General features: G+C 46.1%; 3 protein-coding genes and 1 long non-coding RNA gene across 6 annotated transcripts; all 4 read right to left on the reverse strand.

The window, feature by feature from the left end:
* Positions 1 to 26074: 26074 nt before the first annotated feature.
* Positions 26075 to 41004, reverse strand: LOC142557041 (uncharacterized). The gene is made up of 3 exons (XR_012822705.1): positions 40973 to 41004; positions 33340 to 33516; positions 26075 to 26261 (listed from the first exon to the last, which is right to left on the reverse strand). It is a non-coding gene; the product is annotated as an uncharacterized LOC142557041 (long non-coding RNA).
* Positions 41005 to 42159: 1155 nt separating this feature from the next.
* LOC142557036 (putative serine carboxypeptidase CPVL) lies at positions 42160 to 84120 on the reverse strand. 3 transcript variants are annotated; one of them, XM_075668583.1, is made up of 4 exons: positions 83978 to 84120; positions 54373 to 54559; positions 49090 to 49417; positions 42160 to 46851 (listed from the first exon to the last, which is right to left on the reverse strand). In XM_075668583.1, the coding sequence occupies exons 1-4, from the start codon at positions 84109 to 84111 to the stop codon at positions 46010 to 46012; spliced, it is 1491 nt and encodes a 496-aa protein (XP_075524698.1). In that variant the 5' UTR covers positions 84112 to 84120; the 3' UTR covers positions 42160 to 46009. The 3 variants fall into 3 exon arrangements, with proteins under 3 accessions (XP_075524698.1, XP_075524697.1, XP_075524699.1); XM_075668582.1 differs by having other exon boundaries at positions 54373 to 54562; XM_075668584.1 differs by lacking the exon at positions 54373 to 54559.
* Positions 84121 to 87857: 3737 nt separating this feature from the next.
* LOC142558079 (putative serine carboxypeptidase CPVL) lies at positions 87858 to 97176 on the reverse strand. The gene is made up of 4 exons (XM_075670239.1): positions 96642 to 97176; positions 93889 to 94090; positions 91769 to 92096; positions 87858 to 88801 (listed from the first exon to the last, which is right to left on the reverse strand). Exons 1-4 carry the CDS (start codon positions 96878 to 96880, stop codon positions 87942 to 87944), a joined length of 1629 nt encoding a protein of 542 aa, XP_075526354.1. The 5' UTR covers positions 96881 to 97176; the 3' UTR covers positions 87858 to 87941.
* Positions 97177 to 117887: 20711 nt separating this feature from the next.
* Positions 117888 to 128767, reverse strand: LOC142557038 (putative serine carboxypeptidase CPVL). The gene is made up of 4 exons (XM_075668585.1): positions 128604 to 128767; positions 124648 to 124843; positions 122337 to 122664; positions 117888 to 118863 (listed from the first exon to the last, which is right to left on the reverse strand). The coding sequence occupies exons 1-4, from the start codon at positions 128708 to 128710 to the stop codon at positions 118007 to 118009; spliced, it is 1488 nt and encodes a 495-aa protein (XP_075524700.1). The 5' UTR covers positions 128711 to 128767; the 3' UTR covers positions 117888 to 118006.
* Positions 128768 to 144179: the final 15412 nt, after the last annotated feature.

Genomic DNA, 144179 nt, shown 5'->3' on the forward strand with positions numbered 1-144179 from the left:
GGTTTTAGTAAATGCTCTCCCGCAAGCACATACAAGTGCAACAGTAATAACCTGTGGAGTGACTAGGATAATACGTGCAGACACCGGTATTAGGCTCGTAAAAATGAAAATAAAGATAACGACTCCATCGAAAATGAGAACTGACCAAACTCTTAACCAGAAACCTAATCAAATATGCAACTTTGTAGACTAGCAGAACAGGCAAGATAACGGTTTCTTACAGCTGAACCACAACCATACCAGCATGCACTTGGACCCACTGTAAATTGCACCGACACAACTGACGCGCAATCGCGACACCTTTCTAGATCATTTGCGAAAACTATAATCAGGCCTCATCGTCATATTACCTGCGTAATAAATGGGCTCTGTCTAAGAGCCCAAGAAAGCTGTGGCTGTCCAACACGACGAAATAATAGTGCCCCTCCGAATATTGCATGCACTCTCTGAAGCTCTAGCACCGATATTCTGTTATACCTGCACACTGGCGTTTCTGCAGGCAGGAGTTTTCCTGTACGCGTCAACAAGCCGAGAGCGTGCTAAGCAAAACAATGCACGCCAGTGTTCATGCTCGGCGAGAAAAAGCGAGCCCTGATTGGCTTGTGCTGTCTCTGTGTGCCTCAGTGGCACTTGATGGGCGGCTGGACGAAGATCAGATGGCTAAAGCGTTTGGCGTGAATGGTCGGGGCTCGATGTTTGTTTTCTCCCATGCCATTGTTGCACGTGATGAATCCCGCGCACGCACGTTCGCATATAAGCGTGAGTAGCCCTGCGTATCTTGGCCACAGTCGCACATCCGTTATACATACGTCCAGCGCTTCCGCGTCGCTGGTGCTCTTGCTTCGGAACCTTGATCCATTTGAGGCTATGATTGTTTTAGACGCAACCATCATTAAACGCGCGATTTATTGATCGTACACCGCGCTCAAGACTGATACACCACCTGCTCGCACATCAAGGCAACCGTCTTCGCAGGCCTGTCAACAATCGTCAATAGCGTGACGTCTGATTCGCGCTGGTAAAATCAATCAACAATATCTTACCCAATTAGCCCCTTCAACAGTACATCCGACAACAACGTCAAAGAGACCAGCTTCTAAGCTGTTGAGTTGGGGCCTCGCGCATCTATCTTTGTCCAGCCTCTAATCCCCTCCGTACTGCAGCAAGCTACTGCACCAGGCGTGAAAGCCGGTGGCTGTCGCATGGCAATGCTGTATCTGTCGCGCATTGTGGACGCGCGCTAAACACAGTGCCGAGCGTGGCGAGAGTTCCTTGATTCTGCATAAACAGTTCTCGCCACCCGCTCGTCACGTCAGTTCCAAGAGCTGTGAAAACGCTCTTTCAGATTCCCCACGCTACACTCACTGCTCTGTATTTCTTTGCCCTTAACGTCCTCCGACAAGCCGCGCGACTCACCTGCACGCGACGGTGGATTGACACGACGGGGCGTATCGCCGATTCACTCCGCAGACAACCACGTCATGAATTAGCTGCAACGAATCGCCCGCTATAGCAGTTCGGCTGCGTCGTTATTGCGTGTTGCCTGATTCGGCGGATCTCAGTCACGTCACGCTCGTCAGTCTGCTGACGAAGCAATCCGTCCCGTGGTGCGAATACCGCTTCAGGTGCCTGCTATTCATCGCTGGCTGTAAATATTCGATCGAGATGACCCTCACGACGGGGATTCCACCATGAGTCTGGGGGATCGTGACACACCTCAGAACACAGCAAAATTATCCTTCCTAGGATCAGAAGAATTCACCTTTTATTTTAATAGCAGAACGATCTTTGATTTAATACGGTCTACTATTTTTCTCCAAAAACAAGCGATTCTGCGTTTCACCGCTATTTCGATTGGAAAATCGGAATTGGCGACCAGCTAAAGCTGACCCTATAGCAGGAGTATCTACAAAATATAATTAGTTTGCTAGCAAAAAAAAAAAAGAATTCATACAAATATAACAACTCAAAGCGAAGCCTCACGGCCCCTTACTACCCCCCCCCCCTTCACTAAAATATAATGAGCAAGAAGCGTACTCAATTACAAAATACAGACTTCTACAGTGCAACTGAAAATACGTTATCTGTGATTAACCGATGGAGGTCATCAGGTGGTTCCGTCGGTTGCTAGTATGAAATAAAGGAATTGGAAAACAAATTAGCGCGACCAAACGAATCGCCTACACTGGTCTGGTGATAAAGCTGAGATGAGTTGTTTGAGCTATAGATCGTTAGCACTTTTTTGGGGGGCGAAGAAAGTAGTAATTCGTAGGAATATTTCTGCGAAATCAACTTATCTCTTGATTTCGACTTTACGAGTCGTAAATGGCTACCGAACCCTCTGAATGCCATCAATAATTGCGATTCCGCTGCATAATACTAACCGGGCTCACGTGGGCCCATCCGAAATCCGCTACATTCCGGAAAATAGAGTTGGTGATTTTAGTACCTTATTCTTGCAGTTAGTTGACCTCCAGTGCATGCAATATAAGCCTATTAAAGACACCTACAAAAGCAAGAAATTCCGGCGATAGGAAGCGACGGAAACATGTACCCGTACGGTGGATGCAATAGAAATTCGTTAGAGTGAGATAGTCGCTGAAGCAATGGAATCAGCAGTCATATGTGCAAAGGCAGTACTTCGAAATGCGTGACTGATTTCATAGTTTCAGACCACTTTAATGCCTTTATAAACAGGAGTATTTTGATGCCTTTCCGTCTCAAGAAGTTAAGGGTAAATGTTAGTTCTCTTGAGGCAAGAAAGTTATCGTATATCGTACACAATAGGACCGGCCAGAAAAATCAATATTCCGAAATATGCGTCCCCTATGGTGGCCACAAACTGAGGTTTCAATAAGGCCTCCGCCACTTACGGTTCTTTGATGTATCTGCATTGCAGAGCATATTGCAGAGCAGCAAGGTCCATGGTAACCAGTTTGCCATCACATTTGTGCATTTTCAGCGCGTAGACCGTGATAAAGATAACTAGCCATTTGTACAGCTTCATTTTACGTGTACATCGAGACACGGAGAGCATACAGAAGTGCACTAGGCAGGCGGTATGCAAAACCACCTCGTAGAATTCGCTTCAGGACTTAAACGTCATTGCACGTGTGGCTTGAAAACTAGGGCGCTGTAAACGAAAATGAATTGTGTGGCACCGCATATTTGACAAAGAAAACGGTGACACTTCTCTGAGGTTGAAGAAATAATCGCATCCCAATGTTTAGTTGAAACTGCCGCTACAAAGGTCGCGCATGCTACGAAGTGACACACCATATTGTTATCGCTTTGCGAATCTTGTTTAGATGGCATGGGTGCTAGGAATGTAGCATGCTTTCGAGTAGAGTAGTGACACCTGGGGTAACAAAAAATAAAGAAGGAACCTACGCAGGAGTGCGAATACAGCAGTGGTACCATAATAAGGAATACATAAATTATATCTATATAGATAAAATAGGTTGCGTTACTAAAAACTGCTCGGTCTCCGAAGTAGTCTCAAAATACTGTTCCACGAGCACATTTACTATTAGTCGTTGATGATATATTGTTGTCTGAAAATATACTGAAAAAATAAACTAGAAACATTAAAAACCTAGGAATATTAAAAGAAAAACACTCACTAGCTTCTTTCGATTGCAGACAGCATCGCCAATCAGGGAAATACACCCTATATGGCTTCGAAATTTCATGCGTTTCATCATGTAAATACCTCGGCATAACCTATTAAAATACCCAAGCTTGACCATATCATGTCATTAACGTAGCCAATGCCGCGAATCGAATGCTCGGCTTTCTCCGCCGGAACTTAAGACTCGCTTCCCCATTAGTAAAACTATTAGATTGCATTACATGTGTCCACCCTAAGTAAGACAATGTATGCTCTGTCTGGAATCCTGATCAACATAACCTATCTAATACACTTGAATCAGTTCAAAACCGTGCAGCCCGCTTTTTTTACTCCGAATTTTCTTATCAAGTAAGTGTCTGTGAACTAAAAACCCGTGCCGGTCTCACCAATCTAGAATCGCTACGTCATACCTCCAGACTGTCTCTTTTTCACATATTCTATCATGTACCATTTCAAATTTCAGCTGTATTACCAGCTAATCGCCATTGCAGCCCCACTAACTATAGAAGAGCCGTGTATCCTCCCCCTGGCGCAGACTACCTCCCATCTAGGCTCACTTCTTTTGTGAAAAGAGCAAGGGACTGCAACGGTCTTTCTGCCAACGCCACGCACCTCTTCGACCCACATCACCTCAGTGCTGTTCACGAGTCATTGTTCTGTTAAACCCAGCCAATCCCTCATGTAATCCACCATCTCTGGGGCATTTGAGGTACAGTAAATGAAGTAAAATAAATGAAATGAAATCGAATGAAATATGTTTAAATATACTGATGTTGGTATGCTTGATGACACAGCAATCTCTCCCCTTCTTTCTCCGTAGTGTTTTTGGTGTTTCGCTTTATACTTTACAAAACAGAACTCTCATCAAATGTTTAAGAATACTGCAGAATAAATAACGCAAGTGTCATTTTGCGTCCTTGTTGCTCATCAAAAAGCCAAACAGATACACATCTGCAAAAACAGCAGCACTGATGCTTGCTCTTTCTGATGCAGTGGTTCCTGCAGGAATCATAATACTTCACAACAATATATAAGCGAAATGAAGAAATACAAACACCAAAAGTAATCTGAGAAATTAGATAGTGCGCAACTCTATTTACATACCTTGCCAATTTTGGTGTTTGTGTTGTAGTGTCGTGCTCCCCTGATAATTCATTAATGCCTATTCGTGGCACTCAAGCTGAAGGTAATCCTCTGGGCAAAATCTTTGGGGAATGCTGCCTAAAGGGTATCGCGTGCCCTGTGTGATGCAAAAATGGTCGAAGTACAACGCGAGAATGTATCACACCCGTAATCACACTGTCAATCAAGAAGTTCGATTAATCGTACGCTGCCTTCAACGCCTTGTATAGTGCTTGATTTGCCGGCATTCGATGAAAACTGCCTCTCTTGCGCTTCCAAAAGCTGCATTGAAAATGATTTCTTTATTTTGTCGGGCTTTTCTAGTTAGGACGCACGAATTACATTTTCTTTAGTTCCGTGACAAAGTTCGCACCAGAAAAAGATGAAAAAATGAACGCCTCAAACAAATTAAGTTTACAAGCACAACAAGCTGGGCATACAACAAAGGAGTTGCTGTTAATTGACAATTATTTTCAAATATTAGGATTGTATTAAAATGTCGTTGTGTGTCGAGATGTCGTCCAGGTGATTCCAGTGAGATCCTCCAAATGTAGCCGAAGGAGTAACTTGAAGAATGCTATTGTAGATTCAGTGTAGCATTAATGGGGCAGGGTTGGGTGGGGGCTATGGAAAGAGGGGGTCGAAGTCTCATCAAAACAAACATGGTACAGGTTGCGGGAGAGGAGGGATCACAGTACGGGAAAACATGTCAGTGAGAAAATTTTATGCCCAACATGTATGTGCATGTGCAGATTTATGCATGTGTCAGATGTGCCAACGTAGGCCCCTAGACACTTTGGATTCACTAGTGGTGAATTCTCAGGCATTCTTCTATTCACCGTCCGTGCCCAGCACATCGACGAAATCCGAGAACTCCATCAGAATGCTCGAAAGGGCTCGAGACGAAACGAAGAAATTAAGGTGCTCTAAGTCTTGGGAGTGTCTGCAGTTACCTGTGGACCACTGCCAGCAAAAAGGAAACACCATGCTTTGGGCTTCATTAGATTTTGGAAACTAAGGACACAATGCACGAGAGCTAAACAGTACACAGAGAGCACAATTTTTGCTCGTAATATACACAAATGCCCTTCTCTCTATAACAATTGCGCACTTTTCACTTTACAGCCGCACTGTTCCGATTTTTTTTTTTCATTGGGGTGATCCTGCTTGGAGGTATTTATCGCAATTTCACTCGTATGGCATACGATCATTTGGCGCTATTGGTGCTATTGCTGGCACATACAATCCTGTAAGTCTTTGTTACTTGCGTTTGCATTTATTGTTCATTGCGGCGCTTGTAGTTTTTGGTACGCGTATTGCTCCGTATTCCCGCTCCCCTCTATAATGCTTCGGTAATTGAGGGCGGCGAAAATAAAATAAAAATAAATCCTAAGCACGAAAATTACTTCCTCTTTGAGGCAGCTTTGAAGAATCGATGAAGCTTGGCTTGGCGCGCAGACATGCGGAGCGAATGTTTATTCGCGAGCACGGTTTCTCGTACCGAAGCGTGCGCGATAAATTCTGTTAGCACATGTTACTTCTTAGCTCTGGAGCCAAACGGAAACTTTCCGCTCGACAGCCCGAGATGTACATTGAAGAGCTCGTGCTATAAACTCCACATGTATAGAAAGCAGGGACAACATGACAACGTCTCCCGCCCGAGTTATCCGCGCCATATACAATAGTGACAGCCGCGGAGCGCTTGTAAGATCTTTCATTGTTGCTGTATATCTGCTACATCGGCTCCAGCCGTCGCGCATATGCATTGTGCGCGAGAATCATAGGGAATAACGAACGCCATGGCACGCGAGAACGTCGAGCGTGCTTGTTACGTTTGCTCCTTGCCGCATATATAAACTACCTCCTGGATACGCTCCATAGATGTCTTACCCCATGCTCGTTTTATATTATGATAAAGAGTTTTGATTTCAGCCGGCCCGATGCTGTGATGTTGCACATCGGGCTGTAGGACATACACGAATCGTCTGCGCCTTTCGTTGCACACAGATGACGCGCTGTCGCGCCATGGAAATATCTGGCATATTGGGGAACTCCTTTTGTTTCACTCACTGCAAACGTACGAAGATCTCATAATTGTTAGCATGAAGACGCATCTTCGTTTTTGCCATAGTGGAGCGCTATGCACTGTTCCTTTTTGATCGGTTTTGCTGAGTATTATATATATATATATATATATATATATATATATATATATTTATTGTATCGTTACCTGTAGGGACACTTTCAGCTTCCGCAATAGAGGCCTCAAAACGGCCAACGATAAAGAACTCGCGTGTTGATACAAATAATTCTGAAGTCTACGCTATGAGGAAGGCCGTATAAATAGGTTGGTGATGTTCAGAATGTGCAACGTTTGCAGGACAATCAGAAGCAGTGTTTGCATGTTCAAAAGTAGGGGAAGTTGCAAAAAAATCTAGACTGCACGCATTGCCGTCGCACCCCTACGTCCCCAGCACGATATTTTTCCGACCGTTTCCAAAAACGCGGCATCTTTTCAGCGCGAGAACATTGTGTGGAAGTATAATTACGCTCGCAAATTCACAGACCTCTTCGTACGCCGTGCAGCGGTAGGGAAATGTACATTGTTCTTACCTGTACGTAAGCACTATGGGTGTACCAGGGCTGCTTCAGAGTGTCGGTGTCTTTATTTATGCAAGACTTTTACCGCACCATACCATATCCCGTCACCGTTTTTAATACATGCTTTGCGATAGCAGTCTCTTCTCACATAGAGATTTAAAAAAATAATAAATCATAATGAAAAGTAATGAAGTAACAATAACATCATTTCTAGTCACATAAGTAGACTAATACCACACTGAAACAAAAAGTCAACTCAGAAAGACACCTACACCAAGTACAGTCACATACGTGTACCAAAGTAAACACAAAGTGTAGTCACCTAACTCCACTAAAATCAGGGCACATAAGCAAGCACGGAATAGATTCATACGAGCGTACATAAAATCAGGCATTGAATTGGCCATAGTCGGGACAAGACACAAACAAACAAACATAGAATGCGCCTATCAGATTTAAATATTCTACTTAATAGTTTCCGAGAGTATTGCTCGCTCCTAAAGATCTTTGAAGGGCGAATAACGCGCGTCCTTGCAATGAGTATGTTGGCCAACGACCTAACATCTTCATCAGGCTTCAGCTTGATGAAGATGTTATGATGAAGGTGGGCTTGCGACATAATGCCGTTAAATCACTTGCTATGCGTTGTCTGTGTGCGTGGTGTCGTGGACATTTTACCAGAAAATGGTATACATATTTATCGGCGTCGCCACTACTGCATTCGAGACAATCAGCTCTTTAAATTTTATCTAGAAAGTGTTTTGTGTACATGGTACCGAGCCGCAGACTCTGAATGAGCGTTTCAAACGTTTTGGTTGTATCTAATGTGGATGGGATTTTAAATTGTAGAAATGGGTCAATATAAAATAAATCTGAAGATTTCGAGCTCTGATAAAACCACGTCGCCTTGAAACCACGTGCTCAGATCTGTCTTATGTACCGCAATTCGCCTTGCGTTAGAGGGAGACCATGTGTGGCGTTATTAACACGCGCTTGTCCAGCTGTCATGTTTGCTGCAATATTTCCAGGAGTATATTGCACTGGCCAGTTATCCACTGAATCATTAGTCTGCGATTTTCCTCACCTGGTTTTGTGAGTTCCTTTAGTGTCTCGTAAACTAACGCCATGTTTTGCGAATTGCTGATGTCACCATGAAGTGATGATAATGCTGCCTGCGAGTCACAAAGGATGACCTTTTGTTCCCCTTTTTTGCGTTGAATTTATGTATTGTAATAAAGGAAGTATTGCAAAAAGCTCTGCTGTTGGATCTGGACCTACAGCAGTCTTCGTCTTACAAGACACAAGCGCCATATTAGCTCAGTCATAGAGGATTCGCTGTCTAATTGTGCGTGCTGCACTTAAAACTTTTTAGAACTTTTTATTTTGCTATTTTAACTGAGCATTGAAACTCAGCACGAGTAATAGATACGGTTCTTGTAATTATAATTTGTGCAACATTTCTCAGCAATCACTAATTCTAAACTATCGTTGCCTACTGCCAGAGCATGTAATGGTTGTGTTTGAACAACAGGGCCCCTTAATGCACGAATAGTCATCCATACTCGTGGAACTGGTGTTTGGATGAGACAACGTATCGTTGTCTTGCGTCTCTGAAATTCGCGTCTCCGCATGACTGAGTGAATATGCTGCGAATTTATACACGCTTCTATATTTCTACCCCGGCGACAAGCTTTTCCTTCTCTTCTTGTTACAACTCTCAAATGCTCATATTCTGATGTGTACTCGTAAGGAATGAGCACTTGTTTCGTACACATTGCCATTGTTTCTTCTGTCGTTCTTATGCAGACGAATACCCCTACCACGACACTTGGATTTAAGGTGACCCTATCAGCTTTAACACAAGTGGCGTGGTAGGGGTGTGCGTCAGCAAAGAATTACTTATTTTTCCGATCTGCCGCCAACCAAAACCGCCCCAATAGTAATATAGATTTATTTGCTTTCTTGTAGGCTTGCGATTGTTCTCACCGCGCTCGTACATAAAGGTGTCAAGTTTAAGAAGGGTATAGGTGTCCCTGACATGACAGATAATGCCCTCACAAGAGCTCAAAACACGTGTGGGGATCGAGGTGCCTTCCCGCGCCTCGTCACCCAGCTCACGCGTTGTGCTTAGCTCGATCTCCGGGTGGACACGGCGGACATGGCTAAGCGCGCCGGAGCTGATTTCCTGCGCAAACCGTGCTTCTCCCTCCAAGGGTCGAATCACTGCGCGAGCAAGTGTCACTGGGACGAGCCCTGATTGGCCTCTCGAGTGTCGGCCCCCGGGCGCCCTTTCCACCCGAGCTCTCTTCAGCTGAACGCTTTATCGCCGCGGCAGATGCTCACAGGCCGGGAACGTCGTGGTTACATATGTGACCTTTGTTCCCGCGACTTCTCGTTCTCGCGCTTGGTGGGCCGCTTCCCAGTTAGCCCTAGCGCAGCGGGCGCGTGTACTCGATCGGTCTTGCTGTGAGGCTTTGACCGTAATTGCCGTGACTGTCACACTGCGCTGTATCTTGGGGGAATAAACCTGTACTTGTTAGCGATCAGACTCTAGAGCCTTCTCTGCGCCGTGTCGGAGGAGCGCCGTGCCCTTTCCTGACCGTCGCTCGTAGGGTGAGCCTTGTGCAAACCCATCGCCATACACGATTTTCTTAGATTCGTGTCATCGCTCACGAATGCGAGCTTCTTTTTTTTTTAAAGGCTGTCATATTTGCCCGTTAGACTTTAACATGAAATAGAGCTTTTTATACTTTCTTTTATGCCGCACACCCAAGTCTAAAACGATGCATTGTCTGAGATATTTGCAGCGCTGCGTAGCCTACCGCTAGATTGAGTGTGACGCTGAGAATGATGGAGGCTTCTTGGCTGGTGTAATGCAGTTTCACCGAATTCAAGGCAGTATAAGTTTAGTTGTAATATATTCTAGAATTAAAAGATACAAACTGCATTGAAAACTTACTTATCTGTAGCTACATCATTGATTATCTTAAATTAATACATAAATTTTCACATCTAGCGATGTCAGAAAAGTAATAGCCTATAATATAACGTCATATAAAGTTCGAATGCACGATTGAAGACTTACATTGTTTGCTGCTATCATTACGCGCCATTGTTTCCTTCTCAGTGTGCTTGCTCTTCCTATTTGATAGTCCTTTTCTTATTTTGGACCTTTAGCTGGACCACTGCATCCTCCGAGTTCTGATTGCCATGGCTACTGAGATGGTATTGAATGATGCTCGTAATCAATGCCTCTTGAGCGTTTCCTCGTCGTACCGATTTGTAAACAGTTTGAGGAATGCTTGGCTGCTTTGTCGTGTTGTCCACCAGGTGGGACTTTGAAAAGTCCTCTTTGGAGTAGTACCTCGTTTACAGGTTCTCCACAAGCTATATTTGCTTGGTGTCATTTGTAAAAGTAACCCTTCATTCTTTATCGATATTTATGTTCTCCATCTCAAGCGTAATGTTCGTGATGGTGTGTGACCTTATGAACAATGTTTAGTGCTTTGAGTGCATATAAAGAACGGAGTTTCCGAAATAGAGTAGGGGCAGAATTCATCCCAAAGCTGCAGTCTGAGAACAACTATTTTGATTAATGGCGCCTTCGAGGGACAATTCTGACAATTCTAACCCCCTGTAAAATCGGGGTAGAGAGACGTAAATGTCTTGAAGCCCTGCATAACTGCCTCTGTGACAGAGTTTGCTTCCGGATTATATATAGCTGGAAAACGCAGCTGAATGCAGGTGCTTTGGGGTGTCTGAAGGCTTAGACAATGTGGTGGAGACCTCGGGGAGAAAAGTTTGAGGAGCCATTCCACCCTGGGAGGGTGGTTGACCAGCGAAGCTGCTATTATAGTCTAAATTATGTTGGTATAGAGCATTGTTGATATATGTAACTCTTGGGGCGTACGGATCAGGCGTGATCGACCTTCCCTTAGCGAACGGTGAAGCGACATGGTACCAAATTTTTCCTTGGTCGCCTTATCAGGCGTGCACTACGTCACGCACAAAGTCATACATACACAGAGATACCGAAGAAAGGCTTTTAGGACGCCGCTCTAAAGAAGCAGGTGTTGTCGACGCAGCTGCGACGGAGCGCCGTTTAGACGCAGGTGGCCGTTAAACCGAGTCTCAACGCGAGCGACGATGTGCGGTGACCGGGGCGCAGTCCAAAGGAGTGCACGAAAGAAAACTTGTTTGTTGGCAATTTGCTATTGAGTATACTTCGTTGTTAATTAGCTGAATGGAACTGGGAAGAACTACAGTTTTATTCTAGGGGACAAACATGCGGATGTGCGTTTCCTTGCCGTAGAAGCCCACGTATTGACAGCAGGCGGAAATTCCATAATATTTACAACTTCACTGTGAACTAAGTAATTATGAAAAGCAAATGAAACTCGGAGTAATGTTAGAAGCGTTTTAGCGGCCAATTAACATATAAGTTGTTTCGGCTTAGTTTCGATAAAATGACAGTTACAGCCGTTTGCTGTAACCATCCTCCCTCCGTTGGTGCCCATTTATTGACAGCGGATGGGAACTCTGTGACGCAGTTTACAACTTCACTGTGAATTAATTTGACAAGTAAATGAAACTCGGCGTAACGATAGATTCGTATTAGCGGCCGATCTCAGTATAATTTTTTCCAGAAACCCTACATTAGATTGCGAGCTACAGAACATTCGCGAGAAAGTTGGCTTTGCTGCACGGCATTTTCTTTTTCCCACCATGAATTTACGGAGGGTAGCCATAGCCAGCATCGCTGTAAAACCTGAGCTCTCCACGACTATATTTAGGACTTGTAGGACACTTCCTAGCGTTCATTAACCACTACGCTATAAAGACAAGATGCCTGGCAGTTTTAGCTCGGAGACATTTCTTTTGTATGGTCCGAAGAATGCTAACCTTGCTATGCTGAGCTTATTAGAAGCATTTCATCTAACCCCATACTCACATTTCCCGACTCTATTTTGCCCTTACAATTGTATACGGACGCTTCCCACTATTGAATATGGCGCTAATTTTGCCATCCGGAAACACGGAAGCCCAGCAGAGGGCAACAAGTAACTGCTACTACTCCTACATGATTTCAAAATCCCAGATTAAATACAAAACTACAGAAAAAGCGTCTCTCACACTATTCATGCTCTAAGATATTTCAAGAGCTAGTGGAAAAGATACGCTTTTAAGCTCGACACTGTCATTTATTCCTTGACACGTTTGTCAACTAGTTCAGCCAAAGGAAAGATGGCGTGATAGAAGTTATAGAAGTCATCTTTGAAGTGCTGCGTCACCCAGGGGTAAAGCAAATGGATGCTGATTCGTTGTCAACACTTCACGCACCCTAAGCAATGAGCGCAGAAAGCGTCAATTTGGCGAAACTGAGGGAAAGAACATCCGACTGAGGCGTCAAGATTGACTGGACACAAACCTCAGACATGTTTTACAACCATGCTGCGTATATACATCATAATAATCCCGAGTCTGGAGGGCATGACGGTTTTTGGAGAACCTACCAAACACTGACACAAAGATTTACCTAGTGAAACTTGAAAACCAGTGTGCCTAGGTACATGAAAACTTGCCATGTTGCCAACTATGTAAGGCGATATTCAGACTAATATGAAACATTATCGTCTTATCGACCTGCTCAGACATTCCATTAGAAGCAATTCACTTTGACCTCGCTTAACTTGAAAAAGAAGGTGGAAGGAATGCGAAAGACCCAAGCATTTTTGTGCCTATGAACAGACGTACCAGATTTCTGGCTGCTAAGCCCGACAAGGAAGACATGCTTCATTTCGTTCTCGAAAGGGATATATTTTGGAAAGTAAAAGTTGTGGTAACTCACAATGGTCCAGGTTTTGGTAGCGCCAAGCTTTGTGCGTGGGCCCAGCAACGCGGCGTCGAAGTTCGTTTCCCGCACCGTACCATCCAGAAACCACTTGCAGAGAAGTTACAGGCCACTTTAAGGCGTTCTTGACTCTCTACCCTGACTTCCAAGGACGCTGAAAGCGTGCGCTAGAAGTCTTTTCATATCACAACCGTTCCTACAACGCCAGGATTAGGATGCATCCCGTATTTCGCATCTTTTTGAAGATATGTGCAGCTTGTAGGCGATAACGAACTAGGGATTATAGACAGCGTTAACCCTCCGGGAAACACCACTGTCTGCAGAGCAACGACGGTGATACCACGGTGCCATAAAAAAGATCTTTGATGAACGGCATCCGTATGAGATACCGGAAATAACTCCTGGAGACACGATTTTGGTCAAAAAAGGGCCTTGATTCAAGCACTCAGTCCTCTGGCCCATACCTTGTTACCAAAACGGTCTGGCAACAAGGGATCCTAAAAAATGTTTATTACGAAGGACCAAGGAGCTCGAAAGAAACTTCTATTCAAAACGTTATTCCGCACCATCGGCAGAAGTATGACGACAGAAGGCAGGGAGTATATCAGATTCCCCGGTCGGAAGCGGAGCAGACAAGGATGAAGAAGTGTGCCACGGCTGTGAAGAAAGAGAAGAATACAAAAGAGAGAGGTCGAGCATGGCGACTAAGTGATCTGAATAAATATTCGAAGGCTTTTAGATTTCGGGTACTTCCACACTAATAAACGAGTATTTCTAAATTGCTTTAGTGCCTTTCACCTCTTTCTTATTCCTGAAAGTCGCATTTACGTTTTGTCTGCTGCATAAAAGAACATTCACTTACCAACAGAGAAAAGTTCCAGGCATTTAACTAACTTGGTCTATAAAAACTAGTCGGAAATTCAGAATGGGTCGATAACATTTTATTATGAGCACTAACGCACGCCAGGGGCAGTTGTGTCATGTATGAGTTCGCGTTTTGCTATTTTTAAATAGTACTTGTTCAGCAAAACTGCTCACTGGTACCGCACTTATGGCGGGACCCGTTCATAGGCCCCATTGCAACGAAACTCAGAAAGCGACCGTACATATCGCTTACGGCCGCCGATTGATCGAGTGATATGTCATGACCGGCAAAAAGCACGGTGTTGTACATGACGGCCCCTGCCGTTTTCTCGTAACCCAGGAGTTTATTAGTCGGATTATTTGCCTCGTACCAAGGCCTTCGTACAGCTGTTTTGAACGCTGCTGACCCTCTCCATTCTAATTTCTCAAAGGAGCGTTCAATGTTTTTTGCCGGAAATAAGGCGTCGAGTTGTGCCGTGTAAAACAGGACGTGAAGCTTGTTGAGCACCTCTACTAATATGGTCGTCTTGTCCGTGAAGAAGTCTCCTACAGCCAGCGTCATTTCTACTTGAGACCGTGTGGCGTCGAGGATTCTGGAAGAGGCGATGTGAACCAGCCTCTTGAACTGCGTACTGTTTGCGTATTCCATGTATCTCTCAATCTCCCTCGCCACCAGTGGTCTCACAATGCTTCCTTGGTGCTCGAAGCCCGTTAGCTCCTCGAATAGGTTTTCTTCCGCAACCGAATGCATGTTGAGGATGGTTCCGCACAGTAATCCAGCAGCCGCAGTGAAATTCCCAGTGTCGACGAAGTCCTGTATTTTTTGTAATTGACGGGAATATCTAGTGCGACCTTGTTCATCCAACAAACCCGAACAATACAGGTAGTCGGTTGAATTGATGATTTCTAAAAGCGGGAAGACAAAGCCAGCGCCAAGCATCGCTCCTTTCAAGCGCAAAGGGAGCTCCTGCGGTTGCCGCGTCAGCATCTTGTGCGCCACTCCGATTGCTGACCTAGCTGTAAGAGAGATAAAAGAAGCTCATGTGAAACACAAATAATATGACAACTACCAAATGGACTAAATGTATTTGGACATTATCAAAAGGACCTATATTTGCGAGCATCCATTTTTGAATTTGACCGTATTACATATTAATACATCACAGTAGTCGCTGGCCAAAAAGGCAGTTTGCCCTCTGGCATAGAAGTACTGGCATGAATGAAGATCATTGGTCGCATGGTGCTTAACTTTTCCGCTAAGTGTTCACCTTCTTCCCCCTTTCTGCCCATTTTCCACTCACTCTGTGTGTGTGGTATAGTAAATCGGTCATTTGTCTGATGGACCTACGCCTTTAATTTTCTTGCCACTCTATTCCCCCTTTCCCTCACCCCCCGTGTGCGGTGGCAAGCAGTACGCTCGTCTGGTTGACCCCGGCCTTTCTTCTGCTTGTTTTCTCTCCCTCTCTCTCTCTTGGTGTATGTCTAGCAAAATGCAGATATCCCTTACCTGCAAACGCTTTAAAAGAATAGGCCCATAATTAGACGTGCCAAGAGACACCTTAAAACAAAAAGAACAAAGCACTGTTGTTTCCCGCCTACAGTCGGCGTGAAATGTTTGCGAACCACAGGAGAATCAATATAAGTTTATTATTTCTAGAGGCTTGGCAAGCTGCCAGGTACTTGGCTTACTTTCACACTGTATACAACATATGCTAACAACGCTATATGCGGTTCTACAGCCTGCGGTGAGAAACTTTTCGGTAATTCAACGTTTTTTTAGATCCCTCTGTCTAGAGCGTTCATGCCGACCGTATGTAATGGAGCCGCTGCTCGCTGTAAAACATTACCCAAAGATAGCAATGTTATCGAAAATCGAATAAGACGCCTTTGCCTATATGGCTAATGTGAAGATATGAAAACAGCGCAAAAAGGAAAGAATCGCTGACAGAAAGGTGGTTATTTTCGATTTTCTTTGTTTCGTGGTATGTTGGCTGTGTACAGAGTGACGCCGATAATGCTGTCATTAAAATGCCAATGAAAGATGCTGGTTGATGGCTGTGCATATTTTGTTTTTGCAATGAATTCGATAGCATGAAGACAGAACCAATCTTGCTTCCGTTTTTGCTATCTCCTTGATTCTAAACATAGTGCGACAAGAAAATATGCATTATTCCGTGATGCACCAGTTAACATTTGTTGGTTAGTAAAGCGCTTCACCTCTACAAGTTTCCTTTAACGATGTTTTCTCATGTCATTCATGAATACGGATCAGCTTGCCCAATTTTCTCCGCGTCTCAACTCCGCCCATTTCAGGAGTTGCATAAGAAACAGTTTTGGGCTGATGGTTTTTTTGTACTCAAAATTTGGCCCATTTATGGAATGCAACTTTTTCTTTTCCTCAGATGCTGCGCCTGAATGCGTCTGCCGAACGTAGATCATTTACGAGGCCGGTCAGGACGCAAAGAATATTTTATATCTCTTATTGATGCGAAAACATCAAACGACCCATTGACCGAAAAAGCCGGCGTCTGTCGCCTGCAGCAGCGAAACGGCAGGCAAATTTGAATTGGCTGCGACGCCACGTCATGAGCGCGCCTCGACATAGCAGAATGGACGCAAGGAAACGTCCTCTGCTAAAGCCCTTTAAACTTCGTAAAGTAGTGACACTCTCCTCCTCCGCCTTCTCACCTCCACGTTTCTCCTCTCTTTCACGCTCCCTCCTCGACCATGGCGCCGCCTACTGTGCTCGAGCGTACTAATGGCGCCAACATGCGCTCCTCGCCACTCCGTAGACGCTTCTCGAGCAAAAATGGCGCTGATGCACGGCGCGAGGGCCCATGTGATGCTATTAGGCCAATAGCGACGCGGCGTCAGCCTCGGCCAGAGCGCGCGAGGAGGAGGCGGCATTCTTGAAAGCGTGGCACTACTTTACGAAGTTTAAGGGACTTTATCTGCTGCCAGTTTAGCACTCCAGCTGTTGGGTGAGGGGGGAGGACATCACCGTGACGACACGCCACATAACCCTCGCTTTCGGAAGCCAGCGCGCAGTCCCTATCACTAGCACTCATCACTGGGCTTAGCTGCTGCGCGCACCTTAGGGCCTTGGTGACCGCGCTGCTTCTTCCTCGGTATCTCGTCGCACAGGACTTCCATGGCATTAGGCGTTGGCACCCCAGGCTGCTGGTGAGTGCTGATGGCTCGGGCAGCACCATACCGCTACGGCGCATTACTCGCAGCGCAAAACTCGACTGACCGCTCAGCGGCGTTCAATTGGACAATAATGCTTTCGCATTCACAAGTCATTAGGGCTAAGGTGTCCGCGATTTTTTTTTCTGACGAGCTGCTATGTCATGTGCCGTATACCAACATGGAGCTGTCAATACCATATATTTCTTAACATGGAATAATAAGCGCATGCATATACAGCTTGTTTTACCTCCGTAGGACTCTCCAGCGACAAAGAACTGTCTGTTCTTGTACTCCGGAAAAATTTGGAGGAACCGCCTGAGGAAACTGATGACTTGCACGGATGATTGTTCCAGTGTGGCGGCGTAGCGTTTTGTTTTGTCGAAGCTGTATCCCGATCCAGCAGGCTGGTCCAAGTAGATGATGTTGAAGTTAGATATCAGACTGTGATTTCTACGGTACAATGTTCCCCTTTCGTTAATTCCCAGGGGACCGTTTTCCAGGAATTGGCCGAACAGCGCAGACTGACCGGGGCTGCCTTGCAGCCACAGCAAAAGAGGCTTCTTGTCAGGATTGGTCTGCAGGAAACATGAAAAAACAGCAGAGTTCAGCAATTCAGCGATTTCTTCGAAACTGAAGTTATATATAGTGACAGCGGCATTCTAAAGGCGAAACCGCCATCTTCTTCGTTTGCACACATGTTACGAAAATAATGGCGCTCGCGTATTACGCGGGAATGGCGCAGAATTCCGTGGTTATAGACTGGTTAGGAGAGGAGGGGGAGGGGTGCGGTTTAAGAAGGTAGGAATTGAGAGTAAGCATGCTTGGGCGGTCATAGTAGTGCGCGATCTTTTCACGATGGTTTCAGCCGCGATGAGTTGTTTTGAAGGCTTCGACTGGATGTTATATGTTTTGGATGCTATAACTTCTACAACGGATACCTCGAATGCTGCACCACCTTGAAAATCCGCGTAAAATAAGAAACTTTTCTTTTTCTCGGCACTTGCAGGAGTACCTTAGAGGGCACTTGGCCACTTCGAGCCATTTGATCACTGCTCTGTTAAAGAAGCTGCGGTTATAATGCGGACTCCGTTGACAATATAACTTGCGAAGGCACTGCATTATTTACGGCGCTAGTACGTTCTGTGCACGATCAATGCGAATCAAAATTACTTTCAAGACACATATCCGGTGTTTCATTAATAACGTAAGTGGTGAACCCATTGTAAAGCGTGATCACATATGCGTGGAGCATGACGCAAGCAAATGCAATCATTTAACGAAATAAGGTTTCAACGTGCCTAGGAATATATTGTGAACATAATTTGTAGACGATGTTATCGCGTAAGTATAAGCTAGCTTGGTTTTAGTCATATGAGACCTATTCAGTATTTCATACTACTACAAAATACAATAATAATTCACTAATTTAAAATGGTAATGCAACCTTTTGAGCCGCCGAAATGCACTTCTTCGTTAAGACGGTATGTTAAACCGCAATGCAAATAGAACAAATCCTATTCGCTGCTCTTCGCTAAGTGGCAAGGTGTATTCCCCTTTCATAGACGCCATGCGCACTACCTTAATTGTTATTGATGACACACTTTCAGTTCACCATCCTTCTTATGCCTCTAATTTTCCGGTTACTTTTTCTTTTCTTCCCGCTTACCTGTTTCCAAGTGTAGATGAGAAACAAGTGCAAACTGGTTAAGTTCCCCACACTTCTGTCGCAGCGAAGCTGGTTATGCGACTAGAAGCTCTTAAAAACATTACATGCCAGTTTTCATAGTTTCCTGGAACAAACTACAAATCACGAAGTTTCTGTTTTCAGCAGATGTGGAGGAATTTTCGGGGTGATATGCAGGTTTGTTCTGAAGTGTGCGTGTCAGTTATGGGTTAAATGAAGATTGTTAAATTCTCATTTTCGCTTTATGTAAGGGCATTTTATGAAGCGCTTAAAAGACCACTCAGTTTTCCCGCTGCGAAATCAAGAAACCCAGAGGTATTATATCTAGAAGAAATGGCGCCACTTGATGGCTAACGTGTGCACCAAAAATTTGAAGCCTGTAGCTTGAGTGATTGTTTCAATATATTTACTCAATTATCGTCTTTCTCTAGTCTTTATGCGCGACATGTAGTTGGTTTTGCGCAGCTTCCTAGGCGCGGGGTTTACGTTTCGTGAAAGGAGGAATCATGATTTGAGTAACGAGCGACAAATGTTCAACCTACGTAGGATAATTACAGCTTTTGCGGAGAGTTACCTATTCAAGCGTTCCGCATCCGCCGTGGGAGCCAAGTGGCTGTGGTGTCGCGCTACTGAGCCCGAGGGTCCGGGATCGAATCCCTGCCTCGCGGCGGCTGCATTTCGATGGGGGCGAAATGTAAAAACGCCGCGTGCCGTGCAAGGGTGCTCGTTGGAGAACCCTAACTGGTCAAAATCATTCTGGAGGCCCTCACTGCCGCGTGTATCGTTATCTGTTCGAGGTTTTCATACGCAAGTCCCCCCTCCCTCAATTTAATTTTCATTAAATTAAGCGTTTCCAGAGGGTCGTACTGCCTTTAACCGCAACGTTTCACAAAGTCCTAAAATAACTGTAAGCGCGCCGAATTTTGATTCGTTGAAAATAGGGGGGAATGCCAGGGGTAACATGGGGCGGAACTGTCACGTTGCTCCCATAAATACAGGTGTTGCAAATAATCAGTGAACCCTTGTTCTTTCCCACCTATTATGCGTGATAAAGCAGGTTCATGGTTGGTTTCTCCAGTGCTCCTCGGAGAAATGAAGTGGGAACCTGTCTATTTTCGCAGAAGAAAAGAGGCACGTTATGGGCAATTGTTTATGCTAAGTTGAAAGTCATCATCATCATCATCATCATCATCATCATCATCATCATATTTTACGTCCACTGCAGTGGATTTATACGTACTGCATTTGCGATTAATGACGTGTTCAAGTGCTCGTAACGTTATAACGTGTGTCGCGATCAGCGCCAATTAGAACCCGCTGCCGTGGCCCAATAACAAGTGCCACCAAAATCGCATTTAGCAAATATGAGGGCTACGATATGACAAATTTGTGCGCGAAATTAAACGTATGTGAGCCAGAAAAATCCTTTGTAAAATGTTGTTTCAGAAATCGATTGGGACAACGTCTCTCTCCGCCCCCGCACCCCAAACTAAACAGGCCGCAGGCGCTAACGCTACGGTTGCTACAAACACATACCTATCCCAACCCCACCACCTTACAAGTTTACACATCATCTACCCGGACGTCTACCCCGGCGATGCGTGCCAATCGTGCGGAGTCACGGTGACACTTGCACACGTTCTCTGGGACTGCAGGCACTGTCCGCCCGACTCTACGTCCGAGAAGTGGGAGAAGACCATACGAAGCCCGCTACTACAAGACCAGCAATGGGCCGTCAAGCGGGCTCGCTCATCGGCCGCCAGGTACTCCCTGTCGGTCCCTGCGTGGGAGACGCCCACAGCGCGCTGACGTGCGTCCTGCAGGACCTTTATTAAAATTTGACCAATCCAATTGCTCGAGAGGGTTATATGGCCACTTAGTGCTTCTTGTCGCCCATGCCTTGTCGACCAGCCTCTGAAAATGTGGCAAACTAGCCCCCGCAGTTCGTGAGGCAAGAACTGCGCTGCCGAAATGCTCAAGTCCTCGAACTTTGCCGTCGAATATTGTCGAAATTTTTGTAGAAGGCACCCGTGCATATGCTCTTGTGGACACCGGTGCTGCCGTTTCTGTTATAGACGCCACTCTTTGCCGCAAGCTTCGGAAGGTGACCACGCCTCTTGAGATGATGCCCTTACGTACAGCGAATGGAGACCCTGTTCGGCCTATAGTTGCCTGCACTGCTCGACTTATTATCGCTAAAGAGCGCTACATTGTTGAGTTTATCCTCCTTTCATCCTGCTCGCATGACATCATACTTGGCTGGGACTTTCTATCGTATACCCACGCCATTATTGATTGTGCCAGATCTGAACTTGAGCTCTTCCCAGTGTGTGACCAGCCCTACAACCCCGCTCATCAAGCCGCACACAAACTAGTCGTAACAGAAGACAGAAATTCCGCCGACAGCAGCTGCTTTGCTCCGCGTGTTCTGCAACAGCATATGTGATGAAGCTGCATTCTTTGAACCATCACGCCTCCTTCGAAGTAGGAAGCCACTTCTTCTGCCTTATTCGACCCTCTCTATTTCGAATGGAACAAGCGCTCTCTGCCTCACAAATCCCTTCCGTATCCCATCAAACTGCTTAAAGATGAATCCCTTGGATGCATGCGACCCATATATATACTGGCCAAATTTTTTTTCGTGCGGCAAGATTCAGCTCAACGCGACCTCGACGTCGTGAGTGCTCTTAATCCTTCTGATATACCAGCTGCCGACCTATTCGATTCGTCGATCGCAGGCGGAGTGTCACCATTTGAACGCTCTGCTTTTCTCCAGCTGCTCTACCAGTTCCGCGACTCTTTCGATGTTGTCCAACGTGCCCTTGGCCGAACTTCAACCATTGTTCACTACATCGACACCGGCTCCAACTCGCCAGTGCGACAACCCCTTTCCCGTGTCTCCACCGCGGAACGTCAAGTTATTACCGACCAAGTTGACGACATGCTTAAACGCGACGTTATTCGCCCTTCACAAAGTCCGTGGGCATCACCTGTGGTTCTCGTTAAAAAGAAGGATGGATCAATTCGCTTCTGCGTGGATCACCGGCGCCTAAACAAGGTCACTCGAAAAGACGTGTACACGTTACCCAGAATTGACGATGCCCTTGATTGCCTACAAGGTGTCGAGTTTTTTCATCGTTAGATTTGCGTTCCGGGTATTGGCAGGTGCCTTTAGCAGAGGCCTACCGTTCAAAGACAGCCTTCGTCACGCCTGACAGTCTATATGAATTCAATGTGATGCCCTTCGGCCTCTGCAATGTGCCTGCCACCTTCGAACGCATGATGGACTCGGTTCTGCGGGGTTTGAAGTGGCACATGAGTCTCTGCTACCTCGACGACATTGTTGTCTTTGCGCCAGATTTGGGAACCCATCTGGAATGCCTCAACCATGTCCTGACGTGTCTGAAGACCGCTCAGCTACAACTAGATCTCAAGAAGTGCCGCTTTGCTACGCGAAAACTTATAAATTTCGGTCACATCGTATCAAAGGACGGTGTGCTTCCGGACCCGGCTAAGCTACGTGCCGTGACCGACTTCCCCAAACCGACGGCTCTAAAGCAGTTACGAAGCTTCATAGGGTTATGCTCCTACTTTCGTCGGTTTGTGCGTAACTTCGCCTCTATAATTTCGCCTTTGACCCAACGTTTGAGCAGTGCCTCCAATCTTTCGTCATGGTCTTCTGAGTGTGAACAAGCTTTCTCCACCCTTCGCCGTATCCAGACTTCACCACCTATACTGCGCCACAGTGATCCTACGGCCGCAACTGAGGTGCACACAGACGCCAGTGGTGTCGACCTCGGTGCTGTTCTCGCACAACGAAAGCCTGGGTTCGCAGATTATGTCGTTGCATACGCCAGCAGAACGCTCACCAAGGCTAAGTCAAACTAACGCGTCACCGAGAAAGAATGCTTGGCAATAGTCTGTGCGCTTGCCAAGTTCCGCCCTTACTTATATGGACGTACGTTTGATGTAGTTACGGACCCTCATGCATTATGTTGGCTATCTTCATTGAAGGATCCGTCAGGTCGCCTTGCCCGCTGGGCTCTTCGACTTCAACAGTTTCACATCCGCGTTATATATCGTTCCGGACGCAAGCATGCCGATGCTGATGCACTGTCGCGGTCACCACTATCCACCGAAACTGCGTCCATATCCACTATAGACCACCCATTGTCAGCTCTTGACGTCGCCACCGTCTCCTCTGCACAGCGCCATGATCCCTGGATCGCTTCGCTTTTTGACGTTTTATTCGAGGCACCCACCCTTTCGACCACTCGAACACTGCGACGCCAAGCTTCGCACTTCAGCATCCGTGATGGCCTCTTGTACCGGCGCAACCACTCTCCAGATGGTAGGAAGTGGCTCCTAGTTATCCCCAGAACACTGTGCTCTACAATATGCGCGTCCTTTCACTCCGTCCCGCAGTGTGCTCACGGCGGTGTCTTCAAGACCTATGAACGCTTACGCAAAAGGTACTACTGGCGCGGAATGTTTCGCTTTGTCCGCAAGTTCATTCGCGGCTGCCACGAGTGTCAGCGACGAAAAAAACCACCGCATTCTGCCGCAGGTTCATTACAGCCCCTTCCATGCCCAGATCGCCCATTCGACCGCCATGGGATTGACGTTTATGGACTTTTACTTTTGACCACGGCGGGAAACCGATGGGTAATCATTGCTGTCGACCACCTTACATGATACGCCGAAACCACTGCTCTCCCCACGGCGACAGCAGATGACGTCGCCTCTTTCATCCTCAGGCGTTTTGTGCTTCGACACGGTCCTCCTCGCGAACTCCTCAGTGACCGTGGCCGCGTATTTCTCTCTGATGCAATCCAAGCACTTCTACACCAGTGCAACATTGTAGATCGTACGTGTACTGCCTACCACCCTCAGACGAATGGTCTCACTGAGGGGTTTGATCGGACACTGGGTGACATGCTTGCGACACATGTTGCATCTGATCAGTCAAACTGGGACCTGGTTCTTCCATTTGCGACATATGCGTACAACAGCGCTACGCAAGTCACAACCGGGTATTCCCCCTTTTTCCATCTGTACAGTCGCCAGCCGACGCATAGTATCGACACGTTGCTGCCATACGCACCAGATGCCTCAGAGTGCACGCCCGTGTCGGAACTCGCCCGTTGCGCTGAAGATTGCTGACAACTAGCCAAGCGCTTTACTACAGCTGAGCAACAACGCCAGAAAAACGCTCGCGATGATGACCGCTGTCCTGCCGCAACATTCGCTCCTGGAGCACTTGTGTGTCTGCTTGTACCACCCTGCGCCCCTGGCTTGTCGTCCAAACTACTCCTAAATTATCATGGTCCCTACCGCGTCGTCGAGCGTACTTCGCCCGTAAACTACGTCATTGAACCTCTTACGCTGCACGGCGACCGTCGTTGACGTGGACCTGATGTTGTTTACGCAGACCGCCTCAAGTTGTACTTCGACCCTCTTGTCCCCACCTGTTAGATCGCCAGGATGGCTCCACCTTTCTCGACGGGGGCAATTGTAATGAAGAAAGTAAGATAATGACATCCCGATCTTCATCAAGAGCGGAGGGCACGAGATCGGCGCTCGAACACCACCATCTTGTGCTCCCGACCTACTGTTCCGAGCTACCGCCTGTTTGTTGGACTCGTCCAATAAACCTCCTTACACTTCGTTTTTGAGTGTTTCGAGGGTACCCTGCGGTGCACAAAGTTCATACTTGGCGAAAATAAGAGGCACGTTATAGGCTGCGGGACCATAGGCGAAATGCATTATTTCGGTGGTGATTGCGACCTGTGCAATAAATTATGTATTTACCCTATCGGAAGATCATAAATACCCAGTACCATAAACCTGTTTGTTGCCACAAGGATCATATAGGAACAAACAGCGTTATGGAACAAGAGATATAGGATTTTCCTACCGAGTGGGGCGCTCCCCAGCGTATTCATTTTAGTTTTACGAGTGGCGAGAAATTAAACGCGCAGACCTGGCATAACTACGAATACCACTAAGATCAAGTTTAGCGATAACAGGGTTAAGTTTACGGCAAATCGTTGGGCATAGTCACACGCATGTGTATTAAACTATGCATTTTCAAGAAAAAATTAAGCATTCCGAAATGTCATATTGCAGTTATTCTCAATGTTTCTCAGAGTTCTGAAACATGCACTGTACAGCACAGCAAGGTCAAATTCAATGATCGCACGAGAACCTTGAAGTTTATTATGTTGCGGGAATATGACGGTCCTGGTTTAATTAAAAGTTTGGCAAATAATTGCTGAATCCTCTTTCTTGTCTATTTTGATTCCACTTTCTATTTTTCTTTCACTATCGTTGTGGAAAAGCTGAATGTGTGCGGCTGAATGCCTGCTTTTGTGAAACTTGCGCCGTTTTGTGAACCATTCGCCCGTTCGAAAGTCAAAGGACCGTTCTCATTCTGATTAACGACTCAGCGCGAACAGTGTTGTACAAGCTTTGATCTATGTGAGCACCACCAAGTGCTCGTCAACGTACGATTGTGCATATGTAAATTGCTGACAGACTTGATCAGTGCGGTAATGTTTGACGATTGTGCGTCGTTCTTCACACTATTGACACTATTGCAGTCTTTCTATTGTTGCTTGGATTTCTGGGCACAAGATCCCCAAATTAAAGTTTTAAGTTTAATTTTTACCGCACAAGTACAGTGATGTATACACAGAGGTCGGGATGGCAGCAGAAAAGCTGCATAACGGCAGCTTGGCTCGCCCCACCTCCGTGGTAATAATTTAATTTCCATTCTGCGCTAACCTATCTAGTAGTGTTGGATCTGCGTCCCGCTATTCACTGGTGCATTCCACCTTCCGGGTAAAGTCATTGCAATCCGTTCGACGTGTGAGCTCATTCAGGCTGAATGAATCCATTCCTTGCATGGTTCAAAAGTGCTTATTTTTAAATGTTCATTAGCATGTTTCGTGCTAGACATACATCGCGCACAGCATGCTCATCCATTTCATCAGTAACGTTGAGAATTGGCTGTCCGTGTCGTAATGCAACCTCTACAGAAGCTTCACGCGACCGACACTTCTTATCTCGCGTCAACAAAAGCTTCAGAATATAAAGCTGAAACAAAACAAAGGGTTACGCTTGCCTCTGACTTGATGAGTAGGAAAAACAAGTATGCCCGATTCTTCTGGTCACTGACAGGTATGAATCCAGAGTGCGCTTCCAGCTTATCGCACGGTGGCGGCAAATTTACGAGGCTGGCACTTCTCATTTTCTTGCGTATCAGCTCCGGTATCTGGTCACTCTTGGCTGAACGTACGGAACTGTTGGAACCAGAACTGTAAAAAGACACAATAAACAAAAAAATAACCGCTCAAGCATTCCGTACAGATGGTTAACCAGTGAAGCTGAAACATGTGGCCCCGCTGTTTATCACTCGGTTAATCCCAACGGTTCATTAAGTGACGACTTGGTAGGCTGCTGGATCCTCCGTACGCAGTTGGTGCCTGCGCACGGCTGCACGAGTCTCTTCTTGCGCATGGGCTGCAGCATCGGCATGGCGTAGGCGAGCTCGTTCCCGGTTCTGCTCACAGCATTGCTGATCGGAAGCTGCTTGCTCCTTAGGAGTACGTATGATGCGTGGCCCACCCATTTTAGAACCGGAGAGGAGCTGCTGCTCGCGTGCTCAGCTGAGAGGGTTGCTCTCCGTCTGCTACTGGCGCAGCTAATCGAACACCACCTAGATAGCACAAGCCTTTTTCACTCCGATCCATGACGTCGTTTCCTGGCCTGACTGCCATAGAAGTTAATGGAGATGCTCCCGAATAGGCAACAGTGATTTTGACATCACTGCTTTCATCCCGCCAGCCTTGTCAACGAAAACTGCTGGTATGTCGCACCGTGGTACACAAAAGGACTGCATGGAGAAAGTAGAAAATGGAATGTTTATTGTTCGCTCCGCAACGGCTATATATAGGAGGTCTGTGACGTACACGTCACGTGTCTAAAGTCCCGGATGGTGTCCTGGGTTGCCAGCTGAAGACACAGCATCATCTTTCCCCTACAGATCGAGGTGCACAGGAGCTCTGCGTTGTCGTGCTGACCTTCTGAATGATGTCTCTGGGTTTGGAGCTTGGACCATCGGCATAGCATCCGGGTCAAACTCTGGCGGCTCCTAACTTTGTGCAACCCCGCCGGACGGTCCCAGCACAACGTTGTCTCTCGGGTTTTTATGTCTTTATCTTGTTCCCTTGGTCGACCACCCAATGGTTCTGCTGGAGCTTCTCGTCTTCGTACTTGCTCACAATATCTACGTTGAATCTCCTGCTATGCATCTACTCTGACCATTCTCGCTCCCTGTTTTCTCACCTTGGCAGGTATCCATCTCGATCTCGTCCAGCTTCGTGTCCACACTCGCCGACACTGTGGTCATTTTCTGTGTACTCGTATTATGCGCCTTTGTATCGGTTGCTTGCATGTTTGGTGCGATCCAGTCGACCTTCGTCCTTACTTGGCACCCCAGTAGCAACATTGCTGGAGACTTTCCTCCTTTTCCTGGAGTCCGACGGTAAGTACAGAAGAATCTGACCAGCCGTGTCTGTAGTTTCGCCTGGGCTGTTTTCTTGAGTCCTTCTTTGACTGTGCGAACCACCATTTCCGCCACGCCATAGGACTGTGGATGATATGGAACCGTGGTGAGATGATGTATGCGATTCTGGTGCACGAAGTCCCGCAAGAAAGTACTTGTAAACTGTGGCCCATTGTCGGTTACTATGGTTTTGGGAAGACCGAACCTACGAATGATAACTCATAGAGCGTCCACCGTGGTTTCTGACTTGCCTGTCTTCATAGGAGCGCTTGCATTCACTTGATGCATCTACTGCGATTAATATCATGTGCCTCTTCAGTGGTCAGGCGAAATCTAGATGCAGGCGGCTCCACCTTTCACTAGTGACTGGCCGTGGTACGGGCGTGTGCCGTGAAGGCATTGATGCGACTTCCATACATACCGAACATGCGCGATTTCTGCGTCCACATTTGGGAACCAAAATAGCGACCTGGCGGTCTTCTTCATAGCAGCCATCCCTGAGTGACTCTCGTGTAACACATTCAAGATTTGTCTGATGGCAGCTGCGGTTATCACAATATGGTGTCCCCAGAAAATCTACTCCGGCATAAGCGTCAGTTCCCGTCTTCTGTTGAAGCAGGATTGGTTTTGCTCTTGTTACACCGCTAAGACGTCCGCCAAACCTTTAACTATCCACTGTCTGACTTGCTGCAATGTTGCGTCAGACTCGGTCAGCTGTACTAGTTCCCGTGCTGTTATGGCTTCGTTTGCTAAGGATTCAGTGTATAGCACATACTCGGGTGTTTCTTCAAGACACTTGGCGTGTTCGCTGGTCAGAAGCGGCAGCCGACTCATGGCATCAGCATTGGTGTTGTCCACACCCTTTCGGTACTCTAAGATAAACTCATAATTGTCCAGCAGGAGGGCCCATCTTTGTATCCTGGCTGCTCCCATGGGCGGAATGACTTTGTTCGGATTGAAGAGACCCATCAGCGGTTTATGATCAGACACCAAGACAAACTTCTTTCCGTACAAATAGCCTTTAAACTGGGTCACCCAAAAAGCCAGTGCCAAAGCTTTCTTTTCCAGCTGCGAATAGTTTCGTTCTGCTTGGTTAAGTGTCCTGGAGTGGAATCTTATGGGGTAGTCGATTCCATTTATTCGACGGGAGAGAACTGCACCCTTTCCTACTGCTGATGCATCACATTCCAAACCCTATTGTTTTTTCGGGTCGAAGTGAGCTAAAAACCTTGAAGTCTGGATGACTGCTTTTACGTGCTTGAAGGCCGTCTCTTGTTTCTTCTGCCATTTCCATGTGGCTGCCTCTTAAAAAGGTCATACAATGAAGCCAAGTGTGTAGACAGATTAGACAAAAACTCGGCATAATAATTAATTAATCCGAGGAATGCCTTAAGTTCGGTCACCGATGTAGGTGTAGGGGCCCATATGACGGCTGCTATGCTGTCGTCTTAGGACTTGAGGCCAGAAGCATTCGCGCGGTGACCCAGAAAAGTGGCTTCCCTTTGGCGGAATTTACATTTGTTGCGATTCAGCCTAAATTCATTCTCTCGTATCCGTTGAAGCACTTGCCGCAACAGTGTGATGTGGTTTTCTTCTCCGCTACGATTATGTCATCGAGCTAAACTTGGACACATAGGAGATCACTGAAGAGCAAGTCCATGCGTCTTTGAAAGATGGCTGGCGCTGAACTTACTCCAAATGTAAGTCTGTTGAAGCAGAATAAACGCTTCGGTTTGTTCAGCACTGTTAATTCCTTATTCTTGTCATCCAACGGTAGTTGATTGTAGACGTTTGTCAAGTCGAGGGTGGTGAATACTTCGCCGCCGTTTAATCGTACGAAAATGTCTTCTACCCGTGGCAAGGGATATTGTTCCGTATCTCTAGCGGCGTCCACAGTCCGACAGAAATCTCCACAAACTCGGATGGATCCATCGAGTTTCACGACAGGAACTACAGGTGTTGCCATTCTGCTGCCGTTACAGGTGATAAAACACCGTTCGCCACCATCCGATCCAATGCCTCCGGAACCTTGTCTACCAAGGCATAAGGTAGGAAACGAGCTTTTCGGAAACGAGGTGTTGCTTGTGGCTTGAGTTGGAATTTCATTGGTTGGCAGATGAATATTCCAAGTCCCGAGGCAAATACATCCGTGAAGTCATCAAGTAAAATGTGTAGTGTTTTATCCGCTTCGTTCCGTAGTGCTTTCATCACCGGTACATGGTGGGGCCTCAGCATTGACATCCCACATTAGTTGAAGGTCTCCATGATGTCTCTGCCACACAGCGCCAGGCCAGGGGTGTCTGCGATCACAATAGCTCCGGCTACCGTCTGCCCATCACACGACGCAATCATGTGCCATGTGACCCACCACGGAAAGACCCCCCCCCCCCCTCAAAGAAAAACAGGAAAGTCGAATAATCGTAGTGGTTAACGGTGGCCAGTTGTGGCGGTGCAGCCGAAACATCTTTGCAGACACGACGCTAATGGCCGCCCTGCATCTACAAGCATACGAAGAGACAAACCATTCCAGGTAATTTCCTTAAAAACCGGCTCCACAGTGTGTCGGTTACTATCTTATGTGCCACTATTGTATGAAGTGATCCGCAGCCGGGTGACCGGTGTTCGGAATCTGCCAACATGGCGTAGGTACCGGGAGGCTTACCTCGCTTTCCAGAACGGCACACCCGGGCTAGATGTCCGCGCCGACAACATTTGCAACACACGCTGTTTTGGTGACAACATGGTTCTTCGTCATGAGTGACGCTTCCGCATCTGGAGCATCGTTGGACACGCTGCAGAGTTCGTCCTTCTCGAGAAGGCCTTGTTGTACAGGGAACCACCCCTGCTTCCAATGTCTGCATGTTTTTGGCGTGCTCACTGGCGTTCTGCGCGGAAATGGCGAAGCCTTCTGTCTCCGATAAAGTTAGGTTATGTCTTGTGAGTAAAAGCCGCCGAACGTGTTCATCGGGCACGCCGCAGACGATTACATCCCGTAACAGGCGCTGCTGAGCGATCCCAAAGTTGCACCGTTCGGCGAGCCGCCGAATCTCCGTGGTGAAGTATTGCACGTTCTCATCGAGTTGCTGTGCCCACCTTAAAAATGAGTAACTTGTGGAGATTTCACTGATTTCCAGTGCATAGTAGTCCTGCAAATATGCGATGACTTCTTTGTATGTAAGGGCATTGATTTGCGTTGGATGACATCTTCCCTGGATGACGCGTACTCCCGAGTCTGGTAATGAGCATATCAAGATGGCGTGTCGTTTCGATTGATCTGTTATCTCTTGCGCTTCCAGGTACGCCACAAGTCGGATATTGAAGGTTGTCCATGTGCCTTTGATGCCGTCGAACACAGACGGTTTTCGGAGATCCATTCTGCTCTGCGTAGTGAACCAGATGGGTTCATCGTCTTCCTCGTCGCCACTGATATGTCGCGCCCTGGTACACAAAAGGACTATATGGTGAACGTAGAAAATGGAACGTTAATTGTGCGCTCCGCACGGCTATATATGAGAGGTCCGTGACGTACACGTCACGTGGCTAGAGTCCCGGATAATGTTCCGGGTTGCCAGCTGAAGCACAGCAACAGCCAGGTAGTGTGATGTCATGGATCGGAGTAAACAGGCCTTGTTCTATCTAGGTGTTGTTGGCTAATCACACTATTGTTCTATTCGCGCATGGACATGGGCTTACGCCGGAGGAGTTGTCGGCGTACAGGCGACCGACAGACGCGCGGACGGACGGACGGACGGACGGACGGAAAGACGGACGGACGGCCGAATCGGCTAGCCATATACCGCTTCGCTGTAAAAAGTGCGTCACGTCTTTTGGCCACGTTTTTCAGTCTCCCTATGTATATCAACATGAAGGTTCAAGGTAATTTTTGACGCTTCGTAAATGCTACAACTCTTCTGTTCCAATCTGGAGAGTGACATATCCTCAGAGTGAGACTTCGGAGTTATTTCTTGCGTTCAGATATATAGCACAAACATGCCTTTTTAAACGGGTGTCTTTGTTTATTGCCAGATTTTGGAGGCCTTTGTTATAGAACCTATAACGTTCTTTGCAGCTGAAATAATGCTGTGTTTAATTCCTCAAAAAAAAATTCGCCATGAAACATTTTGCGGATCTCACGGGTTGTGCGAATCGGTTTAAGCGAAGCTTTCATTGGTGTTTGTGGTGAACGATTTTTGTGCTTAACGGTCATATACAAACAGAGACCACCCGACCCAGTAGACACACATTCACTGGGAACCACCTCGCTTAACCTCGCAGCGTTAGATCATGCACATTTCGCGCATGACGACGACGGTACAAAAATCCCTGTATGACGTCGGCTGAAAGACAATGATGGAATGGCGACAAGAGAAGGATGACACTGGAATCGCTGCAGCAAAAGGAACGCTATAATATCACCATGACGGCGTGTAGACGATGCAAAGGTGACAATGGCATCACGAAACTGCTATGACGACGACGGGATGACCACCATGAGAGGATGACACTGGAATGACGACAATGGTATGATGACGGCAACGTGAAGACAACGTGATATGGTCGCTAGAATGATGTCCATGGTATGGCGATGACGCATGACAAAGGTGGTGCGACGAAATAAATTGTGGAACTTGAATTAGAGTGGTGGCATAACGACAATATGACGACGATGCTGAAACAATCATAGTGCTATGACCACAACAGCATGATGACAATGGTATGACGATGGTGGAATTATGAAGATGGCATGAAGTGGCGATGCTGAAATTCTAATAATACTACCACAACTGTATTGTAATGGCATAACAATGCTGGACTGACGACGCCCGTGTGACGACAGTGGCATGACGTCAACGGCAATCACTGCGAAAAATTTGACATTAAAATGGTCACAGCGGCGTGACAATGATTGCATGACGACGACGATTTGATGACGACGGTATGGCAGCCACTGCATGAGGAGGTGGAGTGACGATGAAAGTTTTACGATGACGGCGGGACGACCAGTTGTCGATATTGGAGTGATCCGATGGTATGGCAACGACGGCATGACGCCGCGATGAAGGTAATGGCGGAACGGGAATGATGAAGATGACATACAGACAATAGGATGAAGAAACTAATGTGATTGCAATGGTATAACGACAACAACTGCAAGACGAAGTTGCAAGGGTGACAATGACGTAACGATGAATGCGAGACGACCATGTCATAACGACTCTGTAGTGACGACGATGGTATGGCAACAACAACCTGCCACCGATGTTCTTAAGTTTCAAACAAATAATGTTAAGAAATTTACATTTCGAGAAGCTATGCAAATTTTTGCCGCACATAATTGTTGTCTTTTTCTTACTTTGATCAATGTGCTATTCAATATGTATGGCCCTGGCCTGCTATCATAAATTGAAGCCACACTATTTTTGGGCACTTTCGTCGCAGGCGTAGCTAATATTCCTTGAGAATGCACTTCTTAAATACTGCAAGTGATGCTTTGTAAGTAGGGCAACATAGTCTGAGGTTAAGTATTAAGGTACAGAGCACATTACCACTTGTATCTAAAAAAATATTGTTCGCGAAGATGCGCTGACTAGATTTATTTATAAATCCCCTACGGAAAATATTTTCTTTCGCAGCCTGTGTTTACCACAGATAAACAAATGGCAATTGGTGTTAAATTAGAGTACTATTTTCAGAAGCTGAAGTAAGCAACCTAAGGAAGCTGCGCCGTGAAATAAATCATGTAGATAAAATAATATTACATTTATTGTGAAATATGCACAGTCCTTGCTCTACCGTTGCCTCTATTTTTCAAGTAGTTTGTTCCTTACTTTTTCTGGGGTGGTCCGCCTTGCACGCTGATTTCGCCATTGGAGATACACCGCGTCCAAGCTAGAGCCGAAGTCAAAAACAGTGCGGTGGCTCTGCACAATTTCATCGCTTCTTACATAGCCAATAAAAAAGCGCTAACGCAGCATTCAATATCCGGTATTTGCCTTTGTATAGACCTGGAAAGAGAGGGGCATCGTCCACTGCACACGTCACGTCATGAATTCTTAAAATCGAAACAACTTTGCTTAGTGCAAGAATGCGGTGTATTGTGCGCGACTGGGCAGATTCTTTTCTTGAGCCAAGGTGAAAACGATCCGCGGGAAAGCAGAACAACTTCTCGCACGAGCACTCGTGTATACAGACACGCCTTTCTGCTTTGCAAGGACAGCGCGACACAAAACGAAAGGCGGTAAGAAAGCAACGCAACAATGACAATTTTATCACCCTTTTTGCACCGTGCGGTGTTTGCAAGGTGTGAGCCTACCATAATGTCCAGTTTTCAGTTTTCTTAAGCCGTAGTTTCGAGCTTCTCCTTCAGATTGCGTTGAATGATACCTACCTGGTACGTGGTACGTAGTAGACTTGCTGAATGTCAATACTGTACCGGCACTGCAAAAGGCAGCATACGGTCCACGAGTGAACATATTTGTGTTACAGCGATAGCCACTGCGGGCTCACTCCGTTAATCATTTGAATGTCCAAATGATTAACAGGCAGGGCGGTGTTAGGATTACAACAGCGCACACACGACTGCTTGGTAGTGGAAGATTCCGTCTCTGTGCTGCTCCACCCTACACCGATGCATATTACTGTGCCTGTCCTGTCGCACGCTCGCTAAAATGATTGGCTGGTGGCACGATCTGTAGCTTATTCAAAAACCAGCTCGAGGCCAACGAATTCGCACGAAGTGGTAAGAAGCGAGAGGCGGCATAGTTGAAGAAATGCAAGAAAAAATTAGCGTCCAATTTTCGGGGACGCCGGGAAGCATGACGCTCGCAAGCAGAAAAGACTTGCGCTAGAGACACAACATTTCTTCTTGTTGAATTGATTGTTCGCGCTCTGCCGCCGTTTATTCCCGCCGATAGCTCGCAGGGACAGCGCAGCAGTTACTGCTCATGACATTACGCCAGTTTCGCTCCACTGCATTGCATAAAAGACGAAAAGGCTTGTTTCCCGAGTCCGAACAAAAGCAAGAAGCATTCAGATTTAAAGGACAATTCGTGCCCCAAAGTTTCCGCAGAAAGAGTCGCATACACTACATGCATCCTACTGTTCTGTTATGTATCTTTTTGTTAAAGAGCACAGAACAAACGAAGAGTTCAAAAATAAATACACGAGCTTTTGTCGCAGACAAAAATATAAAAGGAAAAGACTTCAAGCGTCATTGTAACAACTTGAGGCTTTTGGTAAAGTCCTTGCATTGTAACTTGTTGTGGCATAATTTTTTGTTCCTTTGTGAAATGGAGCACAGCATGTGCTGATCAGGTAGCGCTTGCGTCGGCGCGAGGGAAATGCGAGAGCTGGGCAAGAGTAAACTTATGTTTTGCGGAGTCAGCAGAGTGAAATTCCAAATTCACGGTGATTTATTTCAGCGAGAAATATCGCGCCGTGATAGTGGCTGGGCATTACTTGGGGCAATATTCGGTGCAGCCAGCAACAAGTATTCTATTGGGCAACATGTCTAGTGGCCCATGTCTGCTCGGCAGGACAGCTGCCAGCACATGCCTGTCGACAACTTCGGTCACTGGGTACGTGAAAAAGGTTAGATACAGTTATATCGCAAAGTGGGTACTGTATCCAAAGAATGGGAATCTCAATAAAATACGTTCATTTGACCTGAGGAAACTGGGGTTCCTGTTCTGCCGCGATGTAATGCTTAGCTTGGTGCGAAATTAATATTCTTCGAAGTCGTGCGGATGACTTGCCCTGTGCACATCCAACCAATAAATGAGGACCTTAACTGAGAAAGTGCAAAGGTAAATTGCAATATTAATATGCGGAATTCGATGTTAATGTTGAATAGCCTGGAAAGGAAGCAAGAATTCAGGATCGCCAGCCAGCTTCCAGAGTCTGTGACGGAGTAGGTTTACCTAAGTCAATTACACATGGGGCACCCTGGGCATGAGCAGGAAATTCACTGAAGCATAAATATCAGTTGAAGTGCACAGGGCAGGCATTACAATATCCTGACTTGGAGCTTACCAAGATAAATATTCACTGCATTCTACCGGTGCTCACATACGGGGTATAAACTTGGAATTTTACAAACAAGCTCGAGAAGATGTCAGGGGCAGTGTAAGGAGAGATGAAACGAAAAATGTTAGGCGTAACATTAAGACCCAAGAAGATAGTAGTGTGGATCAGAGAGCAAACGAGGATAGTCGATATTTTAGTTGACAGTAAGAGAAAAAAATGGGAGCTTGGCAGGCCATGTAATCTGAGGGCAGATAACCGGCGGGCCATTGGAGTTACAGAATGGCTACTGAGGGAAGGCAAGCGCAGTCGCGGACAGGAGGAAATTACGTGGGTTGATGAAATTAACAAATTTGCGTGCGCAAGTTGGAATTAGCTAGTACAAGACAGGGGATAAATGGAGATCACTTTGCCTTTGTCCTGCTGCGACCATGACAGAATAATGAAATTAGCATTATTAGCTTATTTCAACCTTGTGTCTGTCTGTCTCAGACTCAGACACCTCATGTATTCTCAGATAACATAAGGGGACAGGGTAGGCCCTATTCTTGCCATGCATTTTAGGCTATGTTCGTGACCCTTTTTCTCATGATCTGCTGGGGTTAGAACATTAACCTTGGTGGCATTGTAATCAGCAATGTTAGGTAGTGTTACTGAACCAGGTTAGCATTTTTTTAAAGATTAGTGTTTTGTTTTCTTTTTTTTTACTGGACCCACCAAATTTTAGAGCCAAAATCTGCAGTAAATAGCCTGTAAACAAAAATCCCCTGTAAGAATGTTTTTAATCCTGGTTCAGTAGACTGTCTGCAATGTTTGCTCAATATCTGGAAAATATTACCTCCCTAGCGCTTGTAGTTTCTGAAAAAAAGGGTCAAATGCAGCAAAAATTCGTGTTTTGAGATAATTGGCTTTGAAGTGGAAGAAAGAGCTTTATTGCAATATATGACTATAGAAACAAATTCTGGCGCATTTTTTCAATAGCCACCAGCCTGGTAGTCCCCTCCATCGCCAACACTTCTTTTCTGTGCTAGCTGCCTTGTTTTCCGGGCCTCCTTAGTGACCAGTCGTCTCTGTGACCAGTTTAGCCTTCTCTGCAAAGTACAGTCGCCGCCGGTCCGCTTCGCGCAACCACTGGACTGTGAACCGTCCTGCAGAAACTCAGAATGACCTCAAAATGTCGGCTTGAGCAATGCTGCAGCGCTCATTAAAAGTTAGCATAGCATCCATTGTCTCTATTTTCAGCGTCTTGAGGCCAAGAAAGACATTCTTCGGAGCGCGCTCCCATACAACGTTGTTGAACGCCTCATCGCGTTCTCAGTTTTTCCATGGAGACATTTCTGGAGAAGCTCATGCTTTGAGGCAGCTGAAACGCCGGCGTTCCGTTTCAAGCGTTCCGCCGAGCGCGAAAGCTTCGATGCAGACGGGCACGGGGTGGCCGCGGCGCCCACTCCTGGATTGTGTTGCAGACAATTGGCGTCAGATCGACTTATGCCGGTTTCCGTGGAAGAGACGTTTTTTAAAGCACTTCTTTGGCTTCGTCTCTGCATTACCACTAAATAACTAGCAAATTCGGTTGTCCGCGAAAATACACCGAAGCACGAGCAAAACAGCACGCGCTGCGAGTAATTCAGCTGCGTCGTAGGATTCATTTGGCTAAGTGAAATATGCTAGCTAGGTTTTCACTGTTGCCAGATGAGTGACAGCCATTCCGCTAAACGTGACCAAAAATAGGCGGTGAAAAAAATTTTTTTTTCAGTTTAGGAGAGGCATAGATACCGAGCATGTGTCAAAGGGGGCGTGGCTAGATGCTGCCTAGGTTTCGAAAAATGCTGATTTTGAGATAAATATTTCGCGTGCGCGCAAATGAAACACTGGGCCATGTTAAGGAAAGAATAGAGATTTTAAATTACACAAAAACAAAAAATCGATTATTCGGAAACTTTGCCTACCCTGTTCCCATAAGCGACTGGGTATGTGCCCGAGCAGACAACTTACATCATATTAGGTAACAAACGAATATAAAGAAATCTTCACTAATAATCGATTTCCCATTACGAAATTCCGCATACACTGCTACCTGAACGCTAATGACAATCACTTCGCTGATCATCCCCAACGCATGGGTTCTCAGTTTGTTTGCTGCGATAATTCTCCTATTCTCCTATATTCAGCACTGTATAGGTGAGATTGTGCCATCGGCAACCAAATTGCACTCGCAAAAACCGGAATTTTCATCAAAAGCGTTGCTAATCGTTCATTGTGAAATTTCTTTTCCACGCCGGCTACACGCCGATTTTATAGTTCCACTCGAACTACGTGTATTATTGAACACCGGTCAGTTCATTTAATGAAATTATACATAATTGTTCCAGGTTGCGCTATATTCGTGCATTGGGCAAAGACATGTGCGTCTCAATGCAAACCAGTCTCTTGCTAGCGTGTGCGGATAACGATGTGCCTTATGGCTCTCGCAATTAAATATTTTTTAGCACTCCCAGTGCTTAGCTTAAATAAATGTATGACACAAGGAATAAATGTAGGATCACAAGGAATATAATACATATGAAATGTAAAATTTCAAGGCAGAGGAAACTGAAGAATAAGACATCAAATCCCTGCTACTCTGAGAAAATTAGCAAATTGGCACACGGTTTGAGAGCAGTGAAAAAACAACCAAAACATACGTACATGAACGTCACACTTAGCAACTTCATCAAGACGGCTTCTCAAATATTTTGGAGATATTTTAACGCGAGCATGCATAAGCAAAGCAATTTGCCGCCTATGCATGCTTTACAAAGAGCAACGCAGTTCAATAACTTTTTAAAAACCGTTTTTACACAAGACAACGGAACTTCACCAGATTTAAACCATCAGCCGAGGAGAACCGGCGACATACTTGGTGATATAGGGATAACGGAATCAGGCATACTTTCACTACTGCTTAGCATCGACATTAAAAAATCTTGCGGCCAACATGGAATTCCAAATACTTTTCTCAAGAGATACGCAGAATGGGTCTCTAAATACCTCTTACTTATATTTAAAAAATCTCTAGAATCGTCTGAGGTGCCCAAAGACTGGAAAATAGCAAAGATTGTCCCGATTCTCAAATCAGGTGACGCAACAAGCCCATCAAATTATAGACCGATCTCGCTAACTTGCACATCTTGCAAAATTCTCGAACAGATCATACTAAAACACATCGTAACCTTTGCGGAAGATAATAACTTGCTTAGCAACAACCAACATGGTTTCAGAAAAGGACTGTCTACTGTTACGCAACTGACAGAAACTGTGCATGATCTCGCTCTAACAATTGATAACCGCGGGCAGACTGACATAATATTTTTGGATCTATCGAAGGCCTTCGACCGGGTATCCCATCCTAAACTCCTGGACAAACTACAACACATTCTCGGATCTGGCAGCATAATAAACTGAATAAAAGCTTACCTTACGGGTCGACAACAGTACGTAGGAATCGAAAGTCAGCAATCTGATTGGGTAGAGGTGTCATCCGGAGTACCACAAGGAAGAGTCTTAGCACTAATTCTTTTTTTGCTATACATCAATGACATGGCAGATAACATGAAATCAACGATGGGCATGTTTGCAGATGATTGCATTATATATAGGGAGATTAGGAAACATAATGATCAAGTAACACTGAATCACGAGCTTGCGCAAGTAGCAAATTGGTGTCAAGCATGGCAAATGAAGATTAATTTAGACAAGGCTGTTTTTATGAGAGTAAGCCGAAAGAGAACCCCACTAGAATTCACCTACACGATCGAACAGCAAAAACTAAAAATAGTCGATGATTATAAATATTTAGGCATTGTCCTATCATCTGATATGAAATGGGACAAACATGTGTCGCACATATCTTCTAAGGCATTTACAACACTTTGTTCACTTAAACGCTCTTTAAAATCTGCCTCACCAGACACTAAGATGCTAGCCTACACCTCATTCGTTCGTCCTATACTAGAATATGGTATTACCTGCTGGTTCCCCCATACCAAACAGTGCATAAAACGCCTAGAAGCAATACAGAGAAAAGCCATCAGATTCATTTATAATAGGTAAAACCGTAATGATTCTCCGACAGAACTCCTTGATAACGCTTTCCTCCCGACTATATACAAGCGTGCGAAATTCTTACGCCTCAAGTTTCTGTTCCACCTCCTTAACGGGGGCTACAGATTAAACAGTGGTGCATATCTTTCACTGAACAGCGAAACACTAGAACTAAACATCTTAAACATTTAATTGAATACAGTTTCCACACAGACACATCCAGGTATTCGTTCTTTCCCCAGACCATCAGAGACTAGAATTCATTGCCTAGTGATATTGTAATTGCTCACCTGACGATTTCCTTCCTATGCTGGAAAATTATGTCTATGAGTACGCATCTTGATTTACCAGTATCGCCTGCAGACACCGCATTCTGTCTCTAATTGGTTTGGATGTACTTTTTTGTTGTTTATCTTTTGCTTCTGTATTTCTGTTCATTAACCTTTAAGGGCTGACTCAGGAAGGTCACACATTTTTATTGTATTACTCAAATACGTCTTCTTGTTAACTACAATACTAACAAGTGTAAAGTTTGTCATTCTTATTTTGATGCAATGTATTTTCCCATGTCCTGCAACAGCCTGAAATGAATGAAATAAGATGAAATGAATGAAATAAGATGAAATGAATGAATGAAATAAATAAATAAACGACAGTTTCTGTTTAATGAGAAAGGAGTGACAACAGTATAACAATATATAGCAATATAGCACGAATCAGGCTAGCACTAGAGATGGGAATGGCCAAAAGAAAAATATTTGAAGAAAACTTTTGGAGTACCTGGAAATTTCGTCAAAATTTAAAACCCTCCCAAAACAACGTCAAGGTGAAAAAAAATTACAAGATACCAAAAAAGTTACAAGATGTAACTAAGCCAAAGGAGTCATAGTGATAAAGTATAACTTGTCCTTTGGTATTTCTATTACATTTCCGTGTGCTGAAGCACTTACACTTTGTTTGGACAAAATTATCGCTCTGGTGTCCCTTTGACTGCTGCAGTTGTACCGTTTCCCCTCAAGTGAATAATATGCATTGACAGTATGTTCATACTTTCTTTCTCTACATCATGCAGAATTTCTGACCGAATTTGCTCGTCGAAAGAAGGGCACCGGATTCTACACTAAAGGTAATACCCCTGCGCGCTTTGCATGTTTGCGAAAGCCGAACGCCACTGATCACCAACCACCGATAAGGAAAACGGGTGAAAGAGCCAAGGGAACGTATTATCTTCAGTTCTTCAACCTTTACGCCGTGAAAAATTTTAATGTCTTGCTATCGCTGTGAGTGCTTCGACCTGAGGGCGAGATAAAATGATTGCATCCAATTGCGATGAAAATATCAGTATTTATACATTACGCAGCAGGTTCCGTGAAACTCGAACTCCTGGCATTGTGTGCGGCAGTCTGCAGTGCACGGGTAAACGTATTCAAATTCGGAGCGCAAAAGGCGTCGCAGTATGGCAGGACAATTGCTCGCAGGTGCGTTCAAACTTTAGCAAGAGCTGTTTTGCCGACTCGATACCTCCCGCTGTTTTCTTATGTTTGTTTTCAGTGAAACGTGCAGGACAGTAGCGCAGAAGTAAATACATACGTTCTTATCATGTAGGGAAAGGAATTGTCAAAAGGCAGCATAACAATTCGAGTACTTTTTTCAGGAAGCACTCATGTGCACTGTACTCATTGTACTGTCGTTTTCGCAACTTTCTTGAACTAAAGCTCAGTACTTAAGGTCTACACTTCGCGGCAATGAGAGGAACAGTCGAAGGAAGGTGTTCGGGAAAAAATATTTTTCGATGCGTCAGCAAGATTGAAAGTGCGTTATTTTCTTAGCAAGCACGCGGCCACCGTGAACTTTTCGCAAGGAATTATCTGGTGCAATATACAAATGTACAGCTCGTGCTTTGATATGTTTAACAATGTAGGCTTGCTGTGGAACATAGAAAAAAAGACAAGGTTAATAATATTTGGGGTTTTACGTGCCAAAACCACTTTCTAATTATGAGGCACGCCGTAGTGGAGGACTCCGGAAATTTTGACCACCTGGGGTTCTTTAACCTGCACCTAAATCTAAGTACACGGGTGTTTTCGCATTTCGCCCCCATCGAAATACGGCCGCCGTGGCCGGGATTCGATCCCGCGACCTCGTGCTCAGTAGCCCAACACCATAGCCACTGAGCAACCACGGCGGGTAAAAATAACACAAGGTTAAATCATCGTTATTAAGGTGCGAAAGGATATACCTGGAGAAGGAAGTATTAATTAGGAACGGACAAATGAGGCGCCATTGCGAAGTGTATGATGTCAGGCAGGCGGTGACTGTACGGAGAAACGTACAGCGAACAAGCTGTATCAGATGGTATGGTCATGAGATTTCATTATCTTGTGCAATATACTAGTGTGCTTCGTATTTATCAGCAATGTTGAGTTGCTGTGAGCTATCGCACGAAAGTTGGTTGCAGAGTGCCATTTGCTGCAACTTCATGTTCGCCGAAACTCTTCCTAGGAGCCTGGAGCAGGAGCCAAAATTGAAGAAACTGAAATATCTCGCTTTGTAGAAAATATTTTTATTCTTGAGAACATTTGAAGCCCCCTATACTATTCCTTAGTTTCTGCACTGCACAGAGTTATAAGAAATACTGACACTCCTTTTAGTTAGAACAATATATATGCCGAAGGCCTTTCACTGTGTCTCTCCATTACATGTTGCGTAGGGATGTTAGGCTAGAACTGCTGAATATTATGATGTGATCCTAGGGCAAAGATTAGTGGTCACTTCACGGTAAATGCGAGAGCCAAGGAAACGCTGTAGCATTACGTCGCGCCTCATTGAGGTCCCGAAGCCGTGATGTTTCAGGGGATCACTCGCCACCCGTCATGCCCGTTCAAGGAGCGAAGTGCAGCTGATAGCGGTCTTGAGCATAACACCGTAAGTTTATATATATACATATATATATATATATATATATATATATATATATATATATGCATTATAATAAGCCAACAAGCAAAGGGATCAAGGAAGCACAGGATAACTACTTGCATCTACTAATTAAAGAAATTCTACATTATTGGAAATTAAAGTGGATGAAAAAACAACTGGTCGCAAGTGGGGAACGATCCCACGTCGTCGCATTACGAGTGCGATTCTTTTACCAACTGAGCTATTGCGATGCCATTTTCCCATCAACTTTCTAGGGAATTTATGTTTTATCTACTAGAACTAACCCTGGGAGCGTTAGCCAGCACCGCGACTCACAAACCTAGGTGGCGGGGGTGAAACATCCTTTCTGCGGCTTTCGTACAATCTAATGGACTTCGCCACAAGGTTAGAACGAGAACATACGTGGTGCCAAGGAGAGCCCCTGTTGTCCTGACGAAAATAAGTAACCTTGTGTAAAGCTTGGTCACAAAGTGGAGACTTCGTTCGCCTACTGTAGGCTACGTGAATTGTCTATACGAAACCTTTCAGCTTTATAGCCTAGTAAGTAGTCACACGATTCAGCACTTTTAATCTAACGCGACTGCGCAGGATGAATTGGAGAGATGTCATGAGGAATTTTCTCCATCTAGAATGTTTGAAATTAAAAGTTAGGGCGTTAGAAAAGCGACATTCCTTAGAGAATAAACACAGAAGCGCGGGAGAAGCAAGTACACAGGACTGGCTCTAACTTCCAACTGAGGTTTATTGAATAAACTTACGATAGAAAAGAAACAAAGACCACGCAACAAACAATAACCATTCCTTATATCCGCCTCATATCGCACAATTTGAGAGAAGTGGTTCTGAAGTGTAACTTTAATATCGTATTCTCAGCCCCGGGTAAGCTGTCAAAAATATGCTCCCCACCTCGAAAAGGAACCACATGCTGTGCGATAGGAGGCACATCTCTCGTTTCACTGAAGCCACCTTGAATATCTTGTATAGCGTCCACCTGAGTTGTGATAAAGTTTACCTAGGACAGACTGAGAGATGCTTCATGGATATGGCTAGAGAGCTCTCGATGAAGAACAACACGGGAGGACCCTCAACCGACAATTGCAAAAGCTAGGTGCGGGTGCATACGGGAATTGGCGCGCACTACATTGCTAAAGCGGTCACGTGACAGAACAGAGGGGCAAATTGTTCAAACATTTCGTATTCCGAAGTCGGGTGACAAGTGCATGAGCGCGCCTTCTTTAGCACTTGACGGCACAGAGGTTGTCTTCCTGGAAGAATAAGTGAAATGTTCCAATTTACTGACGCTGCAACTCGTTCTTTCAGCAATGTCATTGGTTTTCTATTGCTCATCTCTCGCGTATGTCCCTGTTTAATGGCACAGCGCATCATTCTTTAAGCATTGGTATTGTCTTTATTGATTATTGGTTCGTACAGTGTTTTTTTTTATGGTGTTGAGGTTTCATATACTTCGTAGTCGGGTCCCATTGGTTGGTTTATTTTCTCATTTTTTCTTGCGTTTTGTTCGGTTTACTCCTTCTGGGTTATGGTTTTCCTGCGTAGCATTTATTCCCTTTTTAAATTATTTTTAAGTCTTGTTTTTTTTCTAGATTTTTATTAGTTCGTGGGTCTGAGCATGGGCTTAACCTACGTTCCCGTTTCTTTAGAGGCAAGCTTGGTGCGGTCAGCAAATATCTATTGTCTCTAATCTCCTGTGTTAAACTGGTTCGCATCGCCCTGTCTTGATGCATGGTTATGATGTGGCTTTCTTGGGAGCTCATGGTGCCTTCGATATTTGGTGACATTATCATGAATGTGATACCCCATGGTGGTCTCGTGCTCTGCATATGAATATCATGTTTCTTCGGTAAACCTCAGTTGGAATTAAGTGCCAGTCATGTGTACTCATTTTGACCTTGTTTCTGTCGCGCGTCTGCTTTTTGTCCTCAGTTATGAATCAACTCGCACAACAAAATGTTCTACTAAGACATTTCTTAATCAATTCTTACACGAATGTTCGATAAAAACGGTCTCCGAAAGTTTAATCATATGTTAAATTTTCTTTCTTTTCCGAAACGCTAAATATAAAGTTTGGGTGGAGCCATTTGGTGAAAATTTAAGGCCGGTGTACATTTCTTTTGACATGCATGAAATAAAGTTCGCCACTGCGCCTCCGCACCACCTTTACGGACACTGTCAATCCTTTGGAAAAGTGGGCATAAAAGACAATAGGCCTCAAAGATTTCGAAAAATTAAAGCAAAGCGAGCGATCAAACAAAGTAAAGAAAAAATGAAACAGAAAACGGAAATTGAGTAGAAGAGGGAAACGGCACCCTGTTAAGTAAAAAAAAAGTGAAATTGTGAAATGAAAGTATTAAGCACGAATACTAAATGCCTTCTTAAAAGAGGCGAGAGCACGGAAAAAAAGATCGGACAGCTATAAATAATCTAAAGAAAAGGAGACTAGACAATAACGTTTAAATAAAAATTTAAACAAATTAATTAGTAAAGAGGGAGTTAGGCATAGGTTGGAAGGCAAAATAATCTTAAATATAGCTCCGTTATCTGGACATCCGAGACGGCAAAAATTATGCGCTGCTGTTAATATTGTTCCCATTAGCGTAACGTATAAATTGAAACGCTCCCTTTGAGGCATTCATTTCTGTTCTTTACGGTGTTTTACACCGGTGGATGACACATGACTTTGTATTTTAAGATTTCGGAAGAAATATTTTAGGCAGACAATAAATTTCATGCAACTTGTCAATTAATAGCAAATTGACCAGGACAAGGTGTTCTCAAAAGAAATTTTCAGATGCTTTTCGTACACACATCCCAGAAATATCACAGATACAGAACATCCAATGTAGTTTAATCAAAATTTTATTGTTGTTGTCTTCGTGTATTATGTGTAGAAGTCGCTCTCAACATCCCCTCAACTTCCTGCAAGCTGCAAATTTTCACTTTGATTACTTATGACGATCGCAAGATGGCCGCAAGGAAGGATAAAATGCCCTTCTTTCTTTCACAAACGAAGCAGTGGTACCCCTACCTGTGTGTCCATCTACACGAAGATGAATAGACTCGGAGGAATCTTAACACTTCGATGACGGACCTGACTGAAAGGCATATGCCGAAACGGGTGTGTAGAACTAGAAGGAAGGATATATTTGCAATGACTACGCCTGAAGAACAGCCGAGACACATCGCTGTTGCAGCAAATATTAAACCGAAAGGCTGATATTGTTTCGTCATGTTGCGAAAAGACGCGAAAGATGTGTTGGCAAGAAAATTGGTGCAAAGGTAAAAACATGCTTAGGATTTAATGTTTGGCCCATAAAAGCTAAGTTGTGTGATCATCGTGGAAAATATTTGTATTTGCCGTCGAAGACCACCTCTCAAGAAGCTGGTGTAGCATAACTTTAGTATTGTTGGTATTCAGGATGCTATAAATGCCGTTTAGCATGCAGGCATTTGGGTGGTAGTTGGGTAACGCTTATTATGATAAGCGAGAAACCGGCGGTACAAATCGGCTACAGCAAAGGAACGATCCAAAGAAACGTAGTGGCCCCCGAATAGCACATTGGCATACGTTAGTGCCCCTGCTCTTCTCTCGTAACCGAAAAGCTCCTGCGAAGTATCGTTCTCTCGGTGCCAAAACACACGTTCCGCGCGATTGAACATCTCAGAGCCACGCCAGTGAAGCTCTCTGAAGCACCTTTCCGTATTCATTTCGGGAAAAAGGGCGTCGAACTGCCCCGTATAAAAGAGGACACGCGTCCTATTCAGAACATACTCTACGGTATATTGATGGTCGTGGAGGGCATCACCCATAGCTAGTGCATTTACCACTTCAGATCTCCTGCTATCGAGAACTCTGGAGGTGCTGACATGAATTTTGTTCTTGAAGATGGAGCTGTTTGCGTAAATATAGTAAGCAGCAACTTCTTCGTTCCTCTCTGCCTTTGCGATGCTTCCGTGGTGCTTAAAGCCGGTGAGGTTTTGGAATAATGTCGGTCTGTCTCTGCTACCAATGTTCAAGACAGTGTGCATGATCAGTGCAGCAGCGGCGGTATAATTTTTTTCCGTTACAGAGGCATTGATCTCCTGCAATCGTGCAGCGAAGATGCCTCGGCCACGTTCGTCGAGCAATCCAGAATAATAGAGATAATCGGTGGAGTTGATTAAGTCCAAAAGTGGGAACAGGAATCCAGCTCCTAGCATCACTCCTCTCAGCCTCAGAGGAACCCGGGGCTTTTCAGCCATCAGCATTTTGCTGGACAATCCGATAGCGAACCTTGCTGCAAGGCAGAGAAAAAAATTAAGAAAGAATTAGTCACCAAACAAACTCAACCGTATGCAACGAGGTTCTACTAAGTAACAATGTTTGGCTTAGCAACGAACATATCTATTAATTGTGAGCTGTGTTCTCTACGATAACTGAGTAATAAGTAAGCTAATCAGATTCACATGTATATCTGTGAAGTCGTTTTTTGTACACGACCACTTTCTGTAATACAAGCCCTTAGCTTCCTAATGTTCATAGGTAAAAAATTAACGTCACCTATTTATTTTTGAATTTGTGTGAGAGAATCTCCTTAAAATATTACAGAGGTTTGTCACACAGCGCCTATACTGTCACTGGCTGCGCAATACTATTGCGATGCTGCCATAAGCTGTCATAAAAGTAACGAGAGAATATACACGCATTATCGAAGGCTAAACCCTTAGTTTTTTAACAGCTCCAGAAGCAAGCAGCTTTCTTAAGCATATCGGCTGCAGCTTTTCGAGTTCGAATGATACCTCTAGCTTTATCTCTGCATTCCTGCTAAGGCTCTTATTAAATACAATTTTGTAAGCATTTCTCCACGGATGGCGTGATAAAGACTATTGTTCTGAGTTTCGCTACTTGTACTCCCTATTGCATGTCGATGGCATTTAATTAAGCTCCAGCGTTTTATGTGAAAGCCGCGATATTATTATGAGGCACGCCGTAGCGGGGCACTCCGCAATGACTTATACCACGTGGGGTTCTCTAACGTGCACCCACTGCACAGTAAACCCGCGTTTTCAAACTTCGCCCACGTCGAAATGTGGTCGCCGTCTCGGGCATGTGATCCTGCACCATGTGGCTGAGCAGCACAACGTCTAAGCCACTACGCCACCAAGGCGAGTTCGTGGGATTCACCCGCCACTGCGAAGTTTTGGTCCCTCTTCAATGTTCTTTTTTTTTTCTGAACGCAACTAAATCAGTGAACGTCGCAAGATGTTCATGGAGGCTCTTTACATTGCGACGAAGAACGAATACGTTTGCTCTAGCCAACAGCGCTTTGCAACAAATCCAAACGAGATAAAAAAATATAGTTGAAAACGATCTTGTCAAGGAAAGATGAAAAATAATCCAAGGCAACAATATCTGAAGGGAACGCAGTTCTTCTCGATTCTAACATTATATTTATTTGTTTAGGCCAGACTTCGTGGATGTGTAACACTATCTTGGTTCGTACGTAAATATTTTTTTCTCAATATGATCCTTAATATTTGCTTTCTTACATCGCAGCAAATCTATATGCTCGCTTCTCATGCTCAGGTGCCGAGGAAAGCATACTAGGTCTGCATAATTAGCGCTTGTATTCTATTGCTATACGCGGTGGTCGCCTTTCGATAGGGGCAAAATGCAAATACGCCCGTGTGCCGTGTATAGCGGGTGCGTTAAAGATGCTCTGGTGGCTAGAAATTATCCGGAGTCCTTCACTACGGTGTGCCTCATAAACAAATCGTGGTTTTTGGGATGTAAAATCCCCGAATACAAATCAAATGTTTTATTTCTGTTCATTCTTGCGCTTTGTCAGTGGTCTGACAGCTGCACCACGTACGTTATGATCGAGATCGATTGACCCTGAGCGGTGAATGACAAGAAGGACATATATTCGAGCGAAATGAATCTTTACGTGATATCAGCCCTGGGCTTCTTACTGTAATGTAAGGATTCTTTTCGCGCGGTTCTATTTCCTCGTACTTGTCATTATTTTCTCACGGCCGGCCGATCCCGGTATAGCATGGGCGGAGCACCGCGTCTACCAGTGATTGATCACAGAAAGAACCAGTATCGGAATAGAATCGCTAAATTAGGCCCCCTGCCCTCTTTTTCAAATAGCAGTTGATTTGCTGCCGGCCTGCTAATCCTTACGGGTGAACTCACTTCACACAATACTATTCTCGTTTCTCGAAAGCTTCATGAAATATGTATGTTATCCCTAAATACTATCGCTCGAAATTATCGGTCCTAAATTGTTTCTGCCTGGGAGTAATGCTGTCCTCGGCAACATGCTGATAGTTGTTATTGCTACTCAGTTCCCTGGGGGCGTAAAGTTCCGTTTACTGCTGCTCGTTATATTGTGCCGCAGTTGATTGAAGTAGGAGTAGGCTAAATGAAGGATGTTTATAAAGTTTGTGCAAACTTTTTCCTTGCCCTACGACTGTTACCGAACCAGCGTATTTCTTTAATGTGAGTATGCATGCTGTGTATCACACGTTACCTCCGTAAGATTCCCCGGCAATGTAGAAGTCGCTTCGATTGTACTCTGGAAATATTCTCACAAACCGCCGCAGGAACCACATCATGTCTATTGACGTCTCATTAAGGCTGCGTCTATATTCTTTTTTGTCGTTGAAACTGTATCCAGTACCAGTGGGTTGGTCCAAGTAAACCACGTTGAAGTCACTCGTAATAGTATGGTTTCTGTAAAATAGGCCGCCACTTGAGCTTATTCCAAGAGGCCCATTTTCGAGAAACTGTCCAAACAGGGATGATTTTCCAGGACCACCTTGTAGCCACAAGAGAAGGGGTTTCTTGCCAGCATCTTCCTGCAGGAAAGACAATTCATCGATATTTGCAGCATTTACCGCGTTTAGAAATTAAAACACTTTATAAATAAGGTACGTACTGCAGCTTAAGGTATCACTGTAATGCAGAAATGAACTGTTAGATACGAAAGTGGGATAAAAGAACTGATATAAATTTAATCCATAGTACCGAAGAATGGGCTCTATTATAGCAAACTGACGCATGTATGTGGCCAAACTGCCTCATTTCCAAGTGATGATTGTGCAGCGAAACATAGCCCCCCTCCCCACCCCCCGTATTGCTTGAGCTGTCTTTTGTCTAAAACGAACGGTAACATAAGATTTTGTGCATTTGATTGAGAATTGCACCTTATAGTAACAATCGAATAACATTTCAAATCTTTCCCATGCACAAAAAGCTACCTTTCTTGCAGAGTGCTCTACTAACAGGGCCCAACTTGGCTGCAGTCGATTGTACGGACCCGCCGTGGTTGCTCAGTGGCTATGGTGTTGGGCTGCTGAGCACGAGATCGCGGGATCGAATCCCGGCCACGGCGGCCGCATTTCGATGGGGGCGAAATGCGAAAAGACCCGTGTGCTTAGATTAGGTGCACGTTAAAGAACCCCAGGTGGTCAAAATTTCCGGAGTCCTCCACTACGGCGTGCCTCATAATCAGAAAGTGGTTTTGGCACGTAAAACCCCAAATATTATTATCGATTGTACGAAGGGAAGCACGTATAGCTCGCGGTCGTCAGGATGTGTAGCCTATAGCCTCTGTTCACCCTAATCTCGCTTATCGAACTTCGCGCAAGCTGAATAACTTCGGCTTAGCGCGCGTGTACAGTGCTACTGACGCATCTAACTTATCCGCTCTTCCACTTACGTGCTATGCGTTTGTGGAATGACATTGCTGGTAATGTTGTATGGGGGCGAGACCACGCAAATTTTTGTGATAATCTTAAAAAAAAAATGTATAGTATTATTCTCCAAACGCTGAATTTTTTTTTTACATTTGCCACATTCGCCATGCTCCTTGCCTATGGTAGCGTTGCCTATATGTCTGGCTTTTCCCTTCCTTTTTTTAGGTGAAAGCTATCTTTTGTTATTTGTTTTTGTCCTGCGTAGGACTCTTTACTTTGAGTAATGAGTCGCACATTTGCTCGTTGCTGTGTTCTTTGCAATTTTAAGTGCCGTTGTTACTCCCTTGCTTCTTAAGTGTATGTCAAGTTCATGGGCTCAATCGCATCTTACTGCGCTGATCTTTGTTTTACTTTGTTAAGGTGTCAATCTATTTTGACCCTTATGTATTTATTTCGTGTTAATTATGGGGTTATTTACGTGCCAGAACCGCGATTTTATTATGAGGCGCGCCGTATCGAGGGACTCCGGATTAATTTTGTTCATCTGGGGTTCGTAACCGCGCACCTAAATTTAAGTGCACGGGTGTTTCTTCCTTTCGCCCCCATTAAATTCGGCCGCCATGGCCAGGATTCTATCCCGCTACCTCGTACTTGGCTGCCCAACAATATGTATTTACTGTACCGCCGCCCTTACACAATGCCTCACGAGGGCTCTGAAAGATACTTATAATTAAATAAATAAATAAATAAATAAATAAATAAATAAATAAATAAATAAATAAATTTCTTGGTGCTCTTGGCACCAGTAAAGCAAGAAAAGTAATGGACCGGTGCTTTTACCGACACTAGCGCACTTCCTTTCGAACACTGGAAGTGAAAAGAGTATCTCCGAGACGTATTGCAATCCATACTGTAACTACAATTTATCTGTTACTGAGTAACGTTTAATACACAAATAGGAAATCGGCAAATAATGCGAAACGTAACTCTTATGATTGGAGAAAATGTCACACATGGGACCTTGTGGACGCCCGCACCATTGCCTATTGGTTTTCTCGATGAAAAATTCCGGCCTCCGGAGCAGCTCATTATTTTTGTGCTGCTGCTGCTGCACGATTATGGATTCCGTGATTGCCAGAACTTGGCCGGCCGTAGCAGTGGGCCGGTTTGTGTGGCCCTCTCCAGGGCTAGAAAGAGAGCAACGTAAAGCCTGAAAGCCTTCGACAACTACAGCCGTCTATAGCCATCCTGGATGCATTAAAGACTGACTTATCCCGCGATCATCATCATCATCGTCAGCCTGGTTACGCCCACTGCAGGGCAAAGGCCTCTCCCATACTTATCCAACTACCCCGGTCATGTACTAATTGTGGCCATGTTGTCCCTGCAAACTTCTTAATCTCATCCGCCCACCTAACTTTCTGTCGCCTTCTGCTACGCTTCCCTTCCCTTGGAATCCAGTCTGTAACCCTTAATGACCATCGGTTATCTTCCCTCCTCATTACATGTCCTGCCCATGCCACATTTCTTTTTCTTGATTTAAACTAAGATATCATTGACTCGCGTTTGTTCCCTTACCCAATCTGCTCTTTTCTTATCCCGTAACGTTACACCTATCATTCTTCTTACCATAGCTCGTTGCGTCGTCCTCAATTTAGGTAGAACCCTTTTCGTAAGCCTCCAGGTTTCTGCCCCGTACGTCAGTACTGGTAAGACACAGCTGTTATATACTTTTCTCTTGAGGGATAATGGCAACCTGCTGTTCATGATCTGAGAGTGCCAACCAAACGCACCCCAGCCCATTCTTATTCTTCTGATTATTTCAGTCTCATGATACGGATCCGCAGTCACTACCTGTCCAAAGTAGATGTATTCCCTTACCACTTCCAGTGCTTCACTACCTATCGTAAACTGCTGTTCTCTTCCGTGACTGCTAAACATTACTTTAGTTTTCTGCAGATTAATTTTTAGACCCACCCTTCGGCTTTGCCTCTCCAGGTCAGTGAGCATGCATTGCAGTTGGTACCCTGAGTTACTAAGCAAGGCTCTCCATCTCTCAAGTGATCCAAACAGTACAACGAGTTCACGGCAATAATGACCTCAAGTCACCAACAGGGACCGATAAAAAAAAGCCACAGTTTCGCCAGAAAGCCGAAGCACGATTGCGATAGCAAATTAGCAGGCAGCCATATGAAGTAAGGATATAAATTTTATCGGCCGTATAAACTTGTAAACATTCGCTTTGTAAGTAAATCAAGAAGCACGGTGTCAGCGGTATGCTATGGGTGCGAGGGAAAGCATGAGAAGGTGAGCCGAGATGGATGGTGGCTTGATGCGCGCAGTCTTCCTGCGGGCATACTTTTGGATCGAGCTCTAGGGGGCGATAGTGCGTCTGCAACTCAAGCTCAGCCGTGGATTCGCATGACTACGTTGTTGTCCGCGTGACTGAGTATATATGCTGCCCCCGCGTCGCAACTTGGATGTAATCTGGGACATTACAATTCGGAAATTGCAATGTGTAATATAGAGCAATTAATTACTAAGTTAACTAGTGAGGTATTGCCAATTAACCGATCATATCTTTCCTGTTTGGGTGAAAGTAATGCCCACCTGATTTAATAATCTAACTGAAGGAGTATAATTAGGCTGTTTCGAAAAATTTTATTTCCACAAAAGACGATAACAAAACTTCGAGTCACAATGACGGCATAATTCAACGACACGATATTTCAACGATTTGAATTCAATAAGTCAGCGATATTTTAATTGAATGCTGAAATATGTAACATATTCTTCATTTTCTTTGATTTAGCCACAACGTAGGTACGCGTTCTTGGCCATTCGTTCAGAATGAGCAATCCCACTACCATTCCTACATAAAATCTGAACATTTCATGCCAGCTTACAGATACATCTAAAACACACTGATTTGTTAATATAATGGGTATTTATATTTTACGGTTTCTTTGATTTACTTTTTTATTTATACGTTTGGTATGGGCCACTAGAACGTGAAATCCTCCAGAATGGGTATGTCCTACTGGCGCATAAGGGGTACAGAATCCACAAATGTTGCTTATACGTGTCGTACTTTTCTGTGCATATGTATTTTATCACCATTCTTCCCTCCTCCGGCATCATGCATCACGTTCCTCCTTGTGACATCGCAGCATGCAGTCTTACATTTTGCATCTGCCTAAATTCGAGTTAGCATTTCAGTTTAGCTTTCGAATGATGCAGTGCATGAACATAAAAAAAATTCATGCCAATAAAGTTAACCACCACAACACAGATGACCAGTGCCAGCGGGTAGACTGGCTTGCGTCCAGCCTTCCTGGACTGACGGAGTTCTCTACCATACGACGAAAACAACCCTCTCCTAAGTAAAAGTTTATTCATCATCAAAAATAACGTTCCGACATTTGTGGTGGAGAAACAAGAATATTTCATACATTAGTCATTGCATTTATTTATAGTAAGCAAGACTGTGTGCAGTTAATTAATTTAATTAACCTCTTGGAATCTATGTGATCCCTTGTTTAACATAGATTTCCACGTGTGCATTGAACCAGCATGATATCTTGTTCAGTGCTTGAGGATGCCACTCAAAAGCCCGGTCACATCAGGCTCTGTCGTACTTCATGTTCAGTGAATACAGCGTAATTTTACGCACTCTGGCGATCAGCCATCATTTCAGTGAATGTTTCACAACACCATCACCAAAGAGGCGCCGGTGCGCACATTTAAGATGTGTGCTTGCTCTTAGAAAATAATTGGTGAAAAAAATATGATACACTAGGCCATAGTGCAATTTTTATTAATCAATAGGGCATAATTCGAATTGCTTCTCTGGTTTGCAAGTAGTCAGTACATATTGCTGGCTGCATTTCTATCGCCGCACAGACGTTTATGACACCTTTGTAAACTCGACAGTGAGATACATAGATATAATGTGAACGCATAAAATCCCTGTCACCGCGTTGTTTGTCTTCGCGGTTGCTGCATGCGCCTATTTGTGCCACAAATAATATTAAACGAATAATTAAAGCACCCACTTTTCATAAGAACGGCAGGATTTCCTGAAAATAATTTTTTATGATCAAAGGAGTACTTACTTGTGCTTTAATGTGCAAGAAAAACAAGAAAGAAGAGTTTCCACGTTCGTCGACATTAATGAATCCAGAATATGCTTCCACGTTAGAGGAGGGTGACGGGAAGCACACACGGCTTTTGTTCTTTTTTTCTAGCAGCTTTTCTGGAGACCTTAGGTCAAATCTTGAAAAAATCAGATCACCCGAGTCCCTGCTGAAAAAAAAAAGTTCGGAAGTGAATCTGTTGCCGATGTCAGACTTTTTTTTTCTGTGGCAGAACGTAGTCGCAACCTAGGCTGTAAGTCCGTAGAAGCTGAATCCCCATAGCAGTGCAAGCTGAATGCCAGTGTACTCCATAGTGGGTGAGCAACTGTCCTTAACTCGTGTCAAGTGACAGCCGGTACGAGTCTCTGTAATGCGACTGGGGTGCACGACTGCTTCATAAAAAAAGAGGTGGCGTTAGGAAATGCGACATCTCTAAATAAAATGGGTGACTCAAGTCACTGCCCGACGGAATTTCTCAGCGTAGCTCTAGAAATAGCACCAGTGAGGCCCTATAGAAAAAGCTTTGAGCTTACTTTTGCTTCTTCAATAAAGTGTATTGTCTCTCTTTCTGTACGAAGAACAATACTTATACGAGTATACATTCCCGTACCATAATTATGTTGTTCCGTACAAGCGATTTATATTTTTTTTAACTTTAGCACGAAAAACAACCAAGTGTCGACGCTAAATACGACAAAGTCGGAGTTCATGGAGGTCCAAATTAATGGATAATTAAAATACAAATTGCACTGCTTAATCAGAAAAATTTACAAGCAAGTAATTGGACTCTCCAACACCACCAGCAACAATAGACTACAACAGCTAGGTCTCCACAATACACTGGATGGGCTAATCGAGGCATAAAGAATAGCACCAATACGAACGCCTGTCCGAAACTGAAACAGGTAGACCAATGTTGCATCGCCCAGTTATAAAGTATCATACCCAACATGGCGTCAAAGTCGATATGCGCACAAACCTCAGAGACATGATAACCATCCCTCCAATACGCAAGAATATGCATCCTACCCACCATCAGCGTAGACGGGCAAGCAGAGCATGAAATATACAGAAGAAATTCGATAACAGCAAGGACACCACATTTGTAGACGCAGCTAGATACAGACACAAGCGCGCCTACGCAGCATTGATGATAAAATACGAGGGAAATTCCCGACGAGCGCTACAGCCAACACGCTACATGGAGAAACCGCAGAGGAAATAGCTATTGCGCTAGCCATAGCACAAACACAAGGGGGCATAATCATCAGTGATTCCCAGACGGCCATACAAAACTTCGCCAACGGTAGAATCTCCCCAGAGGCACTACGACTCATAAAATTAGCTAATAACCACTCATTAGCTAATAACCGATCTCGTCTCGACGCCCGCTCACACACTACGAGACGGTAGCAATGAGGTGGCGCACCGCATGGCTCGGGAGCTTACTGACCGAGCCTAGGTTAGCCCCGCCTCACCGACTAGCGATGAGAGGGAGTGGGAAGATCGAGTGACCAGATTTCACGAAATTACACGACACCATAGATTGCACAGGCGTACATTCGCGCCGCCGCGCCCGAATGTAAGAAGAACCAGTCTGTAGAATGGCGGCAGTTAAAGACCAAATCCTATCCGTGTCCAGCTAAAATGCACTTAATACACCCAGATTTACACACGACGGACAAGTGCACACATTGCGACACTAGAGTCACCCTGCAGCATATTCTATGGGAATGTCCGGCTGTAATACAGGATAACGTTGATGCAGCCTCAAAGGCCGACAGCCTCCGCGCCGGCTGGGAGTTTCCGTTGCTCAGCTCGGACCTGAGCACCAACTCTGGGCCGTCCTGCGAGCCGAGGAAGCCGCGAAGGGCCAGAAACCATTGGTCGAAACCTAGGCCGGGTCGAGGCCCACCACACCAAATCGCAGGGCACTGAATAAAGTTATTTGAATGAATCAAATGTTCATTAAATCGCTCTCTTCAGTCACTTTGTTGTTCACTCATTCCGTATCATAGTCGTATTTCAGGCGCAATTACGTCGACCTTGTTTTTTTTTATTTCTTTAGCGTCGACGCTTTGTTCAGCTTCTTTTTATCAAGACACCAGGTGGGCCGATCCCGGAGATGTAGCAGTCTAAAATAGGATGTGGTTCGTTTTCGTCCACATTGAAACTACTAATTACGCGCGTACCAGTAATTTCACCTAATATGGACTAATTATCGTGTTATGCGGGCACCGCGGAACCCGCCTTCTGTTCCTTGACGCGAGATACCATTGCCTCGCGAGAGCGCGGCTTCTCCATTTCCCAATAGTGTGCCGTTCGGCGGCGTTGCTTCAACACGTCTATATCTATGACCATGCACCCTTCACAGGGGTATAGTGCAATGTCGTTATTCTTTACTGTATTGGCAACAATCACGCCCCTGTCGTTATTTTACCTACTCTGCGACTGCAGCTCGCTTCTTGTCTCGTTGAGAGCCGCATTTTTATATAGGGAACTCCGTGCGAGTGTGCCCTCAGACCCAGACCCACTTCCAGCGGGCCTTCCCAGGTCGGGACAGGTGCTGTTGCATAGGCTCCGTTCCGGCTTCGTCCTCACACCGGATGTGCTGGAACGGTGGCGACAGTACCGGCCACGCCGGGAAAGACGCCCTCCATCTCCGTCTCCCAACTCCCTTCCATCGCAGGAACCCGGCCATCCCACAGCCTCCGCGGACCAAGAAGCGCTCCATACGCCACACAGGTGCCCTGACTGCGACATGGCTACGCGGCCATCCGCAGCCCATCTGTTTTGGGAGTGCCAGCGACACGCTCAACAGCGGGACCACCACCTGAGGGCGGTGCGAGTGTCGTCCTACGAGGAGTGGATTAGACCGGCAACTGGATCGATGGATTCTGACAGGGCCATTCTGGACTCGCTCTTGGCTTTCACCAAGGACGCGCAGCTCCTAGGACGGCTCTGAATACGCCTCCCCCCTCCTCTTCCTATTCCCCATTATAGGCCTTCGCGCCATCCTTTAATAAATACATTTTGTCATCATCATCATATCTCTTGCGACTCGCTACGGCCCTCTGGACGTGCAAACGGGCGTTTTTTTTGTGGATATGGTTTCACGATACAGGGATCACACATAGGCCAAACTCGTGTGAAGTAACCTAAGAAGACCTTGTCTTCCAAACGCGCGTGGAAATCCCACCAGACGGGGCACCTCCTCGACCAGGGACTCTGTCCCGGATCTCGCCTTTGTTAAAAACGCTGGCTCAGCCATGTGGTCGATTCTGCTCATAGACCTCGGTAGTGATCACTACATCACGGTCACCAGCTTACAAGTGGAGCAGACAAGAAAGAAGGCGTTCTCGGTGCCCGACTGGGACAAATTTCGTGAGATTCGCAAGGCCCGCGCCGCCCGTGGAGAAAAGCCGGAGAGTCTCGTCCAGTGGTGCGCACTAATTGTGCAAGATGTCTGCTCCACAACCAAAACCATAGAGACGGATCTACAGACAGACAAAATGGATAGCAGGCTAGCGCACCTTCTCGAGGCTAAGCAATCACTTCTCGAGAGGTGGAAAAGCCAACGCTTGAATCGCAAGCTCAGAAAAAAGATAGCCGAGATCAACAAGCAGATCGACGAGCACTGCCAAGCCCTGTCTAGGCAGCAATGGGACGACATTTGCAATTCAATCGACGGGCAGATGCGCACGGGAGGGAAGTGGAATCTTCTCAAACACTTTCTCGACGACTCCGGCATCAAGTCAAACCAGAGAAGTGTCCTCACTAAAGCGCTCCACGAAGCCAAGAAGTCGTCTTCGGAAAAGGACATGCTGCAGATGCTGGCTAAGCAGCACCTGCCGCTCAAAACTGTGGCCGATGAGGCGGCATACCCAGTATACAAAGGGACGCCGAACTCCGCGCTGGACGAACCTTTCAAAATCAGTGAAATCCGCCGCGCCCTACACGACCTCAACGGTAGGTCAGCACCCGGCCCGGATCACATTAACAACAAGGCTCTCAGAAACCTAGAGGACGCATCGATCGAGTTTCTTACAGATGAGATAAATCGGATTTGGGAGCAGGGAATAGTACCGGAAGAATGGAAGTTGGCGAAGGTCATACTAATCCCAAAGCCCGGTAAACCGCCGAGCCTGGACAACCTCCGGCCAATCTCACTGACGTCATGTGTAGGGAAGGTGGCCGAGCACGCCATCAATAACAGAATTGCCGAGTATATCGAGACCAACGACCTTTTCCCTCACAACATGATAGGTTTCAGGCCAGGCCTCTCCACCCAGGACGCCATGAAGCTTATCAAGATCCAAATCTTGGAACGCTGCACTCGGGACACGAGAGCCATCCTTGGTTTGGACCTGGAGAAGGCCTTTGATAACATCCGTCACGAGTTCGTTCTCGACGCCATCTCCAAACTCGACCTGGGCTCGTCCTTCCATGCCTTCGTCAGGTCTTTCTTGAACAAACAATGCGCCATCCTCAAGGCTGGAGATTTGGAATGATAAGGAGGGGGATCAAGAGCGCGCTCGGACTACCCAACTACACACGCACCGACCGACTCCTGCAGTTGGGTATTCATACTACCCTGGAAGAGATTGCAGATGCACAAGAAAGGGCACAGATTCTTGGGCTCTCGGGCACCAGGGCGGGCAGACGACTCCTAATTGAGATGGGCGTCCCCCCGGGTACTGTCGAAGATGCCTACCAGGGCCTTCCGAAAGAGCAGAAAGATAACATCATCATATCGCCCGCCCCGCGCAATATGCATCCCCAGCGCAACGTGGAAAGAAGGAAGGCCAGAGCGGTAGCGCTCCTACGCCGCGCAACCGAACTCCCTTGTGGCAGCTGCTTCGTTGACGCGGCCCAGTATGCAAACAGCAACAATTTCACGGTAGTTTCAATCAACCACAGAGGTTCGACCGTTAATGCCGCTTCAGTACGAAGCACGTCGTCGCATGCGGCCGAGCAAGTGGCCATTGCCTTGGCCCTCCTGGACGACGGACATGCCAATATCTTTAGCGACTCCAGGGCAGCCATCCGCGCCTTCAGCGTTGGCGCCGTGTGTAAGGAAGCCTGTCGCATCCTCGAAGGCAAAAGCATCGCCACCCACACTCTCACGTGGTTCCCCGCTCACATGGGATCCATCATGGGAGGCCCCACAAACCTCAACGAGCTGGCCCACTCCAAGGCGCGAGGTCTCGCTTTCCGCGACCATGGAGAACTCCAACGCCGGCCCGCAGTGGTGGAGAACAGAGATCAACCGACCACATTCAACGAAATTGCGCAGCACTTTTATCTCGGCAGGAGATAATTTCCCCTTCCACACAGGAAGTTAAATTGAGCGCAGGCATTGACCCTCAGATTATTGCAAACAGGTTCATATCCCAACCCGGATTTATTCCACAAAATTTATCCCGACACCTATGCCACTAGTTGCAGGCACTGCAATGACATCGCTAGCCTAGACCATATGCTCTGGCGTTGCCCCTCGTTACGAGGCACGGAACAAATCAATGTGGACAAGTGGCTCTCCGCTATCAAGAGCCCCGATGCCGGGGCGCAACTATGGGCTGTCCAGAGGGCCCACGATGCGGCGGTCGGGCAAGGCCTGACTGTCCCAACGTGGGAGCGGCCCGCAGCGCGCTGAGTCGCGTACCTCAGGACCTTATTAAAGTTTTGCATCCATCCATCCATATCGTAATGCAACATCGATTGGGAATCGCGTGAGGTAAATCACAAGATGTCGTTTCGGCATTATTATTAACAGGTTAAGCTATCATCTATTTTTATTACAATTATTTCAAATTATAATCACGTTCCATGATTAGCCTAGATGTAGTGAGCGCAAGGCAGATTAGAGTAGCGCGGCCGCTGGATAAAAAAAAATGGTGCGGCCTGCCGCATGCATCGGAAGCGGGGTGATCCGCCGTGGCGCCACCAGCCGAGGACTGTCGTTCGGGGAGTGGCTTCGAGAGGGCGCCAGGATCGCGCGAGGAACATTGTCGCTTGTGTAAGCCAAGTCCTATCCTCGACAGGTAGCGACCTTCGGCCCAGCCAGTTGGCCGCAAATGTAACAACGCCAATAACGTTCGCCCCAATTGCAGCCCGACTGACGCGGTAGGCTGCAACTTTTTTGATGCAGGAGCATCAAATGGGCAGTCGATGGGCAGAAGCCCATCGAGTGAAGAAGCCGGCGTCTGTTTCGAAAATTTCCATTGCCTGCTACGCCACGTCACGAGCGCGCCTAGGCGGAGCAGAGCGGGAGAAACGGAACACCTTATGCTGCAATAGCGTGCCAGCTGCTGCGCGAGGGGAGAGGGCATTGCCGAAACGTGTCTCTCTCACGCCCCCTGGCTTCTGCGCGCGCCTGCCGGCGGCCTTGGTGGCCGCTGCTGCTTCCTCAGTTTCTCGTCGCGCTGGACGTTGGATGCATTTGGCGTCGGCACTGCAGACTGCTGATGCCTCCTGGCTCGGGCACTACGTACCGCTATGGAGTCTTAAGCATCTACATCGTGCTTGACCGCAACCTCGGCAGTAGCGAAACCTGGTCGTCCAGGCCAGTACACCGTGGACGAAGTCAGGGAGCGCGTGAACGTAGCAAAACGAGCGAAAACCCAGATCCACGTCATTGCGATGCGCTCTGCTCTCACGCAAGGCGTGATGAGCTCGCGGAAGCAGGTGTTCCGTTTCGCCCGCTCTGCTTCGTCGAGGCTTGCACGTGCGGGCCGAGTTCTTCATCAGGCGCCGAATTCAGCCGTAGCAGCACGTGTGCATGCGCGCTGCCCCTGTGCTGGAATTCGATGCGCTTAATGTACGCGACACGCATTACGGTATAAATGTAGAAGCTGCAAGAAAAAAAAACGAAGAAAATAACCCGCACCAATTTTATCGTAAAACGCGGTAATCTGCCCGCATCGAAACCGGAAAACATTGCTCCCAGAGCAAAACTCGAAGAAGCGCTCAGCGGCGTTCACTTGGACAACTCATAAAACGTGTTTAGCTGTTCTCGGACACTATTTATTTTTTGTATCAAGCGGCCGCGAGAGTACATTATTTTCAGTTTTGATGGTACTGCTCGGCGTGGGCATCCACACTGTGTATGCTGCCGCCACCACTGTTGTCGCGCGCTCTGGCCCTTCACAGCGCATGCGCGGCGATGGCCAGAAGGCTTTTCAATACGCGGAGTGCGTTTGACTGCAAAAGTGTCCGAAGTTGACGCGCCCTTAACGCTACGCTCAATCGCCTCGGTGCCGGAGAGAACAGTATTCTCCCTTTCGCTGCTGGAACAGACGTAGTGCGCATGCGCACCATAAGCACGTGAGCGTTCCTGCTGAGCTGCTGTATGTATGCACTGCTCTGATCTAAACGGGCCGTAGACGTTAAGCTAACGCTATCTAATATTTACCTGGATGCTGACTAACGGCGACGCTTTCCCGTCGGTTCTATCCCCTATGCCATCCAGTTGCAACGCCTGCAACGTCACCGGCGACGCGCCTCATCACAGCAGCGTCGTGAGACGCCTGGTAGCCGCCGGGGCACTTGTTCTTGTTGTCTACAGTGGGCGACGTCCTAAGAATTGCAGAGAAGCGCCACCCACAAAAACGCATTGCACCTGCTCTCCAACGCTGAAAGAGAAGTGAACCATCTGGAGTCTGCCTACAGCTGAATGAATTTGGTCGGCTAATGTAAATTAGAAAATAAAAGCTAGTTTTTTGAAGCTACAATGTTGCCTCTGGCTGAGCACTGAGAACAGGATCACATAGAAAAGATACCTAGACGTTCAGGGTTTCATCTTCAAACCAGCAACACAAAGGCCGATCTTCATGGATAACGCGGTCGTTGCAAACACGTGAAACCGCTTCACGTCAGGTAGATAAGCGAATCCAATTAGCTGGCGCATCTATGCAAATTTTTTTGTTAGTCAGACAGTCTACAGGAATTACCTTGCGTGCTGCCTCGCGCCAACTCGCACCCGCGTGTCGTTAGAACATTGTCCACGTCCGAGAATCCTTTAATGCGAAAGCATTTTATGGCCCATTACGCGGAAACGCGTACGCGTAGTCCGCAAGGTAAGTGTACTTGGTAGCGAAGCTTCCAAAGAAGCCCGTACGTTCAAAACGTGACGGTTCATCGGTGGCTCATGCTGCTTAGCACCATCTTTGTGAGGAGGGAACACTTCGGAAGAGAAAAATATTGTGACGCCATATCCATTAGAAACAGAAGGGACGCCAATTTGTTCTAAAAAGCGCGGAACTTGTTTTGGTGGCCCACCATTAGACTTGATGGGCGTCTCTAGCTTTCAGTGCGGAAAGTGATGCAATAAAAGGTCAGCCGTATGGGTGTCTAAATCGTACCCCTGCGCGAACTATACTTTCCTTGAGTCAATGAGTGAGTGAAAACTTTATTGAAAATAAATAAAATAAGGCATCATGGTTGGGACCCCTATTTCAGGGGCTCACTGGCACAAGCGGCTTGCTGGGCTTAGTCCAGAAGAGCCAATTGACTCTCCCGACCCTCGTACGCAAGCCATGCCTCCCACTGCCTATTCCTCATTAGTAGATGTTGGTGCATTATGGGGCTGTCTATGTGCGCAGGCCTCCTGGGGCATTCCCATGCGATGTAGTTAAGTGTGGGTGTGTCTGTGGACCATGGTCGTCAGTGCACCTCGTGGGGTGTATTCTGTGGAGGTAGCGCAGGTTGGTACATGTATTCATCTCAATACGAAGCCATTCCCTCTCCTGTTGGCTGCTTAAATTGGAGTGAGGATGCCCAAAACGTCTTCGTTCCTGCCTTTGCTGCAGGCGGATGTCACAAGAATTGGGTGGAAGGTCGTCCCTTAGCCATGCCGTTGCTCGCACGTTTAATCCTCGAGCAATACGCTCTGCCCTCGCGTTTCCGATCACTCCCTCGCACGCCGTACACCATATAGTAGTGTGGTGCCCTTCTAGTTGATAACCTAAAATTTTTATTATTGATTGGGGTACCTTTCGATTTAGAAACAGGCGGCAAGCCATTTGTGAGTCGGATAATATGACAGCCGAATTGGTTTGGCACTCGGTGTCCTGAATGGCCAAGGTGGTGGCTGCAGCCTCTGCCACGCATGCCGATGTGGCTTTGAAGGATGCCGTTGTTATGTTGTTCTGACATGTAGAGACTATGGTTAAGGTGTTTGAACAGGTTCGACTGGCATCCGTATAATATACTCCCGGTCCCATGCCAAAATGTTTGTGAAGAGTCATTACCCTTGCTCTGCGTCGTCCGGGAAGGTACTTGAGGTACATGTTTTGGGGTATTCGGTCACCGCAATGTGCTTTCTGTAAAGGATTACGAAATCTTTCTGTGTGGGGTGCTGGTCCCATCGTAGGACGCGAAGCTCGTCGGCCGGCGCAGTCGCATGAAAACAGCTAAACAAGTATCTTGCGACCGTAACTCACTACTTTTGACTGAACAATTGAACAGGTTGAGAAAGATGAAACTAACCGTGCCATCAAATTCAAACAGACGTCGATAAGCAAAACAACACAACCTGTGAATGGGGCGTATTGTAACAGGTGAGCTTTAACACGGCGCCTTTCTGCACGCTTCCAGAGAGATGTATTGAATTGCAATAGCAGCGCCAACGCGTATAGTGGGCGCTGAAATAAGGTAATACTTGATAATGATGAAGTAAAATAGCGCTTTTCATTTCTTTCACGTTAGGCGCATTTATATTGAATAGAAATTTTATTTTCCTTGAGTTAATCTAACGGTGGCTAGTTTTAGTGAAAGAACGCCATTTCTTCCCCATGTTTGTTTCCTCCTCACATAGTCTTTCTTCAATCGCTGCTTCTATAACCACCCTTGCTGATGTCGGTGACAATTTGTTCTGAACGGCTTTTCGGCCAATGCTTCGCGACCCATTCGTGTCGACCTTGCAGTCACCATCAGCGAAAAATGGCGCCAAAATGACTGAGGGCGCAAACAGTAAGAGCTCCTCACAAAAGGCTCGGATTGACGACACAAATATTCCTCAGGGAAGTTCCTGTAAAGAAAGTAAATTAATGGGTTTGAAATAAATAGCGGGTAAATTTTTGTGTGGGTGTGAGATGAGCATGCATCCCCGACGCCACCGGGGCTTCACGATTCTCGTCGACTAAAGTAGTGTATAGTGCGCGTGTCATTGCGCATGTGACAGCACAGTCAATGTGGAAGAAGTGGTGCCACGTCAGGAGCATATAAAATGAGTGCGTAAAATAAAAGCATTAATGTACAATTGAACAGCGCTGAGCGGTCCTTAGAGTTATAAACTTCTCGCGGGCAAGTGAGAGCACTGAGACGCTTCGCGCGTTTTGTTTTTTTCCTTACCGAGGGGCATTTAGAACGCAGTCGAGAAATCGCATGGACAAGGAACGCACGAAAAAAATTCACCAAAGCGTCTACAATGCTTTCGCATTCCTACACGTACGCAGGCTTAAGTGCCCATACCAAATTTTTCTTCATCCCCCTTTTTTTATTGAACAATTCTATTTCTCACTCATTTTCCCCATTTTAAAGCGCAGCTTTCTTGTCTTTCTTGTATTTCCTATTTGTTGGTACCGGACACAGCTGAAACAGGCACCGGCTGTAGTACCAACAGAGAAAGCACGGAAAGATGGGGTGAGGGGACGTGTGTAAGCGTGCACGAGAGTTTTGACACAAACACGCCGTTGTCGTCATGACGTCGTGTTATTTCATCGCCTTCACTCCGTTGTGATCATTCCTTCGTTGTCTTGCCATCGCGACCGCTTCGCCGTCTTTACGCAGTCGACGCCACCGCGTCGTCATGTCGTCTTGAGAACGCCGCCGACGTCACGCCATCATCAATATTTCGTCGGCGTTCCTTAGCCACCGTTATATCGTCATAAGGCCCTCTCAGTCCGGCAATCGTCATTATTCCACCCTCGTCTTACCGTCATCGTCACACTGTCGTCCTCACCCCATTGTCATATCGTTATCATGCTGTTGTCATTCGTCGTCAGGCCATCGTAGCCAATCTTTCATTGACACGCAGTCGTTGTCACGTCTTCGTGGTTGCTCCATCGACGTCCATCCTGTGTCACTATCCTACCGTCATGCTACTGTTATCATCAGTTAATCATCGTCATGCGTCGGAACCGCGTGTTAGAGCACCAAAAATTTAGGCTGAGCGAAGCACTTCCCAACGAAAATATGACCACCATGGTAGTCTCCTCTATACTGGCTATACACTAAACAAAGCTGCACTCTTCGCAATAACCAGTGAAAGCTTCGCTACATCGATTGCCACAGCTCGAGGAATCCGCATATATTTGTTTATGGGGAACATTGAAATTCTTTGATCCCTCGTGTTAACGACACGGGAAATTGCTAGCATTAGCAACGTCCTTTAGCAACACATAAACTAAGAAACCGAGGTTGTAGGCGAATGCTATGTGCGTACAGCTGTTTTCTTCAAGTTTACGTAAAGTTTACGCGACTTTAATGAGAAGCTAACGGGGATCCAAGGGATTGAGTTCTTTTCTTCGCCACAACCACGTGAAAGAAGCACACAAAATGAACTTCATCGTCTTCGACAGACTTCATTCTCTTTTTTCTTGGTATGGCTGTGGCTAACACGACGTTTCGTCTTCAGAAAATTGCAAACCACGAGATTTAAAGAAGCTCGATAAAAGCATATTAAGTCTGTGCTTGCCTCTTGCTATCATCACCGACGCATCCATTTACTTATTCCCTGTCTACCGAAGCAATCCTTGAAATACTGTAACATGCAAAAATCGCTATTTTGTCCAAATCCGGTGAAAAATATATATTGCAGAATTACAGGCCACTTTTCGTGCTGTCTATTCTGTCGAAGGCAATAGAGAAAAAATATCTAAAAGAGTAACCTCATTTTGTGATAAACATTCTATTTTCGCTGATCAGAACATCTTGCGGACGTTGTAGGTTCAGGATGCTTGAGCGATGAAAGTGTGATATTGTTATAAACATTTCACTCTCGCCTAACGGAACATCTTGCAGACGTAGTAGGTTCAGGATGCTTGATCGATGAAAGTGTCATAATGTTATAAATATTTCATTCTCGCTGATCAGAAAATCTTGCCGACGTAGTAGGTTCAGGATGCTTGAGCGATGACAGTGTCATATTGTTATTAACATTCCATTCTCGCTGAGCAGAACATTTTGCGGACGTAGTAGCTTCCGGATGCTTGAGCGATGAAAGTGTCATGTTGTAATAAATATTTCATTCTCGCCGATCAGAACATCTTGCGGACGTAGTACGTTCACGATGCTTCAGCGATGAAAGTGTCATATTGTTATAAACATTTCACTCTCGCTGAGCAGAACACCTTGCGGATATCGTAGGTTCAGGATGCTTGAGCGATGAAAGTGTCATATTGTTATAAACATTTCACTCTCGTCGAACGGAACATCTTGCGGACGTAGTTGGCTCAGGATGCTTGATCGATGAAAGTGTCATATTGTTATAGATCTTTCATTCTCGCTGATCAGAAAATCTTGCGGACGTGGTAGGTTCAGGATGATTGAGCAATGAAAGTATCATATTGTTATTAACATTCCATTCTCGCTGAGCAGAACATCTTGCGGACGTAGTAGCTTCAGGATGCTTGAGTGATGAAAATGTCATATTGTAATAAACATATCGTTCTCACTGATCAGAACACCTTGCGGACGTAGTAGGTCCAGGGTGCTTGAGCGATGAAAGTGTCATATTGTTATAAACATTTCATTCTCGACAATCAGAGCATCTCGCGGACGTAGTACGTTCAGGATGCTTGAGCGATGAAAGTGTCATATTGTTATAAACATTTCACTCTCGCCGAACGGAACATCTTGTGGACGTAGTAGGTTCAGGATGCATGATCGATGAAAGTGTCATCTTGTGATAAACATTCCATTCTCGCTGATCAGAACATCTTGCGGACGTTGTAGGTTCAGGATGCTTGAGCGATGAAAGTGTCATATTGTTATAAACATTTCATTCTCGACAATCAGAGCATCTCGCGGACGTAGTACGTTCAGGATGCTTGAGCGATGAAAGTGTCATATTGTTATAAACATTTCACTCTCGCCGAACGGAACATCTTGTGGACGTAGTAGGTTCAGGATGCATGATCGATGAAAGTGTCATCTTGTGATAAACATTCCATTCTCGCTGATCAGAACATCTTGCGGACGTAGTAGGTTCAGGATGCTTGAGCGATGAAAGTGTCATATTGTTATAAACATTTCACTCTCGCCAAACGGAACATCTTGCGGATGTAGTAGGTTCAGGATGCTTGATCGATGAAAGTGTCATAGTGTTATAAATATTTCATTGTCGTTGATCAGAAAATCTTGCGGACGTAGTAGGTTCAGGGTGTTTGAGCGATGAAAGTGTCATACTGTTGTAAATATTTCATTCTCGCCGACCAGAATATCTTGCGGACGTAGTACGTTCAGGATGCTTGAGCGATGAAAGTGTCATATTGTTATAAACATTTCACTCTCGCTGAGCAGAACACCTTGCGGATATCGTAGGTTCAGGATGCTTGAGCGATGAAAGTGTCATATTGCTATAAACATTCCATTCGCGCTGAGCAGAACATCTTGCGGACGTAGTAGGTTCAGGATGCTTGAGCGATGAAAGTGTCATATTGTTATAAACATTTCACTCTCGTCGAACGGAACATCTTGCGGACGTAGTTGGCTCAGGATGCTTGATCGATGAAAGTGTCATATTGTTATAGATCTTTCATTCTCGCTGATCAGAAAATCTTGCGGACGTGGTAGGTTCAGGATGATTGAGCAATGAAAGTATCATATTCTAATTAACATTCCATTCTCGCTGAGCAGAACATCTTGCGGACGTAGTAGCTTCAGTATGCTTGAGTGATGAAAATGTCATATTGTAATAAACATATCGTTCTCACTGATCAGAACACCTTACGGACGTGGTAGGTTCAGGGTGCTTGAGCGATGAAAGTGTCATATTGTTATAAACATTTCATTCTCGCCAATCAGAGCATCTTGCGGACGTAGTACGTTCAGGATGCTTGAGCGATGACAGTGTCATATTGTTATAAACATTTCACTCTCGCTGAGCAGAACATCTTGCGGACATAGTAGGTTCAGGATGCTTGAGCGATGAAAGTGTCATACTGTTATAAACATTCCATTCTCGCTGATCAGAAAATCTTGAGGACGTTGTAGGTTTAGGATGCTTGAGCGATGAAAGTGTCAAATTGTTATTAACATTCCATTCTCGCTGAGCAGAACATCCTGCGGACGTAGTAGGTTCAGGATGCTTGAGTGATGAAAGTGGCATATTGTTATAAACATTTTACTCTCGCCGAACGGAACTTCTTGTGGACGTAGTAGGTTCAGGATGCTTGATCGATGAAAGTGTCATCTTGTGATAAACATTCCATTCTCGCTGATCAGAACATCTTGCGGACGTAGTAGGTTCAGGATGCTTGAGCGATGAAAGTGTCATATTGTTATAATCATTTCACTCTCGCCAAACGGAACATCTTGCGGACGTAGTAGGTTCAGGATGCTTGATCTATGAAAGTGTCATAGTGTTATAAATATTTCATTCTCGCTGATCAGAAAATCTTGCGGACGCAGCAGGTTCAGGATGCTTGAGCGATGAAAGTGTCATATTGTTATAAACATTTCACTCTCGCCGAACGGAACATCTTGCGGATGTAGTAGGTTCAGGATGCTTGATCGATGAAAGTGTCATATTGTTATAAATATTTCGTTCTCGCTGATCAGAAAATCTTGCGGACATAGCTTCAGGATGCTTGAGCGGTGAAAGTATCATATTGTTAACACTCAATTCTCGCTGAGCAGAACATCTTGCGGACGTAGTAGCTTCAGGATGCTTGAGCAATGAAAGTGTCATATTGTAATAAACATTTCGTTCTCGCTGATCAGAACACCTTGCGGGCGTAGTAAGTTCTGTGTGCTTGAGCGATGAAAGTATCATATTGTTAACATTCAATTCTCGCTGAGCAGAACATCTTGCGGACGTAGTAGCTTCAGGATGCTTGAGCGATGAAAGTGTCATATTGTAATAAATATATCGTTCACGCTGATCAGAACACCTTGCTGACGTAGTAGGTTCTGTGTGCTTGAGCGATGAAAGCGTCATATTGTTATTAACATTCCATTCTCGCTGAGCAGAACATCTTGCGGACGTAGTAGCTTCAAGATGCTTGAGTGATGAAAGTGTCATATTGTAATAAACATTTCGTTATCACTGATCAGAACATCTTGCGGATGTAGTAGGTTCAGGGTGCATGAGCGATGAAAGTGTCATATTGTTATAAACATTTCACTCTCGCTGAGCCGAACATCTTGCGGACACAGTAGGTTCAGCATGCTTGAGCGATGAAAGTGTCATATTGTTATAAACATTTCGTTCTCGCCGAACGGAACACCTTGCGGACGTAGTAGGTTCAGGATGCTTGAGCGATGAAAGTGTCATATTGCTATTAACATTCCATTCTCGCTGAGCCGAACATCTTGCGGACGTAGTAGCTTCAGGATGCTTGAGCGATGAAAGTGTCATATTGTAATAAACATTTCGTTCTCGCTGATCAGAACACCTTGCGGGCGTAGTACGTTAAGGATGCTTGAGCGATGAAAGTGTCATATTCTTATAAACATTTCATTCTCGCCGATGAGCACATCTTGCGGACGTAGTACGTTCAGGATGCTTGAGCGATGACAGTGTCATATCGTTATAAACATTTCATTCTCGCCGATAAGAACATCTTGCAGATGTAGTACGTTCAGGATGCTTGAGCGATGAAAGTGTCATATTGTTATAAACATTTCACTCACACTTAGCAAAACATCTTGCGGACGTAGTCGGTTCAGGATGCTTGAGCGATGAAAGTGTCATATTATAAACACTCCATTCTCACTGAGCAGAACATCTTGCGGACGTAGTAGGTTCAGAATGCTTGAGCGATGAAAGTGTCATATTATAAACACTCCATTTTCACTGAGCAGAACATCTTGCGGACGTAGTAGCTTCAGGATGCTTGAGCGATGAAAGTGTCATACTGTTATAAACATTTCATTCTCGCATATCAGAACATCTTGCAGGCGTAGTTGGTTCAGAATGCTTGACGGATGAAAGTTTTATATTGTTATAAACATTTCATCCTCGCTGAGCAGGACATCTTGCGGACGTAGGTTCACGATAACTAAGCAATGAAGGCGCGAGTGCGGCCTGCATGTTTTTTTGTATGTTGTGTTTGACGTTTTGCGCACAAAGTCATCATCATCATCAGCCTAGTTACGCCCACTGCAGGGCAAAGGACTCTCCCATACTTCTCCAACTACCCCGGTCATGTACTAATTGTGGCCATGTTGTCCCTGCAAACGTCTTAATGTCATCCGCCCACCTAACTTTCTGCCGCCTCCTGCTACGCATCCCTTCCCTTGGAATCCAGTCCGTAACCCTTAGTGACCATCGGTTATCTTCCCTCCTCATTACATGTCCGGCCCATGCCCATTTCTTTTTCTTGATTTCAACTAAGATGTCGTTTACCCGCGTTTGTTGCCTCACTCAATCTGCTCTTTTCTTATCCCTTAACGTCACACCCATCATTCTCATTTCCATAGCTCGTTGCGTCGTCCTCAATTTCAGCAGAACCCTTTTCGTAAGCCTCCAGGTTTCTGCCCCATATGTGAGTACTGGTAACACACAGCTGTTATACACTTTCCTTTTGAGGGATAGTGGCAACCTGCTGTTCATGATTTGAGAATGCCTGCCAAAGGCACCCCAGCCCATTCTTATTCTTCTGGTTGTTTCAGTCTCATGATCCGGATCCGTGGTCACTACCTGCCCTAAGTAGATGTATTCCCTTACCACTTCCAGTGCTTCGCTACCTATCGTAAACTGCTGTTCTCTTCCGAGACTGTTAAAAAATACTTTAGTTTTCTGCAAATTAATTTTCAGACCCACCCTTCTGCTTTGCCTCTCCAGGTCAGTGAGCATGCATTGCAATTGGTCTCCTGAGTTACTAAGCAAGGCAATATCATCAGCGAATCGCAAGTTGCTAAGGTATTCTCCATCAACTTTTATCCCCAATTCTTCCCACTCCAGGCCTCTGAATACCTCCTGTAAACATGCTGTGAATAGCATTGGAGATATCGTATCTCCCTGTCTGACGCCTTTCTTTATAGGGATTTTGTTACTTTCTTTGTGGAGGACTACGGTGGCTGTGGAGCCGCTATAGATATCTTCCAGTATTTTTACATATGGCTCATCTACACCCTGATTCCGTAATGCCTCCATGACTGCTGAGGTTTCGACTGAATCAAACGCTTTCTCGTAATCAATGAAAGCTATATATAAGGGTTGGTTATATTCTGCACATTTCTCTATCACTTGATTGACAGTGTGAATATGGTCTATTGTTGAGTAGCCTTTACGGAATCCTGCCTGGTCCTTTGGTTGACAGAAGTCTAAGGTGTTCCTGATTCTATTTGCGATTACCTTAGTAAATATTTTGTAGGCAACGGACAGTAAGCTGATCGGTCTATAATTTTTCAAGTCTTTGGCGTCCCCTTTCTTATGGATTAGGATTATGTTAGCGTTCTTCCAAGATTCCGGTACGCTCGAGGTTATGAGGCATTGCGTATACAGGTGGCCAGTTTCTCTAGAACAATCTGACCACCATCCTTCAACAAATCTGCTGTTACCTGATCCTCCCCAGCTGCCTTCCCCCTTTGCATAGCTCCTAAGGCTTTCTTTACTTCTTCTGGCGTTACCTGTGGGATTTCGAATTCCTCTAGGCTATTCTCTCTTCCACTATCGTCGTGGGTACCACTGGTACTGTATAAATCTCTATAGAACTCCTCAGCCACTTGAACTATCTCATCCATATTGGTAACGATATTGCCGGCTTTGTCTCTTAACGCACACGTCTGATTCTTGCCTATTCCTAGTTTCTTCTTCACTGTTTTTAGGCTTCCTCCGTTCCTGAGAGCCTGTTCCATTCTATCCATATTATAGTTTCTGATGTCCGCTGTCTTACGCTTGTTGATTAACTTAGAAAGTTCTGCCAGTTCTATTCTAGCTGTAGGGTTAGAGGCTTTCATACATTGGCGTTTCTTGATCAGATCTTTCGTCTCTTGCGATAGCTTACTGGTTTCCTGTATAACGGCGTTACCACCGACTTCTATTGCGCACTCCTTAATGATGCTCATGAGATTGTCGTGCATTGCTGCAACACTAAGGTCCTCTTCCTGAGTTAAAGCCGAGTACCTGTCCTGTAGCTTGATCCGGAATTCCTCTAGTTTCCCTCTTACCGCTAACTCATTGATTGGCTTCTTGTGTACCAATTTCTTCCGTTCCCTCCTCAAGTCTAGGCTAATTCGAGTTCTTACCATTCTATGGTCACTGCAGCGTACCTTGCCGAGCACATCTACATCTTGTATGATGCCAGGGTTCGCGCAGAGTATGAAGTCGATTTCATTTCTAGTCTCACCATTCGGGCTCCTCCACGTCCACTTTCGACTAACCCGCTTGCGGAAAAAGGTGTTCATTATCCGCATATTATTCTGTTCTGCAAACTCGACTAATAATTCTCCTCTGCTATTCCTAGAGCCTATGCCATATTCCCCCACTGACTTGTCTCCAGCCTGCTTCTTGCCTACCCTGGCATTGAAGTCGCCCATCAGTATAGTGTATTTTGTTTTGACTTTACCCATCGCCGATTCCACGTCTTCATAAAAGCTTTCGACTTCCTGGTCATCATGACTTCATGTAGGGGCATAGACTTGTACCACCTTCAATTTGTACCTCTTATTAAGCTTCACAACAAGACCTGCCACCCTCTCGTTAATGCTATAGAATTCCTGTATGTTACCAGCTATTTCCTTATTAATCAGGAATCCTACTCCTAGTTCTCGTCTCCCGTCTAAGCCCCGGTAACACAGTACATGCCCGCTTATTAGCACTGTATATGCTTCTTTTGTCCTCCTAACCTCACTGAGCCCTATTATATCCCATTTACTACCCTCTAATTCCTCCAATAACACTGCTAGACTCGCCTCGCTAGATAGCGTTCTAACGTTAAACGTTGCCAGGTTCAGATTCCAATGGCGGCCTGTCCGGAGCCAGGTATTCTTAGCACCCTCTGCAGCGTCACAGATCTGACCGCCGCCGTGGTCAGTTGCTTCGCGGCTGCTGGGGACTGAGGGCCGGGGTTTGATTGTTGTATTCATATAGGAGGTTGTGGCCCAGTACTGCACCAGGGTGGCCAATCCTGCTCTGGTGAGAGAGTGCGTTACCGGTTCTGGTCACCGGGATCAGGCCGCACTCCAGGCCTGTTTGTGCAATTTTCTCAACACACGTTCTTTTTTGTATTTTCCGGTGGAGAATTGCGCTGCACCGGGATTTGAATCACGGTCCTTTTGCACTGGAGACGGATACTCTACCGTCCCCGCAGGAGTTAAATTAAAATTGGAGAATGGGGTTTTGCGTGACAAAACCACTTTCTGATTATGCACGCCTTAGTGGAGGACTCCGAAAATTTCGACCACCTGGGGTTCTTTAACGTGCACCAAATTCTAAGTACACGGGTGTTTTCGCATTTCGCCCCCATCGAAATGCGGCCGCCGTGGCCGGGGTCCGATCCCGCGACCTCGTGCTCAGCAGTCTAACACCATGACCACTGAGCAACCACGGCGGGTCCCGCAGGAGTTGTACGCCTCATTTAACCTACAGTGGTGCCCAATTTGATCAGTCAAGGTGGGCCAATCTGAGCTCGGTTATACCGCATGGATGGCACTCGGCTAGAGAACCTGGTATTTATGACCTGCACATGTATCAGTTTCCAATTCAACTATCAACAAGGGACTTCAGGTTATCCTTCTTGAATGTCAACTCAGTTTTTGTGAGCCAAGTTTTTTCTGAAAACGGCGTACGAGGTTCGTACAAGGTGTGGTTACGAAGACGGGGTAAGGGCTGCTACGAAGCAACTGGACAAGGCCTAATGCCCACGTGGTTTTGCTCCAGTTTGCCGGCAGAAAATGCAAGAAGAAATGCGGATACATCTAGTTGGCTCTACTAATTCAAGAAACTCTATGCCAAATGGCTTTGAAAATAAAGAATTAGAAATAATTATTTGGAGGCCTATCCATTTAACAGGCTGAATCAACTAACATTACTCGCAAAACTACAATGTTTTCAAATGCGTAAGCATTTCATTGCCTACCCAGCGAGAAAACATGTCCGTCACGAAAGACGAATCACTATAAAGGAAATTATATGCAAAACAATTGCTTATATGAAGGCTTTGTTGAAATATTTGGTGATGGTGGTTCTCCTCTCCAATCCTCTTTCTCGCTTTCCCAGTGCAGGGTAGGCTACCGGACTCAGCCTGGTTAACCTCCCTGTCTTTCCCTTATGACTTCTCTCTCTCTCATCTTGGTGATGGTGGAATAAAAGCCACCTTTATACTCACATATAGAGCCGACTTCGCGCTATATCGGCATCAGCATAATTCCTACTTTGCGAAATTTTAATGCCAAACATGCCACATCCCCGTTACGTTTCGGTGGTCGCGGGATGCGCGTTCCGTTCCAGCGTTCCTTCACCCAGCAAAATGCCACCGATCTATCAGGGCTCATGCGCATTGCCTTGCGCAACACAGGCATGTAAGCAGTCGATGACTCGATGAGAGGATGGTAAGGAGTAATGAGGGTTTTTTATGGGTCTCATCACAGAACAGTGGTTCGACGCGGATGGCTACTTCGCGAAAGGGCGATAAGGGCCTATATTGGCCGGATCAATTTTGATAATGCTAATAAGCACGAATAATGGCCGATAAGCGTTGGATAAAATCTGATAAGGACCGATAAGAGTTTTAAGGGTCGGATCGTGTCCGATAAGGTTGATAAGGACAGGTCAGGGTTGATAAGCTTTATACTGGCCGGATCAAGTTTCATAACATTGGTAATGACACTGGGCTGCATAGAGATGAACAAGTCGCAGTATGCTTACGCATACTTAGTCAACTCACAGAGGAGTACTTGCGTGAGCTTTTAGTTTCGCGTGATTTTGTTAAGGCTCTTATGGTCCTATTTTTTTTACAGAAAACCGCTTGTTCGAGATGCATCAGAAGAATCGCGTCTTCAGAAAATTACCCGAAGCGTTCCGCAGTCCGGAATACCTGGGCTAATATTGTTTATGGAAAGATTACATTGCCGAAATTGTCCACATTTCTGAGCACGCGAATTTCATAATTTTTGCAGACGCCACCACCCTTTCCGCTCAACTTCGCGATAACAATTTTCTCGCGTTATTACCTAATGACAGCTGGAAGCAATGGACTGGATGTGACATGGTAATTCTCAAAAAATAAATAGTGTAAAATCAAAGGTTCTGATCGTGGCCCCACGACGAATGCCGACTGTGGGGAAGTTAAGTTGGAAATTGGAATTCAAATTATTGGAATATTTTTGAGCGTCAAAACATTGGGCATGATAGTTGTTCAAAATTTATTGTGGAGTGATAATACTGAGGTTGAGATTATTGCATTTCGTTTAGTCGAACCATGTGATTTACCGTATAGACTCGAAGAAAACCTACAATCTCGAATAGATTTTTTACCAAGGGACATTTTAGGTCGTACAAAATTTTCAATATTGCCTGCAGCAGATAGCGACATTACAACTTGAACTGGATCGCTCTCAGACGTGGACATGTATTTGCGCAACCAATCGATTTGCATGATTGAATAATTACCAAAAGTTCCAAAATTATGTTTTCAACTTAGTTCTTTACGTCGCAAATCCTAATTTACATATTGTAGCGGTTGAAGAACTTGAATATGGCCTTGTTGGTATTTACTACATGACGTATCGACCGCTAAAGAAAGACGAGGACAGCGAGTTTAAAATAGATATTCCCAGGGTAGCAATGCTGAGCTTGGCACTGGTTTGAATAATTGCGCGTATATTTGGTGTAAAAATGCGCTGTTCTAGTTACCATCTTTAACACCACACCGGTTTACTCGGACAGGACAATTCTGATCTCGCTCTTCGTATTCGCTAAAGACGCCGAGCTCCTCAGACGGCTACGAATACGCCCCTCCCCCGTCCTTCTTACTCCATATAACAGGCATACTAGTCAACCGTCATTAAAAGTTTTCTATTATCATCCCCATTGTGCATTGAAGCAGAAAAAAGAAAAAAAAAGACTGGTACGACGTGGTACAGTTTCACACATTTTCATAATGAATATCTCGAAACTGACCTCATCTTTGGAATTTGTTCCAAGAGTATACACATCCAGTACACCTCGAGTACTCACTGGGCACTATTCGTATATTATAATAGGTATCTTAGAGCAGTTGGTTAAGAACATGCTTGTTTAATTTTTTAAGTTGTCAATTAAGCATTTGGGTTTCTCGCGAAAGTAATGGGCGCCTCTTTGTATAATCCAGCTTAAAGACAGAAATTGTGTGGTCTAACACAGGTGAATTTTAAAACGATGTGTATTCCGTAAAGAAAAGACAAAACATAAGGAACACCACTCGCCACTTTGGTACAATACTACGTCCAAGATCAAGTCGGAAAGTTAGCTCTATGCCATAAAAAAACTAGGAAATAAAAAGCTCGTTCGTCAAATTACCACTCTGTCATTCGAAGCCCATACATCTTAACTGTTTGCTGCGTTTAATATCATTAGTCTTCAAGGCTTGTATAAAGTTAATTTTCCCCTCAAATCCAAGGCATGTTTTGAGTATAACCATAAAGGTTTGCTGGCATTATGTAGCATTTCGAAGCCTACTGAAGTTCCGTACAACACTACGAAAGAAAATACTTAGTGTTGCCACTCTCGCGCAACGACATTGTGGACGTACACTTTTAAATATCTGCCTTCCAGCCTTACTGAATAAATTCTAGCTTGGTGGAAGTGAATCATATAACATGACAAAGCGCCAAGAGGCAGTTTTTTTTTCAAACCGAGCGCATTCCTTTCAGTGCTAACTATTATATGTCGTGACTTGCTTTTCTGCAGCGTTCATCTGTCCGACAACATGCTACCATACATGAATGTGCAGGCATGTACACGTTTCCATTACTTCAAGAATAGTATGATTGTTAGAATTCGTAACACGTTTGCGCCTACCATGGTTTTCATGCTTATAAGCTCTATTGGTTGTCTGCGTTCTTTATATGCGTTCCTAAAAACGTTAATATACTCTGCTCCTAATGTTTACCATAAGAACTTAACTACGGATTTCTGTTGTGTATTATCTACCTTTTCACGCATATGATAAACCTTAATGGCTAATTTTATGCAGTCTGAAGTGCAGACAGGCTAGGTCTCATGTAAGTCTACTACTTCTTTTCTTTGCCATGGATTGGAGCAAGAACCTTGTGGATGTACTAACCAGCAGCTACTAGTCCTTGTCCCGGCGTTCGTTTTGGAAATGAAATAGTATAAAAATTGACTGATTGAGTGATCGATCGATTTATTTATTTATTTATTGACTGATTGATTCGTATGTGACACAATGGGTACGGAGGTGAACTTTCGCAGGAATATCATCCAGAAGCGCATATCCCGGGAAAAAGTCATCAGAAAGGGCAGCGACCACGTGTCTGAGAACACTATAGCAAGCGAACAGGTCAAACTTTTATTGCCTAGACCGTTTGTTTCAAGAGTTGGACATGTGTCCAAAGGTTATGCAGAAAGTGATGTCTGTCTTCCGCGTCACTGAAAGTGCTTATATGCTATTCTGACAAAAAAAAAACGGTTCGGACATTGGCATGAACCGTCATAGAAGTTTCCGTGCGTTCTCTGGTCACGCAATTGTTGTGGCTATCCTTCAACTACATAGGCGTCTGAAGGCTGTTGGGAGCTAGGAAGCGTGATAATTCAAAGACCTGGACACCTTTTTGCCTATACCTTCTTAATATCTTTGTTTTCTCACAAGCGATGATAGGCTCTGAAGCTTGTCAATAATTTCTCAAAGTAATATCGCATTTCAAGGTAGAATTTTTAGTGTTATAATCAGTAACTTTGCAGAAGCTAAGCGTTCGAAAAGGAACATCTAAAGAAAAATCGAAACTTCTGCGTCTACGACATTATACTGGAATTAAATAAAAAGTGGACTGTCTGCAAAACAATAAGATGCACTGTTTTAAAACAAAGCTTTCTGTACCTACGATTTGCAGGTCTGGTACAACTAAGTACAAACATAAGAAACGTTTCTCGACTTATACATAAGGTCTTTTTAAAGATTCTAAGTAATGATTAAAAACAGACGTTCTAAAATAAAAGGACGTTTTTTTCGAGGGCATGCCATAAGTGATGGCGACCACGAGGTGACCGTTGATGCGTGGTAGTTAGTCGCTAATTCACCAAAATTCGTTATTGCCTTTTAAACGTTTAATTTTCAGCGGGCTCATTGTAACTGGCAAATTGAAGCGAGCTCTCCGTAGAAGCCATACCAAGCACGACTTCGCCCCTCAAGGTGACGTTCTACTTACGTCCCCAAGCAGCAGCGGACAGCCAGCGCAAAGGGGACCCGGCCTTCCCGCTGTCGCAGTTTTGCGCTCGCTGCAGCCTCCAAGTTTCGCTTTCGCGAGCTCCGATAGCCCAATTTCGTCGTGCCACAATTACACAGGCAATCGCATTTTTCTAGACTCCAAAGTTGACGTGGCATCTACGGAGCGCTCGCTTCAATTTGCCCCTTACGATGAGTTCGCCGACAGAAAACGTTTAAAAGGTAACTGACATTTTTTTTTGTTAATTAGCGACTGATTACAATGCATCCCCCGTCATCTGACTTTCGCCACCGCTGACGGCATGCTTCAAGAGGAACCCTTCTTTTATTTCAAAACGGATGTTTTTAAATATTGGTTAAGGCATCTTTGTAGAAAAACTCGTAATAACTGGAACTGCTTGGCATTTCCCCCTTGCTATGCGAAAAATCGCTGTCACGTAAGAGAAATAGAAACCCGACGTGGTTGCTCAGTGACTATGGTGTTGGGCTGCTGCGCACGAGGTCGCCGGATAGAATCCCGGCCACGGCGGCCGCATTTCGCTGGGGGGTAAATGCGAAAACACCCGTGTACTTAGCTTTAGGTGCGCGTTAAAGAACCCCAAGTGGTCGAAATTTCCGGAGTCCTCCACTACGGCGTGCCTCATAATCAGAAAGTGGTTTTGGCACGTAAAACCCCATAATTTAATTTTTTACAGAAATAGAAACCATCAATGTATATATATGTCTTTCGTTCTTTTTGTGCCCATAGATATGTTACTACCGTTAATACCTCGACAGGCATCATACGTCGTCGTAGTCCTCGTGAGACCGCAAGCTCTCGTAGATAAAGGCAGCAAAATCCCTTCGCTCGTCATCCGCAACCACTGCTACCTCTGTAACTCGTTTAAGCTTCGTGTGATTTAGATTTTAACGTGACGTTTGATCTCCGGGATTTTCAATTTGTTTGTGCTGTTTAAAATTTCTAATCTTAGGTTTACGAAAGGGGGAAAATATATTGTGGCCTAATGGCTAGATCACCGAGCTGTTTGCTGAGGGACGAAGGCTCAATTCTGCGATCGGACGCGTACTTTTTGTTACGAGACTCAAAACGAGGCGTGACCGGAACCTATTAGCAACCTACCTACCGCAATATGCTTACGCAACGCAAAAAACAGCTTTGCATTGGACAATGCTATACTCTGCAGACCATTTCGCTAATTGAAGTGCCGCGCCAGTGGCAACCGAAGATGCTCTTCGATGATTTTCTTTGGCTTTCTCGGCTGGGTAAGTAGCATCCCTATGACTCTCCACCTTACCCATGTCGTTGCGAATAACATCGCACCTTAACTAAAAGCTAAATGAGAAATGATAATTGTTCCTGTTCGAAGTCATAGGCACTTACCCACTAGGGAACATTAGTCAAAAAGCACAAAGTAAACGAGATAACTATTAAGAAACAGATTATTCTTAGTGTCCTGTTGACCGCATTGCTTAGTCGTCGAAGGTGTGCAGCGTCCTTTCCATTAGATACAGCGAATTCTTTACATATGGTGTTAAGCAGACCTAATGAAGACCGCTAAGAGATCCCGTCAAGGTGTGACGCGAACCAAATCATCAGTAAATGATAGATAAGCAGTCAGAATGAAAACAGCAAAAAGATCACGACGAGAGAGGGGGCGGGAACGTCCAGAAAAAAGATGGCTGGTGGAGAAAGCGCGGCGCGAATGGGCAGGTAAAAAAGGAAAGCAAGAAAGGAGGCAAGAAGAAATACAGCGCACAAGACACACTTGTGCATATCTTATACACTCTACACAAGTTTCTCTATCTTAAATGCTTTTCATGGTATTTCGGTATATTGAACATACTTTGATAGAGCAGAATTTTTGCTGTAACATTAATACATTTCAGGGTACCTTGCACTCAGTATTTCATATACTTAGAAGGAAAATCGAATCCGCTTAGCAAAGGAGAACAAGGCCGGACCACCTAGTTGCAACAGGCATAATTCCTTTGTTCAACACAAACATCAGCACAGAAACCTGTTTTACCAAGCGGTCTGATCACTCGCGGAGCTTACGCGCAGGATGATTTCATGAAGATTCAACCACACCATGTTTCTGCATCCCCCCTCCGTTTCCTTAGCCGCATTCTAGTTTTTCTTTCCCTATTGTAGCTTCCTGAAACGTGTGTATGTTTATGTTTTCCCTTTGGTAGCGCACATGTAAAAATCTGCTGCTACCGAGGCGCCTGCCTCGGGGTGGGCATGAGATTTGGTACCAAGTGTGACTTCCGTGGCCACTCTTAGCAATAAGGAGTCGTTGTGCTCTCCAAGAGAGCAGACTGTGGCTGACAGAGATAAACAGCAACGTGGCGGTGTTAGCTCAGCAGAGTGCACAGGCAGCTGTGACCACAGGCAGCTGCAATTTCGCCTCCGAAGCTGGATCGCGCGGTGTGAATGTTTAGAGACCGCGTGTTGCACGGGCATTCTCAGTTCTAAAATAAACTCGCGTCCGTCACATGACAATGGCGCAAGTTATGTGCAGTCTCTGGCTGCGGCTGTGGAATATGGGAAGCCGAGAGAGTGTCGCTGTGAGAAGGAGTGAAAACAATCCGCTTTATTTTGAATTTGTGCTGAGATGACGGTCGTAGTACAGGTTGCGGACTAGTGATGGAGCTGCCTGAAGCTATCGTTGGGTGGTCATCAAGCTGCCTCCGCCAAATGTTATTTGTACAGTTACCTTTATAATCGCCAAATCCGGCTGCATAGTGTAGTGATCCTCTTAGATGGTAGATCTATGAGGCTTAGTACTTTGCTGTAGGCTCGGTGTCACCAGCAATGCTTATGGGTGTCGCAGAAATGTGTCCGCAAGCGCCGGGTGACTAAGGTTCGAATCTCTGACTACCAACTTATTGTCGGTTGCAGTGCAAGGAATGAGGTAGAGTCGAGAATCGACAAACAAACAACCTTGAATACAAAGCACGAGGCATCTATAGAAGTAAATAGGAAGTTGTCTGCGTACATGTCTAAACTTAAGTCAAAGGAAGTGACAGCTGCTTGGAAGTACTCTGAGCTTCGTGAAATCTTCCTGTGGCATAATGTCGTTGTCTCGTCGAGAGCTTCTGTAGAGAAACCTTTCAGCATAAGGAGTCGTGTTTTTAAGAACAGAGGCAAGCCTCTGGCGAAAACGTCGAAAAGCAACTCATCTTGAGCACCAATACAGCTTCCTGTCAGGACATCGTTTTCTTTAATATACTGTCGAACTTCACAAGAAAATCTATCTTGAGAGTATCTTTAAAGTAACGAAATACTTTTTGTAAGTACTTATAACATTGTACCGTACAGTGCGAGCCAGTTAAAACCCCCCAAGTGGTCAAAATAATCCGTAGTCTCTCACTATACGACTTGCCTCATAATGAAATCGTGGTTTCGGCACTTAAAACCCCACAATTAATTTTCTTAAATTTATTACCCAGGTCAAATACTTTTCAGAATTGACTATATTGTACCCTACTCGAGAGCATCTTCGCGCTATGCTAAGTAACTTAAATACATTTTTGAAGTGCCTTATACAAGTTTGCGATGAACGAGTTCTCTTGCTGTCGCAAACCAACTGTAAGGATTTGACTTTGTTGCGGCTTATCTGAGTTAGGCGAGTGCCCTTAGTGCCACGACGCGCAAGACGCGACCGCTGCGTCAAGGTGACAGAAGCAGCACGAGACAGGTATTCTAGCGAACCCGTTGTTGGTTGTCTTTTCTTACTAACGATAGCTTCGGCATCATCCCGCAGACGGTAATAAACTCCGCGGTAATTATTGTGGAGTTTCGAAAGTTTTTGGTCCAATTGTTCAGTGCGCAAATATTAAAAAAACGCACACACATTGCCTTGCAAGTGATAAATTCATAGACTAAAATTTACGTTAGGAGATTACATTCGGGAGTTAGGTTAAACAGCATGTCACGTCACAGCAGTGCGTCAGTGTCTCTTACGTTTCTCGCCAGGCGGCTCCGTCTTGTTTATTTGTGTCTTATTCGTTTAAGTTATTTGACATAAGGTTCCTAGACGCACAATTTAATCGCCTTTGTTTTGCTTACGTCCTCAAGAACACACTGGTGATTAAGCAAATCAGAAAGTGTTTGACCATATTTATCATTAGCCATAATAAGGCACACACAAGTAAATACAAATGTACGCACTATTCTACAGACTTTACACTATTTTTACACATAGTCGCCGCACTGGCTCAAGCATTTCTTCCATCGAAGCGCTAAACTTGAGATGCCCCTATGGTAAAGTATGTCCGGCTGACTGTGGAACCACCGTAGGACTGCTGTCTTGCCTTCATAGCCTTCTGCGAACTCGAAACAGCACCACCTCGCACTTCTTCAAGCAAGACATTTTTCGCCATACGTGAGCTGCATTTCCCTGTGGATTTCGATGGGCGTTCGTCCCTCGCTCCATAGAAAACGAATCACACTTCGTTGCTCGTACGCCGTGGACGTGTAAAGCAAAGCCGCCATCTTGAATAACTGACAGCAGCGCCTTGCCGCGGAGCTACCGGCAGATAAGGCCGGGCCGGTACAAGAAAGGTCCGCTGCTTGCAGTGGATATGTTGACTTCGCATTTACATCTGTAATTTGGCCCATGTGATCAAGCTATTTCGCCATTCAGAAACCTTCTTTTCGTACTTTTTTATTTCCTCGTTGCGATTCTATTATTGCTCTTTCGTAAAAATTATGCCACGTTAAAAATTTTTGTTTCACCACAATCGGAGTTGGTATAAAATAAATAGGTGGAAATTTTAGTGTACTTTTAAGGCTACCAAATTCTGCGTTTGAATTCCTTATGAACTTTTTTTTTCTCGCGCTGGCGATGCACTGGGAGCGTCTAATGCCTATTCTATTCTTAGGATAACGGCTGTAACTTTGGCACACGAGCAAGATTCGCCACCTTAGAATTACTAAACCGTCAATGAATGTTCATGCTCGAAGCTCAACTTCTTGTCTGCCAGGCGCTCGCACATTCATTATGCATCCTTAAATTGGTACTTACTTTTCACCTTCGCAGTTGCCGTCTACACTCTGTCCACCATGTGGAATAGTCACGCAGTTGCCAGTATGCAAAAATATAAAAATTAGCAGAGTAACTAAGGGGCCTCTCGGTAAAGTCATAGCGAGGTTACACATGAACGTCGCGTCAGTCTTGACTGAACGATTCAGACCTGTCACATCTCTATAAAACCTGTTTTGAAAGGTCATGGGCATCTAAGGAAAGAGCAGATGGGGTTACCAGAAAACCTGACAGCAGTATGACGTTTTCTTCTGGGTAGAGACATATGCTTCAAGAAGGCGTTGCCACAAGAAGGAAAAAGTTCAAAATCCACACTTTGCCCTGTCCGACATTACAAGCACCGGACGCACAAAGACAAGTTGAGAAACGGTAGTTTCGTCCTAGTAATAGAAGGAGTTATTGTTCAGAAAAATTATATAATATTTCTTTGAGTTCAGCAGACCTTGAGGGTTCTCTCCCATAAAAGCTGGGTACTATGGCAACTAACTACAGGGAGAAGAAATAAGAATTAAAAGACGTGACAGCATTACGAAAACTGCGAGATAAAATAAAAAGAACTATTTTCCTAATAATGAAGACACACTACCGTGGTGACCAAAAACCTAATACTCGCAGGTTTTCTGTCCTGGGCTGCAAGTAATTGCGCGTGGTTACATTATTACTGAATATGCTTTGGTCTGCAGCAGGGTTGATGATGGGAAGAATTTTTTTTTGCTAAAAGGACAAAACTCTGTACAGGAAAATCAGTAAAGAGCAGGATTATGTTTTCTAACAGGTACGAGCACCTGCTATGTACGAGCACTTGTTGTACGTACTCCTAGAGTACGCATAAACAGGTGAACATGGTTACAGCCTCGAAGCCTGCTTCGGTTTTCATTGCGATTTTATCCTAATAGTGAACCCCAGGAAAAGATTGAGTAGATACGCAGTGCGAGGTGAAAGCTGATGCCCTTGTGCTGCATACTTTCGCCAATCTAGAAATTCAAGAAGAATGTTGTCGATGTTGCGCACACAGGAGCACTCAAAGTTAAGCGGCGTGCTCTGCATAGAAAACAATTTGCATATAGCACTTCTAATCGAAGCCAGTCAAATTAAGCTCGCTAATTTTCTCGGGAGATACCTTGCGAGATAAAATTTTCCATGCGGGTTAATTTAACGTAACAGGCATCGCTTTGCCGTATTACTGTCACACTTCTCCAAAGAACAGCAGGGAGACACTTATAAATTATCAATATGCAACTTCGCGGAATCCGAAAATAAGTCCTGTCGTTAAGGCTTGTTCATCTTTTGCCTGATCTCTACTATGTAAATCGACGTTGATAGGCACAGCCCCCGAAAGGCTACAGACTCGCTTCTACAATGCTGTGGGCAATTTTTGCGCTTTTATAGGTTCTCCTCGCTTTTTCCCGATAGTTTGTCCGCACCAATGACCCATCCGCTTCTTTTTGTATGTTTGAAGTGAAGTTCGCAGCTTCAAAAAGATCACGAAGTTACAGCGTTGTAGAAAAAGATAGATGTGACACTTTCTACGTTTGCCTTTTACCAAGTCGGGAAACGCAAACGCTATACGTAGATATTCAGCAGAGGGGCAACCAATTTATATTTTCATTATTCCACTGTGCCTTGCGTAGAAGTGCCGATGGATTTTATTCAGACTATCACGTTGCAGCTTATATAAGAATAACTTTCAATCGCACAGTGTCGATGTTTTTTTTTATAGTGACCATGGTTGGCAAATTGGTGCTGCGGCGATGACTTGCCGCAAGTTCTTTTGAGGGTGAGTGGCCGTCCATTGAAGCAGCTCACGAAAACGAAAAAAAAAATGTTCAGTGGCAATTTAGCAGTAAATGCGAGAAAATACGCTAGCAGTACGTCCCACCTCTTTGGCGTTCTGGATACTCGATTTTGTTTCCTAAATTTAATTTATTCATACTGTAAGCCCTTAGGGATTATTAAAGGAGTGGGTACGGTAGAAAAACAAAAGGAGTGTATTTGTGAGGTAACTGAATAAATAAATAAATAATAAATAAATGATTAAACTTGCAAGAAAAGAAAGTAGGATCATTTCTCATACATCAGTAGCGCGAGATTAGACACAAAAGAAATGTCGAAGACGCAAAGTGCCTTCACCTCAACTTGCCACACACACACACACACACACACACACACACACACACACACACACACACACACACACACACACACACACACACACACACACACACACACACACACACACACACACACACACACACACACACGCACACGCACACGCACACACACACACACGCACACACACGCACGCACGCACGCACGCATTTTTGGCACTCCTAAAGCTACCGCATTAAAGTGGCTAACCAGAATCCGCCATTATGGTTATCTGTCATGCGCAGCATCTCTGAATGATATAGCCGACGCAAATGTGCGGGCAAATTTTAAATTTCTGCAGTGCTATTAAGTGTTCCCTTTGGCACTTCTTCGCTCGCATAGATGCTGCCCATTATAGGTAGCAGCGTTGTATGCATACTGAATTACGAGACGTGCTCGCAAGTGACTAGATCGATCTCTTTGGCGAACACGTGGTCGCTGACACCGCGACGTCGTGTACTGAGCATTGTGTTTGTGGTGTTCGGGTTCCGAGACGCCGTGACGACGATGATATGGAAAATGTAGTGACAGAAGAGTAAAAACGGCTGAAAGACGACGACGACTCGACAACGGAAGAATGGTCACAATATGATGAAGGCTATGAACTATCGTACAATCACTGAATGACGGCGACAGTATAAAAAGCGCCGTGTCGCTGTTGAAGTTCACGTCTGTGCTCCCATGCATCACGTGCCTCCACGGGCCGCTTCAATTCACACTATATCCAGTGTTTCCTTGCACTATGTCGGTTCGTCGCGCCACCCTAATTGGCAGTATATCCAGTGTTTGTTTGCAATGTATCCAGTGTTGACCAAACTGACCACCCTAATACGAACTGTATCAGGTGTCTCTTTGTACTCTGCCTGGTATCGGCTAGTTGGACGCCCTATATAATAATTTTTAGGTTGTTCTATCTACCTGGTCAGTCTACATTTTTTGCAGGCAAAACATCACCAAAACCTCATCGCCTCCTTGCCCGTTACTTGCCTTTGAGCTTGCCTCTGACTTGGCAAACAAATGTTTCTCGTTGAAAAGAGGGCCCTGTAAGAATGCAAAAGCCAAAAAGCTTAGGAGGCCTGGATAAGCTCCTCTTAAGTGTGACATAAGTGATCTGGACTGGGTTTGTCGTGTCCCTTCGTCCAGTCTGTTGCCTTGACGACGACCGTTGTCGTCATCGATGACGCCCGGCGATGACTTTCTTTCGTCGTCGCAATCTTCGCCATTGCCACAGCAGGACGAAAAATAAAAATACTCCACAACCGCACTCATTAAGGTATGAATATGTGTCAGCCAATGAATGAGTATATTGTAGTCGGGCGTTCTAACAACTTAACTATCGCGCAACAGCCGTGCTGGGCAATTATCGCGATGTCTTGTGCTGCACAATAACTCTAAGATCAGTGGTACCTGAGCACGCATTTGGGAAGCCAGAGCCGCATTACAGTAGTGGCCGTGGGTCACATTGTACGCATCGCATAGAAATTGTTATTGGTGGGTTGGAGGTTTGCTTGCTTTGTGTGCTATTCTTTGTTGTCATTCTCGTGAGAACAGCGTCGGCGGCACGAAGTGTGGATGGTAATGGGAGACGTCTGTCGTGCGTGGCTGAGAGCCTGTGAGTCAGCGTACACGTGCTTTGGTACATACTCACCACCCTCTCATCGTGTTGAGACCGTCAAGAATCCAGAATGTACCAGAAAAATATATTTATTGCGCACACAAATATTTTGTTACAGTCGAAGCGTCCCAGAAACAGCGTTCTCGTCATTTGTAAGGAAACTTATCAAACAATAGTAACAGATCAGCAAGGCATCTTGCCGTTTCCACATTTCTGGCCGGGCACATTCCCAGACCCCACAGCAGTAAAATGTAAAAACCGACCGTACATGTCACTCACAGCAGCCGATTGATCGAATGACACAAGATGGCCGCCGAATAGCACGGTGCTGTACATAACGGCCCCTACCAATTTCTCGTAACCCATGAGTTCCCGATTTGCACTACCTGTTTTGTACCAAGGCCGTCGAACAGCTGTCTTGAACAGGGCTGACCCTCGCCACTCTAATTTCCTGAAAGAACGTTCCATGTTAGTGGCCGGAAATACGGCGTCCAGTTGCGCTGTATAAAAGAGGACGTGAACTTGGTTAAGCACGTCCACTAATGTTTGCGTCTTGTCAACGAAGAAGTCTCCGACAGCCAAGCTCATTGCAACTTGAGACCTCGTCGCGCCGAGGGTCCTAGAGGGAGCAACGTGAATCATGTTCTTGAACTCCGGGCTGTTCGCGTATTGCATGTACTGCTCAGACTCTCTCGATGTCCGAAATCTTACTACGCTTCCGTGGTGCTGGAACCCCGTCAGTTCCTCGAACAAGCTCTTCTTTCCGCCCGGATGAATGTTGAGAACTGTTTGGCCCAGCAGTCCCGCAGCGGCGGTAACATTTCCTGCCGTGACCAAACCTTGTATTTTCTCAAACTGTTGAGCGAACGTAGTGCGACCGTGTTCATCTAGCAGGCCTGAGCAGTAGAGGTAATCGGCTGAGTTGATGATTTCTAAAAGCGGGAAGACAAAACCGACGCCAAGCATCACTCCTTTCAAGCGCAAAGGCAACTCCTGCGGTTGCCGCGTCAGCAGTTTATGTGCCACACCAATTGCTGATCTTGCTGTAACAAAAAAAAAGAAACAGAATCTCATACACTCGTTTAAAAATATTTAGCAATAATTACTGGCATGCATATTTTAAGACCACATATTCAATATAATCAACGTTTATGAGCGTGTTGCATTGGACGGTAGTGGTCCAGAGGCAATTTTTCTACCTTAAATGTCCTTTGGTGTAATTCACGACAACCTATAAACGATAACGTAATTTATCCGTGGCCAAAGGTACTACACCAACTACTCTGCGCGTCGAAAGCGTTAGTAACTTTAGAGAGAGAGAGAGAAACAAACTTTATTTATGCGCTGGAGATTTTAGCCTGGCTTCTGGCCTTACATGCTTCTCCAGGTGATGGGCGGTAATTCTAATATATAGAGTGAGAAAAATTAAATTATGAGGTTTTACGTGCCAAAACCACTTTCTGAATATGAGGCACGCCGTAGTGGAGGACTCCGGAAATTTCGACCACCTGGGGTTCTTTAACGTGCACCAAAATCTAAGTACACGGGAGAGAGAGAGAATCAACTTTTGTGCTGAGCCCTTAGTGACGGTTGGTGCGCGCTGGCACCAGATAGGGTGGAACCTTCTTCTCAGGTCCCATATGCGTCCAGCAGTTCCTGGCCCCTAGCCGCCAGCGCGAGCTGGGTCGGTAGGTCGGGGCTGGACAACAAGGTCTCCCATCGCTCGGGGGGGTTCGGACTGGGGAGGGTGGGGGGTAGGGATGGTGGGGGGTTCTTGAGCTTAGTGCACTCTGCAAGGATGTGTGCTAGAGTGCCTTTTGACCGTCTGCAAAAAGGGCATGAAGTGTCATGCTCTGTTGGGAACATCTTGTGCAAGAGCACGGGATGCGCTAGCGACTCCGCTTGCGTGCGTCGCACGATCGTTTGCTACATTCGGTTGAGTTGCGGATGCGGACGGGGAAGCCTACATCTGCCGCTTCTGTGCATTTGCGTGATTTCTTTGTAGCTTGTCACGGGGTGCGGTAGCTCTGGCTACCGCACCCCGGGTGTTTTCGCATTTCGCCCCCATCGAAATGCGGCCGCCGTGGCCGTTATAGAGTGAGAAACACTTTACAGCACATTGAATCACACAGACGCACAAACACACACACACACAAACACACACGCACACACATATATATGTATATCGTGCAGATGTTTATGAAGTTTTGTGAAGGCTCGTGGCCCGCAGGAACGTCAGCCGCGCATTCGTGGCGCGTAGCGCGCAGGTAGTGCTTTGCCATGGGCCCAGAATATGCCGTCGTGCTAAGCTCTAGTTCCGTTGAAGGTGCAGTAACGCCTTCGATGACTCTCTCTCTCTCTGACGCGGAGCGGCATCAGTCGCACAGAACACGTTGCAGGTCTTCAGGGACGTCACATTGAGAACACGTTCTTCACGTGGTTATACAGGAATGACGGGTGGTCACCTATAATTTTAATTTAATACGAATAACGTGATGAAATGGTGGAAAATGTAAAAAAGAGAATAAGTACACCGTGAGTTTTCGCGAAAGCTAAGAGATGACTGCTTGCTGGCGGTAAAAGAGTAAAAGACAAGTGAAACTTGTTTGGTTTTACGTTGTTTGGGCCCCGAAGCGCAAGGAATAAATTGTCATTTTGTTTCGTGTTCTTTTTAAATTCCGAATTTCGTTCATATGATTGCCCATTTGTTCCCAGGCATCTCACATATCCTTGTCGCGGCGTTAGTCTTGTGACATCTACAAAGTGCACCGCTCTTGACCACCGAGCTTCTTCAATTGCACTGGCGCAACGCTTTTATACGGAAATTATTCTAAAATCTCATCGTTTTTTTTTATTCAAATGATTAAAGTAGCAGGGCCTTTCAATTTCACGCCCACAGCGGACGGTGTTTGAGCTAAAGAAACGTCTCTCAACAGACGTGTCTATAGGCACGAAAGGGCGATATACCTTCAGAATTTTTATTTTGCTTCATGGAAGAATTTGTGTCTTGGTTTGTACGCGCCATAATGACTCATAATTCTATCTGCAACGTTAAAAGGCTAGTCGCGTGCATTCATAGCGGGTAATATTGATTACATATCTCATGTTATAACCGAGCATAGTAACTTAGGGGCTATGGGCGTTGCACTTCAGAGCTCGAGAGTGAGGGTTCGATCCCGGACGTGTTGGCCGTGTTTCGATATGATTTAAAGAAAAAAAACGAAAAATGGCTTTACTGGCACAAGATGATAGCAAGCTCTTCATATCAAGATCAACTACGGGCTGTCCAGAGGGTCCACGATGACGCCATAAGGCTCGGCCTGGCGGTGCCGACGTGGATGCGGCCCGCCTCGGTCTGAAAAGACCGGGCTTCAGGAGACTAATAAAGTTTTGTAAATAAATGAGTGTACCACGCACTGGGTGCGCGTTAAGGGGCCCCAGTTACCGAAAGTTCACCCGGACTCTTTCACAACGGCGTAACTCATAAACATGCCTTGGTTATCGCGCGTGCATAACCGCAGTTTATATTTTCTTTTCCCATTTACGTTATCCAAGTTGCATTGTTATCAAGCAAGAACTTGAGACTAGTAGAGAGAAGCATTAGCCACGTTTGATGAGTGCGCACTTATGCTAAGCTGCATGGAAATGGCGGCTAGTGCCACCTAAAAGCGAAACAGAGCTTAAATAGCGCAGAGTTTAGTCAATATACAAATAAATGCACAGTCAACACTACCACTAGTATTATTTCTAAATCTAATTAACACTTTATACGGATGTCTGTCTAGCTTTGTGATGCAGCCGGAACATTCTCCTTTTATATACATTATTTGTATATCAAGCTGCATTACTTGAACTACTTTGTGCGAATATTGGCATTTCATCATTTTCGTTCTAAATTTTTCTTTTTATTTGTTTGTGCGCTTTTGACTTAATATCGCTACACTCCAACGTTACTCAATGCTTCATAACCAAGCCTGAGATTTAGCGTGGATAAATAAATCACGTTTTACCTCCGTAAGATTCTCCAGCGACGAAGAACTCCCTTCCCTTGTACTCGGGAAAAATTCGCACGAACCTCCTCAGGAATCTGACGGTGTGCATAGCGGCTTCCTCGAGCGTAGTAGGGTATTTGCCCGTTTTCTCGAAACTGTATCCCGATCCTACAGGCGCGTCCAAGTAGATGATGTTGAATTTCGACAGCAGACTATGCCTTCTATGGTACAATGTTCCGCCAGCATCGATTCCCAGGGGGCCATTTTCTAGGAACTGGCCAAATAGACCAGACATTCCGGGACCTCCTTGCAACCACAACAAAAGAGGTTTCATGCTAGAGTTCGCCTGTAAGAGAAATAATACAACGTACGTAAAAAAAAAACACTCACCTACAAGTATGTCACAAAAGAAAGTCCATAAACCACTCTCGTGGAAAAGATAAATTTCACCATTTCGTTGCATGAGAACATATTTTTCCTGGAAATATTTTGTTTATATTAATTTGCAATCACACTAATCCATGTTAGGCGTTTTCTTCGGTGAATTAAATAGTGATACCATAGTAAAGCGTCCTTTTTTCCTTCTGTTGTTCTGCTAACCGGCAGATATATATATATATATATACTGTGGTGAATTGCGCGGCTCCACAGTTCTGACCAGCAGTGTCTAGCCACGGCTTGCACCATCGCTCACGAATTAACAAAAACGTGCCAAAACCACTTTCTGATTATGGGGCACGCCGTAGTGGCGGACTCCGGAAATTTTGACCACCTGGGGTTCTTTAATGTGCACCTAAATCTAGGTACACGGGCGTTTTCGCATTCCGCCCCCATCGAAATGCGGCCTCCAAGGCCGCTCACGAGGTGTCATTTTCGCTTCTAGCGCTAGCTCCGAAGGCGGCAATTCCCCCACTGCTCCTCTCCTTGCGATGGCGCTGATTTGCGGTGGCTCGCGGTGACTTGCAGCGACGGTACAGTGCCCTTGCAAGCGAGGAAAACATTGCCCACTGCTGCATCGAACTTCGATGCGGCCGAGCAGGCAATGTCCAGGTAGCCAAGGTCTTCCAGGAGCCCTACGGTCCTAAGCCTGGCTGGCTTGATGGACCTACACCTGGCGAAGAAGCGGCTGACCGGGCAGCGCAGCCTCTGAGTTGCGGAGGTCTTGCAGGAGTCCCAAGCTCCTAGGCCCTTCCCGGATGCACCCCTCGCGTCCTTTCCCGACCTCGTTGCAGGCAGCAGGTTGATTGGAGGCAGCAGGTAGCCGGAAGTTGTATATAGCCGCCTACTCGCTGCCGTGCCACCACACGGACACCGGCGCTGGCTTCATGAGATGTGCAGGTAACAGGAGGGCCGGAAATCGCCGTCACCGCCGCTGCCATTCGTAACTGTATTTCTTAGCTCCCAGAACTCGACCTGACTTGAACACTGGACAGTGCTCAACGTGTTCTCCCTAGCCGATTTTGTTGACACCGCATACTTCACCGCCGAAGGACGCAGCTGCTCCTGGAGGTAGGTGTCAGATGATAGACCTACCTGTGTGACTTTAACATCCGCTTCGTAGTCAAAATCTATTGATTTGATAAAACTACAATAGACTGTAAAAAGGTTTACATCCTTAAGGGTGTTTCCTTGTCACACGGGTAACAAACCTACCATCAGGGCTTTGCAAAATTTTATAGTTGACGGCAACGAAACTCTAACTAGGGGTGCGATGATAAACGTCCTACTTGAAAACTATGTAATCATTCTGACAGCCTAGGAGGCCCAGAAATATCCGACAGGGAAATTTCGTAGGCGCAATATGAAACTTTATTTAATGCACTTTTTAGGTCGCCTGTCACAGCTGTCATCACCTTGGCTTGCAAGAAAAAGTCGACAAACAAGATTGCATAATTGGTTCCCATCAGCAATTTGATCTTATCCCTAAAACGTGAGGGTGTTATCCTTGCGGCAGCTGAACACCCCTTACACATCCATAAAGGTGTAATATGTTTTGAGTGTATTGCACGATTCACCGCGTCCTATGTCCTTTCTGTTTGAAACTGCGAAAATTCTCTCGTTCAGGATACTTCAATCACTAGGGGGACAGCGGTAATGCTAAAAAAAGGTAGCAGTTGATTTATATATAAGCAACTCACCTGTGACTTGAGGTGTAAGAAGAACAAGTACGTAGAATGCGTAGAGGTATTGACTGTGTCCACAGGAATGAATCCAGAGTACGCTTCGACCTTAGCGCATGGTGCAGGCAAGACTACACGGCTGGCATTTCTCATTTCTTTAAGTTTCGCCTCTGGTATTTGGTCACTGGTAGCCGGGAGCAGGAGATCACCGAAATCCATGCTAAAAAATAAAAACATACCGCACATTTTAAATGTCTTGTACCCTTTCGTCTGAATAGTGTTTACATGAAATCGTTGGATGGACATTTTATTTCATTCACAAAATTCTTATATCGACAGAAGGAAGCAAGCCACAACCTATCCTGCGTTGTGCCTTGTGTTGTAGTAACTTCTCCCTGCTGGAAACAGGTCTTGCCAATTTGTTCACTGTACTTGCAGTGCTCTCGCTCTCATTGTGTTTGTATGTGTATGTGTGTATATGTATGTGTAGCACATGACCGGGGTAGTTGGAGAAGTATGGGAGAGGCCTTTGCCCTGCAGTGGGCGTAACCAGACTGCTGCTGCTGCTGCTGCTGCTGATGATGATGATGATGATGATGATTATGATGACGGTGTGTATGTGTGTGGAGAAATTGTGACTCATGCTTTAACCAAAAACATCCTGAAGAACAATAGTGTTCATTGAAAAAAATACTTGTTACTGCGCAAACTGTTGAAATCTACTCCCCGACAGAGGGTTACTGTTTAAAGAGACTACAGCTGTAGCAGCACCCTGTCCAGGCGCTGGAATATAGAACGCAAAACTTTCCATCACTCCTTGCAGTGCTACTTTTAGAGAGAAGGTGTTAATGCGAGTTCTAGGATGGTATTGGTGCAGTAATGTAGTCGGTAGTTTCAATAGTATTTCGAAGTTCACACATACTCAATAATACCGCTAGACTCCTATGGCCGCGTCACATTTTCTCTGCACGTTTACTGCACCAAAGGCTTCCTTGCACACATTCGTTGCCAGCATAAATTGCGAAGTCTAGACGAGCAAGCGTGATATTTCTGCTAAGAATAGCGCACTTGCAGGTCTTATAACTCGTGGTGGGCACAGGTGGGCACAGGCTTTGACGAATTATGCCTATTATGCTAGACGGAGCTCTCTCACGTGACGACTCTCGCTCGGATCGACAAACGTACTGCCGGACTATCCTTACTAAAATCAGTACGAGAGGGTAAATTTAGCTGCGATTAGCTAGCTCCGGACAACGGCGCAGTCGGTGCATCCGACGCATGTATGATCGGGTAATGCCTTCGCTTCTCTACACAACGAAACTAAAGTATCCTTGCAGCCATATGTAGTTTTCACTACTTTTTAACTTTTTATACTATGAATTGCCCTTTATTGGTCTCTTTTTTGTTATTCTCACTGAGTGTTTGTGCTTATGTGTAGCTGGCGCTTTTTCAGGCATTTATTTGCCTCTTTCGTCAGCATCCACCGAAAATTTGTACATGATTGTCCGAAAATAAACAAACTTCAAATTTCAAAAAAAAAAGTTTTAGAAAAGTAAGGCGCGTGGTTAGTACGGTTGCAAAGATCAAAGCGATAACATTAAATCATGTTTTTGTTGCATGCGGTTTTAGCAAGCTACCCCCAATGAAGATCGGAGTGAAAGATATTTCACGTGAAAGAAAGTGTTTGGCCTTCTGCTGCTGTCGCCACAGGTTCGAATCCCGGCAGAGTCGGCTGCATTCAGATGGAGGGAACCGAAGAAAAGAAAGATTCACTTCACTTTAGCTGCAAGTTAAAGGACTCCGGGAGTTCTAATATAATCTGTAACCTTTAACTAAAGCGTCGCATACAACCTGCTTTGCAATTTATCTCTTACTATCGGTTCGTTATATTCCAGAAATTAAGAAAAGGTAAAATCTTTCTGGCAACTTGGACGATCGAACATGAACTTTAATCCCTGTGTTTTTGCAGATTACTATTAATCAGAGAACGAAATGTTTGTTCGTTTGTAAACTCTGTGAATTCGTTCTCGTGCCTTCCTCTTGCATATTTATTCTGATGCGCCCCCCCCCCGTGCCATTCAGTGCTGGATTCCGATACTGTTTGCTGAGCATGGCTGATACTTCCTTTAACAAAATTTTATGACTCGTATGTACCTAAAATATTCTTGACAACCCGCATCGGCTTCGCTGATATGCCTATACGTGTGGCTTTCTTAACTACCGGTTACATTAAATAAAGTGAAAGAACGTGTTATACTTTTCAGAGACATAGTTCCAAGTTGACGTTTATTGCCTGAAAACTTGCGCGGCAATGCTAAACCATTGCCAGCGGCGTTGTATAAAATGGAGATCTGCATCATTTTTAATATCATACTACGCCCTATGTTTGAAACAAATAAGAAAATAGACATAGAAAACTTATGATCTGGAACTGTGTTAATGATCACAAGGAAAATGTAGTGCTGCCCTCTTAAGCGCGAAGTATTGAAGTCACGCATCTAAAACGTGACTTGCAATTTATCGCGAAATATGGTTGGGAGGCGGTAGCCACCACAGCATCTCTCAACCTATGCCGAGGTTAAAAGTTGCACCACCGCGTAGCAACTCACCACAAGTTATAACTTGCTTATTACCAAGCGATTCGATGTATAATGCTGTTTGTTGAATGATCCTGGCTGACTCTTCAAGAATCCTTTAAATTCCCTTACGATATGAAGCTTCCGACGATTCGATTACCATATCATGTTACGTTGGGATAGTTAGTTTCTTACGTTTGCTGGGGAAGCGCGCCTTGTATCTTGGCTCCGCCACCGGACATGCATCGTGTCCAGGCTAGCGCTGAAATCAAAAAGACTGTCGTGGCTCTGTACAGTTTCATCGCTCCTAAACCAGAGAGTGAACAAGCCGAATGTGGCCCAAATGTGCGCCTTTTTGTATATATCTGGAGAGAGCTCCAAAGCTCCCTGCTTACGCGCAGGTCGAGTGCAAAAATGTATAAGAGCATTTGCATAGTGTTTGTGATCGTCTATTGTGTGCCATTGAACGTGTCTTTCGTTGAGTCAGAGGGAAAACAAAATGTGCGGAAAATAAAGCACCTCATAGTACAAGCACATTTCTAGCAAAAACACCTTTCGGCACGGCGAGCATCTTGCGAGAAAAAAAAGTAAAATCTGCAAGAAAGGCAAAACGTCAAGGACATTCTGAGCGTCACTTGGGTTTCTTTCGCGAGCTATTGTGAAAACTTCCGGTGGCTATAGACGTTCATAACAAGGTGATTTCACTTAAATAAAAGTATATACCCAATGTTTAAATAACCGCTTCGGGGCGAGCCATAGGGTTTTGGGCGCAAGTAAAATGTGGCATTAAAAACGCCTATATTGACACGTGTACTTATCTTTATCGGGCGACCACGTTTCGCCACCTAACAAATGTTATCGCACAGCGCGGGACGCGCCTGCATGTATCCGAAGTTTCTGGAAAGTTATCGATGCTTCTGTGGTCTGTGCTTCTGTGGCTATCTGTGATCGCCGAACCTTGTGTTATCTGATTTCGTCGCCTGACGCGAATGGTGTAGAACTTTGTGGAAGGCACTCGGGTCCCAACGGTTAGTCTGGAACATTCGACGACTGCTGTGTAAAAGCTAACGCGCTTGACCCGCTGATAAACTTTCGACGATCGCAGACCGTGTTCGTCGCTATCATTGTGCTATAAGTGTAGCCTTTTTTTGTGGGCACAGGTTCGCCCATTAAAGGTTAGTTTTGTCTTTCACACTACTGGTACTGTGTTCTTCAACGTCCCCACTACGTGACATCTGGTGGAGGTGCTTTTCGTTCATGTACCGGACGCCCCCGACAAGCCGTGATCCAAGCCCGGACCACCAAGACAACACTAACCTAGTCACGGACCATCGAGCAAGCCGGCGTCTTCAACAACTGCCCCCGGAACACGGACTTTTGCCTGAGACGACCAGGAAGATCGCCACCAAGTCCACCCCAATGGCAGCCCCAGTATCCCCCATCGTGCTGCAGCAGCCCAGGGAGCCTCCGACGTTCCACGGTTCAACGTTTGAGGACCCGGAAAGCTGGCTTGAGACATACGAGAGGGTCGCTGCTTTTAACAACTGGAACAGCAACGACAAACTGCGTCATGTCTTCTTCGCATTAGAAGACGCTGCCAGGACGTGGTTCGAGAACCGAGAAGCCACCTTAACGACCTGGGAGCTGTTCCGAAGCGGCTTCCTGCAGACATTCGCAAGCGTCGTACGCCGACAACGAGCCCAAGCGCTATTAGAAACCCGGGTGCAACTACCAAATGAGACAATCGCGATATTCACGGAGGAAATGAGCCGTCTATTCCGCCACGCCGACCCAGAAATGCCCGAGGAGAAGGAAGTCCGCCTACTCATGCGTGGTGTGAAGGAGGAACCTTTTGCCGGAATGGTACGAAGCCGACCGAAGACCATCGACGAGTTTCTTCGCGAGGCCACCAGCATCGAGAAGACACTCGACATGCGAAACCGGCTATTCGACCGCCGCACGAACTCGACAAACGACGCCGGAGTTCAGTCACTGGCCACAGAAGACCTACGCGAGACTATCCGAGTGGTCGTGCGGGAGGAGCTACAGAAGCTGTTCCCATCATCACAGCCTCAGCTGGCTTCGATTGCGGACGCCGTACGTGAGCAGCTACAGCAACTCGGAATAGCCCCTGAATCGCCGCAACCTCAGCCGCAAGCGATGACATACGCCGCTGTAGCCCGCCGTCACGTCCCCCCTCCGCGCCCACGGCAGGGCTCAGTGACGACACAGTTCCGTCGTCCACCACCACCCCCGCCGCCAGCACGCCAAGCCTTCCCCTCACGCGGCATTCCTGGGAAGACTGACGTTTGGCGCGCCCCCGACCACCGTCCACTTTGCTATCTCTGCGGAGAAGCCGGTCACATCTAACGCCGATGCCCATACCGAGAGATGGGACTCCCAGGGTTCGCCGTTAACGCGCCGCGACCACAGATTGACGAACGACCTTGCGATATCGCCGACTATCTCGCCACCACTTAGTGGAGCCCTCCATGACCGTCCTGTTCGCCGTGACCAGGCCGCTGGCTGTCGCCGCAGCGCCTACCATACACCGGCCCAGCCCGGGGCCGCTCTGCGAGCCGATATCTGAAAAACTAAAAGCAGCAACCGATGGAGGTGCGGTTGTTGTTCGTCGAACTGACGAAGATCCTCCGCGGCCGACGAAGACGACGAAGAGACCATCTCGACGACAGAAAAACGACACGCCGCCGTCCCGATGAAGTCAGGAAGCCAAAACCACCGACGAAAGACGACTTGACGACGCGACGTTCCAACTTTTGTTCAACGCGACGCAGCCGTGGTCCGACGGCAAGACCTAACTGCAACGCCAGACAAAGAACCACCGACCTCGACGTGCTCCTCAACGGCCATGCAGTTACCGCCTTAGTGGAGACAGGGGCTGATTACTCCGTCATGAGTGGACACATCGCCGCCCAGTTGAAGAAAGTTAAGGCTACATGGGAAGGCCCTCAAATTCGGACCGCTGGAGGACACCTCATAACGCCGACTGGAATCTGCACGGCAAGAATTACTATTCACGACCGGACTTAACCTGCCACCTTCGTTATCCTCCAACAGTGTATCCTCCCACATTCTCGGTATGGACGTCCTGAACGAACACGGCGCAATCATCGACCTGAAGTCGAAATCAATAACGCTGTCGGAAGATAAAGCGATACTGCCGGATAGCTCTCGAGGTCACCACGCCTTGAGTGTGCTCGAAGATCAAATGAGCATCCCGCCTCGCTCCAGCATTCTTATTTCGGTCGGCACCGAAACACCCGCTGACGTAGAAGGCGTCATAGAAGGCGACCAACGTCTACTGCTCGACCGCGAAATTTGCAGCGCTAGAGGGATCACTCTACTGCACGGAGGAAACACGAAAGTGTTGCTGACAAACTTCAGCCAGGATTTCAAGCACATCAAGAAGGGCACGACGATCACATACATCGAGGAAATTCTGGAAACCAGCAATGCGTTTGTCCTCTCGGATTCTGCCGCATCTACCCCGATGACCGTAGCTCCCGATCCAGACTTCGACATTAATCCAAGTCTCCCCACGATTAAGCAACAACAGCTCAGAAGTCTACGCCGACGACACAAAGAGTGCTTTTCGACGTCATCAAGGATTCGGCAAACACCGGTCGCAAAGCATTGCAGAATAACCGAAGAGTGTGCTCGACCACTCCACCAGAGCCCTTATCGAGTTTCTGCGCGAGAACGTGAAGCTATGAGGCACCAAGTCGACGAAATGCTGCGCGACGACATCATCCAGCCATCAAAAAGCCCGTGGGCATCTCCTGTAGTCTTGGTGAAGAAAAAGGACGGAACCCTACGTTTCTGCGTCGATTAGCGTCGTCTGAACAAGATCACCGAAGCAGGACGTATACACACTCCGACGGATAGACGACGCATTGGATCGGCTCTGCAACGCTAAATACTTCTCGTCGATGGACCTCAAGTCTGGCAATAGACAAATTGATGTCGATGAAAGAGATTTAGAAAAGACCGCCTTCACCACCGCAGTCGGCCTCTACGAGTTCAAGATTATGCCATGTGTACTGTGCTCGGCGCCTGTAAAGTTCCAGCGCTGATGGACACGGTTTTAGCAGGAGTGAAGTGGCAGACCTGTCTCGTTTACTTGGATGCCGTCGTCGTCTTCGCCGGAAATTTCGACGATCACCTTAGGCGGCTTGCAACAGTACTAGAGACCATTGGGTCATCAGGGCTTACTCTGAAGCCGGAAAAGTGCCGCTTCGCTTACGGCAAGCTTCTGTTTCTGGGCCACGTCTTCTGCAAATCTGTAGTCCGCCCCGGCCCGCAGAAGACAGCTTCCATCGCAAAGTTCCCGCAGCCCATCGACAAGAAGGCAGTGCGTAGATTCCTTGGCATGTGTGTCTACTACAGCCGCTTTGTCAAGGACTTTTCACGCATCGCGGAGCCGCTAACGCATCTAACCAAATCTGATGTCGAGGTCAAGTGGGAAACGCCCCAGGCCGATGCATTTCAAGAACTCAAACGACGCATGCAGTCACCGCTGGTACTTGGCACTTCGACGAGGACGCCGATACCGAAATCCCCACTGACGCCAGTAGCCTAGGCCTCGGGGCCGTCCTAGTCCAGAGCAAAGACGGACTTGCACGCATGATTTTTTATGCTAGCCAGTCGCTGTCAAAAGCGGAAGGCAACTATTCTACGACCGAAAAGGAATACCTTGCCATCATTTGGGTTCGAGCAAAATTCCGCCCTTACCTATATGGCAGGCCATTCAAAGTGGTCAGCGACTATGACGCGTTGTGTTGGCTAGCTAACTTAGAGGAGCCTTCAGGACGGCTGGCACGGTGGAGCCTCAGACTACAAGAATACGACATCACTGTAACCTACAAGTCCGGACGAAAACACTCAGATGCCGATTGGCTATCACGCACCCCCATTGACCTGCCGCCGCAAGATGACGAGGACGACGACGCCTTCCTTGGAATAATAAGCGCGGAAGACTTCGCCGAACAGCAACGAGGAGGCTTGGAGCTAAAAGCCCTAGTCGAGTATTTGGAAGGGCACGCCGACGTTGTCCTTAAGGCATTTAAGCATGGATTGTCTTCGTTCACGCTTCGAAACAACCTACTCGTGAAGAAGAACTTCTCACCAGTCTGCACCAACTACCTTCTTGTTGTTCCGTCGGCGCTGCCTCCGGAAGCACTGTGCGCCCTACATGACGATCCGACCTCTAGGCACCTTGGTTTCTCCCGGACGCTATCGAGGATACAAGAAAGGTATTACTGGCAGCACCTAACCGCCGATGTCGCCCGTTACGTCTGGACATGCCCAGACTGTCAGCGACGCGAGACACCACCGACAAGGCCAGCGGGATTAGTACAGCCGAGCAAGCCTCCTTACCGACGTTTTCAGCAGATCGGTATGGACTTGTTGGTACCGTTTCCGACATCAACTTCCGGAAATAAGTGGATCGTCGTGGCGACGGACTATCTCACCCGCTTCGCCGAAACTAAAGCTCTACTGAAAGGCAGCGCAGCCGAAGTGGCGAAATTTTTCGTCGAGAACATCCTGCTGAGACATGGTGCTCCAGAAGTCCTCATCACCGACAGAGGAACGGCTTTTACAGCAGAGCTCACGCAAGCCATTCTACAATACAGCCAGACAAGTCACATGAAGACAACTGCCTACCATCCGCAGACGAATGGTCTCACGGAGCGCCTGAACAAGACCCTCGCCTACATGTTAGCAATGTACGTCGACGTCGAGCACAACATGTGGGATGCGGTCCTACCGTACGTAACATTCGCTTACAACAGGACGGCACAAGAAACAACACAGATCACGCCATTGAAGCTGTTTTACGGCAGGAACCCGACGACGCCGCTCGACGCCGCGTAGCCGCACGTCACTGACGAGGCGAATTTTGACGTCCCTACCTATCTCCAGAGCGCAGAAGCCCGACAGCTCGCCCGCCTGCGGATCAATAACTAGCAGAGGACCGACAGCCGACGCAACAACCTCCGACGACGCTTCGTCGAGTACCAGCCCGGCGACCGTGTTTGGGTATGGACCCCGATACGCCGACGAGGACTCAGTGAGAAACTACTGCAATGCTATTTCGGACCCTACAAGGTCATCTGACGTATTGGAGCGCTGGACTATGAGGGCGCGCCAGACGGCATTTCGCATTCCCAGCGGCGCCGCACACGATCTGAAGTGGTCCACGTGGTGCGCCTTAAACCCTTTTACGGACGCTCACGAACTTCCTTATTTTGTTGTTTTCTTTGCTACGAGGGCTTTCCTTTATTACTTTCGTTTCTTTGCAACATCGGGTCGATGCTTTTGCATTGACCCGATGCATGCATTGACACGTGTACTTATCTTTATCGGGCGACCACGTTTCGCCACCTAACAAATGTTATCGCACAGCGCGAGGCGCGCCTGCATGTATCCGAAGTTTCTGGAAAGTTATCGATGCTTCTATCCGCTGTCTGTTGTCGCCAAACCTTGTGTTATCTGATTTCATCGGCTGACGGGAATGGTGTAGATCTTTGTGGAAGGCACGCGGGTCCCAACGATTAGTTTGGAACATTCGACGACTGCTGTATAAAAGCCGACGCGCTTGACCCGCTGATCAGATTTTTGACGATCGCCGACCGTGGTCGCAGCTATCGTAGTGCTATAAGTGTAGCCTGTTTTCGGGGCGCAGGCGCGCCCAATAAATGTTTTGTCTGTCACAGTATTGCCACTGTGTTCTTCAACGTCACCACCATGTGACATTATTGTGAATGTAAAAAGTTCATCTCTTAAGAAGATTGGAGAAGCTTTATTGTGAAAATGCGCATTTACGCAGTACCGAAATAACAGCAGCCAAAGACATCTTTTTAACCTACTTTTCACATACAGCCCAAAAGAATACAAACAATTTAAGAAGTTATTAACCCAAGTTACGCAATTCATTCATCGGCATCGTTATTCAAAGATGATGAAGTGCTTCCTCCGCCACAGGTCGCAGATAAATTTGCGAATTTATGCCCTCTGTTTTCACGAAGGAAAGCCGAGTACCAAGTAACATTCAGCCTGCTAATTTTACCATAAACAAGGCATGACGACATTATCATTTCCGAAGGAAGGCGATCTTCCATTGACAGTCTTCTAACTCAGCAGCTCCATTTGATTCCACATGCACTAAAAAACCTAAAGATAACCTAATCTGTCACATTTTAGCCACCCTCTTTCAGCAATTTAATGGAGGGTTTTGCATACAATTGGAAAGTAGCTCGCATCGTCCCCTGTTTAATTTTAGTGTGGGATCTAAACCCTCGTATCCCAAATCCATTTAATTAACCAGCTCATGTTGCAAACTTCTCGTAAATATAATTTCATCCGCTCTAATGAAGTTTCCTGGCAGAGCATAACTTCTTTTTTAGTCAACCGGAACGGGCTTCCTTCGCAACGTAACTGTTGGAATTATTTGTTGACCTCTATCGCGCTGTTCGTTCTTTACACAAAGTTGCTGCAGTAGTTGCCGACTAAGTCAAGGCTTGTGTTGTCGATGTCGTTCTTTCCGTCTCATGTGTTTCGTGCTAGTTTATCTTTTATAATACATTTCTGAAGGCTTTCAACAAGATTCCTCACTTGCGCCTAACCTACGAACTCACAGGATTCGACATAAATATGGGAATTACTACGTGAAATAAGAAAACACGCGGAAGACAGGAGGTGGCAATTCAAGCCGATGAACAAAACGAGAGCAAGGCAAAAGCGGCAGCCAACATTTCGACAAGCGGACTTGTCTTCTTGAAGGCGGCTTGAAAAAGACAAGTCTACGTGGTTCCTACATAATCATTTCTCAGTAAACATTTGTCTCCATTAGTAAAGCACGACCCTGTGCTTCGGCCGACTTTGTTTTTAGTTCACGTTAACGATATTATTGTAGTGGCCTGCATTTCACAGAAGGAATATTTGGCGGCGATTACGTGATACATAGCCAAATTAATGATACAGTGTAAGGTAACTACTTGCAGAAGGGTAGAAATCTGGGCCAGTTGGTACATACTTGAACGAAAAAACCAGTCAAAAACACAAAGGACAAGAGGACATGCTATGTGATTGGCGCTGATGCAGTTGCGCATGCTCTGCTGGCCTTGCTGGGACTACACCGATTCTAATAAACCTCAGTTGATAGTCCAGTCGTTGTGGTGTGAACCTCTCCTCTTGTCCTTTGTGTTTTTGACTGGTTTTATCGTTCAACTACTTGCAGTTTGGTTTGGCCAAGTTTGTTAAATAGTGTAATGCATACTTATGTGATTAACCTCCCTAAAGCGAAAGCCACCAAGTGTACGAGAACAGCTAATCCCTTGTTATGTAATGGCAGTGAACGCCTCTTAAACGAAATCACGTGTATAACGAAGGAATAATTCTGTGCCGATTCTATTGCGATAAGTGTACTGCGTGACCTTTCGACTGAAGTGACCTGCATAATGAATGATTCCGAAAGCCCGAAGCATTTTGTTACAAAGGCGTTCAACTATACCCGGTAGCTAACGGGCCTACATGTTTTGTGCGCACTGTAAAGTATATAAGTGTCCACAAATACACGACATTAGTTAGCAAGACGTGGCAACACTTTGCTTCGTAACGGTGACTGCATTCCACTAACTCCGTCACTGAACTTCTTGTTGTCATCTCCTTAATGCGCCCTAAAATCCAAAACGCATCCCGCATTTGGAACTCACATTAGGCCTATCTGAGAAGTAAGGCTCCTCGCTTCATCCCCCCAAACTGCAGACGAACATTGAACGTAACGTTAATCGGCAGTTAACCTAGCTCTGCTCGAAAACCCTGGACTACTCACACTTCTGCCATTTTTTTTTTCACAAGCGTTACCTTAAGTACCCGTCATGCGCTACGCTACATATCAAAGCAGCCAATCATGTGTCCTCGCGACTCGAATCCAAAGTAGAACCTATATTCAGCCTTACTAATTGCTTTCGTCATTCTCCACCCTTCCCTGCCATCCCTCAATGAAATCTGCCCCCGGCTGACGTCGCATGTGTTACTGATGACGACGCATCTTGAAAACCGTCTGATAACCTTTGTAAAACCATGAGCTTTAATTTATTAGCAATGCTTGCACAAATTTGCATCGGCTCGCATTGCAGTGTCGCTGCAATACATTTGCTACACTCATTTAGCCTATTTTCTTGTTTTGTTTTGTATGATATAAAGTTATGCTACGTTGTTTTACCCACGTTTGTGTCGCCCCCCCTCCTGCCCTTTATGAAATGCCGACCTGACTTTTAGGGTACAGAAATTAGTTGTTAAGGGGTTCATTTGATCGGACTAGGAGCAGCACAGCGGCGACAGCCTAGGCAGAGCACGGTCTCCGAGTGCGAGCTGCATTTGCGAGCGAAAGCACTCGAGAGGACGACCGATTATATCTTTCCAATCCGTCTCTACAAAGCAAACAAATACGTAATACCTTTGCTAAATGTCACAACTCCCTGCAGTGCGAGGGGCAGGCTGCAGTGTACGGATAAGCGCACTTGTGTTTAAGATGGAACTTCTTTTAAGCCAGAAAAACCTGCCAGAGTTCGGAAGAGCAATTGTCTTGCAGTGGCGCTGAGTTTTTCACAGTAGCAAACATACAGCCTGGACACACCGATCTCTGCCTTTATGTAAGCTTTATGTACGGGAAATGTAGAGGACAGCAGGCAGTTCTTGACACATCGCATACAAAACACTCTTTTTTTCTGGCCAGATAGCAACAGGCTGCCGGAAGACACCAGAAGTATTTCAACTTTTCTTCGAAGGCTATTGTGTACACCGCACATACTTTGACGCACTATTTGTGCAGCTTGGGGTGTGCAGGTACGGGTACGGGGACTCTGTACAGGTACACAGTCCCCCACTTCGACGTGCCTCATAATAAGATTGTGGTTTTGGCACGGAAAACTACATGTCATTTATTAACGCCTAACTTTGGCCGCAAATCATAGCAGCACTAGTGTAAGCAGGCCAAAACTGAACATAAGGGGGACAAATTTTCGCAGGGCAAGAAATACTAAATTCGTTGTTCATAAGAACATCCAGATTAGGCGAAAACCTTTTTTTTACTGCGACAGCAGGTGAGCCCTCCTATCTAGGCTTACCTTGTTTGTCCGTCACTTACGTTACGTTGGCAACGAGCGGTTTGGTCATCGACGTTATTTTGTCGTCGTCTGGCTGCCTCGTCATCCCCAGCATCACCACTGCCATCGGCCTAAGAAAAATCAAACTTCGCGCGCAACCCTCGCTCCCCCCTTGCATCTGGAAATTGAAACTTATGTGAGTGCAGCAAAGTGCGCTCAGGGTCAGGGCTCGGTCACCAAGGCGCTCTCGCGCAGCAATAGTGCCTACCAATTAGTACAAGGCTATACGCTCCACACAGACTTCGACAGAGGTGGCATCCCTGCATTCATTTCGGAGGGCACAGCAAAAAAGTGCTTTAATCGATGAGGATAGAACTGTGTGCAACGCGTAAAAGTTCTCCTTGACGAAATAATGGTATGTCGGCGTGAAATTCTCCGTCGTCATGCTCGTGAATAGAGTGTCGACGGCCCAAAAAAGACGCAGGTGAAAACGGTGCTTGTGATGACGAGCCCCAAACATGGCTCACAACCGCGATGAAGAAAGCGCCAGAATTACGCTGTTTATATAGAAAACAAACGTCAAATCCACGGACAGTGTCGGTGTCAACAACGACGTTACAACAACGCTGCATACTTTCTTTACATAGTGCCTCATACGATTCATGGCGGCCGTGCCCGATTTATCAGCACTGAATATAAAGGGAAAAGATTTGTTCGCTTTAATCTCGTTGATGGCACTCCATCATCTGGCATTGCATCACCTCAGTCGTGACATTGTTGTATTTGAAGCGTGATAGAAGGAATGGTCGAGCAATCGGGTGGATCAGTTCTTAAAATATGTATCATATTTATTTATGCAATTAAAAATTAGCAAGCAATGGTATTCCTGGCACTAACTTTCCGTGGCTTATGAGGAATCACCCAAATAGCCCGTCGCGCTAGTCGCGCCTGTGACGACATAGCTGAGGCCAAATAAGGCGAAACAATAGCAGGGGTGTCGAACTATAGGAACGCCTGTAATTTGTGCCACCATGATTAGGCGTCGCTATCGACGTCAGCTGTACACACTTAGAAAGTGTTGCTATCATGTCCATTTAATTTCTTCCGTCTGCACAATATATTTCACACTTTAACAATATTGTTAGGTGAAAGCACACAAGCGGAACTATTCACAGGGATAGCGAGCACTGGCCAACATGGAAGCCAGCCAACATCCAGCAAAGCAGGTGGTCTTCGTCAGATCAGCAGTCACCGTATATGGGTACGTCCCACTAAATCCAAGGCTCAGATCATCATCTTCTACTAGCACGTAGCATGGCCCCCGGCGGCAGAGAGAGAGAGAGAGAGAGAGAGAGAAACTTTATTTTGGTTCCTTCAAGGATTTAGCGTCTCGAGGTCTCGGTCGTCTTGGGCGCCGGCGACTTGGAGCCTCTTCCAGCAAGGGTGGGCCCCTATTCCAGGGCTCCACTGAGCCTAGCTACCTGACTAGCGTGCTGCACTAAGGCCCTTTGGGCCGTGAGCTCGCAGCTGGTAAGCCGACTCTCCCATTGCTCCGCACTCGGGTTATTGTGTTGGTGGAATGATTTATTGTGTTTACATTCCCATGTGACATGGTATAGTGTGGGTGTGGCAGAAACACCGGCCCGGCGCCACTAAAGACTCACAGCAGAGGAATGGTGGTAACGCTTGAGTCTGAAACGTTCACGACGTCGCTGGACAACGGCACAGAAGATGTAGTGCGACTGGCGCACATATTCTTGTTCGTGATGTTCGTGACTGTTCAAACGACTCTATATTCATCCGTGTAGCGAGGAAGAAGCTTTTCAGAAAGGCTCATATCCAAAGATACCGAGGGCAACCGTAGGAAAACGTTCGTCGCGGTGTCGCTGGTCGTAAGGGCGTTTCTGATTGTCTTGGGAAGCAGCAAGTCTACTACGGGTTAACTGTCGCGCATAATCAGCCAGAGAATCTGTGGCGTCGCGTACATGTATTGGGGGCGAGCTCCACCACTGGAAAAGCTGGCGCCACCATCGTGACGTGACATGAGGGATCACGTGGACACAGCGGCCGCGTCGGCTGCTTCGGAAACGCCGAATCGAGCTGAAAACGAAAGTTTAAAGTCGCACCTGGCTGCGGTTCTGATTAAGTGGTGAGGCTTTTCCGCCTTGACAACATTTGAAATCCCTATAATAGGTAGTGGCTGCCTTTGGAGGCATGCAGCATGGTAGGCTACAGCTCGGGAGGCGTAGTGCCGTACGTACACAAAGGAAGCCGGTGTCAGCCTTATTCACATGTAGCCGCTGGACAAGAAGCTGCTTGAAGCTTGGCTCACGAAACTTAGAACTGCCAAACAGCCATCGGCTACAACTCGTGTATGCAGCAAGCACAAGCATGAGGAATATTTCTCCTACGGCGCCGCTGATGTTCGATGAGTAGCAGAAAAGACACACTGAGACATTCGCCCGCGCTCCCTTCCGGGCTAATGTCACGACGGTTTGCTCTATGAACTGGTTGATGCTAGACCCTGGCAAGTTCACTGGAATGGAAAGGGAGTGGTAATTAAGAAGCGCATTAAATAAAGGCATGGCATATGGTCATGTTTGTTCATGTTTGTGTATGAATTAACGCACTTGATTACGAAAAAGAAGCAGCGCGAAATCGCCCGCTGACTGCATACAATGCGACGCAACCTTATAAATATTATTTAAACGACCAATAATTTAGAAGAAATAAATTGAATCGTGTCGACGGCCTATCGCAGTCGGCGAAGGCGTCGGAGTCCCTTGTTAAAACGAAATTGTCTTTGAAACAGCTCTGATAACGTCCACGCAACAGTGCTTGCTTGTGGACTGTCAAATACTCACATGCTGCGGCCTAAAGCTCACAGCGCGGGGCGAAAACGTTCTCAGTGAAAGCGAAACATTGTGCACGGACATGCATGCAGACGCGCAGTCGGTCGCCGCGAATCCGTGCGATCGCTGCGTGCATTGAGGCTTCGTTCTGTTATGCGCCATCTGGGTATGCAGACCACCCACTACAAGAAGATGTTTCACATGGTTTGCGCTCAGCGATTGCCGACCTTTTAAGCAAGAGGCCGATTCGGGAGAGTCCATGACGGCGACGGCGCGCAGTGGCGTTTACTGTACGTATTCGGCAATGAGATAGCATCTGTAAACGATTCTGTGCTTTTTCAGTTTGCCCAAGATTATTATATCGACAGCGACAACTTCCCTCGCTTTGAGAGTACTTGCATAATTGTCCAGGAGGGCCGCCGCGTGGTGTTTTTATTGAGCGCCGTAAACGAAACTTTTGAACAGCGCGCCGCGCGATCCCACATACTACGCAAGGGAGGCGCTTCCGACAGATGGCGACGGAGTCGCCATCTGCCGGAAGCGAAGTTTCAGAGGAACAGGAAGGAATCTGTCCAAAGGTAAAGTTGGTTCATGTCCGACCAAAAGGTAGAAGGAGAGTATCTCGCAGTGGGTCGTGGCGGGAAGAACTATATGCGAATGTCACGTATGGCAGTGCAGTGTCCTAGTGACCACGGTCAGCCGGATATGAGCTCAATTAGGATGGCCTCGATGCGACTGTTATTAGGTATGACGTCATGAATTATGTGCGCGAACTTTCTATAAACGAGCGTGGCGATGCCTCTCCTGGCGTCCCTTCCTCTTTGGGAGACGGGGCTGTACCCTGAGAGCGTGAGGTTTAACAGAGGGTACCTTGTAATAGTATTACGTGCGTCTTTTTGGTTGGAATTTTGAGGTGCTGTTGCAGCGAGGATTTCCGTTTCGCGTAGCTAGCACAATTCCACTGCCAAATTTCTATGGTATCCCGTTTCGTGTCAGCCATGATGCTTTTGAGGGAGATTTATTGGTGGCGAAGGGTGCATCGGTCCTGTCCATCTGTCGTGGCTGACTACCTTTGTTTTTAATTTTTATGGTGACTTGGTTTTCGACCACTTCTACACGATTCGCTAGGGTACGAATACTTTCTAGGTTCCCTCGCGTGAGGCGCAGAATTTCGCCTAGGGTGTCTTGCGGTGCATTACTCTCTTCCGTCTCTGCGAGCGGAGGGGGTTTGCATTTGGCTGTGCTTACTTTTACGTTTGTATCTTGGGATGGCGATTGTTTGGGAGCTTTAAAGTTTTTAATCTGCTGTTTCGCGTCATTTAGCTGCGCTGTAAGCACTTGTATGGTGGCTCGGAGACCCGCTAGTTTCTGTCGTAGGGCTGTGCTTATCTCGCTCTCATGCTCAGGTAATGAAGACCGCGTATGGCCGTGCAAGGTCCCAGTGACCGTGGTCAGCCGGCACGTAATTTTAGGCAAGCTGCCGGGTGGCTGGCACAGGAAATATTTACTCAATTGAACCCGTATTTATACTCTTCGGTCTCCTCCTTTACCCCTTAATAATTTCTTTTGCAGTGCGCGAATCTTCAGCATCTTTTTTAGGCTCTGGGAGCCAGCATTATGAAGACGAAACCTTTAAAATAAAATTTGTCGTTGAAAAGTGAGCCTACTATTACTTTAAAATTTACAACCATGGTGTATAGTGCTACGTGCTGCCCAAACTGTGTATCAAGAAAAACAAAGTGACGCATAACATTTCATCAGCTTAGTCTCACAGTCAAGCTTGTTAGCAAGGAGTGGCACCTGTAACCGAGCAATGGCTGTGCAGTACACAACTCTGCGCCGAGGAAGGCAGAACACACATTTTTTCTCTCAGCTTTGAGGACGAAAGTTTGCAGGGGTCCGCGGTAGAAAAGCGCGATGCGGACGAGCCAACGCGCACAAAGCATGCAAAGTGCGCGTGACGAAGCTGCAAAAGCTAGATTTCGCGAGCACAGCCACTTAGCCATGCAAGATCACCATGCCAAACGCTTTCTCAGGGTGACCAAGCACGCTCAAATAATATCTGAAACTATTGTTGACTCGAAGATACCACTCATTCAACAGTTGAGATCGCCAAAAAAGCAAACTGCATTATTAACGCCTTCATAGTGGACTTTCGCTAGAGGATCTATTTCCGACGCTGCTTCTCACTTCTCAGTAAAATAGCTAAATATATTTTAAAAAAATTGCGTGCACACGATGTTGTGGATGTGGAGCACAGAGAAATGGCACACGTGCGGGAACTTTCCCTGATACACGGGAATGGAACAAGCAAGAAAAGCATACAGCACGTGCGCTGGTTCTCTAGATTCTGCACTGTACGTGACTTCCGCCGGGCGATAATGCCGGCATTTTTTCTCAGTTTCGGTTTGAAAAACATTAATTTTTGCGAGCTCTTTGTGACGCATTGACATGTATTTCAAGTGTAATATTTTGGACAGAGGCTAATGCATGTCTAAATTGTCTGAAACTGGCCTTTTTGCACGGTTGAAAATTTCGTTGCAGTTGGCCTTTAAAGGGCAACTCCGGTGGTTTTTCGATATCAGTGAATGTCTATGAAATTCGCTGTGCACGTTGCTCTTAACACTTCCGTCATGTCCTCAAAAAAGCAGCTTTGAGAGTTGCACAGATTTTTTACAAATTAATTTAATTAATTGCCTCGAGCACCTTACCTTGTCACCTGCTCAGTTACAAGCCACGTTGTGTATGACGTCAGAAGTGTTCTACACAGAACACGGTGGGATTATGCAGACGACAGCGATGAGAGCGTCGAGAAGTCGACGATCGTTAGCTGGTGCGTGTCGTGAGAAGTTGCTGTCGCGAGAAGTCGTGTTCCCTGTAGACGTAGGCTGCACGAACTTCATCCCTCGCCATCCACACGCACAGTTTTAGCCGATGCCGATTGCGTTCAGCCGAGGTTAAGCCTATATGTCACAGTCGCATATAGCTCATGCGTTTGCTGCTGGTGGACTTGACCGACTGACATGAAGCTAATGAAGCCATCAGGATGAAGGAAACTCCTTTTGTTGTTCAATTTTGACCATACGGACTTGAAATAAGCCATTCCACATTTCGTAACGTGCACACACAAAAGTGGAAAAGCGGCGACACTGAGCAGTATCGACATCGGCACCTTGCTGTTTTTGACGGAAAGCTGCCCGCCGCACTTACCGGCACTTCCTCAAGTTAAATGCCACTACGTAGATGGGTGCATTTGTATGTATTGTGATCGGTGTCTATACTGCCATCGGCGTTTCTGCGAGCGAACTACGCGTCTTCTAAAGGAACGATCACACGCGCGAAGTCCTCATCAATGTCCACTTTAGGGAACATATTGTGTGCATAAGGAGAATACGAAGAAGGATAAGTAGGCAGCGTAACAATGCTCCCGTACTACGGTCCCGCGCTCGCTGTTTCCGAAGATGTGTGATCGCTCATATCAGTGCGAGTCAGAGTGACGGAACGTTGCTTACATGCACAAAATCTCCCTGTTTTCTTATGTTCTGACATTAATTGATGTCAGCGATGAGCGGCTAGCATTATGTCTCAAGCGCACGACGAGTGGTCGCTGTAACTGCCGACGTAAACAAATGCGTCGTTCGGTGGTGCTTTGGACTGTCAGCGGCGTTCTTGCGGGATACAAACGCGCAAAGTCGTGCTGCGCATCTTACAGCGAGAATGCGAAGTGCTTCCGTGAGAAGGGGTAAAACATAAAATAGCAAGCAGCACGTGTAAAATCAGTGGCTAGGGCTACGCTTGGTCTTCATGTTGCAGCGCTACATGTTGAGCATGGGCGCTGGCTCTCGTGGTGGAGGGTCGAATGTGAACGGGGATTCGTGGCTATTGAATTCATCAGAATCATAACTGTCACTATTTGACAGATCCGAAGAGCTGGTGCAACTGACAATATCACTTGAAGGTCCGGCGCGGTCAAGATTCAGTCTAGCGTCTGTTCTTCGCTGCGAGCGGGCGAGACCAGCATGCATGGCGCGCCTTTCCCTATGGGGACACTCGTGACGTCACATGAAGAGGTCCGCTCAGCTGCTTCGTCAAGTTTCTATCTCGCTTTTGCGTTTTTTTGGTTATTTAAAGTTATTTTTGTATTTGCGTAATAAATCTACTATCAGACAAGTGACAGGGGGGTCTCGGGAACCTTCATATTCCTTTATCTTGACATGGCAAAAATATCGTCTGTGTTGCACTTTTAGAGACGTCACAGTCGTGACGCGTGACGCGATGGTTGAAGCGTATCTCTAGCTACTCATGAGGTGGCTTTCGACGCGAGTTTCTTCACCTTATTTTAGTCTGAGGAATCCCTTGAGGATTTTTTTTTTCGTTTTCTTTTTTAACGTACCGTAATATACATGTTTTCCTGTGTTACGCCTTGCGCAATGATACACGTGCATCTTGATAATGTCTAAGCGGCGAGCGTGACGCGCCGTCGGTAGCGGCCTTGGTAAATGCGCTCGCGCTAGAGACCGCCGCAAAGCGTTGATTTCTGCGTCGCTGCCCATGCGTCTGTGTTTGATCCACGTTTTCGAAGTCAAGCGAGCCAAATCTATCATATATGTGTGGGGCCACAGGCTTTAAGGCACGGTATGGTATGGTATGAAAAACTTTATTCAGGTCCTTGAGGCCGCGCTAGATTCCTAGCATGAAGCGAGCCGCTCCCATGACGGGACCGAAAGGCCTAGCCTGGGCCGCATCACGGGCCCGATAGACTGCCCATGTCTGTTCTAGTTGGGGCTACGAAGAGCCGCGTCCTAACGCTATTTCGTGTTGTCCTTGTCGCCGCGCAACGTGGAACATCGCCAGAATCAATGTCTTAAGTCTGCTACATACCGCATCGCGGGGAAGTGTATATGTAGCCAAGGCTTCAGGAAATATTTTGCTTATGAATAATGGATTGGGATAGGTCCCTGTAGGGAAAGGGCCTCAGGGTGAGAGCTTGGGTCTGTTTAGCTTTATGTGTGGAGGTGGACATGATGTGCGCGCCAAGTAAAAGTGTTTCGTGAGTTCGTTTTATGGCCCCTGCAGTACGTAACTTCCAAGCCTGGCTGCCCGAGCGCCGGGCGGTCTGTAAGCCCTCGGGCAGCGTTGTGACCCGACTCGTTGAGATTAGTCGGGGCTCCGTCAATTTCTCTCCTGTTTGCGGGAAACCAAATGATCGTGTACAGGATAACGTCCTTGCCGCGGAGGATTGCCAGGGCCTGTCTGGAAACGGTGCCCTTGGCAAAGGCTCTTACAGTCGCCCTCGCGTCGTTGTGTATTCTGGTTCTGTTGCCATCCAGGAGTGCCAAGGCGATAGCTACCTGTGCGGCCGTCTATGAATCCGTTGTATATGGAGGCGTGGAATTTGTGACCTTCCCTTTACCATCCAGCAGACCGCGGTGAACTCTCGCCTGCTGGATTCGAACGCCGCATCGACGAAAGTGTTTTTTTTCTACTCGTTCCCTAGCTTTCTTAAGCAGGGCTTTGGCTCTGTCTCGGCTTCTGCACAAGTTGTGCACTGGGTGTACGTTCCTGGGAACTGTGAGATGCAGAGGCAGCTGAGGGACTACATCTCGGCTTCAACGAGCGCCGAAAAGGATTGTTGTGTGGAGCCATACCCACATGTCTACAAATATTAGCGGGCTACACTGTTCTACTCATTCCGTGCGGGGCCTGGAAGTGGAAGTGACGGCAGCAATGGATCGCTGCCTTTCAACAGGAAACTTCTTGTTGCCAAGTTTTTTTTTTGTCAACTCGGTTTTCCATGCCCGCGACAATCTTTAATCGGATAAGCGATGAAGTTTATCATGATGTGCCTCTGTTTTGGTTCGGTTTGTCCGCCGTGCCGCATAAGCGTTAATGCCAATACGCTTAGGTTCCGAATGCCGCTTGCCACTTCTATCGTTTGCCTCTTCTTTGTCGTGTTGCTCTGGCTAGGGTTGCACGACTGCACCGCGTTGTGTGCATATATACCAGTGCGGCTAGCAAGCACTAATTCCGCAGGATCATGTTTCCCGGTGAATGGTCGCACCAGCTGTCCCGAAATTTATGTTTTTAAGGATGTATTTTAAGCGGGGCTTTGGGAATGTTGAACTACTGCTAGTTGCCTTACGAATAACGATTATTGCTTTTTTTTAAGTCAGAGCTTTTCAGCTGTCCTTGTTTGTAGCGAGGTAAAATCATGCTGTGTTTTATCAGAGCGATTCCATGATAATGCGGTTTTTTAACGTCTTGATTCGTTTCGCCGAAGGACGTCTCCATTATCGTGGTTACTCGAAAATGTTCCAGCATAGAGGTAGCTGAGCACTAAATTACAGCTAGCTTCTGTGTATGGCACTGCTCTTTAATTTTCGCTGAAAAGTTTGCGTCATGTTTAGGAAATCGTGAACGCCTACTGCGGCTGTCTGAGGCAAAGTGTCGAACCAAGTTTTTTTCGTCCTGATTTTCGTTTCGGTCCACCGAAAACGGCTTTGTTCTGGTTCAGCTTCGAAGCGAAAGAATAGTAGTTCAAACAGGTTCAAGTTCATTGGCATAACCGAAAAATACTGACAGAAGGACAGCAGAAATTTATTTTGTGCAAGAACGCTGCAGTCAGGGCTTCTTGCTCGCATCTCGTGGAATATGTCTGTTTCCTGTTTTATTTGCATGCCGGATTTATTTTCAGTGATATTATAGTCTATTCGTATATATATATATATATATATATATATATATATATATATATATATATATATATAGGGGGTGGTGAACTTGAAAAATGACAAAAATATCCCTGAACGCTACAAAGAAATTGGGAATAGTCATGCCAATAAAATAAAAAAGGAAGAACTCTATAGTTTCGTGTCCGATGTCCTAGTGGCACTGGGTGCCAAAACATAGTCTCCGCTTCTTCGGGCCTTTTTTACCTTGTGGCTGTATTTTGTAATAATCCAATTCATTTCTCAATCTTCTCCGTCGCGCCAAGTGCCCCATCCAGGCTATATGTGCCGGCCGTCGTCGTCTAAGTTCATAACGTGCTGCGAAATGGTATGTGAAGTGGACTGTCTTACATTCGGTCTGTGGTGTACACATGCGCAAAAACGCTACGGAATGCCTCCTAATCATATCGTGGTTTCAGTACTTAGAATTCCAGATATTATATTGCTATTTTCGCTTGTCGCTTGGCGGACGACTTGTTCGCTCTCTCCAGCACATGCTCTCAAATGAGGACCGTTCAATGTTAGGTGTGGTATTTGCGAAGTTACTATTTAAGTGGAGCACGTTGTATATCTATAGCGTAGATTAGGTTGTTTCACATACTGTTCCCAAGCCAGCGAGAAAAAGGCAGGAGATTTGGAAGCGAATAGCATAGCACATATATTCTTAATTTGATTTCCGTGAAAACCATTACGTTTTCCAAAATGTCGCATCCTGCTAGCGGCGTAGCAACCGCACTCGGTGCTCTTCCTGGAGGTCGAAAATTTCACACAGTTTCGTTGTGTTCTTCGCTGCGTTATTGATTCTCTTCGCCCTAATAATGTTAATGCTATAGCTAACTGTTCTCTTTATTTACTACAACTAATCATTTAACGCTTCACAATATGCACACCCTTTCACTGCAGTCTCATTCCAGGGAAGCAGCTGCATACATTTTCACAGTTTTCCCTCAAGCCATAATCTGCAGGAACCTGTCCTCGAGCCACACCTAAATAATATGCTACATCGATCTTGTGCCACAAGTGTGGCCACGCAGTAAGATTAGGCGGCTTACTTTGACAACTGCTGTTTCGCATATAACTGAGACAATTGTGTGTGCTAAGCAATTCAGACGCTTCGAGTGGGCACGCTAAAATGTATTTACTAATTTTCTGCACGCAAACACACATTACTGACACCGAACACTTTATTACGGTACGTGCATTCATTACTGTAGAATAGGAAGGTGACACGAGATATCTGATAACACTTACTAAGCTCACGGTCACAAAATCTAGGAAAACTTGGACGCGCGCGTTTTCGCGGGGATCATTTGATGCAATTTTAGACTGGAAGTTTTAAGGCCTCACTGCAGACAAGTTGTGGACCTTTTCTGCAGTTGACCATCGTGAAACCAAACAGTGGGTTATGAGAAATTCTATTGGGGCGGGCTCCGAATTAGTTTTTACCACCAGAAGTTTCTTAAGGGGCACCTACATTAAGTGCACGAGCGTTTTTGCATTGGACCTATGTCAAAATGTGGTTGCTCCGGCCAGGCTAACCTGCTTCGCTGTGCTCAGCAGCTGAGGTCGCAGGCATGACTTTTGAGCTGTTACTACCGCTTTTTTGCTACTCATTATTCTGCCCAGTCACTCTTTTTCCGTTTCCTGATAAAGCAATATTAAAAAAGTTTTCGCGATACTGAGCATTCAAGTAACAGGCTCAGTCTATTGAAATTGACCAGAAATTCACAATTTGTCCAGAATTATATATATTTATTCAGTGCTCAAACATAAGGTTATAGAACGAGCATATTTGAAGCAGCGTTCGTGTGGTCCAAAAGGGCACACTCACATTATGAAATGGTGCCAGATCAGCAAGACTTCTTGCTGCTGCCACACTTCTGGCCCGGCACAGGTGGAGCCGGCTTTGAAGTAAACTTTAAAAACCGGTTGTACATGTCCCTCACGGCCATCGATTGGTCGGATGATATAAAATGGCCGCCGAAGAGCACGCTGTTGTACATTACTGCCCCTGCCGTTTTCTCGTAACCCATCGGTACCTTATAGGGACTGCCTGTCCGGTACCAAGGCTTGCGAACAGCTTCCTTGAACATTTCTGAGCCTCGCCATTGCAACTTCGCAAAGCAACGTTCCATGTTAGTGGCCGGGAATATGGCGTCTAACTGTGCTGTGTAGAATAGGACGTAAGCTTTGTTGAGTACGTCCACCAAGGTTGGCGTTACATCAACGAAGAAGTCTCCTATCACTAACTTGCTTGTGACGTCATAGCTCGTGGCATCGAGGATTCTTGAGGTACCAACATGAATCAGCTTCTTGAAGTGTTCTCTGTTTGCGTATTCCACGTATTTACCAAATTCCTTCGCTCTGAGAGGATTTGTGATGCTTCCGTGGTGCTGAAAGCCCGTCAACTCCTCGAACAATGTTTTCTTTCCACCTGGATGTATGTTGAGGACCGTTTGGCTCAGCAATGCTGCAGCTTGGGTAAAATTTTGTGCTTTGATCATATATTCAATTTTCTGAAATTCCTGATCAAACCTAGAGCGACCTTGTTCGTCGAGCAGGCCGGAACAATAGAGGTAATCGGCTGAGTTGATTATTTCTAAAAGCGGGAAGACAAAGCCATTGCCAAGCATCACGCCCTTCAAGCTCAACGAAACCTTCTGTGGTTGTGCCAGCATTCTCTGCGCCAAGCCAATAGCTGACCTTGCTGTAAATGAAAAAGAGAGCAACCAAATGTACAATTTAACCCATTCACTGAAAAAAAGATATTTGTTTACATGCTTTCACAAAGTTCCGCATCTCTCTACACGCATAAGGCATATGATAATGAATGTGTGGGAGCCAACCTTTTTTCATCCGCAAAATGTATCAGTGTCGATACGAATAACTGCTCTTTACATTGTGTAAATTACACTGTAAGTGTTTATTATGACGGAAATATAGTCATCAGGGCACAAAAGGTACCTTTCTATCAAGCTTGGCTAAAATGGTGTCAGTCTCGAAGGTAATAGTAATTGTGATATGTTGTTCTAAGCAGAGTAGCAGCAGGTGTTTTTTGCAGTTTACAATATAAACTAAAGTGAAGTGCTTCCCACTTTGAAAGAAAACTTCATTTATAGGAGATGATGTAGCTAATACTATAACATTACGAACATTGAAGCAGGCATAGAGCGGTTACATTACCGCCCATGCATTATTTGCGTCGGCATAGATTGCGCAGTATGCGAAACCTAGTCAGCAAGGACAATGTAAATGTTATACTCAAGATATAGCAAGTGCTCAGGTTTTGTCAATCTGCTAAATTTCCTGAGACAACCACCACTTTCCAGAAGTTTAACTTCAATATTACCCAGAAAATTGATGATTATATCACATACTTTGAGAACAAAAAGCATCTGAATTATTTTTACCAAAGTAACAAAGGTAACGCTCAAGTATTTCATCCAGAATTTGCGAAGGCATTATTTTTAAAATCATGTACGCCTCTTGATACTGACAATGGGTATACGCCAGAAATACTGTGACTTCGATTTCGCAGTCACAACAGGTTTATTATTGTAACCAATTACCAGGCATTTCTTGAATTTCATTTTACTATATCGTCAGTGATTATCGCTGAATTATGTCCATTGCTGTTGTGATGCGTCCTTGTGTAAAAATTCCAGGTGACCTCAGCTATCGCATAAAAGACTCGAACGAGAGAGCTTTGTAAAGCTTACTACAATTCACCTTAATCCACCTTAATCCGCCTTAATCTTCCAACATCCACCCTAATGAACCTTATTCCACCTTAATGTATTTTAATCTACCTTAATCATCCGTAATACTCATGCAATACACTGTAATACTCATGCAATACATTTTTCATCTTAATCAATCCATCTTAATCTGTTTTCATCCGCCTTAACTGACTATACTCTACCGTAATCTTTCATCCACCCTAATCGACCTTACTTTAACTTAATCCACCTTAATCCACCCTAATCCACAGTAATCCTTCTTATTCTACCTCAATCCATCTTAATCCACCGAATCTCTTTTAAAATACAAATATTTTTATTAAGTTAATCCACGTCATTCGACGTTAATCCACCTTCAGTCACCCTAATACACCTTTATCCAGTCACTAATCAATCATTGATTAACTTTACTAATCCATCATCTCTCATACACGGCTGCACATGTTTTGGTTCTCTTCCGGCATTCCTTAAGTCACGTCATATTTTCTGTACCTCACAATGCTACCTTCGAACAAAGATTTAAGGCTTTCGTCTTGAAAGCTGTCTACTTATTCCTGCTGCGCTTCTCATAAGAAAAATTTCGAGGACGCTGAAACTTCGTCTTTTAGAGTGGAACGCGACAGCATTCAGAGATCCCTGACTGATTCGCACACTTCCCGGAAACTGCAGCTTATGAAACCGTAATGCTTACGGGGAAACATTGGCGGCGAACACTATGCACGAAGGCGAGCTTTCTGGGAAAAACGAGGCCTCTTGCGTGGGCCGATCCCCTGTTATTGTTTCGCACGTTAAATATATCGGTCTCAGAACATGCAACACAAGAAGCATGCGCTGTCGGTGTGTTATTTCAAGACGTTTGTTTGTGGGCTGTTTCCAAATTGTGAGGAATAACTTTGTAAAGAATTTAATTGAAGGTATGAGTAGCCTTAGTGATAGAAGAACTGTAGTGCCGTATGGAATATAGGGATCATTTTCGCCCACGGGATGCCGACGCCGGTTACGGCGCTGGCCGTGGACACCGGATTTTCTGTGACGCGGGGCCGTTAACGACACCGGGTCAACACCAGGAACCTCACTTTTGACTAGTAGTATATCGTGAATAAGCCTTAAGCGCTCGCCTCACCTCGGGCTCAAGCGAGCCAAGAAATGAGTTTTCTAAATAGAAGAAAAAATTGCAGGACACCTGCGCTTTGCGTTTAAGAGTGGAACGCGATAACATTCAAAACTTCCCTGATTACTTCGCACGCTTCCCGGCAACTGCACCCTATGTAACCGTAATTTTTACCGGCAAACGCTGGCGGCAAATGCTATGCACGAAGGTAAGCTTTCTGGTAGATACGCGGCCATTTGCATGGGCCGCGATGCGGTGGAGGTGAGCGCCATTTGTAGGTGTTGCAAGAAACCGGGTGCGCCGCTCCGTGGCCTCCAAGATTTGCGCACGCCGGTGCGCGCAAGTCTCGCACGCTGTGGCCGGTCTATGAATGATAGAAACGCCGGAAAACTGGGCTTGTGCTTCAGTTTCTACGTAACAGAATTGTGTTTTCTCGTATATCGGCACGTGTACTTGTCTTTCTTGGCGACACGTTTCACCGCCTAGCAAATGTTATCACACAGCGCAGGACGCGCTTGCATGTGTCGGAAGTTTCTGGAATGTTATCGATAGTTCCATCCGCTGTCTGTTGTCGCCGAAGCTTGTGTAATCTGATTGCACGTATGCACGACGCGAATGGCGTAGAACTTTGTGGAAGGCATGCGGGTCCCAGCGATTACTCTGCAACATTCGACGACTGATCTATAAAAGCCGACGTGCTTGACCCGCTGATCAGATTTTCGATGATCGCCGACCGTGTTCGCCGCTACCGTTGTTCTATGACTGTAGCTTGTTTTTGAGGGCACAAGTTCGCCCAACAAAACGCTCGTTTCGTTAATCCCAGTTTTGCTGCCTTCTTAACCGTCACTACCACGTGACAATATTAAAAACACAATCCCACGCTATTATGGCTGTAAGTTGTAAACAATCGTAGACAATAATCTTGAATATAATCGTGGGTGGTTTCAGCACAACTTTTTTACTTGCCTGTATCGGCAAAAAAAAAAATGTCGGAATCTCGTGTTGCGTATGGTAATGTCGAAACGAAAGTGTATAATTATCGGGAATAGGACTTTTGCAGCGTCTTTCACTTTAGCGGAAATGCAAGAAACGCAGGCTGCTCTGCTTGTGCGCCATAAAAGTGGCAGGCAGCGCCGCTATTCTTTTTCTGCGAATTGTACGCTCGATAGCCGTAGGAGACGCTTACATTTGCGCGTATGCATAGTTGTGCTGCTACTCACGCTTCATTGGCATTTGTATTGGTTTAATAGATACTTGTGAATCTAGCGTCAACTTCTATTGTTGATTTTAAATCGGTAATCGGGTGAATACGTACGCAATGCGTCTTACCTCCGTACGATTCCCCAGCGATGAAGAACTCTCTACCCTTGTACTCGGAGTAAATTCTCAGAAACCTCCTGAGAAATTTGATGGCGTGAGTAGAAACCTGTTCGAGCGTCGACGGGTATTGGCTTTTTCTATCGAAACTGTATCCGGATCCGGCAGGTTGGTCCAGATAGATGATGTTAAACTGATTTAAGAGACTGTGGCTTCTGCGGTACAACGACCCGCTAGCATCAATGCCAAGAGGGCCATTTTCAAGGAACTGGCTGTAGAGCGCAGATTTCCCTGGGTCACCTTGTAGCCACAGAAGAAGGGGCTTCTTATCAGCATCGACCTGTACAAATTATAAGTGACAAGAAGGCACGCATCCGTAAAATTGCTACACTGCACTGAAATCACAATGTAAGGGCCATGTCCCAGTTACACAAACTTCAGTAATTTGCGGATAAGCTTTATTTCTCAGTCATGCCAAATATAAGACGGACAATTCTGTACTGCGTGGTTGCAAATCATAGCCATTTTGAATTACAGAGAAATGTGTGGTATAACTTGGGAGGGAAGTTGAGTTGACATTGCAAAATGTATATAAATGTACGTAGAGGTTGTCACGAGCAAGGATAACCTGTTAATATAAGAGCCATTACCTCCTATATAACTTAATACACCAAAGAAAAAACAGATGTTACTTTATATTTATGTATCAGTGTTTATTATGTCTTGCATATGAATTGCTCAATTGTGAAAGAAAAGAAAATACCGATTTTAGGTGGTAAGATTTTTTCGAATGAGGCGGGTGGCAGTCTTCGGTAATGCAGTATTAATAGTTTGTTCAAGGTGAAATATAGTTGGAATAATTCTCATATCTGGCTCGTTGATTAATTGTATTTCATTTCGCTGACACTGCACTTATCCTGTCCTCTTATAGAACAAATATGCCAGAATCGCAATCTCGACTGAACTGTGGAAACTCTCTTCGGAACAGGAAAGCACTGTTCTTGAAATATTATTGTAAGCGACTGGTTCGTGAGACATGTCCCCTTTCAACAAAAGTTACCCGATCCTCTTATTTATTTGTCGCATGAATCGCTACCTTGGTAGGAAGAAGCACTTTCGGTCTTTATATATTGAATGTTTCGCAGAACGGCATGTAAGTATAGAGTCAAGCAAGTTGCCTGTTTGCTCAATTTCATAATTTCGTACGCACTTTTGAGTGCGCCTGTGACTTACAGGCTTGCTACTTTGTAACGCACTAGGCATATTTGGAGTGCCTCAGTTACCAGGGTATTTCTTACTTACAATTTAAAGGCAAGTCTCCTATGTCCTACCTTGCGTGGACGACGGTTTCTTGCTGTCCAAGTCTACTCGAAAATTACCGTTAAATTTCGCACTTAACAGAGAGCCACCAAGTTGGCGGCGTGGTACGCTGCGATGTTGCCCAAGATTTTCGAGAGGTGCCGTAGTACCTTTGTCATATATATATATATATATATATATATATATATATATATATATTCCTTAGTTGTAACCCACTGAGACAATGATAAACACTTTTCACCTTTCTTTTTGTGTTTGGTGGCTATAGCGAGCTGTGTTATAGTGTTACTGTCACGTTTTTTTAAGCCATTTGTTGTGTGGTGGAAAGCACGATTTCACGCGATTTCTACTTGCACCAAAACAAAAAATGGCGCGAAGATTTGACACTTTCTACCGCACGATACAATATTCTATAAATGAAAATAGCAGAATCAAATAATATTCCACAGCTGCCTACGGGAAACAAAGTAAAAAGAGCAATTATTTACCTCTGAGCGGGACTCATGAAATATATTCCACAGCTGTCTATAGGAACCAAACACTTTCGTAAGAAGGTAGAAAGCCCTTATCGATCTCTCAGCAGGACACATGATGTGCAGATATTGGTAAGACAAAGTTCCTACAATATTGCTCCGAAACCTTGGGTAATCTCAAAGCGTCTCACGCTGTCAACTTGATGTCCTGATGTAACGCTAATTCGTTTAGTTTATCCAAACAAGATTCCACTTATTTTAACGACGCGGGCGGCCCTTCGTTTAATATACTGCACGCTGCCAATATCATTTTTTTAAATATTTCACATCTGTGCATATTTTATAATTACTGAAGGAAAGGAAGATGTGAATATAAACTACTTTTGCGTACGTATGTACTTGTAAGGTATCAGTTTCGCGGTGCATTCTGGGATAATAGCTGCATTGCCACTGAAACTCTATTCTTACTCCAACAAAAGTTCTGCGAGTGGCTAAATCGAAACACATGATTCGTATCAGGTATATCTTGCCTGCGACTTGATGTGCAAGAAGAACAAGTACGTAGAGTTTTTGTTGTCGTCGACAGGGATGAATCCAGAATACGCTTCCAGATTCGCGCACGGAGCTGGCAGGTTTACACGGCTGCGGTTTCGCATTTCGTTGAGTTTCGACTGGTATATGTTGTCATTTGTGGCGGGGAGCAGGAGATCATCGTCGAAAACGAGTCTGGAAAGAACACACGGTGCACTTGAAATGGCGTTGCTTTTTGGTTCAGATTTCTTCAACGTTCGTATGTTGACTAACAGGCGAGATGAAATCAGTTTTCTTTTTGTTTTCACGCTTTATGGATGCTTTATGTAAATTTGTTGTTGTTTTTCAGCACGCCATTCTGTTCCTGATAACGAGCACTTAGACCACTTCGCTTTTTTTTTCAGACGCTTGACAACACCAAGGGTGCTCTTGAGTAATTCCCAAGACTCGAGACTAAACACGGCGTTTGAGCCGCGGGTCGTTCTCAGACTATGGCCGCCTCGTGGCTCTGAACTGCGCCTTACTTAGGTTCTGAAAGTATTCTCATCGAATGAAAAGAAACTCTTAAAATAACTTTTGTGGCTGTGCATTTCTCACTCATTGGTGTAATAATGTGGGTGTCTTTTTTTTTCTTCTCTCACTTCCATTAATTCTTCTTTCATCATCTAGCCTGTAGTAGCATGCCAAGTCTACTGCTAGGCTAATCTCTCAAGATACCATTAATATTTCTGTGTCTGTCTTTACAACTTACCAATGTTTCTTTTTTTTATATTGAAGTGATTTCTAAGTATGGATCGTGAAAGAAGAAGAGCTTCGTGTGATTCTCGAGTAGACAGCGATTCTAATGCGACGCATTCTTTGCTTTGCCGCCGCCACATTGGGGGTAGTTGGCTGCCGTATTTTCGGTTCGGGTTGCGCGTAGTGTTACTACATTCGCAGAAAGCTTTAATTGTCAATAAAGGGAAACCGACTGGGGCGGAGTTTCAGCCCATCTATGTGTTACTGAGGCAAGCAATGCGAAAACACTTAGAAGCGGTTTTGGTTCCTTCGAACGAACACTGAATCAGTACAGCTTCCATCTGCGACGGTTTCGCATTCGCCCACACACACATGAGACGAAGAGTAAAAATACTAAAAATGTTGCATTCAGTGGCATGTCTTCACTTATTTTGCTGCGGTAGATAAAACGTTAAAGTTTTCTTTAGGTTACACTAACGCGGATGGATATGGGAGACTATATTCGGAAGCGCTTTTACTTGTGCCCGTTTTGCCACCGCAGCTTTCCCATCATTGTCACAGAAAGAAGTGCGTGACGATAGATGGCGCAGCGTGTCAGTGCAAATCGGGTAATTGATAAAGAAATTATAGTGTTTAACTTGCTCTTCGACTTAAAGATGTCCAGGTGACAGAGACAGGTAAGTTGTTTTTTGAAAACCGGATAGGTTTGCCTGGTGGCGGCCGTAATATGCTAGTGCAGGCGAATTTAATGAAGATACGCACAGGACATAACACACAGACATAAGAGACAAAACAGGCAGACACATAATTAAGATATCTCGTTAGGACCAAAGTATCAAAAAAATATTCAAGAAGCGTTCATAGCGAAGGTTGCGCAACAGACACCAGTCCCTTGTCCAAGCCCATTTTGTAGCTCCAATGCTACCTCTGAGGAACATCCTGTAGAGGGTGTACATACGGAGCAATGCAATGCAGGCGAGGTTATGGAATTAAACGACCAGTGGTCTAATGAATTCCGTACCCTTTGGTATGCCTCTTTCGCCGGCCTGAATGTAGAGCACGCCTACATTACATTAGAGTAGATTACATTACATTACAGTATTACGCTGCAGTGTGTCGGTGCTGCAAGAACCGCGAGCAAAATTTCCTTAACCACTTTCTGCTTTAATAACCGAGGTTGCAATCTCGGCCACAATATGTCTATACGGTTATAAGAACACAATCGTTAATATTACGGAAGGCCCTTTTTTGCTATCTCTATAGCCTCTATACCAAGTGCCGTATAAGTATTTCAGATACTTTTCATGGCCCCTTCAATGCATCATTAGGCTTACTAAATAAGTGGTGATAAGAATGCAGCTGCAGTCTATGATAACTTTCAGAGAGTTTTACGCTGTTATATGGCAAGTCCATGAAACAGAAATGGGCCACCTCGCTAATTGCGCATCCCCTTGGCTAGGGGCACGCTTGGATATGTAAACGTGCGCCTCTAGAAAATAAGTAGTTTTAAAATTGTATTGAATAATAACACTAGCTCATAAATTTCTGCATACGCTAAATTTTCAGTGTATGCTTACGTCGCTGCACTTTCGCTTTTATCCGAGTGCAATGTTTCCAACGCAGTATAGTAACAGTATTTCCATGGCTGGCTACTGTGCTTGAGTAGAACACAAGACCATCCAACCTATCTTGACGCTGATTGTAGGGTTCGATTCCTCTTTTTCATCACCGAAATTTTGATCTCTAGAACATTCTATAGTTTATTGGTGAATACGGGGAGGGAACATTTTCCTGTACGCTCACTGTACCCGCTCCTGTTAGAGCCCTTCCATGAGTTCTGCCGGAATAGTTTTGTCATTTTACTGCGATAGCAATTACGTGGACACACCAGGCGAATGTTGGCCGTCGCCGTGATGACCGTATGTATTGGCGTATGCGCATGCTAGACCTTTACGTACGCAGTATATGCAGGAAAGGTAATATACTATTCAACCACCAAGGTTGCTCCAACCAAATCTGTCTTCTTGACGGAATTGCCAAGCGAAGCTTGTAGTGGCTCCCAAGCGGCGTTGTCGGGGTCACGCAAAAACCCAGTTGCTCCCAGAGCAAAGCGGCTACGGGAATGGTAGATTTCATGAGTTGACAGCTGCGCCGGCGCCGGAGTGTGAGTCATTAGAGAATTTTGGCTGAATGAACGTACACTCGCCAGCTGAAAAAATTCAGAACACTTATTGACGTTTCGGTGACCAATACGGGTGCCTTGTTCACAATGAACGAATGCATGGTGGTCTTTATTACATACACGTCGGAAGACGTACTGCGCTTGCGTACAACTCAGGGAGGTGTCCCCGTGTCCGGTTTATCGTGTTAGTAGTAGATTGTATGAAGGATGATTCAAGGAGCAATCGGGATGATAATTTTTTTCTCTCTTTCGATGATAGAAGCCGAATGCCAGTTAATACTGCGTCCAGTCTTTTCGTGATGCTCTGCCAGGGCACTGGAGACCATGTGTCCTTTGGCTGCATCATTGCGATGCTGCTGTATTGCGATGCTGCTGTATATTGCGATGCTGCCGCGCCCGCACTGTTAACGTGAGGCTACCGAACGCGTTACCACGCACCCTGCAGCTACTTTCAAATTATTATACAAAATACCTAAAAAAAATCTATATATTATACAGCATGAAAATTAAGATTCTTTCTATTCAGTATATATCCAACATTATTTTCCTTTCAAACCATGCTGCCTTCATGGACGTTCCCATATTGCCATATTTTATGAAGGTCGGCGAATTTAAATAAAAGGAAGTAATGCTCGCCAAATGCGTAGAGATTGGTAAAAACAAGTCTTTTTTTGGTGTAAGGCCCAGCGACTGTTGCTTCACAATGCAAAAGCATTGGCTAAGTGTCTGCAGGTTATATATTTACGTTAAGAACCCTCCTCAAAAACAGCTGATACCGCATGCTAGGCCTAGCACATTGATCACAACGTGAAGATCTGAATAATCCCTCTGATTGTAGTCCATAAATATCATAGCGCGAAATAGTATTGCTATATGCGAATTTATTATAAGCGATACACCTTGCTCAACTTCAACTCATTTGCGTGATATTGCTGTTGCCAGAGTGAGAGTGAAGTTTTGCAAATGGAGACTTGAAAACTATGAACATGGTCGAAAATATAGACTTCTCTACAGTTGCCTGCAATGTCCACTTACCTTTGCTGGTCGGAGTCGTCATGCTCCTTAGTCTGACCAGTGGCCTTACATCTAGCTAAAGCTAAAGTCGGAATTAAAAACAATAGTGTGCCTGCGTAAAACTTCATCCTTGCGTAACCGGTGGCCGAACAGAACTAGTATCGAAATAATGTTGTGAGCTGTGCGCGTTTTATACACTTCAAGAAAAAGAAAGTATCGTAGCGCGCGGCGTATGGGCTTTCAAGGAAATAAAAAGGAACATTTCTTTTTAGTTGATATAGTATAGTCTATTGTGCACGATTAAATAGATCTTTCCTTGAGTCACAGCCCGAAAGAACGCCACCTTAAGGTTAAATAACAATTCCTAACGCAAACACGCGCGCAGATATTCCATATGGAGTGTTTTGCCTGTGTGTAAGTATGTGGTAGAAATATTATTTATCTAGCACAATTGACGTGCCCGGAGGAAAATACTCCTGATAGTGCGAAAGATAGTCTATAGTGCACCAGTAAACACCGTGTTAAGGCCAAGTCCCGCTGAGTCGACACGACACCGAGGGCATCAAGAAGCCGACGCCGACCGTCGGCCAATTCGACGGCTGTGTGCGTCGCTGAAAGCCATTGTGCCGACGTCAGCGAGTTGTCGTAGTGGGACAGGCTTTCCAGCTGCCGATGCATGCAAAGCCAGGCTGCCGACCGTCGTGCGGCTGGTGTTTTGTGCCATCGGCAGCTCAGCGAAAACTTTGCAACAACGCGATTGTCGGGACAACAGCCCTGGTAGAAACATTGATGCGCGCCCAATGTGAGCGTAAACGAGTTTCCGAAGTTAAAATACGCGATTGTCAGCCCTCGCCAGCCGTCCTCATCGAGCCTGACAGGGTGTCAACCTCGATCAATGGAGATTAGGCCTAACAGAGCCGTCGAGTTCGTGTACTCGCTATATGTTCCTGGCGCATTGCCAGGCCGCGCCATTGAGGGTGGTCATGATGTTTATTGGCATCCCCCTTGAAAAGCAGCAGCAACAAGCAGTCAGTTAGCCGGCTTGGGCTAATCCTGTTTAGCATTTTGGTTATCATTTCTTGCTCTTCTCTTTCTCCATTAAAACTTGTATGTTTACATTGTACAGTTATCTATGCCTCTAACGACTTTGCTTCTGTCAACTTCTTCCCTGCTTTTCTTCCCACCAATACTCTAAAGGTCTTAACTTATCTTGACTGCTGAACATATGATGCTTCCATGCACTTTAAATCCAAGTCCTTCTGAAAATGTACGTTTCCTCCGGCACTCATTGGGGGAATACCTTGACACTTCATTACGAGGTGCAGAGTCGCTTCCAGACTTTTGCTGCCGCACACACATGCCTCAGCTTGTTGCGAATATTGGCTTTGGTAAGTTCTTGCCATCACGCAGCCAGCCCGGGCTTCAACTAGCCATGCACTTCCATTTTTGCTATCGTACATATCTACAAGCAACCTCCCCCCTCCCCCCAACCCAATTTCTTTCTTGCCGTACTTGCAAATCGCAATGGCGTTTTATTTTTCCATCATTAGCATACAAATTACCGTCTCTGTTTCTCTCATTTTCTTTTTGCTGACTGCCGGTTATCTATGTACAGTTTCAACACCGACTCTTAGAAAACATCACCACGCGACCGCTTTGGAAGTTGTTTGGGGTAAAGTAAAGAGAGACTCCGCCATGTGAGTTAAATTGGCGCGGGGCTCGTTATGGAACGGCCGTGGTAGAATAACGAACAGTGGTAAAATCAAGGGCCATCGTGCCCGTGATGACAACGATACAATTCCTCGCACCGCGAGACTTGAACGCGTTTTTTTTTCGCAGCGCTAACCACAAGAAAGGAGCAGAATTACCGCACAGTGTATACAGTAACTATAGTAACTCCGGAAGTGGAAGCTCCTGTATACAGCAGGCCCCATCTGCGAAGTCAGGAGGCCAATGTGACAGGCAGTTTCGAAATCACCGGGAGGCGTGTTCCACAGAACCACAATCGACACACGGACGAGGCAGCAATTTATTATAGAACTGACCTGCAGCAGCATGCACAACGAGTTATTGTTTGCAAGTTAACAAGAACCCAAGAATTCAAGCAGGCTCCTGCGACTTGTTTGGATCGCACCGCTGGTACGATCTGTTGGGAACTCGGCGCTGACGCCCGTGGTTGTACCTGGGTCGCAAGCCCCAAGGGTAGCGTTGGCCTGGCGGCCTGGGGTACAACTGGAAGCATCCGAAGGTCCCGGCAAAGCATGAGTCGACTGGTAACAACAAAACAACTTGTTTATTTTAACATCGCAAAGAGTTGGCGGTCAGGTTGACCGAAGTAGAGAGACGGGAGAGCACTTTACTCAACAGAAGAAATCGGAGCCCTCCTCTTGGCGTCCGGGGGCAGCTGTTTTTATACTCTCGCAGTTGAGGGCAAGAAGGAACCCCTCAATTGACGAGCACGTGATTGTACAATGGGCTAATGGTGTCGCACACTGTCGTAGCGCCGCCGGTCGGGCACAAAGACTGGGATGAGAGGGTGATCCCTGCTTTCGCATCGCCTGGTTCGGGCACAATGACTGGAAGGAGAGGGTGATCCTTTGCGGTCGCATCGCCGCAGTCGTGCCTGGAAACACCTGGCGGGGAGCGTTGCGGCGACGACGATCGGGCCAAAATGTCTGCCGCCCCGCCGCAGTCGCGCCGGCAAAACCGCGTGTCGCAGGCGAAACGCAACAGACCGCCCCGCCGGGGGAAGGAGATCCCGATGGACAGGGGACTGCATCCGCTGTCCGGAGAGATGTCGCTCGATGATGCTCATAACCGAAGTCGGGCGTCCCTCGACGTTTCTTGAGCGCAGCGCACAGAGAAGGCCTCGTTCTCTCGTTCAGGTTCGCACGGGACACTGCAAAGTGACTTCGGGAGAGTTCACATTTTTGTTCTCGTTCCCGGCAAGCATTAGAACTACGCTGAAACTCAACCGCTCAGTCAGCAAGCACGGCACAACCCTCACTAAGCCCTGCCAGGCTCTTTCCCCTTTTTATACCACTGCATAGTTCCTTACAGTAGTCTAGCATCACTCAGAACGCGTCCACAAATTGGAAAATTGCACTAGAAAGCATATCATCACTTTGAAACACTAAACAAAAGCAATATGTTAAAAAAAATCCTGCCTCAGGAAGAAAAACATCAGTAACCAACAATTTTGAGGCTGATTCCTACGTTAGGGGCTTCGACTTAAGCCATCGGCGTTACCGTTGAGACTCCCCTTTTTGTAACGCACCTCAAAGGAATATTGTTGTAAAGCGAGGCTCCAGCGCAGGAGGCGGCCATTTTTGGGAGAGATGGTCTGCAGCCATTGGAGAGGGCAGTGATCCGTCTCAATGATAAACCTCGAGCCGGCTAGATAGCATGACAATTTCTGAACGGCCCACACGAGACACGCACACTCTTTCTCGGTGGCGCTATACGCCTGCTCACGACTGGTCAGCTTACGACTAGCATACAGGACGGGGTGTTCTACTTCTCCATTTTCCAGTTGGCACAGTACAACGCCCATGCCTCGCTCACTAGCATCGCACTGAACAACGAACCCTTTTGTATAGTCTGGCGATCGTAGCACAGGCTGGCTCGTTAGGGCACTCTTTAGGGCGCTAAAAGCTCTTTCCTTTGTCTCGTCCCAGACGACTGTTTGAGGCTCTGTCTTTCTTAGAGCATCCGTCAGGGGAGCCGCGATATCAGAGTACCTAGGGATGTACCTCTGATAGTAGCCGGCGACACCCAAGAACGACCGAATATCGGTCTTGGTGCGCGGTTGCGGAAAGTCTCGCACAGCGGCCACTTTTATTTCAGAGGGGCGGCGACGACCCTGACCAATCACGTGACCGAGGTAGACAACCTCGGCCTGTGCTAACTGGCACTTAGGAGCCTTGACTGTCAAGCCCGCTTCGCGCAGGCGGGTTAGCACTGCCCGCAAGTGTGCCATATGCTCAGACCAGGATGCGGAGAATATCGCTACGTCGTCTAGATACGGTAAAGCGAATTCTTGCTGTCCCCGCAACACTTTATCCATGAGGCTTGAAAAACAGTATGGCGCGTTCTTCAAACCAAAACTCAACACTTTAGGACGGAATGTTCCCATTGGTGAAATGAACGCCGCATACCTACTAGCCTCTTCTGTAAGTGGAACCTGCCAATAACCCCTGACAAGATCTAGGGTGGAAATAAACTGAGCGCTACTAACTTTCTCAAGGCGCTCCTCGATGTTAGGGATCGGATAAATTTGATGCTTAGTGATGGAATTAAGCCTGCGGTAGTCGACGCAAGGACGAGGTTCCTTGCCCGGTACCTCAACTAAAATCAAAGGGGAGGTATAATCACTCTCACCTGCCTCAATAACACCGAGCTGTAGCATTTTCTTTACCTCAGCCTCCATAATATCGCTCTGGCGGGGTGACACCCGATACGCCTTGGATCGTACTGGCTCTGGGGAGGTAAGTTCTATATCATGAGTAAGTACAGAAGTCCTACCAGGCCTCTCAGAGAACAGACCTTGAAACTCTTGTAATAGCTGGTGTAGTTCGGTTTTCTGCTCGGGCGACAGCGGTGCTTTACTGATAAGGTCACTAATGACTTGACCGGTGTCTTCCCTGTTCGTCACTGAGCCTAGTCCCGGAAGCTCGACCGGAAGCTCTTCAGGAACGTTTACCATCATGCACACCACTGCTTCCCTTTGTCTATAAGGTTTGAGCAGATTACAGTGGTAAACTTGCTGTGCTTTCCGCTTTCCTGGCAGACTTACCACGTAGTTAACGTCCGACAGTTTCTGAACAATTCGTGCTGGGCCCTCCCACTGCACGTCTAGTTTGTTGTTTAGCGATGTGCGCAATATCATGACCTCATCGCCAACCTCAAAACGACGGGCCCTGGCTGTCCGATCATAATAAACCTTGGCCCTCTGCTGGGCCTTTGTCATTGCTTCACCTGACAACTCCTGTGCCCTTCTTAAGCGTTCGAGGAGCTTAAGCACGTACTCCACCACGACTGGGTCGTCGCCCCTACCTTCCCATGATTCTCGAAGCATGCGAAGCGGAGATCGAAGCGAGCGACCGTACACCAGTTCAGCTGGCGAAAACCCCGTAGCCGCATGCGGCGCGGTCCTTAAAGCAAACATCACCCCAGGCAGACACAGCTCCCAGTCAGTTCGATGTTCAAAACACAACGCTCTCAACACGCGCTTCATGACGGAGGGGAGCTTCTCAACGGAATTCGACTGTGGGTGGTACACTGAGCTGTGTAGCAGCTTTACCCCACACCTTTCGAGAAAAGTTGTCGTCAAAGCGCTAGTAAACACTGTGCCCTGATCTGATTGGATTTCCGCAGGAAAACCAACTCGCGCAAATATGGACAGTAGTGCATTGACTATCTCAACTGAGCTGAGTTCTTTAAGCGGCACTGCTTCAGGGAACTTTGTCGCTGGGCAGATCACAGTCAAAATGTGTCTGTACCCCGTGGCTGTTACCGGCAGAGGTCCCACTGTATCAATAACGAGCCGTCTAAAAGGCTCCGTAATGATAGGTACCAATTTCAACGGCGCCCTCGATTTGTCCCCTGGTTTGCCCACCCGCTGACAGGTGTCACATGACCTCACGAAGTGGTCTGCGTCCCGAAAACACCCTGGCCAATAGTACTCTTGCAAGAGACGGTCCTTAGTTTTCTTAACTCCTAGGTGTCCGGACCACGAACCCCCGTGTGACAAGCGCAACAGATCCTGACGATAGCATTGAGGCACGATCAGCTGATCGAACTCCACTCCTCGGCGGTCTAGATACTTCCGGTACAGGACTCCACCTCTTTCCACAAAACGCGCAGTTTTCCTGGCGATACCTTCTTTGGCAATGCAGCGCACGTTTTCCAGGCTGCCATCCTTTTTTTGCTCGGCTATCAAAGCCGACCGGCTGACTTTTAGCAACCTATTAAGTCCGTCTGACGTAGGCGCGATGAGCAAATCAGTAGATAGCTCTTCTAACTTTCCCGCATCGGGATTTTCCTCTCCGGTATCTGGTGCCTTTAACGTTACAGACTCAAGTTTATTCAGTTCGGGCGTGCTCTGAATATCAGCTTGCTGCGCCTCTGACCCTTTTTCGTTGTTTGATAACGTCGGCCCCGCAACTACCGCCTTTGCAGCGAGCTCCCGAACCTTCGATCTGGTTAAGGCCTGAACACTAGCTTCACCAAACAAAAGCCCCTTCTCGCGCAGGAGGTGATCGGACCTGTTTGAAAATAGGTACGGGTACTGGGGGGGCAGCATAGATGACACTGCCGCCTCCGTCTCAAGCGCTCCGAAAGGTCCTTCAATAAGCACTTTTGCTACCGGCAGACACACGCTATGAGCTTCCACGGCTTGCTTGATCCATGCGCACTCGCCCGTGAACATATGGGGTTCTACATAAGACGGGTGAACTACATCCATCGTAGCTGCGGAATCGCGAAGCACCCGGCACTCTTTCCCGTTCACGAGGAGGTCTCGCATGTAAGGCTCGAGAAGCTTCATGTTCTCGTCAGTGCTGCCTATTGAAAAAAACACAACTTTTGGTGTTGTTTCCGGACACTGCGCCGAAAAGTGACCCGGCTTCTGGCACGTATAACAAACGCCCGCTCGCCTCATCTCGAACCGCTTTCTGCGTTTGGCTGCCGCCGTCTCTTTACGTCTGGTCGGACTGCTTTCACTCGCATCCGCACTACGCGTGTCCCCCTTTAATCTCATGGGCGTGAACTTCGGCCTCTCAAACTTCGAGCCAAATTCACCCTTTTGACCGTCCTTAGCTCCGCGAGCCCGACGCGTCACAAACTCCTCGGCTAGCTCAGCGGCTTTAGCCACCGTACAAACGTCTGGCCTATCCAAGACCCAGTATCGCACGTTCTCCGGTAACCGACTATAAAACTGTTCTAGCCCAAAACACTGCAGAACTTTATCGTGGTCACCGAACGCTTTCTCTTCTTTGAGCCACTCCTGCATGTTTGACATAAGCCTATACGCAAACTCTGTATATGACTCACTTTTGCCTTTCTCATTTTCCCGAAACTTCCGACGGAACGCCTCCGCAGACAGCCGGTACTTTTTTAGCAGACTCGATTTTACTTTGTCGAAATCCTCTGCCTCCTCTCTATCCAAGCGAGCGACTACGTCGGCCGCCTCGCCGGGTAACAAAGTGAGCAAGCGCTGTGGCCACGTTTCCCGAGAGAACCCCTGCTTCTCGCACGTTCGCTCAAAGTTAACCAGGAACAAACCAATGTCCTCTCCAAGCTTAAACGGCCGCATCAGGTCAGTCATTTTGAACAATACGCGTTCTCCTGCACCGTGTGCCTGACTTCCATTACGAGCGCGTTCCATCTCTACCTCAAGACGCTTCATTTCCAAAGCGTGTTGACGGTCACGCTCTTGTTGCTCTCGCTCTTTCTGTTCTTTACGTTCACGCTCTTCTTTTTCTTTCTGTTCTTTAAGTTCGCGCTCTTCTTTTTCTTTTTGCTCTTTAAGTTCGCGCTCCTGTCTTTTTGCAGTCTCCCTCTCTTCAATGGTCTCAAGGCATTCCGACAGCTCGTCATCCTCAGCCTCTAACTCAAGAATAGCCTTTAGCAGTTCAGGTTTTCTTAGTTTGTCTGAGACATCCAGACCCAACTCTCTTGCAAGCTCCAACAATTTCGGTTTGCGCAACGACTTCAAATCCATGGCTGCTCTGAATGCTGCTTTCTCTACTGCTTACTATTGTCTTGCCGCAAACTAACCCGGCAGCAACGACAACCACAATTACCAGCTCTGTTTCTGACACTAACAAAAGCCTGGCAAAGCTCAGAAGAAGAAAGTCCCGCACTCACCAAACCTCGCAGGCAGGAATTCCGCGCAGTCGTTCCGCTGCAGGCAACCAGTCGTCACACAGGGCTCGTTGCACTGCTCCCGGATCGTCGTTGAGCTTCTCAGCATACAGTCAACTGCATCTCTTCGCTGCTGGCCTCCGTTGTCGCGATCTCATCGCTGGCAGACAGTTGTTTGAAGTCGGAGGCGATCTCACCGCTGCCAACCAGATGTTTGGATCGCACCGCTGGTACGATCTGTTGGGAACTCGGCGCTGACGCCCGTGGTTGTACCTGGGTCGCAAGCCCCAAGGGTAGCGTTGGCCTGGCGGCCTGGGGTACAACTGGAAGCATCCGAAGGTCCCGGCAAAGCATGAGTCGACTGGTAACAACAAAACAACTTGTTTATTTTAACATCGCAAAGAGTTGGCGGTCAGGTTGACCGAAGTAGAGAGACGGGAGAGCACTTTACTCAACAGAAGAAATCGGAGCCCTCCTCTTGGCGTCCGGGGGCAGCTGTTTTTATACTCTCGCAGTTGAGGGCAAGAAGGAACCCCTCAATTGACGAGCACGTGATTGTACAATGGGCTAATGGTGTCGCACACTGTCGTAGCGCCGCCGGTCGGGCACAAAGACTGGGATGAGAGGGTGATCCCTGCTTTCGCATCGCCTGGTTCGGGCACAATGACTGGAAGGAGAGGGTGATCCTTTGCGGTCGCATCGCCGCAGTCGCGCCTGGAAACACCTGGCGGGGAGCGTTGCGGCGACGACGATCGGGCCAAAATGTCTGCCGCCCCGCCGCAGTCGCGCCGGCAAAACCGCGTGTCGCAGGCGAAACGCAACAGACTGCAGCATCGGCTTCACAGGGCAGTGAATAAACCCCCTGCGACTGTTGCTGTGCACGTTCACGAGCTAAAGTCGAACTCATGCACAAGTCGACAACGTGTCTGTATTATTCCTTTGTCAAAGAAAACATATCACCGGCTATGGAAGATTCAGGAGTCCAAAAGAGAACTAGGTAAAGCTAGAATGGCTTGGTAGCTAGCTACGCTTTCAAAAACAGAAAGAAAAACTACTGCTCACCGTGATTACAGGTGCTTCAGGTTTAGCTATTGAGCTTACAGCAGCATCTTGAACAGCCTCTGTAGGCACGAATGTTTTGCATACAAAAAATTGGTCTTGCATTTCTGGTCGACAGTGAACCGGGATGCTTATTTTGAGCCAATTGGATTGTAAATATTTGCGGTTAAGTGAAGAGAGAGAGAGACAGAGAGAAAAGGATGCATAGAAAGGCAGGGAGGTTAACCAGAGGCAGTTCCGGTTGGCTACCCTGCACGGTGGGAAGGGTTAAGGGGTATAAAAAGAGAAAGATAGTGGAAGTGGGAGATAGAGAGAAAGAGCGATGGGCACGAACAAACCGCGCACGCTACATAGCGGCAGGGTGCAGCGTTCTTAATGCCTATCATTTAGCCCTGTATACCGCAGGAACCTGAATAACGCGAGTAAGGCCTTCAGCGCGGATGTCTTTTGGGAGTACTGACCTAACGCTTCGAGTTCTGATAGTGGACGATTGTCCAACTGTTCCAGCACTCTGCACATCACTTGTCTCTGCCCACTATACGCGTGCAGACACAGATAATACATGCGAGCGACTCAACGCTGTTGCATGTGTTGCACGTGCGCCTGTTGGCCATTGCAATAATGAAATCATATGTGTTCGTAAACGCAACGCCTAGCCACAGACGGTACAGCATGGTCTATTCACGTCGTGGTAACCCAGGCGGTAGGTGCATCCGTACGTCCGGAGACAAGGAACGCAAACGACGCATGGTGAAAACGTTTGAATCCCACAGAGGCAAAGTGCATTCACGAGACATCAATCGTTGCCCAGCTGCAGCGTCTGTTCGCGAAAGCGGAATCAAGGCACGGTGACCACTTTCATGTGCAGATCGTGCAGCTTCGTCGGCGTGGTCATTCCCACTGATGCTGCAATGTCCTGGAAGCCACTGAAAGATTGTGTTGTGTCCCTTGTCATGACCGCGATGATACATGTATCGAATTTCTGAAGCCAGTTGATCATTGGGTCCAACGCGCATTGGGCTTTGTATGCACTGAAGGGCTGCCTTAGAGTCACTAAAGGCTGTCTATTGTTGTAGTGGTTCCTGATTAATGAAATAAAGTGCAGCATGAAGTGCCACAAGTTCTGCACCTGTCGATGTGATCACACGTGAAGTATTTAATTTGATTTCTTCAGATTTTCCCAAGATGATGACTGCAGCAGCTGAGCTGTTGAATTTTACTAAACGATCCGTGTAGACATGTTGCTGGAATCTGTGCGCGTTATGAATGTGTTCCAAAGTTGCTTGCTTCAAAGCTTGCAACGGCGCTCTAGCTTTCCTTCTGGTGCCTGAAATTGTCAATTACACTTGCGGTTAGTGCAGACACCACAACGTGTCTGATATACGTGTAGCAAGCGTAAATTGGTATGAAAAGTATGGCTGATATCTTACAATGCTTTTGACAAAAGTTTAATGTGGCCTCTTCGCTGACAAGCAAGCAAGATGGTATGAGTGGATCCGAGTCAGGTGTCGGGAGTGTGCTCTCAGGACATCTGTGTCAATGTTGACTGCCAAAGGAGCGTCTCTGGCAACGGCCACTGTCGCAAGTGAGAACGTAGATTTTGGGAGGCCAAGGAAAGTTCTAAGGGCTTGTGCTTGCATTTCTCTAGTGTTCGCGGATATTTGTAGTGCAAGTATTTCATAGTGCATGTAAGCTGTACTGCAGGAAGCCCCAAAACAGTACTATATATAGCTGCGGCATTGATGGTACTGTTGCACCCCAGGTCTTCCCTCCGAGAAACGCAAGAAGCTCCACAATGGGTGCCAAACGCTGTCATGTTCGAGACGTGAGGGCTCGAAGATAAGTCTCTACCACTGATGACACCTAGAAATCGGTGCGTTCGTTTGTATCGTACAGCTTAGTCATTAATCCCCAAAGCATGTGGGGACATCACTTTGCGAGTAAAAGCAACTAGTGCACATTTCTCAGGTGAAAACTCCAGGCATTGCCGTCCTAGGTATGTTGACGTGGCCGTTGAAGCCTTCGGAAGTCGTGTGCGAACTTGTACACGCGTCACTGCTGAAGATATTCCAGCAGAACTTATTGTTGGGCTTGTTGGTGCATGTTACTGAAGTACTAAAGCGCCAAACAGAAGACACAAGAAGAGACACGGACGAGCGCTTACTAACAACTGATGGTTTATTGACGGAAACACACAATATATATATACGCAAATTTGGTGGCGCAACTCGCGCATTGTCAAAAATCACATGGTGACCAGGCAAAAGGCGATAGAACGAGTGTGAAGGTGACGTTCGTGAAGATGATACGTGGTGTACAGGGCCATTAACCATTATCATATATAGTCATTTGGTAGGGACCACGTGGTAGGGTCCAGGCGGTCACGTCATGATGCGTTCTATAGGCTAAGAAGTGCGTCTCTAGCCCCTTGACCAAGATTTGCAAACGCAGAGTATGTGATGCCACCGGGTTCGGGTGACGAAGATCGCCTGCACCCAGCAAGTGCGGCCTCCAGTTCTTCGATGGAGAAAGGAGCGTCTATACAAGGATCTCGGGAGCAAGGGGAGACGATAGGAGCAGGTGCACAAGGTGAATAGGTGAACGCCGGACGCGCGACCCTTGCGCAGTAATCTTCAGGTACGTCGACTTCTCGGCGTCCTTAATGGATAGCTAGAGATTTAAATGGACGGCGTTGTTGAGGAGCAGTTCGAATTGCTCGGACTGTTCTGCAGACAACCGACGGAGATTTACGCGGATCATTAGACTAATAAAATGATTTCCAGCGTTGATTTTGCAGTACAGCCATCGACGCTGAATTTTGTTTTGAATAAGTCTGGCCTCGCTATAAAGTCGTAAACCAATTTAGTCCGTCTGTGTCGTCGTTCCGCTGGCCGGCGGATGACATGGAGGCTCTGTATTTCTGCATCGAAATATGTGCATTCTTCCGATGGCCGAAATGAACGCATAGCATCCTGCATAGCCTTGGTGATCTGAATTTCTAGTGTGGATGAAGAGCCTTCCTGCCATGCGTGTCCCATAAGTGATTTGAACAACGGCCAATCTATCGTTTGTTTTAAATTTGATGGACCGGATTTGGTTAGGCCTTGTATCTTCAGTTGGGTAGGAATGTGGTCGCTTCCATGAGTTTCTATATCTGTGAACCAAAGGACGTGACGAGTCAGGCATAGTGAGACAAAAGCTAAGTCTGAACAACTACTGTACGTCCGGCGGTGCAGAAACGTGGGACTGCCATCGTTTAGACACGAAAGGCCATGGTCGCAGGCAAAGAAAACGAGGTTTCTTCCTTTGGAATTTACCTTGATACTTGCCCAATGTGAATGATGTCCGTTAAAGCCCCAACAACAATCCATGGACCTAGAGTCACATCTATAATGTCACTCAGTCTCTGTGTGTCGAAAAAACTTGAGGGAGAAAGGTAAGCGCCTGCTAGAGTAAACAAAAGTTTCTGTTTTTTCATGGTCAAACAAACATATTGATTACTGTCATGTGGCCGCACTGGATGAACAACGTAAGTCAGTTCACACCGTATGTAGGTGATCACCTTGCTAATTTCATTACAAGTCAATGACACATAAGGTCCATAGCCTGAGATCCGGACGGGTTTCTGTAGGTTCGGTTCACAGACAACAATAATAGGGAATCGCTCGGTGAAAAGACAATGACAAAAATCAGCAATACGGGATTTCAGTCCACGGGCATTCCATTGCATAATAGACACTTCCGTGACTTGTCTGAAGAACGGTTGACGTAGTAGAGCCTTCGTGTTTGCAACTCGAGGCTCGCAAAAACCGGATCCAGACCGCCTACCCTTGAAGTGCACCCTGAGCAGGTGGCATCTGCACGACATTTATCAACACGTGAATTACTTTCATTAGATACTTGATTATAGCAAGTGCCTGCTTGTCTTGACCTCGCACGCGATCTGTGCCGTCATTGGCGCGGTGGTAGCCCACGTCGATCTTTGTTCTGCTGGAGGACTTAATGTGGGAAGCGTTGGCCAAGCGTTTGCAGTAGACGTGTTCACTGCGTCACCAGACACCGTGTTGTTAGTGTGGGTGAGCGCCTTGGGAGCACCAGCTGTAGGAAGTAGCGGCTTTCTTAAGACGGCCTCAGTATTTCTAGCAAGCGAAGATCGTCTGCGGCGGGCCCGACGCCGTCGCACTTTGGCGGCGGCCTCTCTGTGCGTTGAATTGTCGCACGCCATTTGTTTTAGGACTTTCAGCTCGGTCTTGTGTCTCGTGCATTCTTTCGACGATGCTTCATGGGGACCAGAGCAATTGGCACACTTGGAATCAGTCGCGCGGCAAGCATCAGCGCTGTCCTGCTCAGAGCATTTTGGGCACATGATCGAATTTGCGCATATGCCACTGACATGCCCGTTCTTCAAACAATTACGGCACTGTAGTGGTCTTGGCACGAACGGTAATCTTCATGGGAGAAAACTTGCCGTCACCCGTGAAAGTTGTATTATTTTTTGTCGTTGAGTAAATTGGCTTCCATGAGGCTTTCATACGAGAAGCACAACACGACCTCATTAAAATACATCACTTATATAGCATAACAATAGTTCATTATTATAATTACTGCATTACATTCGAAGAATACTGCGCGCTTTTAATAAAAAATATAATACGTCGTGTAGGAAACTATCATTACCTGTACGGTGCATTATTATTTATTATTTTGAAGCGTTGCGGCACTCAAACCTTTCTTCAGGAATATGATTACATCATGCCCAGCCTTCCTCATTTTCCTGTTTCTAGCCTGAATAAGATGCTTAGCGCTTGTTCCGTAGGTAAGATATATTATTGCACCTTTTTCACGGTATTTCGTTCGGCTCTGACTGAACAATAAAAACGGCAGCGTAACCGTTTATTTTTAGCACGCCTGGGCCCTGTTGAAGGGCCACAGAATAACATATGGTTCAGGCACAAGGAATAGCTGCACTGCAGTGATCAAATCAACCACAAAAAAGCCAATAGTCGTTCGCACACGATATTCCATTGTGCGTTGTTCTGTGCATTCCTTTGATTCCACGCGGCATGCGTTAAGCAGCAGCTGCAGCAAGTAAGTTGTTTTTCAGAAGTGGAAAAATCTGGCCGAACTGGTTCTTGTTGAATCCGCAAACACGACAGCCCAAAGCGAGCGAACGCGAGAAGTATACGACTGGAAAGGAGACGCCCATATAAATTGTAATCAATATATTGCAGAAAGTATCGAACAGGATCGTCTAAATGAACAAAACTTCTCCGTGTTGGGCTATCTTGGCTCCCTGTCGTCGCCTTCGACAATCTCGTCTTTTGGCTCAAGCAGCGTCACATGCTGCGTCATGCCTAAATGAGCGATGGGCCAGACTATATGGAACCACCTTCGTAGTATTGCAAGACGTGCCAACCCCGTGGCCAGCAGTAACACACGCCACTGAGAACCATTCCATCTGCCGCTTTCAGTAATATTAGCACCGTCTAATAATTATAGATGGCAATTAAGATGGCGCTCAGCTCAGCTGCGTAGATAAAAACATTCGTCCTGTTGTGGAGAAACCCTAAACAATTCGTTTTAATAAAGTAGAAATCTCCCAGTGATACATTCATCAATGAAGATTGCGATGATGTTTATTGGCGTCCCTTTTGTAACTGCACGGGGGCAAATAAACTCCTGGTCTGCTCGATTTATTTAGGCTCTATTACATCTATCGCCATGTGGCGTTTTGCCTACCTGGTTTCGATCTTAAAGTTCGTATTTAAAACCACTATCGCTTCTTTCACTCTACCATTGCCCACCCTTGCAATGACTCCGGCGCTGTCAATCTCTTTCCTGCTTTTCTTGCACTATTACTCTATACTCGACGCTTTGAGCCCAGCGCCATCTGCGGTGTCCTCGATGGACTAGCGTGGATAGCCTTCTTGAACTGCACGCTGTTTACCAGTAATCCAGAACTTCCTAGGACATTCGAGCTCTTGCGATGCTTCCGTGATATTTGTAGCCAGCCACCTGTCGAAAAAAACTGTCCTCGTCTTTTGGGCGCTAATCCAGGATAGTCTGAATAAGATGTCTATGCTAGCGGAAAAAATATCCGTGGCAATGAAAGGGAAGCCATACCGAAGCAAAGCGTGCACAACTGAGTGCGCTTCTAAAAATGTATAAGATCCTCCTCCACGCGGGTCTAAAATGGGGATGGAGTAACATAAACATCTTATTCACAAAAGCAAAATAAAACAAAATACTTGACTGAGTGTTAAATTTGACTATTTTTTCAAGTTTTCTCTTATGAGTTTGCTGCTAATGAAAAACCGCTGCCTGAGCAAAGTAGGCTAATTAATAGCTGTTTGAAGGAACCAAAACCGTTGACAAATGCTGCTGGAATACGCGGTGCCGTCACGCATGCGCAGAAGTACCGCCTCCATAGCTTTATTTCCGTTGAGTGCCGCAGATTATTTTCAGCTATCTTAGAAGCCACAGGAATACTCCCTCCACTACAAAACGCTCAACGTCTTCAAACGTTTTCCGTGGCAAGCACAACGCGACCATTATTATCAAGCAATCTCGAGTTATAGTCAATAGAATCGATGTTATCAGCAACGAATACAGGAAGCCTACTCCGAACATATGTCATCTGCACCTCTGTTGGCCAACCCTGCCAGACTTGCG

This window comes from Dermacentor variabilis, chromosome 9 (assembly GCF_050947875.1).
Source record: "Dermacentor variabilis isolate Ectoservices chromosome 9, ASM5094787v1, whole genome shotgun sequence".
Lineage (NCBI taxonomy): Eukaryota > Metazoa > Arthropoda > Arachnida > Ixodida > Ixodidae > Dermacentor > Dermacentor variabilis.

Coding starts and splice junctions, on each gene's coding strand:
- LOC142558079 (XM_075670239.1), bottom strand. CDS start 96,880: ATGCAAATGCTCTTATACATTTTTGCACTCGACCTGCGCGTAAGCAGG. Junction 92,097..93,888: donor TCTTACACCTCAAGTCACAG/GTGAGTTGCTTA, acceptor TTTCTCTTACAG/GCGAACTCTAGCATGAAACC. Junction 88,802..91,768: donor CGCTGGAGAATCTTACGGAG/GTAAAACGTGAT, acceptor TTTTTGTTACAG/CAAGATCAGCAATTGGTGTG.
- LOC142557036 (XM_075668582.1), bottom strand. CDS start 84,111: ATGTGTAACCTCGCTATGACTTTACCGAGAGGCCCCTTAGTTACTCTG. Junction 49,418..54,372: donor TCTTGCACATTAAAGCACAA/GTAAGTACTCCT, acceptor TCTTTCCTGCAG/GAAGATGCTGGCAAGAAACC. Junction 46,852..49,089: donor TGCCGGGGAATCTTACGGAG/GTAACGTGTGAT, acceptor TCTGCCTTGCAG/CAAGGTTCGCTATCGGATTG.
- LOC142557038 (XM_075668585.1), bottom strand. CDS start 128,710: ATGAAGTTTTACGCAGGCACACTATTGTTTTTAATTCCGACTTTAGCT. Junction 124,844..128,603: donor GACGACTCCGACCAGCAAAG/GTAAGTGGACAT, acceptor TGTTCTTTCCAG/ACTCGTTTTCGACGATGATC. Junction 122,665..124,647: donor TCTTGCACATCAAGTCGCAG/GCAAGATATACC, acceptor TAATTTGTACAG/GTCGATGCTGATAAGAAGCC.